At 44.7% G+C, this 118,066-nt stretch overlaps 1 protein-coding gene across 3 annotated transcripts; it reads right to left on the bottom strand.

Annotated features, from left to right (window-relative positions):
• Nucleotides 1-17,721: 17,721 nt before the first annotated feature.
• LOC141052032 (cytochrome P450 2C18-like) lies at nucleotides 17,722-112,981 on the bottom strand. 3 transcript variants are annotated; one of them, XM_073549209.1, is made up of 10 exons: nucleotides 112,863-112,981; nucleotides 96,693-96,896; nucleotides 94,572-94,734; nucleotides 94,257-94,406; nucleotides 90,109-90,269; nucleotides 86,445-86,621; nucleotides 84,766-84,907; nucleotides 21,508-21,695; nucleotides 19,177-19,318; nucleotides 17,722-18,149 (listed from the first exon to the last, which is right to left on the bottom strand). In XM_073549209.1, the coding sequence occupies exons 2-10, from the start codon at nucleotides 96,873-96,875 to the stop codon at nucleotides 17,968-17,970; spliced, it is 1,488 nt and encodes a 495-aa protein (XP_073405310.1). In that variant the 5' UTR covers nucleotides 96,876-96,896; nucleotides 112,863-112,981; the 3' UTR covers nucleotides 17,722-17,967. The 3 variants fall into 3 exon arrangements, with proteins under 3 accessions (XP_073405310.1, XP_073405311.1, XP_073405312.1); XM_073549210.1 differs by having other exon boundaries at nucleotides 112,857-112,967; XM_073549211.1 differs by lacking the exon at nucleotides 17,722-18,149 and adding an exon at nucleotides 18,230-18,528.
• Between the last annotated feature and the right edge of the window lie 5,085 nt (nucleotides 112,982-118,066).

Below are 118,066 nucleotides of genomic sequence, written 5' to 3'. Positions count from 1 at the left end.
CAGAGACTCGGCAGTAGGTTATACTGTCAACTAGGGAAGTCATATTGAAGCGGGTGGCTATCCTGGGTGATATGCACCTACACTATGCATGAAACAGATGATCCGGTAAGGAATAAGGAAGCCGCTCGACATCTGGAGAATGCAAGGAAAGCTCAAAGTCAGCTGGGGTTTGTGGAAGACATCGTTCAAGTGCCCAGAAGTCTGGTGAGGAAAGTCATTGTGAGACTTGGACAAGTGATGCAAGAAATTGTGAATAAGTCCAGTGTGGCAAGCGTGAGGATCCCGGCTGGCACCGAAGCTCAGGCAGCTGGTAAAGATGGGATGGTTCCATTCTTCATTGTCGAATCAATGGAGAGCCTTAAAAATATTCAAATACTCCTTGAATATCGGCTGGCATATCTACGATAGGTAGAGCAACTGAGTCAGGACAGACTGCAGATTAAGGTACAGCTACAGGAAATGGAAAGAAGTAGTGACTCCTCGGTTGACTCAGGGCTGAGTAGCATAGGCAGGAGGCCCTGTAGTAGATGTAGTGACAAAGGGTCAGACTCAGACCAGTCAGTGCTCCCAACTGTTATCTATTGACTATGCATGTTCAGGCCCTGTATGCTAACATTCCCTATGATTTAGATCTTGAGGCGGTAGCTCATTTTTTGTTGAAGAATGACCAATTACCCCCCTCACAAACTGACTTTCTCAAAAAGCAATAATATTTGTCCTCAGTAACAATGTGTTCTCTTTCGAGGGGGCTTTCTACCACCAGGTGAGGGGCTGTGTGATGGGGACGAGATTCGCCCCCACTTACGCTAATCTGTACATGGGGGCATTTGAGTCAGTCCTCATCGCACAGTCCCCTCTTGTAGCTGGCAAGATATCCCTTTACCGCCACTTTATTGATGATCTTTTTATTATTTGGACTGGTTCCGAGTCAGAGGCCCTAGATTTTGTCCAATCTCTAAACAATAATTCTTGGGGTTTGAAATTCACAGCCAATATTTCTAATACAACAATTTAATTCTTAGATCTAATGATTCAAGTTGATTCATTTGGCTGTTTTTCAATCTCCACTCATTTTAAAAGGGTTGATGTAAATAGTTACCTCTGTTTCAGTAGCGGCCATCTCCCCAATTGGATTTCAAATATCCCCTACGGACAGTACTGGAGGATTAGGAAGAACTGCACAAAAGACAGTGATTTTCTTAGAGAAGCCGTTACCCTGAAAAATCGTTTGAACAGCAAAGGGTATCCTAAGGAATTAGTCTCTGATGCCTTTATAAAAGCAAGAGCTCTTACACAAAAGGACTGCATCGAGCAAATTAAAAATAGGAAGAGCAGGCCTGATGACTCCCCTGATTTCACTAAATTGAGTTTTAACTCCACTTTTAATCAATCGCATGGTGTTGTGCGTAACCTTTTGAAAAAATATTGGTTTACTTCAAGAGCATATCCAGTTTTATCAATGCACATTCCCATGCAACCAAGAACAATTTTTAGTAAAAATCACACTCTTTGCAATCTTATTTCCCCCAGCAACACAACCCTTAGACTCTCAATCTCTTCTCATTCCCGGACACTCCTTAATCCGGGCTGTTTTTCATGTAAAACAGCAAAATGTTTATGTTGCGTGTCAATCAGCAATGGAACAAAAAATTTTCAGTCACACACCACGAGTTCTAGTTTTTCTATCAATTGCCATGTGAACTGTTAGTCCTGTTATGTTATTTATTTGATCGAATGCGGCTGCGGGCTACAATACGTTGGGCATACAATACAGACTATGCATGTGAGGATAAACAAACACTACCAGAACATCTGCAATGGATATCTAATGTATAGTCTGTCAAAACATTTTCTTGTAGCACACAATATAGACCCAAATTCTCTAAAACTCACTATCATTGATCAGATTCCAGCAGAGACCCCTGACCACTGTGCAGCTTTAATAAGAAGAGAGAGTTACTGGATTTTTAAACTTGGCACTTTAGCACCAGAGGGGTGAAATCTTATTATTGAAAAAGGCATTTAACTATATTCCTTTTAGTATATTTTAATATTTTAAGCAGTTCTTGTACACCTTGTCTTATATATATCCCCTTATTTTATATTAATAGCTCATTTTATTGTTGTATTTGTGTTTAATATCATGTCATTTTAAGTGTTTTCTTTCCTCTTTTACCCTAATTGTGCTTTCAATCCAACTAATCAAGTGTTCATAATAATTGCACCTTATTTGTTATTGGCCGTTGTCCCTTTATATACTCCCTTTCCCCCACTTACTGTATATGCCACCTGATGAAGACGGAGGTAATGCGTCAAAACGCGTAGTGGAATCTAATAAAAGAAGAAAGATTTTTTGTGCTCCCCTGTGACTGGGTTTTCCTGCATTCCATGTTCTCATCCTCCTTTGAGGCACTCGGCAGGAGCAGCATCGGTACTAATCTAACCAGCCCCCCGGGACCTGCCAGCCTGACGCTCCATTAATCTTTCTCATTCAGACTTCTCTACAGTCAGTAGGCTCGACTGTAAGGTAGTCTCGCGGCTGCACAAACCAGTGGAGGCAATCAGGAAAGAAGAGGATGGTCTGGAAAAAGGGGCGACTCTGCCAGAGGAACTGACGGAGTCAGATGATACATTGCTCCAAAAAGGTTCAGTGACAGGGTCCGGTTTTGACAGATGGGTACTATCAAAGGCGACCGAGAGGGGTCTCTCATTGGGTTATGGAAGGTGCCAAGTCCCATGGCTTTAGGCAGATGGGGGCTGTCCACATACCCCACATGTGGGTGTGGTTACAGCTACATGATGGAAGCTGTTGTTTGTCACATAATCTGTGAGCAAAGAGGGAGAAGTCTTCCATTGTGTGTGACTCCAGACCGAGCCTGAGTGCTGGACATTACCCAAGCCTGTATGCCCACAGGCTGAGGGAGCAGAATCTTGCCAGGACTTGAGTGAGGTTGCGGTCATGTGACTGTCACATTGGGTGTTGGAAGCCAGGCCATTTGAGTTAGCAGTGGCTAGTGTCTTGGGAGAGTTGGAATTCCCACATAGCTCTCGGAGGAGCTAGAGGACTGTGCTATGGACACAGATGCTTTGCTCTGAAGGCTGTTTATCTTCTTGTTGGTGCTTCAGGGTTTATGAAGCAATAAACCCATATGGACTTTGAAAGGAATGTGCCTCCTGTCTTCCTCCTGTCGCACCTGAGTGAGTACAACCCTTATATATATTGTATATATACATTACCGGTCAAAAGTTTGGGGTCACCCAGGCAATTTTGTGTTTTCCATGAAAACTCATAGTTTTATTAATCAAATGAGTTGCCAAAATCTAGTCCAGACATTGACAAGGTTCAAAAACAAGATTTTTATTTGAAATAATAATTTTCTCCTTCAAACTTTGCTTATGTCAAAGAATGTTCCCTTTGCAGCAATTACAACATTGCCGAACTTTGGCATTCTAGCAGTTAATTTGCTGAGGTAATCTACAGAAATTTCACCCCATGCTTCCAGAAGCCCTTCTCACAAGTTGGTTTGGCTTGATGGGCACTTTTTGCGTACTGTACAGTCAAGCTGCTCCCACAACAGCTCAATGGGGTTGAGATCTGGTGACTGCGCTGGCCACTCCATTACAGATAGAATACCAGCTTTCTGCTTCTTCCCTAAATAGTTCTTGCAGAATTTGGAGGTGTGCTTTGGGTCATTGTCCTGTTGTAGGACGAAATTGGCTCCAATTAAGCGCTGTCCACAGGGTATGGCATGGCTTTGCAAAATGGAGTGATAGCCTTCCGTATTCAAAATCCCTTTTACCTTTTTAAAATCTCCCACTTTACCAGCACCAAAGCAACGCCAGACCATCACATTACCTACACCATGCTTGACGTATGGCGTCAGGCACTCTTCCAGCAACTTTTCAGTTGTTCTGTTCCTCAAATATGTTCTTCTGTGTGATCCAAACACCTCAAACTTGGATTCATCTGTCCATAACACTTTTTACTAATCTTCCTCTGTCTAATGTCTGTGTTCTTTTGCCCATATTAAACTTTTCCTTTTATTAGCCAGTCTCAGATATGACTTTTTTATTGCCACTCTGCCCAGAAGGCCAGCAACCTGGAGTCGCCTCTTCACTGTAGACGTTGACACTGGCATTTTGCGTTTACTATTTAATGAAGCTGCCAGTTGAGGACCTGTGAGACGTCAATTTCTCAAACTACAGACTCTAATGTACTTGTCTTGTTGCTCAGTTGTGCAGCGGGGCCTCCACTTCTATTTCTACTCTGGTTAGAGCCTGTTGTGCTCTCCTCTGGAGGGAGTAGTACTCACCGCTGTAGGAAATCTTCAGTATCTTGGCAACTTCTCACATGGAATAGCCTTCATTTCTAAGAACAAGAATAGACTGTCGAGTTTCACATGAAAGTTCTTATTTTCTGCCCATTTTGAGAGTTTAATGTAACCAACAAATGTAATACTCCAGATTCTCATCTAGCTCAAAGGAAGGTCAGGTTTATAGCTTCTCTAATCAGCAAAACTGCTTTCAGCTCTGCTAACATACTTGCACAAGGGTTTTCAAGGGTATTCTAACCATCCATTAGCCTTCTTACACAGTTAGCAAACCCAAAGTACCATAAGAACACTGGAGTGATGGTTGTTTGAAATGGGCCTCTATACACCTATGAAGATATTGCATTACAAACCAGATGTTTGCAGCTAGAACAGTCATTTACCACATTAACAATGTATAGAGTGTATTTCTGAATCATTTAGTGTTAGCTTCATTGTAAAAAATGTGCTTTTCTTTAAAAAATAAGGAGCTTTCTGCCAACAGCAATCATTTACAGGTAACATTTGGCTTCATGGTGCAAGAATACCACATCTGTTACATTTTATATACTTAGTCCAGAAAGATGGGCAGTGTTTTTAAAAAGTGTACAAAATGATACAAAGTGGGAACAGACAGTACAACATATACTATAACATTAAATAAAAAGGAATAACAAAAGAAAACTACTAAACCTGATGTAACGGTAATGGTTCCGAGCTTAGTGGAGGGAGGCGCTACAATTGAATAATGAACAGAACCTACAGCAAGCTCTACCTTCCAAGAACTGACAAATGACCCAAACCTAAATACTGCTTTTCATTACATCCACATACCTCCCATAGATGAGCACATGTGATGTCTGATTGTGATATGTGCTCGGCTCTTCAGAATATTATTGTATCCCCAACTTACAGGATGTCTTTGCCTCTGGAGCTACCAGGTGGTAGATATTGCCGCCATATTTGTTATTATGATTTTACTTTTATATAGAGATCAAACATGACCTCAGAATCATCATTTATTGGACTGTTATTAAGGTGGTGGAGTTCTCATGGCCTTATAGTGATGTGAGTGAATGTGATCTGTTTATCCCTTTGCTACAAAGCTGAAACTATATCTCCCATAATTATTGGATCGATGTAAACCCCAATATTCATATCTGACCACTTGCACTGGTAGGGCAGTGAGAGATCGTTAGACCTAGGGAAGCTTATGCATCTCTGTAAATGAATCAAAATTCCTTGATAAGGGGGTCACTTTACCTCTGTCAAATCGTAGAACAGAGGTAGTCGATGTTGTAAGGAAGATAAAACTGACACAGGGTGGCGGATTAGATCCAATAGCAAAAATCGCAGTAGGGGAAAAACACAGAGCAAAGACGGAGGGCCTGCAGGTGAAGCTGTCAGAATGGACCGCTGCCACTTGGCAACGAGAGGATAAAATTGACAAACTGACAAGGGAAATGTGCACATGGAAAGAGTACGACGAGGTCTGTCAACAGCTGGCGAACAAAAGGTTGAAGGTATCGAGCATGGAAGCTGCCAACTCCACACAGTTGGATCAGGTGCATCACCTGGAGTCCGAGGTCTCAGCAGTCAAGGAGAGAAGGAAGCGCAGGAGCGAAAGCTGCTTCATACCATCTGCTCCACTGAGGAGAAGCTGCGCTCTGCTCGGCAGAAGGTCATAGAACACGTATCCCAGCTGGAAATAACCTGCTGCAGCAAAGGACAGGAGCTCCAGGACCTCGTCAAAGAGTTTGTTCGTGAGAAGGAAAAAGTGGCAGATTTGCAGGACGAACTAAGGCTGAAGAAGTCATGGCATTGGAGTCTAAAATAAATTCAGTATGGAAGGTGAGGACACAAACTGAACAAGCTCTTCAGGAACTATCTGCGGACTTGAAGTAGAAGAACACATGTATCAAAGAGGCCCGTGAGAGGTGTCAGCAGGAGCTTCTACGGAGAGACGATGAGTGTCGCTGCCTGGCAGGGGAGCGAGAAGAAGTTCTCCAAGTGCTCAAAATCAAGCAGGAGGCCAAGCAGGAGGCTAAGGCCCAGCTCCAGAAATACGTGGATGGACGAGAAAATGAGCTCTCTGCTATACAGAAGGAACTGTCGCGTTCTCCCGATCTGATCGCAATGGAGAGTGAGCTGGAGAGGCTGACTAAAGAAGTGGCCTCTAGGGAGGAAGATATCCAGGAGGGGAAGAGCCACGCAGACGACCTCACAAGAGAAGTCGACATCTTGAAAAACCGTTCTGACTCTCAGGACGAGAAGATCAAACACTTTGTCTAAGAAGGTGAGACTTCGCTATTCCAGTGCGTAGTAGAAGTACCCGAGGACGTGTGAGAAGCGTGTGCCAGTGAGGCCGTGCATGAGGCATTTAGAAAGGCGGTGGAGGTATGTAGTGTGAAATGGGCACCAGAGACTCGGCAGTAGGTTATACTGTCAACTAGGGAAGTCATATTGAAGCGGGTGGCTATCCTGGGTGACATGCACCTACACTATGCATGAAACAGATGATCCGGTAAGGAATAAGGAAGCCGCTCGACATCTGGAGAATGCAAGGAAAGCTCAAAGTCAGCTGGGGTTTGTGGAAGACATCGTTCAAGTGCCCAGAAGTCTGGTGAGGAAAGTCATTGTGAGACTTGGACAAGTGATGCAAGAAATTGTGAATAAGTCCAGTGTGGCAAGCGTGAGGATCCCGGCTGGCACCGAAGCTCAGGCAGCTGGTAAAGATGGGATGGTTCCATTCTTCATTGTCGAATCAATGGAGAGCCTTAAAAATATTCAAATACTCCTTGAATATCGGCTGGCATACCTACGATAGGTAGAGCAACTGAGTCAGGACAGACTGCAGATTAAGGTACAGCTACAGGAAATGGAAAGAAGTAGTGACTCCTCGGTTGACTCAGGGCTGAGTAGCATAGGCAGGAGGCCCTGTAGTAGATGTAGTGACAAAGGGTCAGACTCAGACCAGTCAGTGCTCCCAACTGTTATCTATTGACTATGGATGTTCAGGCCCTGTATGCTAACATTCCCTACGATTTAGATCTTGAGGCGGTAGCTCATTTTTTGTTGAAGAATGACCAATTACCCCCCTCACAAACTGACTTTCTCAAAAAGCAATAATATTTGTCCTCAGTAACAATGTGTTCTCTTTCGAGGGGGCTTTCTACCACCAGGTGAGGGGCTGTGTGATGGGGACGAGATTCGCCCCCACTTACGCTAATCTGTACATGGGGGCATTTGAGTCAGTCCTCATCGCACAGTCCCCTCTTGCAGCTGGCAAGATATCCCTTTACCGCCACTTTATTGATGATCTTTTTATTATTTGGACTGGTTCCGAGTCAGAGGCCCTAGATTTTGTCCAATTTCTTAACAATAATTCTTGGGGTTTGAGATTCTCAGCCAATATTTCTAATACAACAATTCAATTCTTAGATCTAATGATTCAAGTTGATTCATTTGGCTGTTTTTCAACCTCCACTCATTTTAAAAGGGTTGATGTAAATAGTTACCTCTGTTTCAGTAGCGGCCATCTCCCCAATTGGATTTCAAATATACCCTATGGACAGTACTGGAGGATAAGGAAGAACTGCACAAAAGACAGAGATTTTCTTAGAGAAGCCGTTACCCTGAAAAATCGTTTTAAGAACAAAGGGTATCCTAAGGAATTAGTCTCTGATGCCATTATAAAAGCAGGAGCTCTTACACAAAAGGACTGCATTGAGCGAATTAAAAATAGGAAGAGCAGGCCTGATGACTCCCCTGATTTCACTAAATTGCGTTTTAACTCCACTTTTAATCAATCGCATGGTGTTGTACGTAACCTTTTGAAAAAATATTGGTTTATTTTAAGAGCATATCCATTTTTATCAATGCACATTCCCATGCAACCAAGAACTATTTTTAGTAAAAATCGCACTCTTTGCAATCTTATTTCCCCCAGCAACACAACCCTTAGACCCTCAATCTCTTCTCATTCCCGGACACTCCTTAATCCGGGCTGTTTTTCATGTAAAACAGCAAAATGTTTATGTTGGATGTCAATCAGCAATGGAACAAAAAATTTTCAGTCACACACCACGAGTTCTAGTTTTTCTCTCAATTGCCGTGTGAACTGTTAGTCATGTTATGTTATATATTTGATTGAATGCGGCTACAATTTAGATAAGCCCATTGTAAATGGACAGTTATATACTGCGGCCAGTGCTTAAACTGTGGCCCAAATAGTGATGCATGTAAATAAACTATACGCTGTACTTACATCTATTATGTAATAGAGGATTCCTCAGGCCTCCTGTCCATTTACAATGGGCTTATCTAAATTGTATTATCCAGTTTGTATAGCTTATTTGCCGGAACTGGAAGATTGTATGATACTTTATTGTCAGTGTAGTGATTAGTTCCATTTGCACAAAGCACTCCTTGCACTTTAAACGTGGCCTGATTATGTAATGAGCTTATTCATAAAGTTGAAAATTTGCATTACATATGTTAATATTGAAATACTTCAAGATGCTTGTATGCTGATAGTATATGGTTTCAGCTATTTTACATTATCTGTACTGTCTATTTTTGGATTAACCCCTTGTTAGCCTGCATAGTGGGAAACTCTGTTTATTATATATATTTTTAATATATTTCAATAAAATTGTTTATATATTTTTTCCTAAATACTCGTTTTTTCTGCTATAAGTAGCTAGAAAGAATTGTGTACTATAGCATGGTCTCCTAGAATCCCTGCCTTATATCCAGTCAGCAATTCCAGTCACCCAGTCATCATCATCCTGCACAGGTGCTTGGTAATCAGCATCACTACCTTCCTTCACCAGACCTCAATGGTGAAGGGGAAAATGAACTCATAACAATAGACCCAAATTCTCTAAAACTCGCTATCATTGATCAGATTCCAGCAGAGACCTCTGACCACTGTGCAGCTTTAACCCCTTCTCTACCAAGGGTGGTTTGCACGTTAACTCCCTGGCCAATTTTTACAATTCTGACCACTGTCCCTTTATGAGGTAATAACTCTGAAATGCTTCCATGGATCCCGGTGATTCTGACATTGTTTTCTCGTGACATATTGTACTTCATGTTAGTGGTAAATTTTCATTCAAATAACTTGCGTTTATTTGTGAAAAAAATGGAAATTTGGTGAAAATTTTTATGCCCTTAAATCACAGAGATACGGCACAAAAAAAACTTGATAAGTAACATTTCCCACATGTTTACTTTACATCAGCACAATTTTGGAGCCAAAATTTTTTCTTGTTAGGAAGTTATAAGGGTTAAAAATTGACCAGTGATTTCTCATTTTTGCAACACCATTTTATTTTTACGGACCACATCACATTTGAAGCCACTTTGCGGGGTCTATATGATAGAAAATACCCAAAAGTGACACCATTCTAAAAACTGCACCCCTTAAGGTGCTCAAAACCACATACAAGAAGTTTATTAACCTTTTAGGTGCATCACAGGAATTTTTTGAATATTTTAAAAAAAAATTAACATTTAACTTTTTTCACAAAAGAAATACTTCAGGTTCAATTTTTTTTATTTTACCAAGGGTAACAGGAGAAATTGGACTGCAAAAGTTATTGCGCAATTTGTCTTGAGTACGCTGATACCTGATATGTGGGGGGAATCACTGTTTCGGTGCATGGCCGAGCTCAGAAGGGAAGGAGCGCAGTTTGACTTTTTCAATGCAAAAGTGGCTGGAATTCAGATCGGACGCCATGTCGCGTTTGGAGAGCCCCTGATGTGCCTAAACAGTGGAAACCCCCCCACAAGTGACCCCATTTTGGAAACTAGACCCCCCAAGGAACTTATCTAGATATGTGGTGAGAACTTTGAACCCACAAGGGCTTCACAGAAGTTTATAACGTACAGCGGTACAATTAAAAAATCATATTTTTTCCACAAAAATTATCTTTTCACCCCCAATTTTCATTTTACCAAGGGTAACAGAACCCTAAAAGTTATTGTGCAATTTGTCCTGAGTACGCTGATACCCCACATATGGGGGTAAACCACTATTTGGGCGCATGGCAGAGCTCGGAAGGGAAGCAGCGCCATTTGACGCTTTTGGCTGGAATTGAGATCGGACACCATGTCGCGTTTGGAAAGCCCCTGATGTACCAAAACAGTGGAAACCCCCCACAAATGACACCATTTTGGAAACTACACCCCCCAAGGAACTTATCTAGATGTGTGGTGAGAACTTTGAACCCCCCAGTGCTTCACAGAAGTTTATAATGCCTGGGCGTGAAAATAAAAAAATCATATTTTTTCCACAAACATGATCTTTTAGTCACCAATTTTTTTATTTTCCCAATGGTACCAGGAGAAATTGGACCCCAAAAGTTGTTGTCCAATTTGTCCTGAGTACGCTGACACCCCATATGTGGGAGAAAACTACTGTATGGGCACATGTCGGGGCTCGGAAGGGAAATAGTGACATTTTGGAATGCAGACTTTGATGGAATGGTCTGCGGGTGTCATGTTGCTTTTGGAGAGCCCCTGATGTACCTAAATAGTGGAAACTCCCCACAAGTGACCCCATTTTGGAAACTAGACCCCCTAAGGAACTTATCTAGGTGTGTGCTGAGCACTTTGAACCCCCAAGGGCTTCACAGAAGTTTATAATGCCCGGGCATGAAAATAATATAATTGTATTTTTTCCACAAACATGATCAATTAGTCCCCAATTTTTTTATTTTCCCAAGGGTACCAGGAGAAATTGGACCCCAAATTTGTTGTCCAATTTGTCCTGAGTACGCTGATACCCCATATGTGGGAGAAAACTACTGTATGGGCACACGTTGGGGTTCGGAAGGGAAGTAGTGATGTCTTGGAATGCAGACTTTCATGGAATGGTCTGCGGGTGTCATGTTGCTTTTGGAGCCCCTGATGTACCTAAGCAGTGGAAACCCCCCACAAGTGACCCCATTTTGGAAACTAGATCCCCTAAGGAACTTATTTAGATGTGTGGTGAGCACTTTGAACCCCCAAGGGCTTCACAGAAGTTTATAATGCCCGAGCATGAAAATAAAAAAATCATATTTTTTCCACAAACATGATCAATTAGTCCCCAATTTTTTTATTTTCCCAAGGGTACCAGGAGAAATTGGATCCCAAAAGTTGTTGTCCAATTTGTCCTGAGTACGCTGATACCCCATATGTGGGAGAAAACTACTGTATGGGCACATGTCGGGGCTCGGAAGGGAAGTAGTGACGTTTTGGAATGCAGACTTTGATGGAATGGTCTGCGGGTGTCATGTGCGTTTGGAGAGCCCCTGATGTACCTAAACTATTGAAACTCCCCACAAGTGACCCCATTTTGGAAACTAGACCCCCCATGGAACTTATCTAGATGTGTGGTGAGCACTTTGAACCCCCCAAGTGCTTCACAGAAGTTTATAACGCCCGGGCGTGAAAATAAAAAAATCATTTTTTTCCACAAAAATGATATTTTGCCCCCAATTTTTTTTTCTAAGGGTAACAGGAGAAATTGAACCCCAAAAGTTGCTTTGCAATTTGTCCTGAGTAGGCTGATACCCCATATGTGGGGGTAAAACACTGTTTGGGTGCATGGCAGAGTTTGGAAGGAGCACCATTTGACTTTTTCAACGTAGAATTGGCCGGAATTGAGATCAGAAGCCATGTTGCATTTGGAGAGCACCTGATGTGCCCAAACAGTGGAAACCCCTAAATCTAACACCAACCCTAACCCCAACACACCCCTAACCCTAATCCTAGCCCTAATCCTAGCCCTAACCCTAGCCCTAGCCCTAGCCCTAGCCCTAACCCTAACCCTAACCCTAGCCCTAACCCTAATGGGAAAATGAAAATAAATACATTTTCTTTTAATTTTATTATTTTTCCCTAACTATGGGGGTGATAATTGGGGGGTTGATTTACTATTTACGGCGGTTTTTATGTTTGGCAGCTGTCACATGCTAAAAGACACTTTTTATTGTAAAAATAGTTTTTGCATTACCACATATTGAGAGCTATAATTTTTCAATATTTTGACCCACCGAGTCATGTGAGGTCTTATTTTTTGCAGGACGAGTTGACGTTTTTATTTATACAATTTTCGGGCACGTGACATTTTTTGATCGCTTTTTATTTTGTTTTTTTGGGACGCAGAATTTACAAAAACCAGCGTTTCATGAATTTCTTTTGGGTGGTGCGTTTACGCCGTTCCGGGTGCAGTAAAATTTATAAGACGGTTATATTCTTCGGGTCAGTACGGTTACAGCAATACCTCATTTAGGTCTTTTTTTATGTTTTGGCGCTTTTATGCAATGAAAACAATTTTATATAAAAAATAATTATTTTTGCATCACTTTATTCTGTGAGCTATAACTTTTTTCTTTTTCGCTGATGATGCTGAGTGGCGGCTTGTTTTTTGCGGGACAAGATGACGTTTTCACTGGTACCATGGATATTTATATGTGTCTTTTTGATCGCGCGTTATTGCACTTTTTGTTCGGCGTATGATAATAAATCATTATTTTTTGCTTAGTTTTTTATTTTTATTTTTTAAGGGGTTCACTTAAGGGGTTAACTATTGGGACAGTTTTATAGGGCGGGTCGTTTCAGACGCGGCGATACCAAATATGTGTACTTTTATTGTTTTTTTTTTTTTCCAAAAAATGAATTTATTGGGGAATATTTTTTTTTTTTATTTATTTAGCGATTTTTTAAAAATTATTTTTACACTTTTTTTTTTTTACTTTATTACAATGTCCCAGGGGGGACATAACTGTCCTGTGACAGATCGCTGATCTGTCACATCACAGACGACTGATTTGTCACATCACAGATCACTGTGACAGATCAGCGATCTGTCACAGGCAGTGCAGAAGGTTTCCTCATGCCTGCGCTTTGCAGGCACTGAGGAAGCCAGCTTCCTGCAGGCCCCCGGAGGTCCCCGCCCCCATATTGGATCCGGGGACCTGCAGGAAAGGAGCCCCCCGCAGCAGCGCTGCACATTGCGCTTCCGTGGGGGGCTCAGGGAAGCACAGATTGAGCCCCCTCCCTGCCGATGCTTCCCTTTAACTCCTGGTACACCGCGATCGTGTTTGATCGCGGTGTGCAAGGGGTTAACGTGTCGGGGTCAGCTGTGATAATCAGCTGACACCCGGCCGCGATCAGCGGCGCTCACCACGTGGGAGCCGCTGATCGCTGTGACGTAATATTCTGTCCATGGTAATTAGGTCCAGGGTCACATGGACGGAATATTACGTCCATTGTAGGTAAGGGGTTAATAAGAAGAGAGAGTTACTGGATTTTTAAAATTGGAACTTTAGCACCAGAGGGGTTAAATCTTATTATTGGAAAAGGCATTTAACTATATTCCTTTTAGTATATTTTAATTTTTTAAGCAGTTCTTGCACACCTTATCTTATATATATCCCCTTACTTTATATTAACAGCTCATTTTATTGTTGTATTTGTGTTTTATATCATGTCATTTTAAGTGTTTTCTTTCCTCTTTTACCCTAATTGTGCTTTCAATCCAACTCATCAAGTGTTCCTAATAATTGCACCTTATTTGCTATTGGCTGTTGTCCGTTTATATACTCCCTTTCCCCCACTTACTGTATATGCCACCTGATGAAGACGGAGGTTATGCGTCGAAACGCGTAGTGGAATCTAATAAAAGAAGAAAGATTTTTTGTGCTCCCCTGTGACTGGGTTTTCCTGCATTCCATGTTCTCATCCTCCTTTGAGGCACTCGGCAGGAGCAGCATCGGAACTAATCTAACCAGCACCCCGGGACCTGCCAGCCTGATGCTCCATTAATCTTTCTCATTCAGACTTCTCCACAGTCAGTAGGCTCGACTGTAAGGGACTCTCACAGCTGCACAAACCAGTGGAGGCAATCAGGGAAGAGGATGGTCTGGAAAAAGGGGCGACTCTGCCAGAGGAACTGACGGAGTCAGATGATACATTGCTCCAAAAAGTTTCAGTGACATGGCCTGGTTTTGACAGATGGGTACTATCAAAGGCGACCGAGAGGGGTCTCTCGTTGGGTAATGGAAGGTGCCAAGTCCAATGGCTTTAGGCAGAGGGGGGCTGCCCACATACCCCATATGTGGGTGTGGTTACAGCTACATGATGGAAGCTGTTTTTTTTCACATGGTCTGTGAGCAAAGAGGGAGAAGTCTTCCTTTGTGTGTGACTCCAGACTGAGCCTGAGTGCTGGACATTACCCAAGCCTGTATGCCCACAGGCTGAGGGAGCAGAATCCTGCTAGGACTTGAGTGAGGTTGCGGTCATGTGACCGTCACATTGGGTGCTGCCCAGGCCATGTGAGTTAGCAGTGGCTAGTGTCTTGGGAGAGTTGGAATTCCCACATAGCTCTGGGAGGAGCTAGAGGACTGTTTACCTTCTTATTGGTGCTTCAGGGTTTATGAAGCAATAAACCCATATGGACTTTGAAAGGAATGTGCCTGCTGTCTTCCTCCTGTCGCACCTGAGTGAGTACATCCCTTATATATTGTATATGTACACTACCGGTCAAAAGTTTGGGGTCACCCAGGCAATTTTGTGTCTTCCATGAAAACTCATACTTTTATTGATCAAATGAGTTGCCAAAATCTAGTCCAGACATTGACAAGGTTCAAAAATAAGATTTTTATTTGAAAATAAAAATTCTCCTTCAAACTTTGCTTATGTCAAAGAATGCTCCCTTTGCAGTAATTACAACATTGCCAACCTTTGGCATTCTAGCAATTTGCTGAGGTAATCTACAGAAATTTCACCCCATGCTTCCAGAAGCCCTTCTCACAAGTTGATTTGGCTTGATGGGCACTTTTTGCATACCATACAGTCAAGCTGTTCCCACAACAGCTCAATGCGGTTGAGATCTGGTGACTGCGCTGGCCACTCCATTACAGATAGAATACCAGCTTCCTGCTTCTTCTCTAAATAGTTCTTGCATATTTGGAGGTGTGCTTTGGGTCATTGTCCTGTTGTAGGATGAAATTGGCTCCAAATAAGCGCTGTCCACAGGGTATAGCATGGATTTGCCAAATGGAGTGATTGCCTTCCGTATTCAAAATCCCTTTTACCTTGTACAAATCTCCCACTTTACCAGCACCAAAGCAACCCCAGACCATCATATTACCTACACCATCCTTGACAGATGGCGCCAGGCACTCTTCCAGCACCTTTTCTGTTGTTCTGTGCCTCAAACACCTCAAACTTGGATTCGTCTGTCCATAACACTTTTTACTAATCTTCCTCTGTCTAATGTCTGTGTTCTTTTGCCCATATTAAACTTTTCCTTTTATTAACCAGTCTCAGATATGGCTTTTTCTTTGCCACTCAGCCCTGAAGGCCAGCAACCTGGAGTCGCCTCTTCACTGTAGATGTTGACACTGGCATTTTGCGTGTACTATTTAATGAAGCTGCCAGTTTAGGACCTGTGAGACGTCAATTTCTCACACTACAGGCTCTAATGTACTTGTCTTGTTGCTCAGTTGTGCTGCGGGGCCTTCCACTTCTCTTTCTACTCTGGTTAGAGCCTGTTTGTGCTCTCCTCTGGAGGGAGTAGTACTCATTGCTAGGTCGAATTTCACATGAAAGTTCTTATTTTCTGCTCATTTTGAGAGTTTAATGGAACCAACAAATGTAATGCTCCAGATTCTCATCTAGCTCAAAGGAAGGTCAGGTTTATAGCTTCTCTAATCAGCAAAACTGCTTTCAGCTCTGCTAACATACTTGCACAAGGGTTTTCAAGGGTATTCTAACCATCCATTAACCTTCTTACACAGTTAACAAACACAAAGTACCATAAGAACACTGAAGTGATGGTTGTTGGAAATGGGTCTCTATACACCTATGAAGATATGGCATTACAAACCAGACATTTGCAGCTAGAACAGTCATTTACCACATTAACAATGTATAGAGTGTATTTCTGAATCATTTAATGTTAGCTTCATTGTAAAAAACTGTGCTTTTCTTTAAAAAATAAGGAGCTTTCTGCCAACAGCAATCATTTACAGGTAACATTTGGCTTCATGGTGCAAGAATTCCACATGTATTACATTTTATATACTTAATCCAGAAAGATGGGCAGTGTTTTTAAAAAGTGTACAAAATGATACAAAGTGGGAACAGACAACATATGCTACAACATTAAATAAAAAGGAATAACAAAAGAAAACTACTAAACCTGATGTAGCGGTAATGGTCCCGAGCTTAGTGGAGGGAGGCGCTACAATTGAAAAACGAACAGAACCTACAGCAAGCTCTACCTTCCAAGAACTGACAAATGACCCAAACCTAAATACTGCTTATCATTACGTCCACATACCTCCGATAAATGAGCACATGTGAAGTCTGATTGTGGGATGTGCTCGGCTCTTCAGAATATTATTGTATCCCCAACTTACAGGATGTCTTTGCCTCTGGAGCTACCAGGTAGTAGATATTACCATCATATTTGTTATTATGATTTTAACTTTATATAGACATCAAACATGACCTCAGTATCATCATTTATTGGACTGTTATTAAGATGGTGGAGTTCTCATGGCCTTATAGTGATGTGAGTGAATGAGTGAATGTGATCTGTTCATCCCTTTGCTACAAAGCTGAAACTATATCTCCCATAATTATTGGATCGATGTAAACCCCAATATTCATATCTGACCACTTGCACTGGTATGGCTGTGAGAGATCGTTAGACCTAGGAAAGCTTATGCATCTGTGTAAAAGAATCACAATTCTGGTATCTGACTCCCAGAGTAAACCTTCCTATTCTAATTACCTGGTCTCTGCAGGGGCCGCTGCCTCAACTGAGGTTGGAGTGTCAGCTCTCCTCCAGTAATAATTAGTTTTCTCTATTGCACATATGTTCAATGTGAGAGACACATGTTCCCTCCTTGGATATGTCTTATGGATTTGAATTTTCCTCTATGATATCATGTTGAAATCTGAATTTTTTTATTTATTTATTGCTCTCACTTTCTCCAGGCCAAAAAGGCTTATAATGGGGGGATTCAAAGATATCTTGAAAACCGAGGTGCAAGAGGGTCCTTAACCATTCTCCACTGGACCATGTAAAGCTTGACATAGAGAATTCATAAAGCTACTATGTTGCAGACTTTTTACTCTCTCCCATCAACGTATGGGAAATCTTCCCTAATTTCTAGGCCTTATGTCAAATTGATGGTCATTCATTGGGTAGACCACAATGAGCACATTAGTTGCACAGAAGCAGTTAGAAAGTGAGGTTTGATTTATATCCCATACAAGACCTGATCATTTCAGTCGGATAATTCCAGCTTATTATGCTTCGCATTGTTATCCTTCTTAATTCCCTGTAGAGTGCGACCAGGATAATGACTACCTGATGCCACCAAAACATTTTTCCTCATACCAATTAAGTAATTAACCAGTTTATTTATGAGCCATCATTTCACAACAGATAAATTGCTATTAGTTTGACAATTCATATACATTGAACAGGTTGTTGCGGGTTTGTGCAGTAGTGCTTGCCAAGATTCCCGAATCCTTGAGCCTCAGTGGGCCCAATGGTTCAGTCTGCCCCATATAAGTAAAACATAGTTGGAACTGAAAATTGTCAGGATCATTAATTTTACTCAGGAATGTTGAATCCTCCATTGGGTCAGCGAGGAACCAACTGCATATTATATGGGCGATGGATCATACCATTGGTATTAGGCAAAGGGGAGAGGTCAATAAAAGAAGGGTCTTCATCAGATTTCAAATTGAAATTCTGCAATATGAAGGTAAGGAAAATAAAGATCTCCATCTTTGCCATTCCTTCTCCAAGGCAGATTCTCTTCCCTGTAGAGAAAAGAAAAAAATAAATGGATTAAAGATTTTGGTTATTTTTATATCATTCTATTTCACAAGGTAAAGATGCTGCATCAAGAGCATGAAAACGTTGAATTTTTTGCATGACTTCACACTAAAGGTTAGACCTGTAGGCGTGAAGACTTTTGGTCTTAACACTAGACTTAACAGACCAGGATGTTCCAAAATCGAGTCAGCACTTTACATTCTCAGTATCTAGCATGAGGATTTACAGATACCATTGTCCTGATGAGAATTTTACTCAACTGCTCAAAATAATGTAATACCCATAATCTGTCATTTGAAACGTCTCTTTCAGTACAGCAATCTTCACCCCCAGACCTTTCAATTGTTCCCAACTTCTCAGTACCTGTTGAAAACAATAGGGTACCGGGTGCACAACAATGTATTATTAAATGTAAGTCAGGGTGCTACAAAGTGCGTGGAAGAGAGGACATGACAAGAAACAAGAAAGGCTAATGCATATAGGCAGTGCACATCTTCTTTTTTAGATTGCGCACCTTATTTTGGAGGGATTGTGAATAAAAAAAATTCTTTTTACATCTATCAAGTTTGTCCTATTTATAGTTCATGCATCTTGGTCCTCTATACGTAGCAGAACCTTTTTCAGTACAAGAAAACAATTTCCCCATATCTGGTATAGGTGGACATCTATTATGCTATTATGCTTTGATCCTTATATGGGACTCTGTTTTATATTAGTCCTATATTGACAAGAACTAATGGGGATGCCCATTTTTGTCTTGGTTTTTGTCCAGTCCCACTGATTAGTTGGACAATATCAGGCATCACATTTCTCATATGCAGACACATATACCTATGGTTATTTGTTTATATTGTTATCTGTCTACATTGAATGTTGATGCTTGACATACTGTGTATTTACTGGGCACTTTTTTGGGAGGATTTCCTTCCTGCAGATGGGAGTGTTATAATGATGTTATTAATATGGTTTTAATTATGCGTGTGCTTTTTGCTACAATCAACTTCTCAGTACCTGTTGAAAATGGTATGAAGGCGTCAATCTTCTTTAAACCTCCAGTTTCATCCAAAAAGCGATTAGGATCAAATTTCTCTGGGTTTTTAAAGTATTTGGGATCCGTCAGCACTGAGGTCAAGAGAGGAAACACGGTGGTATTCTTCAAGAAGATGTCAGGGAAATGAAGAAAGATGGAACCATGTTATATTTACTATACTCATCCATCATAAAGTACGGTTATAGTAAAATGTCCATGTGCATGTGATAGCTTAGTGCAAACTTCTATGGTTAGCTATCTATAGGGCCATATTTTACTCATGTGGCATGGTCTAACAGTACACATATTCTCCTCCTCCAATCTTCATAGGTATTTTCCACAAGAGAAAAACACCAATAAGTGCTAAAAAAAAACACTTTGCTTGAGCCCATACAGTTTCTATGCACATGACTCTGTCCTTTGCATGAAATCATATACCGTATTTTTCGCTTTATAAGACGCATCTAATTATAAGATGCAACCCCAAATTTGGTGAAGAAAAAGAGAATTTTTTTTAATGTTAAATGGAGGTGTGTCTTATAATGCCAGTGTCCGTCTTTCAAATCATATATGTCCCTCATCCTGTTATCTATATAACCCCCATCCTGGCACATTGCCCCATGGTGCTGGCACATAGCCCCCCAGTCACTATTTGCCCCCTTGCTTGCACTCACATGGCCCCCTCTCTCTATATGCCCCCTGCTGGCACGCACATGGCCCGCCTCTATATGCCTCCTTGCTGGTATGCACATGGCCCTCCGTCCCTATATTCCCCCCTGCTGGCACACATTGTCCCCCATCCCTATATTCCCCCCTGCTGGCACAAATGGCCCCACAGTCCAAATATTCCCCCTGCTGTCACACATGGCCCCCGTCCCTATATTCCCCCCTGCTGGTACACATTGTCCTCCCATGTCCCTATATTCCCCCCTGCTGGCACACATTGTCCCCCCATCCCTATATTCCCCCCAGCTGGCACACATGGCCCCCATCCCTATATTGCCCCCTGCTGTCACACATGGCACACGTCCCTATATTCCCCCCTGCTGGCATACATGGCCCCAATCCCTATATTTCCCCCCTGCTGGCAAACACATGATAAAATAACAGTTAACTCACCTTCCGATCATGGCTCCTGCTCTTAGCTCCCCCGTAGCTCTTCCTGTGTCTGTGCTGACATCCTCCTCCTGCGAGAGCGCGGCAGCAGCTGCTCATTCAGGCACTTCGTTGTAGCTACAGAACCTTCTGTCACGTGACCAATAGGACCTGCGGTCACATGACTTGCAGTACATTCTGGGAGTCATGTGACCGCAGGTCCTATTGGTCACATCATGGAAGGTCCTGAAGCTACGATGAACTGCCTGAATGAGTAGCTCCTGCCGCGTGCCCTCGCAGGAGGAAGATGTCAGCACAGACACAGGAAGAGCCAAGGGGGGAGCTGGGAGTAGGATCCATCATCGGAAGGTGAATATAGTGACGGGGCCGGGGGGGAGAGTGCAGGCACATGTAATATGCACCGCTCCCCTGTCTACCAACTTGGCTCTGCTTCAGCACTGAGGTGATGGACAGCGGGTGCAGTGAATATTACATGAGCCTAATGAGCGGGAGCACATGACCACCAGCTGTCTCTGCAGCCTGCAGCAAGCCACCCCAGCCCCTGACACCATGACAGAGCGCGCACCCCCCACTTTCCCCCAAAATTTGGGGGAACAAAAGTACGTCTTATAATCTGAAAAATACAGTAGTTATCACAATTAAAAAAAAATTTTAATTAGACTTATGGAAGAAATACTTGAACAGAATACATCCTCCCTCCCTGCATCCCTAAAAATAGAAAAGCCTGAAAAACTCTGCCCCAAATATAGGTTTTTATAACCTGGAAACTACGATACATACTATCTCACTAAAGCCCCCTATACATATTAGACCAATGCTGGCTGAACATTCTGATATCCACGGGTTCAACTGATGGCCGTGAGAGATGTCGATCGCACATGTGTGATTTTGGAGTCCCTGATATAAGCCTCCAACCAACGTATCAATCACAGCTTTCACATAGAGAACATAGGAGCGCTCGACTGAGTGAGCACTATTGTGCATAGGAGTACTGGCTGAGATGGCAGCTGGCCAATCAATCTGTTAAGGCATCTTTTGTCCAGCAATCATCATTTGTACGGCCTGTATAAAAGTGGCCATATTAGATAACTGCTGTACAAACTCTTGGCTGGATTGACAATATGCCTTGTTTTTCCAATAACTGAGATGGAACCCAGGGGCTCCTGCACGCTATTAAATTAATATTTTTTTCCAACCTTGGGTATCGTGTATCCTCTAAAGATGATGGTTTCAGCAGTTGCATGTGGAGCACCCAAAGGCAAGATGTCTCCACATCTCTGTATTTCATAAATAACAGCATCTGTATAAGGCATTTTACTGCGGTCCTCCACAGATGGACAGCGGTTCTGGCCAACAACGAGGTCAATTTCTTTTTGAAGTTTAGCTAATGAGAATAATGTTTTTTGTCAATATATGTCTTAAATCATAATGGTCAAACTAAGAATACAATCAAAATATTGAACTTCCCATGATAGAGTTTGACTAAGACTCTGGTAAAAATTAAGAGACCACATTCAAATGTTCAGTTTGTCTGAATTTTCTCTTTATAGGTATATTTTTGAGTAAAATGTTAATTGTTCTGTTAGTCTATAAACTTCTGATAACATGTCTCTGAATTTCCAAGCAATAAATTTTGATTTTTTCTTTTTGGAAAAAAATGCTCAAAATTAAAAAAAACACCCAGTGCTTTCAGACCTCAAATAAAAATAATGAAAAGAAAACAAGTTCATAATCATTTAGAAACAACAATACTAATGTTTTTATTCAGGAAGAGTTCTGAAATCAATATTTTGTGGAAGAACCATGATTTTTAATCACTGCTTTCATGCATCTTGACATGCTTTCCACCAGTCTTTCACACTGTTTCTGGCTCAAAAATTTAAGCAGTTCTTTGTTTGATGGCTTGTGACTATCCATTATCCTGTTGATTACATTCCAGAGGTTTTCAATGGAGTTCGGATCTGGAGAATGGGCTACCCAGGACAGAGATTTGATGTGATGGTCTCTTAATTTTTTTCCAGAGCTGTATAGTATTAAGGGATATTCCCATCTCAGTAACTGATGGCATATTGCTAAGATATACAGTTGTGCTCAAAAGTTTACATACCCAGGCAGAATTTTTGCTTTCTTGGCCTTTTTTCAGAGAATATGAATGATAACACCAAAACTTTTACTCCACTCATGGTTTGTGGTTGGGTGAAGCCATTTTTGTCAAACTACTGTGTTTTCTCTTTTTAAAACATAATGACAACCCAAAACATCCAAAATGACCCAGATCAAAAGTTTACATACCCCATTTCGTAATACTGTGTATTGCCCCCTCTAACATCAATGACACCTTGACGTCTTTTGTGGCAGCTGTGGATGAGGTTCTTTATTTTCTCAGATGGTAAAGCTGCCCTCTCTTCTTTGCAAAAAACCTCTTGGGCTGTCTAGCATGAACTGCGCACTTGAGATCTCCCCAGAGAGGCTCAATGATACTAAGGTCAGGAGACTGAGATGGACACTCCAGAACCTACCCTTTGCTCTGGTGTAGCCAATAACAGTTCAACTTGGCCTTGTGTTTTTGATCGTTGTCATGTTGGCACATTGGAACGTCAAAGTACGTCCCATGTGCAGCTTCCGTGCTGATGATTGCAAATGTGCCTCTGGTATTTGCTGATAATGTGCTGCATTCATCTTTCCTTCAACTTTTACCAAGTTTCCTGTGCCTTTGTAACTCACACATCTCCAAAACATCAGCGATTCACCTCCATGATTTACAGTAGGAATGGTATTCCTTTCATCATAGGCCTTGTTAACCTCTCTCCAAATGTAACGTATATGGTTGTGGCCAAAAAGTTCAATTTTGGTGTCACCACTCCAAATTACCTTGTTCCAGAAGTTTTGAGGCTTGTCTCTGTGCTGTTTTGCATATTGTAGGTGAGATACTTTGTGGCATTTGTGTAGTAATGGCTTTCTTCTGGCGAATCAACCATGCAGCCCATTTTTCTTCAAGTGCCTCCTTATTGTGCATCTTGAAACAGCCACACCGTTACATTTCAGAGAGTCCAGTATTTCAGCTGTTGTTATTTGTGGGTTTTTCTTTGCGTCCCGTCCAATTTTTCTGCCAGTTGTGGACAGAATTTTTGTTGGTTGTTGGAGCTTGAACGCTGGAGAGACAAGAGGCAGGGATCCTGAGCTCCCAGACTGAGACCACAAAAGAGGCTTTACAATTATTACAGCTTCTGCTCTTGAAACATCCCTGAAATTGGAACTGTTCCCGGACCCCCTGAGACCATTTAGATCCTGATCCCTCCATCTAATTCAGGTGAAAAAGGGGTCCTTTCTTTGGGAAACCACAGGCGAGAAAACACTGGAATGGCGGAGGGATACAAAGGACCATAGTCAGTGCCCCTGAAAAGAAGATCTACAGCCTCTGCAAGGACTATCTGTAGAGAGAACTGCCCGGACCAGCTCCCTCCTGCTGATGGACCCATTCCTGCCCCCAGAGCGAGGCACACCCGGGCCCAGGCGATTCCCACTGGCGGAGACCTAGTCTGTGAGTGTTGTATACCGCCGCAGCATGTAAAAATAGTCCCGGCAGATCTAGAGTCAGCGCGGTGCCACAGGACAGAAGCAGGCACGTGGTACCGCTGACCCGACACCGCTCTCCCTGGAGATGTGGAGGGGTGAGTGGCCTTGGGGACACAACGCCGTGGTGCTACAGCGGACGCTACACTAACAGCTGTCACCGGGACATTCTACCCCGTGGAGGGAAGCAGACCCGGAGGTAGGGGCACTCAGGCACCTCCGTTATATATAGAAAACCAAAAGCAAAACACAAAACAAATATCCTGGAATAAAAAAGTAAAAAAAATATATTGCAAAAATTGCATGAAGGTAGTAATAATAGTAATAATAAGGGTATTTAGTTAACATAATTTTGATCAAAATAATGTAGAAGCCATCCCGCCACGTCACGGCAACCCTTGTGGGACAGTCCTAACTCTTGTATTTAAAACCTTTCCACTTGTCAAGTGACGTAAATGTGAACAAGGACAGAGGGACTGAACCACCAGTAATAGTATAGGCCAGACAGGATGGATTTTCCAACTCAGAAACAGGGCGGTCACACCCTTATATGCACAGAATGCACAATGAAACAAATGAGAAACTGGGTCTGAGCAGAAAAAGTAAATTAATGTGCATGCAAAATGTAATTGCATATGAACACATGACCTTTACACAGAGAAAACCAAAAGCAAAACACAAAACAAATATCCTGGAATAAAAAAGTAAAAAAAATATATTGCAAAAATTGCATGAAGGTAGTAATAATAGTAATAATAAGGGTATTTAGTTAACATAATTTTGATCAAAATAATGTAGAAGCCATCCCGCCACGTCACGGCAACCCTTGTGGGACAGTCCTAACTCTTGTATTTAAAACCTTTCCACTTGTCAAGTGACGTAAATGTGAACAAGGACAGAGGGACTGAACCACCAGTAATAGTATAGGCCAGACAGGATGGATTTTCCAACTCAGAAACAGGGCGGTCACACCCTTATATGCACAGAATGCACAATGAAACAAATGAGAAACTGGGTCTGAGCAGAAAAAGTAAATTAATGTGCATGCAAAATGTAATTGCATATGAACACATGACCTTTACACAGAGAAAACCAAAAGCAAAACACAAAACAAATATCCTGGAATAAAAAAGTAAAAAAAATATATTGCAAAAATTGCATGAAGGTAGTAATAATAGTAATAATAAGGGTATTTAGTTAACATAATTTTGATCAAAATAATGTAGAAGCCATCCCGCCACGTCACGGCAACCCTTGTGGGACAGTCCTAACTCTTGTATTTAAAACCTTTCCACTTGTCAAGTGACGTAAATGTGAACAAGGACAGAGGGACTGAACCACCAGTAATAGTATAGGCCAGACAGGATGGATTTTCCAACTCAGAAACAGGGCGGTCACACCCTTATATGCACAGAATGCACAATGAAACAAATGAGAAACTGGGTCTGAGCAGAAAAAGTAAATTAATGTGCATGCAAAATGTAATTGCATATGAACACATGACCTTTACACAGAGAAAACCAAAAGCAAAACACAAAACAAATATCCTGGAATAAAAAAGTAAAAAAAATATATTGCAAAAATTGCATGAAGGTAGTAATAATAGTAATAATAAGGGTATTTAGTTAACATAATTTTGATCAAAATAATGTAGAAGCCATCCCGCCACGTCACGGCAACCCTTGTGGGACAGTCCTAACTCTTGTATTTAAAACCTTTCCACTTGTCAAGTGACGTAAATGTGAACAAGGACAGAGGGACTGAACCACCAGTAATAGTATAGGCCAGACAGGATGGATTTTCCAACTCAGAAACAGGGCGGTCACACCCTTATATGCACAGAATGCACAATGAAACAAATGAGAAACTGGGTCTGAGCAGAAAAAGTAAATTAATGTGCATGCAAAATGTAATTGCATATGAACACATGACCTTTACACAGAGAAAACCAAAAGCAAAACACAAAACAAATATCCTGGAATAAAAAAGTAAAAAAAATATATTGCAAAAATTGCATGAAGGTAGTAATAATAGTAATAATAAGGGTATTTAGTTAACATAATTTTGATCAAAATAATGTAGAAGCCATCCCGCCACGTCACGGCAACCCTTGTGGGACAGTCCTAACTCTTGTATTTAAAACCTTTCCACTTGTCAAGTGACGTAAATGTGAACAAGGACAGAGGGACTGAACCACCAGTAATAGTATAGGCCAGACAGGATGGATTTTCCAACTCAGAAACAGGGCGGTCACACCCTTATATGCACAGAATGCACAATGAAACAAATGAGAAACTGGGTCTGAGCAGAAAAAGTAAATTAATGTGCATGCAAAATGTAATTGCATATGAACACATGACCTTTACACAGAGAAAACCAAAAGCAAAACACAAAACAAATATCCTGGAATAAAAAAGTAAAAAAAATATATTGCAAAAATTGCATGAAGGTAGTAATAATAGTAATAATAAGGGTATTTAGTTAACATAATTTTGATCAAAATAATGTAGAAGCCATCCCGCCACGTCACGGCAACCCTTGTGGGACAGTCCTAACTCTTGTATTTAAAACCTTTCCACTTGTCAAGTGACGTAAATGTGAACAAGGACAGAGGGACTGAACCACCAGTAATAGTATAGGCCAGACAGGATGGATTTTCCAACTCAGAAACAGGGCGGTCACACCCTTATATGCACAGAATGCACAATGAAACAAATGAGAAACTGGGTCTGAGCAGAAAAAGTAAATTAATGTGCATGCAAAATGTAATTGCATATGAACACATGACCTTTACACAGAGAAAACCAAAAGCAAAACACAAAACAAATATCCTGGAATAAAAAAGTAAAAAAAATATATTGCAAAAATTGCATGAAGGTAGTAATAATAGTAATAATAAGGGTATTTAGTTAACATAATTTTGATCAAAATAATGTAGAAGCCATCCCGCCACGTCACGGCAACCCTTGTGGGACAGTCCTAACTCTTGTATTTAAAACCTTTCCACTTGTCAAGTGACGTAAATGTGAACAAGGACAGAGGGACTGAACCACCAGTAATAGTATAGGCCAGACAGGATGGATTTTCCAACTCAGAAACAGGGCGGTCACACCCTTATATGCACAGAATGCACAATGAAACAAATGAGAAACTGGGTCTGAGCAGAAAAAGTAAATTAATGTGCATGCAAAATGTAATTGCATATGAACACATGACCTTTACACAGAGAAAACCAAAAGCAAAACACAAAACAAATATCCTGGAATAAAAAAGTAAAAAAAAAAATATATTGCAAAAATTGCATGAAGGTAGTAATAATAGTAATAATAAGGGTATTTAGTTAACATAATTTTGATCAAAATAATGTAGAAGCCATCCCGCCACGTCACGGCAACCCTTGTGGGACAGTCCTAACTCTTGTATTTAAAACCTTTCCACTTGTCAAGTGACGTAAATGTGAACAAGGACAGAGGGACTGAACCACCAGTAATAGTATAGGCCAGACAGGATGGATTTTCCAACTCAGAAACAGGGCGGTCACACCCTTATATGCACAGAATGCACAATGAAACAAATGAGAAACTGGGTCTGAGCAGAAAAAGTAAATTAATGTGCATGCAAAATGTAATTGCATATGAACACATGACCTTTACACAGAGAAAACCAAAAGCAAAACACAAAACAAATATCCTGGAATAAAAAAGTAAAAAAAAATATATTGCAAAAATTGCATGAAGGTAGTAATAATAGTAATAATAAGGGTATTTAGTTAACATAATTTTGATCAAAATAATGTAGAAGCCATCCCGCCACGTCACGGCAACCCTTGTGGGACAGTCCTAACTCTTGTATTTAAAACCTTTCCACTTGTCAAGTGACGTAAATGTGAACAAGGACAGAGGGACTGAACCACCAGTAATAGTATAGGCCAGACAGGATGGATTTTCCAACTCAGAAACAGGGCGGTCACACCCTTATATGCACAGAATGCACAATGAAACAAATGAGAAACTGGGTCTGAGCAGAAAAAGTAAATTAATGTGCATGCAAAATGTAATTGCATATGAACACATGACCTTTACACAGAGAAAACCAAAAGCAAAACACAAAACAAATATCCTGGAATAAAAAAGTAAAAAAAATATATTGCAAAAATTGCATGAAGGTAGTAATAATAGTAATAATAAGGGTATTTAGTTAACATAATTTTGATCAAAATAATGTAGAAGCCATCCCGCCACGTCACGGCAACCCTTGTGGGACAGTCCTAACTCTTGTATTTAAAACCTTTCCACTTGTCAAGTGACGTAAATGTGAACAAGGACAGAGGGACTGAACCACCAGTAATAGTATAGGCCAGACAGGATGGATTTTCCAACTCAGAAACAGGGCGGTCACACCCTTATATGCACAGAATGCACAATGAAACAAATGAGAAACTGGGTCTGAGCAGAAAAAGTAAATTAATGTGCATGCAAAATGTAATTGCATATGAACACATGACCTTTACACAGAGAAAACCAAAAGCAAAACACAAAACAAATATCCTGGAATAAAAAAGTAAAAAAAATATATTGCAAAAATTGCATGAAGGTAGTAATAATAGTAATAATAAGGGTATTTAGTTAACATAATTTTGATCAAAATAATGTAGAAGCCATCCCGCCACGTCACGGCAACCCTTGTGGGACAGTCCTAACTCTTGTATTTAAAACCTTTCCACTTGTCAAGTGACGTAAATGTGAACAAGGACAGAGGGACTGAACCACCAGTAATAGTATAGGCCAGACAGGATGGATTTTCCAACTCAGAAACAGGGCGGTCACACCCTTATATGCACAGAATGCACAATGAAACAAATGAGAAACTGGGTCTGAGCAGAAAAAGTAAATTAATGTGCATGCAAAATGTAATTGCATATGAACACATGACCTTTACACAGAGAAAACCAAAAGCAAAACACAAAACAAATATCCTGGAATAAAAAAGTAAAAAAAATATATTGCAAAAATTGCATGAAGGTAGTAATAATAGTAATAATAAGGGTATTTAGTTAACATAATTTTGATCAAAATAATGTAGAAGCCATCCCGCCACGTCACGGCAACCCTTGTGGGACAGTCCTAACTCTTGTATTTAAAACCTTTCCACTTGTCAAGTGACGTAAATGTGAACAAGGACAGAGGGACTGAACCACCAGTAATAGTATAGGCCAGACAGGATGGATTTTCCAACTCAGAAACAGGGCGGTCACACCCTTATATGCACAGAATGCACAATGAAACAAATGAGAAACTGGGTCTGAGCAGAAAAAGTAAATTAATGTGCATGCAAAATGTAATTGCATATGAACACATGACCTTTACACAGAGAAAACCAAAAGCAAAACACAAAACAAATATCCTGGAATAAAAAAGTAAAAAAAATATATTGCAAAAATTGCATGAAGGTAGTAATAATAGTAATAATAAGGGTATTTAGTTAACATAATTTTGATCAAAATAATGTAGAAGCCATCCCGCCACGTCACGGCAACCCTTGTGGGACCCAGTTTCTCATTTGTTTCATTGTGCATTCTGTGCATATAAGGGTGTGACCGCCCTGTTTCTGAGTTGGAAAATCCATCCTGTCTGGCCTATACTATTACTGGTGGTTCAGTCCCTCTGTCCTTGTTCACATTTACGTCACTTGACAAGTGGAAAGGTTTTAAATACAAGAGTTAGGACTGTCCCACAAGGGTTGCCGTGACGTGGCGGGATGGCTTCTACATTATTTTGATCAAAATTATGTTAACTAAATACCCTTATTATTACTATTATTACTACCTTCATGCAATTTTTGCAATATATTTTTTTTACTTTTTTATTCCAGGATATTTGTTTTGTGTTTTGCTTTTGGTTTTCTCTGTGTAAAGGTCATGTGTTCATATGCAATTACATTTTGCATGCACATTAATTTACTTTTTCTGCTCAGACCCAGTTTCTCATTTGTTTCATTGTGCATTCTGTGCATATAAGGGTGTGACCGCCCTGTTTCTGAGTTGGAAAATCCATCCTGTCTGGCCTATACTATTACTGGTGGTTCAGTCCCTCTGTCCTTGTTCACATTTACGTCACTTGACAAGTGGAAAGGTTTTAAATACAAGAGTTAGGACTGTCCCACAAGGGTTGCCGTGACGTGGCGGGATGGCTTCTACATTATTTTGATCAAAATTATGTTAACTAAATACCCTTATTATTACTATTATTACTACCTTCATGCAATTTTTGCAATATATTTTTTTTACTTTTTTATTCCAGGATATTTGTTTTGTGTTTTGCTTTTGGTTTTCTCTGTGTAAAGGTCATGTGTTCATATGCAATTACATTTTGCATGCACATTAATTTACTTTTTCTGCTCAGACCCAGTTTCTCACCTCCGTTATATATCTTGTTGCTGCGCTCTCACCCGGAGGCACCATACTAGAAGGGACGGAATTTACCTGGGCTCAGAGAAACTGGAGGGGCTCCGATATCGATTAATAGAAGCGGTGGGGATTAAGTGCCTAACCTACTGGGGAGCATAGGGGTGTCTCAATCAACCCCTCTTACGGATATTGATCCTTTTTTTTTTCCTCCCCTTCCCCCCCCCCCTATTTTTACATTAACTTTCACCAACCCCAGGAACATTGTGCATATTGTTATGAGTTTCTAACAGGTTCTTGAATTCATAACTGTAAATTTGAGAAAGCAATATATAAACCTTGACTGACATCTAGTGTCAAACACCAGGATTGCAACTTCCCTGCTGTTCAACTTTTTTAGCCTAAGAAAATATGGTATTCTAACTAAATATTCTGCTGGCTGTGGGAATTCTAACTTCATATTTGCTCTACCCTTGCCTCATAGATAATTGCAAACATGAGGAAATCGAGTGTAAAAACACAAAAAAGCATATCCAAAACGGCAAAGGTCATCACGCAAGCAGATCTAGATAACTTCCTTAAAAAACAAACTGCTCAACCAGACCCACTTAAATCCCCCAAGTTTCAAGATATGGCTCTAATGAAGGATTCGGATTCTGAGCTAGAAAGTGACTCTGACATAGGAGGAACAACGAAAGACGCTTTAGTCACCCGATCGTTTATTAAACGTATATTATCCAAGGCTCTTGAACTGATAGGAAAGGAACTCACAGATATAAAACAAGACTTAAATCTCCAAGGTCACAGACTTCAGACACTTAAAAATTCACAAAATATTGTGACACAACGATCCAACGCTGTGCTAGACTGCCTGAATGCACATGAAAACCAATTACATATGGTCCATACAGCATTGGAAGATGATGAAAACCGAGAACGTCGCAATAATGTAAGAATCAAGGTTCCAACTGAAAAAGTAGCATTCGAGGCGCTAAGTAAAACAGCGCAAGAGATTTTCAAAAGCCTGCTCTCTGAATCAGACCCGCAAGAAATTGAAGAGTCCACAGGGCCCTCCACCCCAAACCACCCCAGGGGGAGCAGCCACGAGACGTGATCTGTTGTTTTCTCGATTACCGAGTTAGCCTACTTTCACACATCAGGTTTTCGGCGTCAGGCGCGATCCGGCGTCGTGCCGGAATGCCGGATCCGGCAAATGTTTTGTAAAACCTGATGTGCCGGATCCGGTTTTCTGCCGGATCCGTCTTGTTCTTGACAGACAAAACCGGATCCGTCTCATCCGGTTCATCCGTTATTCTATCCGTTTTTTCGACGGATTACGCCGGATCCGGTTTTTAAAATTGACCCTTGTGGCCCCTCAAGGCAGAGTACACTGGCAGGATGACAGAGTGTGAAAGATTTGTGCCCTAACCAAACTTGTGTACCTTCTGGACCAACAGTATATACCTTTGCCAACCAAAGTTGGCTATCTTGTCATGGTCTACTATTTTTAGCTTTAGGCCACAGGTGTGTACCTGGTTGGGTTTTATGCAAAGTATTTCACCTTTTAACAAAAGTTGTGTACATTGTTAGGAAATCACCAACAATAAACACAACTTTTTAGGTGAAATACTTTGCTTCAAACACAACCAGGAACACAACTGTGGCAAAAAGCTAAAATTTACCCACAGTTATACCTGGTTTTGAATACCTTTTTACCTTTGAAATACCCTGTATTTAACCTTTTTTTTAAACATAGTTCGCCGCAGAAAGAAAAGACAGACAACCATTGTGAAACGATAATTTAACTTTTATTTAAAATTTTTTTTTTTTGTAAAATGTTTTTAAAGTGCAAAAAACTTTTTTAATAAAGGTTTTAAACCCAATGGGCATTTTTATTAAAAAACACACATTACAAATCTGTGTATTGTGGGGTGGAAATACTGCTGGAGGGGCTGCGGGACACTTCGACACTGGGTGTGTGGAGAGAGGACTGGGATCGTGGTGGGGAAGGAACAGTTAGAGGTGAAGGTGTGGAAAAAGCTACAGAATGGGTGGACATGTGGGAAGCAGAAGAGGTGGTGGGTGGTGGAGTGGAGGGTTGGGCAGGGACTGTAGGAGCAGATGATGTTGATGGAAAGTTGTATGGGGAAGGAGTTTGGTACGGGGAAGGAGTTTGGTACGGGGAAGGAGTTTGGTACGGGGCAGGTTGCTGGAAGTGGGGAGATGACTGGTACTGGGGAGGTTGCTGGTACTGGGGAGGTTGCTGGTACTGGGCAGGTTGCTGGTATGTAGTAGGAGGGGGTGGATGAAAAGTGGCTGGAGGGGGTGCAGATGTAATAGGAGGGGGAGGATGGAAAGTGGCTGGAGGGGGTGCAGGTGGAGGAACTACAGTGGTGGGAGGTGGAGGTTGGGAGGTAACCTGCTGTAGAGCACCATAGCACGAATGCATTACATGCATCTGCTGGGCAGGAGAGAGCGTTTCCATGCGCTCCACAACAGACCTGAAAAAGGTGTGGTTTGGCGAAGATCTTGCTTCTGAATGCATGGTTTGCAGAAGTGTCTTCACCTCCAGAATGCTGGAGTTGATCTGCTGAAAGCCTGCGGAGATTTGCTCTGACAAGACTTTGAGACAGTTCTGGAAAGATGCATTCAGATGCAATAACTCTTGCGCATAACTCTTTTCCTGACCCCTCTGCCGCTGCCGCCCAGTACCCGCAGGTGTACTAGAGGCGGCAGGGGCAGAAGGGTGGGGTAAAGGGAAAGCGATCTCCTCACCAGCAGCTTCATGTAATGTAGGCGGCCACGATGCTCCTGTGCTGGTGGATGGGACAGATGGGTCGAATGTGTGGGAAGGCAGGGAAGGTGCAGATGTACCGGGGCGGTCGAAGTGTCCCTCGGTGCCGGTCTCCTCAGGGATCGCCTCAGAAGGGTCCAATCGTGCAGGCTCCCGAGTGCTGCTCACCGTGCTGTGGAATAAAGAGAAAAAAAAACAATTAAAATACTGACATGGTATGGCCCTGGCTGAAAAAAAAAAGTTACATCTTTTTCACATGTGGTGTGTAATATTTACCTTCTGGTGAGCATTGTTTCCCGGAGGAACGACAGGGCTTGTGCGTACTTGTACTTGCTCCTGCGTCCTCCAGATCCACTCGGGGCCCGCATCTCTTTATTGAACTCCTTCTTGAAACGATCCCTCACAGACCGCCACCGATTCACAATTCTGTTCCCTGAAACGAGAAAGGAGTGGTTAGTATACAACATCAGTGTTTCACAAACTCCAGTCCTCATGGTCCCCAGGGGTCATGTTTTCAGGATTTCAATAGTAAATAGAAATCCTGAACACATGATCCGTGGGGACCACGAGGACTGGAGTTCGGGAAACACTGGTTTACATCAAGCAACCGTTACTGTATATACTTACGCTCTTTAATCTGGTCCCGAGCTTCGAGGTCCTCCCAGTGGCCCACAAGGAGAGAACAGATTTCCTCCCAGAGTCGTCGGGTAATGATCAGGTCAGCGTGGCGGCGGTCAGCCATATTCCAGAGCGGCTCCCTTTCTCTGACGAGATCGATGAGGCGGTCCACATCAATCCCTCCATCCTCACCGTCAGAGTCGGGAGCACGCTGTGAAGGCTGTTAAAGAAAAAGACAAAAATAACATAATTAGCCTCCACAAAAGAAATGAAATAAAAAGTGCCAAAAAACAAAGCAAAAATATTTATACTTACACGCTGGTGACCGCCGCGTTGCTGTCGCCGACGACCCTGGGAGGCACTGCGAGGACCTCTTGGCCGAGCACCAGTTTGGGAAGACTAGAGAAGAAAACAAAAAATGTTATGAGTTTGGATGTAGGCATTTGTTTGCTGTGTGTGGTCTGCAGAACATTGTTTTCTATGTGTTGTGTGTAGTGTGATGTTGTGTTTCTGCGTTTGATGCAAAAAACTTACGAATTGTGAGCCCACTCCAAGCGTCTGTCCACCCCTTCCTTCTTCTTCTGGGAGCTCCTCTTCATCTTGTGATTCCTGTTTTGAAATAAAAGGCAATGAATAGACATATATTACAGAGATGATGGATTTTGGAAATAAAAACTTACCGTCAAACGCTGACGATGCGAGGGAGGGCTCCCAGAAGAAGATGTGCTGTCCTGTTGATGGCCAGACTCCATGGCTGTGGGTATTGCTGCTGCCAGTGATGCCATTTCTGCTGCTGCTGCTGCTGCTGCTGCATCTCTTTGGCGGCTGTTGAATAAAGAGAAACAAAGGGCCAATGAATATCTTGATATTCCATGGCCCTAGTTTGGAGGAATGGGGGATTTGATAATTACCGTCTCTCATCTGCTTCTGGACTCCCCTCCCGTTCAGCATGCTGCTCCATTTGGGGTGTTGCTGATGGTGCTGCTGCTGCATCTCTTTGGCGGCTGTTGAATAAAGAGAAACAAAGGGCCAATGAATATCTTGATATTCCATGGCCCTAGTTTGGAGGAATGGGGGATTTGATAATTACCGTCTCTCATCTGCTTCTGGACTCCCCTCCCGTTCAGCATGCTGCTCCATTTGGGGTGTTGCTGATGGTGCTGCTGCTGCAGATGTCTGCTGCCTTCTCCTGCGCCTGGTTGCTGTCTTGGGTGGCATGTTGGGTGTGGCTGAGGGTCCCATTGTCTTGCTTTTATATATCTCCTGTGGGCAGAGCTACTGAGCATGCTCAGACCAAAAAAAACGGATCCGGCCACCGGATCCGGCTTTCGCCGGATCCGGCGCATTGCGGCGCTCATAGGCTTTCATTGTGTGAAAAAGCCGGACGCGCCGGATCCGGCGTGTCCGGCTTTTTCGCCGGAGACAAAAAACGTTACAGTAGACGTTTTTTCCAGATGCCGGATCGCGACACATTGCGACACATTGCCGGATCCGGCGATAACCGGATGAAACGCATGGCCATCCGGCGCGATCCGGCGCAAATGCAAGTCAATGGGGGGGAAACCGGATCCGGCATTGCATTTCGCCGGATCCGGTTTCTGTCAAAAGCGCCGGATCGCGCCTGACGGCGAAAACCTGATGTGTGAAAGAGGCCTTAAAGACCTAATCCTCCGCAGAGCACGAGAAGCACAGGAGATTCCATATGACAGCTCACAAATTAAACTTTTCCAGGATCTATCTGCTACTAAACTCAGAAAACTAAGAATTTTGAAACCATTTACTGAAGCCGTATTGAAAAAAGGCCTCTGCTTCAGATGGCTTTTCCCCTTTGGCATACATATTGCAACTGGAGATAAATCTATACAGGCTAGAACCTCATTGGACATGACGTTGGTAGTGTCAAATTGCTACCTGAGGGGGAAACGAGCATCACATCATCCCCTAGCCTCCCCCCGCGTCACCTCCATTACCTACACCAAAACACGGAGACTCGGGATTTCTTTTTGAATGTTATGGCCACAGCAGCCTTTATTTAAACACCAAACAACAAACAGTGAATCATAAATCACATATACAATAACATGAACACTGAGAAGGAGTCCTTGAAGCCCCAAGAGCTTGGTGAATAAGCCCAAAATGCTGGGGACAAAACCCATCATGATTGCTCCCAGCCATTACCCCACTGGCTCGGGAGCACCAACACCAATATATATTGTCCACTAAGCTACTTGGGGATCCGCCACTTCGGTTGGCAACTCCCCCTCCACCTTTCACCAGATCACCCCCAACATACCTTTTAACGAAGTAGACCCTAGACACTGAGTCTCCAAAACCCAATTTCCACCCACTTCAAGGACTCCCCCCTCTCAAAACCGCCACAACGAGGGCCCTTGAACACCTCAACGGCCCGAGACCCCCCCAAACACGCCATGCTATGACCCGCTCAATACCTTCCTGGAGACCGGGAGCCCAAATATCGGAACCAACCGAATTCAGATGAACCCCATTGGCCAGCCAAAAATCACCCTCGCCCTTTTCCAAATCAAAGTGTCGCACAGCCACTCCCCCATTCCTGATAACAAAAGAAGACACAGCCCTGTTCACTTTTATCCTGGCCTTGTTGACCTTTGTGAGAGACCTCATGGAACGCCATCACCTCCGAGGGACGATGTCGGACCAAACGATAGTGACCCCTCGGTATAGCAACCACAGGTGCAGACAATCCTGCTTGATGTCCCTTATCAATTCCCGGAAAGGACGAACCGCCAAGTCGTTACCCCCGACATGTAACACCAGGATGTCCGGAGCGCGGTCCAACCGAACGCACTCGAGTATTTCCTGCAAGACCCGTCTCCACTCCATCCCCCTAAAACCATACCAATGCAACAAGGTCGTGTTCCTGGAAAAAACGAGCTATCTGCCTTCGTTCCGGACATCGGCCCGCAATGCTCCCCAGTAAACGAAGGAATGACCAAAAATCCACACCAGCAACGGCTCGACACCTGAAATAAAAAAGGCAATGCCAACATCAAAACCAACCTCAATTAAACGTGAATGCAACCCTCTGCCTCACCAATCACCACCCACCGACCTGACATAAGTTCGGTAGCGATTAGACGCCCAACCGCCAATGCGCTGTATCGAAGCCAGATCCAAAACCCGAACTACTGCTTCCGATGCCGCCCCTATCCTGAATGAATGAGAAGTGAAACGGGATTCATCCAAACCCAACAATTAGATGGACCTCTTAAAAACAGCGCCAAATTGGTATCTGGACAAACTAGAGCCATCAACGTGACACAAAAGGGAACCGCGCAAACTAGGACTAAGTTCCCAAAAACCCCGCAAACACTGAACGGGACACATCAAAGACCCCGGTACACTACCTAACACCACTTGGTGGCCTTTCCCTGCCTGATCCGTCTTAGACCGTCGCAGCCAAAACTCAATGCCCCGCGCAGTAACCACAACGTCCCTGGCCAATATACCCCCAGCTGACTCTTTGTTCCCCGACACTAGCTCCCCTACCCTCAATGTGCCAAAAAATGCCAATGAAAAGGCTAGGCGAAAAAACAGAACCTCATAGCGTGAAGAACACACCGACTCCAAAATGCCTCCCAGGCATTCGAGTACATTAAAAGATATCGGACACCTCAACTCACCCCCGATTTTTAAACGGCGAAACCCTTTTGCCGCCTGTTTCACCAAAAATGTCTTTGTCCAATCGCGGCAACCGCGCAAACAAAAACCAAAAGACATCCCTGCCAAAATACGCATGGCTTTTGCATCAGACCAACCCTTAGAGGCCCCGCGCCCTAACGAAGACCACAAAATTCCCTCCTGATCCAGCCCGGGCCCGACTGCCGCACCGGCCGCAAGATGCTCCTCCCACTTGCCTCATAAAGCCCGGAATGCCTCCCAAGTTTTTGGAGCTAAAGACGACTCAATCAGCGACTCCGCTCCCCGTAAGCCACTTTCCACAGCTCCTCCAGACAAGCTAAACCCATGATCTCTGCCTCTGGCACCAAAGAGCGGAACCGATCCCACTGTGAACGAGAAAGAGAGTCAGCGATATCGTTCTTAACACCTGGAACATGTGTCGCGGTCACGTGTGCATTCAGGTCCAAACATAGTTAAACCAACTGTTGCAACACCCGAATGACAGGGGGAGATGATGCAGTAAGGCCATTGATCGCACACACCACGCCCATGTTATCGCAATTAAAACTCACCCACCGATCCCGAAACTCCCGTCCCCACAAATGTACGGCTATGAGAATCAGAAAGATCTCCAACAAAGTGATGTTGTGTACCAAGCCGTCCGTAATCCACTCATCGGGCCACCGGGACGCGCACCACTGCCCCCAAAGTAGGCCCCACATCCGACACCGCCAGCTGCGTCCGTGAACAACTCCAATGCGTCGCTGCTAGAGTTGAGCGATACCGTCCGATACTTCAAAGTATCGGATCGGAATGGATCGGCCGATCTTAAAAAAAAGTATCGGTATCGCAGATTCCGATACCGGAAGTCCCATTCAAGTCTATGGGACTTCCGGTATCGGAATAAGAAAAACCCTGTTTTTGCCTTGTACAGCCTCTCTGGGGTCTGTACGGGCCTTTCGGGGGGCTGTGCCGGCCTGCCAGGGGGTCTGTGCAGGCTCCGGTGGTCTGTGCCGGCCTGCTGGGGGGCTGTGCCGGCCTGCCGGGGGGGCTGTGCAGGCTCCGGGGGGGCTGTGCCGGCCTGCCGGGGGGCTGTGCCGGCCTGCCGGTGGTCTGTGCAGGCTCCGGTGGGCTGTGCCGGCCTGCCGGGGGGCTGTGCCGGCCTGCCGGTGGTCTGTGCAGGCTCCGGTGGGCTGTGCTGGCCTGCCGGGGGGCTGTGCCGGCCTGCCGGGGGGCTGTGCCGGCCTGCCGGGGGGCTGTGCAGGCTTCGGGGGTCTGTGCAGGCATCGTCCGATGGGACTACAAGTCCCATTGGGCGATGCCTGCTACCATGACAGTGATTGACACATTAGCCAATGATGGGACAGTAGTAGTCCCATCATCCGGCTAATGTGTTGAATGTAAAAAAAAAAAAAAAAAAAAAAAAAAATTACATGCTACATACATGCTACATTCATACTACATACTACATACATGCTACATTCATACTACATATATACTACATGCAACATACATACTACATATATACTACATGCATGCAACATGCATACTACATATATACTACATGCAACATACATACTACATATATACTACATGCATGCAACATGCATACTACATATATACTACATGCTACATACATACTACATATATGCTACATATATACTACATGCATGCTACATACATACTGCATGCTACATACATACTATATGCTACATACATACTACATATATGCTACATACATACTACCTATATACTACATGCATGCTACATACATACTGCATGCTACATACATACTACATGCTACATACATACCACATATATACTACATACATACTACATGCATGCTACATGCTACATACATACCACATACATACTACATACATACTACATGCATGCTACATACATACTACATGCTACATACATACTACATATATACTACATACATACTACATGCTACATACATACTACATATATACTACATACATACTACATACATACTACATACATACTACATGCATGCTACATACATACTACATGCTACATACATACTACATATATACTACATGCTACATACATACTACATATATACTACATGCATGCTACATACATACTACATACATACTACATGCATGCTACATACATACTACATGCTACATACATACCACATACATACTACATACATACTACATGCATGCTACATGCTACATACATACCACATACATACTACATACATACTACATACATACTACATGCATGCTACATACATACTACATATATACTACATGCTACATACATACTACATATATACTACATGCTACATACATACTACATATATACTACATGCATGCTACATACATACTACATACATACTACATGCATGCTACATACATACTACATGCTACATACATACCACATACATACTACATATATACTACATGCATGCTACATACATACTGCATGCTACATGCATGCTACATACATACTACATACATACTACATGCTACATACATGCCACATATATACTACATACATACTACATACAATACATTCATACAATACATACATAGACATACAGTACATATAACATAGAGTAACATACTTACCAATACTTGTCACATTGTTCCCCGAAGCCATTGTCTTTTACGGAATAAATATTAACATAACAAACCACAAAAATACTCAGCCACGATCCGAAGCAGTCCACGAGTGTGTCCCACGACGATCTTGGGTAGAGAACTGCAGCATCAGCTGATGCTGCCGTTCTCTACGGGCTGCAGGAATCCAATGACGGAAGGTAGGTATCCTTCCGCACTGTATTCCTCCGCCACTTAAAAAAAAAAAAGTCCCTAGTCTCACTTTATGCCATTGCTGCGTGGGAAATTCCCACACAGCAATGGCATAAAGTGAAACTAGGGACTTTTTTTTTTTTTAAGTGGCGGAGGAATACAGTGCGGAAGGATACCTACCTTCCGTCATTGGATTCCTGCAGCCCGTAGAGAACGGCAGCATCAGCTGATGCTGCAGTTCTCTACCCAAGATCGTCGTGGGACACACTCGTGGACTGCTTCGGATCGTGGGTGAGTATTTTTGTGGTTTGTTATGTTAATATTTATTCCGTAAAAGACAATGGCTTCGGGGAACAATGTGACAAGTATTGGTAAGTATGTTACTCTATGTTATATGTACTGTATGTCTATGTATGTATTGTATGAATGTATTGTATGTAGTATGTATGTAGTATATATGTGGTATGTATGTAGCATGTAGTATGTATGTAGTATGTATGTAGCATGCATGTAGCATGCAGTATGTATGTAGCATGCATGTAGTATATATGTAGTATGTATGTAGCATGTAGCATGTAGTATGTATGTAGTATGTATGTGGTATGTATGTAGCATGTAGTATGTATGTAGCATGCATGTAGTATATATGTGTTATGTATGTAGCATGCATGTAGTATGTATGTAGTATGTATGTAGCATGCATGTAGTATGTATGTAGTATATATGTGGTATGTATGTAGTATGTATGTAGCATGCAGTATGTATGTAGCATGCATGTAGTATATATGTAGTATGTATGTAGCATGTAGTATGTAGCATGCATGTAGTATATATGTAGTATGTATGTAGCATGCATGTAGTATGTATGTAGTATGTATGTGGTATGTATGTATGTAGTATGTATGTAGCATGCATGTAGTATATACTGTATGTGTTATTTATGTAGCATGCATGTAGTATGTATGTAGTATGTATGTAGCATGTAGTATGTATGTAGCATGCATGTAGTATATATGTAGTATGTATGTAGCATGTAGTATGTATGTAGCATGCATGTAGTATGTATGTAGTATTTTTTTTTTTTTTTTTTTAAACATTTAACACATTAGCCGGATGATGGGACTACTACTGTCCCATCATTGGCTAATGTGTCAATCACTGTCATGGTAGCAGGCATTGCCAGATGGGACTTATAGTCCCATCGGACGATGCTTGCACAGACCCCCGGACATCAGCACAGCCCCCCGGCAGGCCGGCACATCCCCCCGGCAGGCCGGTACAGACCCCCACAGGGTGCACAGACCACCGGCAGGCCGGCACAGCCCCCCGGCAGGCCGGTACAGACCCTGGGCAGTCCACACAGCCCCCCGGCAGGCCGGCACAGCCCCCCGGCAGGCCGGTACAGACCCCGGGCAGTCCACACAGCCCCCCGGCAGGCCGGCAGAGATCCCCGGAAGGCCCGAAATGACGGCGCATCATGATGCGCACACACCGCGCATCATGATGACGTCAGGCTGTCAATCAACTTTGAACTTCCGATTCCGATGCCGACTTCCGATATTGAAAAAATATCGGAAGTCGGTATCGGAATTCCGATACAGCAAGTATCGGCCGATACCCGATACTTGCGGTATCGGAATGCTCAACACTAGTCGCTGCTGACCACCTCTTCCATCACGAACGAACGGCCAATGTACCTTTCCAGGAAAGACTCCCAAATCACCAAATCATCCCTGAGTTCCGCCGACAATCTGATGAAATGATACGGGGCTCGAATACCCGCAGTTGCACTTGCCAGATGACGTGAAAAAACTCGCCCCATCGGCATGACTCGACATGCAAAATTGAGCTTCCCCAACAAATACTGGAGATCACGCAGTGACAACTTTTTTACCCGACGCGCTCGGACCACCTCCGCCCGCAAATCAGCCAACTTATCCTCAGGCAGCCGGAACTCCCAACTCACCGTGTCAATGACAATTCCCAAAAAATGCAAGCACATACTGGGGCCTTCCGTTTTCCCAGGCGCGAGTGGAACTCCAAAACACTCCGCCACCCACTCAATGGCCTGTAACAATCTATCACAATGCGAAGAATCCGCCGGGCCCACACACAAAAAGTCATCCAAGTAATGAATGACCGAATCGAAACCGGAAACATCACGCACGACCCACTACAAAAAGGAACTGAAGGCTTCAAAATACGCACAGGACAGCGAACATCCCATAGGTAGACACCTGTCCACAAAAATCATGCCTTCCCAATAGCAACCCAGCAACTTCATGCTTTCCTGGTGGACCGGCAGCAAACGAAATGCAAATTCCACGTCCGTTTTAGCCATGAGGGCACCCCAACCACATTTCCGCACCCACCGTGCTGCTTCGTCAAAGGAGGAGTAAACCACCGAACAGATCTCTGGATCAATACCGTCGTTAACAGACCCCCCGCGTGGGTATGACAGATGTTGAATCAGCCGAAACTTACTCGGCTCTTTCTTTGGAAGAAACCACCAAATCTGAAAACGGGGGAGAAACAAAGGGGCCAGCCATACGGCCCAATGAAACCTCCTTTCCCAGTTTTTCTGAGACCACCGAGCCATGTAACAGGGCTGAGCGCAGATTTTTTAAAACCCGCGGAATTGCAAAAGGAGGGTGAGGGATAACAAAACCGTCTTTAAAAACCGCGTACCGCAACGCCGCCTTCTCCCAGTCCCCATATCTATTTAGATAAGGGACCATCCTCTCCAGCTTCACTCGAGTCTCCCCCTTGGGAATTACTACCGCCGGTTCAGGGCTTACCTTTCTTGAAACACTTTGCGGCTCCATGTAAAGCGCTATTGCGGTTGGAGCAAAGATGTTTGAATTTGCAGTTCGCCCCGAACTTACACTGGCTGTCGTTGAACTGCCAGCACACCCCCAACTTATGACTAGTGTTGAGCGATACCACCCGATACTGAAAAATATCGTATCGGAATGGATCAGCCGATTTAAAAAAAGTATCGGGTATCGTCGATTCCGATCCCGGAAGTCCCATTCAAGTCAATGGAACAGAAATATCGGAAATAAAAAAAAAACCCTTTCTTTCCCTGTTGGTTAATTCTACATGGAGAAAAACAACTAATAATAATGTAGAATGTATTGTGGGAGGTGTAGGAGACATTAAAGCCATAGAGGTTTAGCCCAATCAAATGGAATCGCAGTATTTTTTTGTTTTTAAAGACGTTCGTAGTTACAAAGATATTGACTATGTTAAAGTCTTTAATTTTTTGTCAGATATGTATGTTTCACTACTTCCATGCTCTTCACCTTCTTTTTTACTTCTCCCACACTTTCTCCTTCATCATCTTCAGCAGCAGCAGTATCTTCTTCTTCTTCTCCTTCTTTTATTCTTTTTTTATTCTTCTTCTTTTATTCTTCTTTTATTCTTCTTTTATTCTTCTTTTTATTCTACTTCTTCATCTTCTTCCTATTCATCTTCATCATATTCTTATTTGTGTCAGGCATTCCTGTAGTTGTTATCTATAAAAGTTTGAAGATTACACCTTCCGTTCAGCCTGTCACAAAAGATTTACAACAGGATTTGTCCGCGTTCAGTTTGGGTGGCAGCAGCAGGCCTTTTCCAGGGGCACCACGAGGAGGAACGGACTCACCCCCATACACTGCTTAGTCTTCTTCTGCTTATAAATTAGATAATATCATTTGCTCTGATTTTTAGTCTTATGCTTCATGTTCTTCTGCTTTTGGTTTTTATGCTTCTTGGTCTTCTGTCTCTTGTTGTTCTGCATCTTGGTGGTTGTCTTCCTGTTCTTTGTCCTCTTGGTCATCTTCTTCAGGGTCATCTTTTAGGTATTCTTCTGTGTGGTCTTCAGGGTCGTCGTCTTCAGGGTCATTGTCAGGGAGATCCAGAGAGAGAATCAAAAACCATTTCCACAAGCTTGAACTTGGAAAAGTAGCAGAAGGTACAAGAAGGCTGAGGAACTGCCGAGAACCAGCTGACAGTACTGGAACCCGGAGGGGAAGCAGAATGAACAGGAGCCAATGGCACAACCGTGGACCAGCTGACGTTGCTGGAACACGGTTACTAAGCAGGAGGTACCTGTGCTCCAAAGCACTACCAAGGACCAGCAGACGTTGCTGGAACTCGGATACCAAGAAGGAGGCACCTAGGCCAAAGGCACTGCCGAGAACCAGCTGACGGTGCTGGAACCCGTATGGGTAGCAGAAGCTGCAAGAGCAAATGACACTAGCGAGGACCAGCTGACGGTGCTGGAACCCGGTGGGGCAGCAGAAGGAACAAGAGCCAATGGGAGAACCGTGGACCAGCTGACGGTGCTGTAACACGGTTTCTAAGCAGGAGGTACCTGTGCTACAAAGCACTACCAAGGACCAGCAGACGTTGCTGGAACTCGGATACCAAGAAGGAGGTACCTAGGCCAAAGGCTCTGCTGAGAACCAGCTGACGGTGCTGGAACCCGGATGGGAAGCAGAAGGTACCCAGGAAAAAAACAAAGTTGCAAGGCCGTGAGCCGGCTGCAGTTACCGAAACCCACAGTCCTACAGTGGGTGCTTGTTGCTTGTCCTATTGGCACAACGCAACCAGCCTTTATTACCAGAACCCGCAGCCCACATAGGAAGCACCGAAACTGCAGGCACCATAGACTCGGCTAACCCGACCGCAACACGACAGGACAACGTATCGGTGGCAAAGTGACGTTGACACTACCCGGAAACAGCAGGCATGCTGGAACCAAGCTGGGCAGGAGGGAGTGCCCGTGCCAAAGACACTTCCGAGAACCAGCTGACGGTGCTGGAACCCAGATGGGTAGCATTAGCTACAAGAGTAAATGGAACTACCGAGAACCAGCTGACGGTGCTGGAACCCGGAGGGGCAGCAGAAGGAACAACAGCCAATGGCACAACCGTGGACCAGCTGACGGTGCTGGAACACGGTTACTAAGCAGGAGGTACCTGTGCTCCAAAGCACTACCAAGGACCAGCAGACGTTGCTGGAACTCGGATACCGAGAAGGAGGCACCTAGGCCAAAGGCTCTGCCAAGAGCAAGCTGATGATGCTGGAACCCGGATGGGTAGCAGAAGGTACCCTTGAAAAACAAAGTTGCAAGGCCGCGAGCCGGCCGCAGTTACCGAAACCCACAGTCCTACAGGGAGTGCTTGTCCTTTTGGCACTATGGAACCAGCCTTTGTTACCAGAACCCTCAGCCCACATAGGAAGCACTGAAACTGCAGGCACCATAGACTCGGCTAACCCGACCGCAACACGACAGGACAACGTATCAGTGGCAAAGTGACGTCGACACTACCCAGAAACAGCAGGCGTGCTGTAACCAGGTTGGGTAGGAGGGAGTACCCTGCCAAAGACACTGCTGAGAACCAGCTGACGGTGCTGGAACCCGGAGGGGCAGCAAAAGGAACAAAAGCCAATGGCACAACCGTGGACCAGCTGACGTTGCTGGAACACGATTACTAAGCAGGAGGTACCTGTGCTCCAAAGCACTACCAAGGACCAGCAGACGTTGCTGGAACTCGGATACCAAGAAGGAGGCACCTAGGCCAAAGGCACTGCCGAGAACCAGCTGACGGTGCTGGAACCCGTATGGGTAGCAGAAGCTGCAAGAGCAAATGACACTATCGAGGACCAGCTGATGGTGCTGGAACCCGGTGGTGCAGCAGAAGGAACAGGAGCCAATGGGAGAACCGTGGACCGGCTGACGGTGCTGTAACACGGTTTCTAAGCAGGAGGTACCTGTGCTACAAAGCACTACCAAGAACCAGCAGACGTTGCTGGAACTCGGATACCAAGAAGGAGGCACCTAGGCCAAAGGCTCTGCCGAGAACCAGCTGACGGTGCTGGAACCCGGATGGGTAGCAGAAGGTACCCAGGAAAAAACAAAGTTGCAAGGCCGTGAGCCGGCCGCAGTTACCAAAACCCATAGTCCAACAGGGGGTGCTTGTTGCTTGTCCTATTGGCACAACGTAACCAGCCTTTATTACCAGAACCCGCAGCCCACATAGGAAGCACCGAAACTGCAGGCACCATAGACTCGGCTAACCCGACCGCAACACGACAGGACAATGTATTGGTGGCAAAGTGACGTTGACACTACCCGGAAACAGCAGGCATGCTGGAACGAGGCTGGGCAGGAGAGAGTACCCGTGCCAAAGACACTGCCGAGAACCAGCTGACGGTGCTGGAACCCGGAGGGGCAGCAAAAGGAACAAGAGCCAATGGCACAACCGTGGACCAGCTGACGGTGCTGGAACACTGTTTCTAAGCAGGAGGTACCTGTGCTAAAAAGCACTACCAAGGACCAGCAGACATTGCTGGAACTCGGATACCATGAAGGAGGCACCTAGGCCAAAGGCTCTGCCGAGAACCAGCTGACGGTGCTGGAACCCGGATGGATAGCAGAAGGTACCCTTGAAAAACAAAGTTGCAAGGCCGCGAGCCGGCTGCAGTTACCGAAACCCACAGTCCTACAAGGAGTGCTTGTCCTATTGGCACTATGGAACCAGCCTTTGTTACCAGAACCCTCAGCCCACATAGGAAGCACTGAAACTGCAGGCACCATAGACTCGGCTAACCCGACCGCAACACGACAGGACAACGTATCAGTGGCAAAGTGACGTCGACACTACCCGGAAACAGCAGGCGTGCTGTAACCAGGCTGGGCAGGAGGGAGTACCCGTGCCAAAGACACTGCCGAGAACCAGCTGACGGTGCTGGAACCCGGAGGGGCAGCAAAAGGAACAAGAGCCAATGGCACAACCGTGGACCAGCTGACGGTGCTGGAACACGGTTTCTAAGCAGGAGGTACCTGTGCTAAAAAGCACTACCAAGAACCAGCAGACGTTGCTAGAACTCGGATACCATGAAGGAGGCACCTAGGCCAAAGGCTCTGCCGAGAAACAGCTGATGTTGCTGGAACCCGGCTGGGCAGGAGGGAGTACCCGTGGCAAACACACTTTTGAGCAGCAACATGCGATGTTGAAGCCCAGGGGTCAATCAGGCAGCAGGCTGAGGCCAACTTGGAGCGAGTTTTATATTGGTTGTAAACAACTACTGATTGTAACCGTGATCCACTTTGGCCTCTGGCTCTACTGTCTCTAGTATTTCCCCTGGCCTCCAACCACGGCAGTTGCTGCTCTGCAGAGTTGTCTGCACAATCCACACTTGTTCCTGAGTTACTGGGGCTCAGTCACGTCAGTTGATCCCCTGATGTGTGTCCGGCAAGGTGTCCTGCTCTGTCCACATTCCCACAACTATTAATGGGAATGGGGACAGAGCAGAAGACATTGCCGGACACACCACAGGGGATCAACTGACGTGACTGAGCCCCAGTAACACAGGAACAAGTGTGGATTGTGCAGACGGCACATCAGAGCAGCGACTGGCGGGGTTGGAGGTCAGGGGAAATACTAGAGACAGTACAACCAGAGGCCTAAGTGGACCACGGTTAAAAGTCAGTAGTAGTGTGATGTTGGAGGCAGCAGGAGACTTTGCCATCCGCACAGTAGGGGAACAGCTGGCGTTACTGAACCCCACAGACACAGGAGCGAGTGTTTCTATCTGTGCGGACGGCACTTCCAAGCTACAACTGGCTGTGTTGAAGCCCAGGATCAATGCTCCAAGCAGGCTGAGGCATACTTGGAGCAAGTGGTAAATAACATGTAGTGTGTTGTAGGAGGCAGCAGGAGACTTTGCCATCCGCACAGCAGGGGAACAGCTGGCTTACTGAACCCCACAGACACAGGAGCGAGTGTTTCTATCTGTGCGGACGGCACTTCCGAGCTACAACTGGCTGTGTGAAGCCCAGGATCAATGCTCTGAGCAGGCTGAGGCCTACTTGGAGCAAGTTTTAAATAACATGTAGTGTGATGTTGGAGGCAGCAGGAGACTTTGCCATCCGCACAGCAGGGGAACAGCTGGCGTTACTGAACCCCACAGACACAGGAGCGAGTGTTTCTATCTGTGCGGACGGCACTTCCGAGCTACAACTGGCTGTGTGAAGCCCAGGATCAATGCTCTGAGCAGGCTGAGGCCTACTTGGAGCAAGTTTTAAATAACATGTAGTGTGATGTTGGAGGCAGCAGGAGACTTTGCCATCCGCACAGCAGGGGAACAGCTGGCGTTACTGAACCCCACAGACACAGGATCTAGTGTGTTTCTCTGTTAAGACGGCACTTCTGAACACCAACTGGCATTGTGGGAGCCCAGGATGAGGCATGGAGTTGGCTGAGGCCAACTTGCAGCACGTTTTATAGAGGTTGTAGACTACTACTGATTGTAACCGTGCTCCACTTAGGCATCTGGCTCCACTGTCTCTAGTATTTCCCCTGGCCTCCAACCCCACCAGTGACAGCTCTGAAGTGGCGTCAGCACAATCCACACTTGTTCCTGTGTTACTTGGCCTCAGTCCCGTCAGTTGATCCCCCGATGTGTGTCCGGCAAGGTCTCCTGCTCTGTCCTCATTCACACTACTAGTAATAGGAATGTGGACAGAGCAGGAGACCTTTACAGACACACATCAGGGGATCAACTGACGTGACTGAGGCCAAGTAACACAGGAACAAGTGTGGATTGTGCTGATGCCACTTCAGAGCTGTCACTGGCGGGGTTGGAGGCCAGGGTAAATACTAGAGACAGTGGAGCCAGAGGCCTAAGTGGAGCAGGGTTAAAAATCAGTTGTAGTTTGAATGTGGATGGAGCAGCAGACTTTGCCGTCCACACAGCAGGGGAGCAGCTGGCATTACTGAACCCCACTAACACAGGAGCGAGTGTTTTTATCTGTGCGGACGGCACTTCCAGGCTACAACAGGCTGTGTTGTAGCCCAGGATCAATGCTCCAAGCAGGCTGAGGCTTACTTGGAGCGAGGAGAAAAAGCGTTGTAGTGTAAGTTTGGAGGCAGCTGGAGATTTTGCCGTCCACACAGCAGGGGAACAGCTGGCGTTACTGAACACCACTAACACACGAGCGAGTGTTTATATCTGTGCGGACGGCACTTCCAGGCTACAACTGGCTGTGTTGTAGCCCAGGATGAAGCATGCAGCAGGTGGAGGACAACTTGTAGCTGGTTTTATAGAGGTTGTAGACTACTACTGATTGTCACCGTGCTCCACTATAGCCTCCGGCTCCACTGTCTCTAGTATTTCCCCTAGCCAACAACCCCGCCAGTTACAGCTGTGAAGTGGCATCTGCACAATCCACACTTGTTCCTGTGTAACTGTGGCTCAGTCCCATCTGTTGATCCCCTGATGTGTGTCTGGCAAGCTCTCCTGCTTAGTCCTCATTCACACTACTAGTAATGTGAATGTGGACAGAGCAGGAGACCTTGCCGGACACACATCAGGGGATCAACTGACGGGAATGAGCCACAGTAACTCAGGAACAAGTGTGGATTGTGCAGACGCCACTTCACAGCTGTAACTGGCGTGGTTGTTGGCCAGGGGAAATACTAGAGACAGTGGAGCCAGAGGCCTAAGTTGACCAAAGTTACAAATCTGTAGTAATTTGCATGTGGATGGAGCAGGAGACATTGCTGTCTACACAGGAGGGGAACAGCTGGCATTACTGAACCCCACTGACACAGGAGCTAGTGTGTTTTTCTCTGTGAATACGGCACTTCTGAACACCAACTGGCGTTGTTGGAGCCCAGGATGAGGCATGGAGCAGGCTGAGGCCTGATGGTGTTGGCATGTGGAGGCAGCAGGAGACTTTGCCGTCTACACAGCAGGGGAACAGCTGGCATTACTGAACCCCACTGACACAGGAGCTAGAGTGTTTTTCTCTGAGGAGACGGCACTTCTGAACACCAACTGGCATTGTTGGAACCCAGGATGAGGCATGGAGCAGGCTGAGGCCTGATGGTGTTGGCATGTGGAGGCAGCAGGAGACTTTGCCGTCTACACAGCAGGGGAACAGCTGGCATTACTGAACCCCACTGACACAGGAGCTAGTGTGTTTTTCTCTGTGAAGACGGCACTTCGGAACACCAACTGGCGTTGTTGGAGCCCAGGATGAGGAATGGAGCAGGCTGAGGCCTGATGGTGTTGGCATGTGGAGGCAGCAGGAGACTTTGCCGTCTACACAGCAGGGGAACAGCTGGCATTACTGAACCCCACTAACACAGTAGCTAGTGTGTGTTTCTCTGCGAACACGGCACTTCTGAACACCAACTGACGTTGTTGGAGCCCAGGATGAGGCATGGAGCTGGCTGAGGCCAACTTGCAGCATGTTTATTAGAGGTAGTAGACTACAACTGATTGTAACCGTGCTCCACTATGGCCTCCGGGTCCACTGTCTCTAGTATTTCCCCTGGCCTCCAACCCCGCCAGTGACAGCTCTGAAGTGGCATCAGCACAATCCATACTTGTTCCTGTGTTACTTGGGCTCAGTCCCGTCAGTTCATCCTCTGAGGTGTGTCCGGCAAGGTCTCCTGCTCTGTCCTCATTCACACTACTAGTAATGGGAATGTGGACAGAGCAGGAGACCTTGCCGGACACACATCAGGGGATCAACTGACGTGACTGAGGCCAAGTAACACTGGAACAAGTGTGGATTATGCAGACGCCACTTAAGAGCTGTCACTGGCGGGGTTGGAGGCCAGGGGAAATACTAGAGACAGTGGAGCCAGAGGCCTAAGTGGAGCAGGGTTAAAAATCAGTAGAAGTTTGAATGTGGATGGAGCAGGAGATTTTGCCGTCCACACAGGAGGGGAGCAGCTGGCGTTACTGAACCCCACTAACACAGGAGCTAGTGTTTTTCTCTGTGCAGACGACACATCTGAGCGACAACTGGCTGTGTTGAAGCCCAGGGATTATAGTTCAGGTGGTAGAAACATGAACACAACAGGAGACCCGGATACAGTTGCCAACCAATTATTTAGTCGGGAAGAGGACTGGCAAATTCTGGGGAGATCCATGCCTTGTTCATTTTCAGAAAAGTAAGCCGGTCGGCGTTATCGGAAGAAAGTCGCGTGCGACGGTCTGTTAGTACACCACCTGCGGCACTAAAGACGCGTTCCGATAATACACTGGCAGCAGGGCAAGCCAGCACCTCCAATGCATACTGGCTAAGCTCTGGCCATGTATCCAGCTTAGAGACCCAAAACTTGAAGGGGGAAGAGCCATCTGGGAGTACACTGAGAGGGCAAGACATGTAGTCTGTCACCATCTGACGGAAACGTTGCCTCCTGCTGACTGGAGCCGTCAGTGATGGTGTAGACAATTGTGGCGGACACACAAAACTTTGCCACATTTGGGCCATAGTGGTCTTGCCTTGTGCTGAGGCACTGCCTCTGCTCCCTCTTTGTGCCAAGTTTCCTCCACTGGGTCGACGCACAGAGGTGCTTTGCAAAGCACTAGCACCACTGCTGTCGGGTGGAATGGAAAACATGATGGACTGCACCAGTGTGTCTTGGTACTCCCGCAGTTTACGCTCCCGGTTCAACATTGGTATGAGGGTTTGCAAGTTGTCCCGGTAGCGAGGATCTAGGAGGGTGTACACCCAATAATCAGCCATGTAGAGAATGTGGGTGATGCGGCGGTCGTTTCTCAGGCACTGCAGCATGAAGTCAACCAAGTGCTGCAGACTCCCAACTGCCAAAGAACCGCTGTCCCCTGCTTGAGGCGTGATCGCTGCCTACTCTGCATCACCCCACCCTCGCTGTACATACTGACTACAGATTTGTGTACCTCCCTCCTGTGGAGAGATGTCTTCATGCTCCATCGACTCCTCCTCATCCTCCTCACAAAGTGTCCCCTGCCTAGGCCTTTGTGAGGAAGCACGTAGCGCAGACTGTCCAGAAGCAGATGGCATTTGGGACTCCTCATCCCCCACCTCTTCCAAAACCTCATCCCTTAGTGCTTGCAGTGTTTTTTGAAGCATGCAGATGAGGGGGACAGTCATGCTGACTAGTGCATCATCTGCACTCGCCATCCGCGTGGAATCATCGAAGGCACGCAAAACAAAGCAGATGTCCTTCATAGAGGCCCACTCAGTGGTGCTGAAGTGTGACCGGCGCACATTGCAACTTGTTTGCGCCTGATGCAGCTGGAACTCCATGACTGCTGCCTGCTCCTCACACAACCGCTCCAACATATGTAACGTTGAATTCCACCTGGTGGGTAGGTCACATATGATGCGATGTTCCGGAAGGCGTAATCGGCGCTGCAGAGCAGCAAGGCGCGATCTTGCCGTGCTGGAACGCCGCAAGTGAGCGCACTCTATGCGGACCTTGTGCAGCAGTACATCAAGATCCATATAGTCCCTCAGAAAGCTCTGCACGACCAAGTTGAGCACATGTGCCAGACATGGGATGTGAGTGAGGTTGCCAAGGCCAAGAGCTGTCACCAGATTTTGGCAATTGTCACACACTACCAAGCCCGGCTGGAGATTCGCTGGCAGAAACCACACGTCGCTCTCCTGCTTGATGGCATTCCAGAGCTCCTGCGCCGTGTGGCTTCGATTCCCCAATGAAATTAATTTCAGTACTGCCTGTTGACGTTTGGCCACGGCTGTGCTCATATCGGTCGTAACAGGCTCCTGCTGCACTGTTTCAGAGGAACTGGAGTAGGAGGAGGAGTCAATGTGTACAGACTGGATTCCTGCAATCCGTGGAGTTGGCAGAACACGTAGAGCACCACTCTCCAGATCTGTACCCGGATCCACAACATTGACCCAATGGGCAGTGAGGGAAAGATATCGTCCCTGTCCATGGTTACTGGTCCACGCATCGGTGGTCAGGTGGACCTTGCTACTGACGGCGTTTAGTAGCGCATGTTTTATGTTTGCCTCCACATGTTTCTGCAGGGCAGGGACGGCTCGCCTGCTGAAATAAAAGCGGCTGGGCACAGTGTAATGTGGGACTGCCAATGCCATGAAGTCCCAGAAGGTGTCAGTCTCCACCAGCCTGAATGACAGCAATTCAAGAGCCAGTAGTTTGGCAATGCCAGCATTCAGAGCCTGTGCTCGGATGGATGGTTTGCCGAGTATGGCTGCCTTTTCTCCCATGCCTGTGCTACCGATGGCTGCCGAGTGACCTGGAAGTGTGAGGATGACTTGGAACGTGGTGCTGTGGGTGGAATGTCACAGGGTCTCCAGACAACAGTGCCAGAGGTTCTTCCTTGGCGATCCTGTGAGGAAGCTGAACCAGCTGTGTGTGAGCTGGAGGAAGAGGCCCCAACACGAGCTGAAGAGGTGGTAGGTGGTGCTGTACGTTGGCCTACGTCTTCAGTGTGTCTGTGTAACTCCAGCTCGTGCTTGGTCCGCACATGTTTCCACATATTAGTGGTATTGAGGTTGCTGACATTTTTCCCTCTTTTGACTGTCTGATGACACAGCTTGCATTTGACAAAGCAAATGTCATCTGCAACTGTGTCAAAAAAGGACCACGCACTGCAAGTCTTGGGAGCGCCCTTTTTTCCTTTTGAAAGTGGAATGCTCCTAACGGGTGCTGAAGTAGAGGCTACAGGCAACCAAGTCTGCCCCCTCCCTCTCCCTCCGGTTTTGGCCATTCGGGGAATCTCTTCCTCAGAGCTGCTCCCACCACCTTCCTGTTCCTCACGCCATGATTGGTCAAGGACCTCATCATCTACACTCCCCTCTTCAAACACCTGCTTCTCCTGGGTTGTCTCGCCAGCACCGTACGCAACAGAAAGTGGTAACTGAGTCTCGTCATCATCTGATGCGTACTGAGGTGTGCTGACCATAGGCACTGGCCCACCCGCCTCTTCAGATTCAGAGGTACAAAGAAGTTGCGCATCACTGCATACTCCCTCTTCTTCACATTCTGGAATGCTGCTTGGCTGGCCCCCTCTTTCCAAACCAACAGATTCCGAGAACAGAAGTAGAGACTGTGATGGCTCCTGTCCAGGGCTCTCTGACTTCCTGGGCACTTTGGCAGGTGGTGAAGAGACAGATGGTTGCTCTTCAGTTCTCTGGTCCTGAGAGGATGTGGAAGTAATTGAAGTCGATGCGTTAGCTGCCATCCATCCGACAACGGCTTCAATTTGATCCTCCCGCAGCAGTGGGGTACGGTGAGGTCCTACAAATCTGCGCATAAAGGACTGTTGCCTGCTAAAACTGGGGGATGCTGACTCACTGGTGCCAACAGCAGGCACAGAATCCCCACGTCCTCTCCCTGCAGAATCCCCACATCCTCTCCCTGCAGAATCCCCACGTCCTCTCCCTGCTGAAACTCCACGCCCACGGCCACGTGCCTTACTCCCTGCCTTCTTCATCTTGCTAGACTGAGAAAGATAGGCAGAAAAGTACAAAGGGTGGCCTTAGTGTGCTTATTCCTGAACAGCTGGTTACAGGTATAAGAAACACTAATTTTATGAAGTGTGTGTGTCGACTACACTTTAATGGGAGCTAATGTGGCCTACACAACTTTCAAATGTAGTGTTTGGTGAACTTTGTTGTTTCTTTGGGGGGAAAAAAACTAAAAGGATGTGACCAAAGATTTGAAAGTCAGAGTATCACCAACTTTCTGGTGCTATTACAATGCAGGCAGGTAACCTACAATGCAAAAGATGAGGCTCCAAAAAAATTAGGTAATACTAATCTGGCTGCAGCTGAAGGGCACAAGCCAGAAAAAAGGCTCCTCTACCTACTCCTATATAGTGTTTGCAACCAACCAATGTAGATGGATATGGATGGATGCACACTAATAGGAGAAGAAAAAATGAACTGCAATTAAAGAAATATATGTGTGAGGCAGTGACACATGCTGAGCAGCCTACAACCAGACGTAGCTGCAGGACACACTACTCAGCGTGAGCTGCACTCACACTCAGTCAGAGACCTCTCAGACAGCCGTGAACAGTGCAGCTGAGTGGGCACTAGCACTGACAGGCTGCAGAAAGGCTCCGCTGTGTACTCCTAGAGTGTTTGCAACCACCGTATATGGATACGGATGGATGCACACTAATAGGAGAAAAAATGAGCTGCAATAAAAGAAAAATGTGTGAGGCAGTGACACGCTGAGCGTACTACAACCAGACGTAGCTGCAGGACACACTACTCAGCGTGAGCTGCACTCACACACAGTCAGAGACCTCTCAGACAGCCGTGAACAGTGCAGCTAAGTGGGCACTAGCACTGAAAGGCTGCAGAAAGGCTCCGCTGTCTACTACTAGTGTTTGCAACCAACGTATATGGATACGGATGGAAGCACATTAGATAGAATTTTTTAAAAATAAGCAGCTCAAAAAGAAAAATATGTATAAGGCAGCAGTGAGGCACGCTGGGCGGCCTACAACCAGACGTGGCTGCAGGAACCACTCCACAGCGTGAGCTGCACTCACACAGTCCTTGCAGACAGCTGTGAACACTGCTGCTAGGGAAAAGCAAGCTACAGTGGTGGTTTATGTAGCCTGGGTAAAGCACAATATTGTTTTGAGAATCGCTATTTCTAACTGTCCCTCACAGTCTTCAACAGCAGCCTGTCCCTAACTGAATTCACAGCAGAGTGACCAGAAATGGCGGCGGCAGTGGCTTTTATAGTGCATCATGACATCATTTCAGCAGCCAATCACAGCCATGCCAATAGTTAACATGCCTACATGCCTTACAGGATGTGCCCACACTTCTGAGGAATCCCATTGGCTGAATCAAAGCGAGCGGGCTGATAGCATTATGGGAACTTCCGATCCCGGTATCCGATATGAAAAAAGTATCGGAAGTCAGTATCGGAATTCCGATACAGCTAATATCGGCCGATACCCGATACTTGCGGTATCGGAAAGCTCAACACTACTTACGAATCCCCGTTTGACCTTGCCTGCCTCCTCCTGAGGCACCGGAACTGCTGCTACTCTGGCGGGTACTCCCAGCCCCCCCTGTGAAAGGAGCTCCCAAACTTTTTTTGAGCTATGACCCGCATCCACAACCCAATGTCTTTCTGGTCCCAACGGATAGCCGGATGGACAGCCTTCCTCTGCCAGAATTGCTTGTCGTAACGCAACCAATCCTGCCCCCCGTAAACCCTATAGGCATCCCCGATGGTGTCAAAGTAACAAAATAACGCCGAGCAATTATCGGGGGACTTTTTCCCAGTGACGCTTGCCAAGATAGCGAACGCCTGTTGCCAATTAACAAACGTCTGAGGGATCAGACGCCACCTGCGCTTTTCTTCATCCTCCCTTTTGCTGTCATCCTTCTTACCCTTATCCAAATTAAATTTCTCTAATGGTAACAAGGAAAATATTTCCACGTACTCGTCCTTTCAAATGCGCTCCTTTACTTCCTTGTTTAAATGAGCCCCCAACTGGCCTTCAAAACAAACGTACACCTCCCCATGCTCTCTGTCGTCCAAATGCACACGACATTCTTTTTCCGTCTCAGTCTGCACAGATACCGCCTCGCTTGCGCGTCCGGCCAGATCCGACCCGCTCTGTCCCGCAGGACTCCCAGCTTGTACCCCAACCCAAGCTGCTATCGGTGAAGGCGCAACGAGACTCCGCTCCAGATGTGACACCAAATTACGCATGTCCGCAAGCACATCGCTAACACCGCCAACTGCGGCTACGCCACCGAACCCCAACCCCCCACCTAACCCAGATGATGTCTCAACGGAATGACAAACAGGGGACACAGAGCCATACTCACCAGGCTGCGAGGGGGCAGTGTGCCCTCCAGCCGGAAAACCAGGATCCGCGGATGTAACTTCGCCAACTTGCTGTCGACCTCTGGGACTCCCCGCGGGAGGAGCCAGATGGGGGTGACTGGACCCCCCGGGGGACCCCGATGGCGGGACCCCGTTTACGGATGCTGGCCGGGACACCATGCGTCGAGTTCCTGCTGCTACGCCTGGATCCAGCAGGGAAGCATGTATGGCCCCCCGCTGCGCCTCCAGGCCTCCCGAAAAGAGCCCATCGCCTCCGTCCATGGGCATCACTGATGCCGGCCCTGCAGGGTAGCAGGCCGCGACCCTGCTGCTGAAGCATCCTCCTTCTCCTGAAGCGGCCACTGAAGCGGACCGCAGATGCAAGGCCCCCTCGCCGCGGCCCTCCGCCACACCCGGTGTCCCCCTCCTGTCAGGCTGCAGGCCGATGGTCCCCCGACGATCGCCCCCTGCTTGAGGGGGAGGCAGGCCGCGCAGCATGGAGGCTACCGCCACGGCCCCCCGCTGTTCCTGGTGCCTGCCGCCGCCCGGCGCATGACAGAACCGCCCCCCGCCTGGATGCAGGCTGCGGCCTAGTCACCGCCGTGGGCCCTCGCCTGGCCTGCAGATTCCTCCCAGGCCGGGTAGCGGTGGTGGGAGCAGAACGCAGCGCCCGGCCTGGAGGGGCAGGGGCTCCTGCGGTGCCATGAGGCCCTGGGAGCTGAATCGGGTGAGAGCCACTCGGGAAGCCTCACCCGTCTGTAGCGCCGCTCCCTCACCACTCCTGCAGCTGACTCCCCGGAGGTCCCTGGCATGATCCCCGCCACCTGTGATGCCAGCCAGCCTGGGAGCTGCGACCGCGCCGCCGTCCGCAGCTGCTCCAGAAGCCGCGCCACCTCGGCCAAGGTAAGTGCCTGTCTCTGTGGTGACTTCTTCTTTCTGGGGACCCGGATCCAAAGAGGAGGGAGACACCCCTGCCCCTCCACTGTATACTCCCCCAGCTCCCCTCCTCCCGGGTACTCCCCCTTTGTGCCTGACCACCCCCCATCATGCTGGCCTCTGCCTATGCTTCCTTTGGGAGGGTGGGGGGGCTCAGCTCCGGCCATTTTTTCAGATCGGCGTGTGAGGCATTGGAGATCACCTTGGAAGCCTACCCGGATCTGTAGTCTTTCCATTAAGCATCCCTGTTGCGCCCTCTTCCTAACATACTGGCATGGCAGGTGGCTCTGACCCCGAAGTCACAAAGACAGAAGAGGAAGCTGGCGAAAACACCACCACCTAAAGACTTTTAGGACGTCTCCTGAAACTTAAATTACTGTCATGTGTACCAGTTAACTACCTGTTCAATCCTAATTAAGGATATGAAAATTTAGTCAATGATAGTTCACCTGGGAGCTGTGTTTACCTATCTATAGGTGGACACACCTACCCCACCCAATTGATAACTTCATAAGAGGCCTTCAATTAATGATGCTCCCTAGCCCAAGTCGGGCAATGCCTTGAAATGGAGCAATATTTATTTAGTTTGCTATAATACTTTTGAATTCCCTTAAGCTGGCACAATACAATGCCATGCTCATTGTTAGTTACTGTTTACCATTCAATTTGAAGATGGTATTTTTCTATCATCGTATGTTGATATTATTAATGTTCTTTTCTATTCTTTTTCATCACTATCTTCTATCGCTCTTCTTTTACTTCTCCCCCCACCCTCCCCACCTGACCCATCACCTTATTCCTATAGGCACGTGGACTAGATGAAAATGCGAGAAACAGGATCGCTACATCATGCAGAACCATAGCAGACCCTAATAAGGTGCACACGTTTGTCTTGTTTAACGCACATGGACTGAATTCTCCAAACATGAGACGCCATACATTACAGTTGTTTAAAAAACAACAAGCAGATGTTCACCTCATCCAGGAAACACATTTCAAACCTGATAAGTTACCTTATTTTGAGCTCTCGGTCTATGATAAGTGGTATCATGCAACAACTACGCAATCGGGTTCGAGAGGTGTATCAGTGGCAGTGGCGAGCGGAGTGTCCTTCCAGTTAAGGGAATCATTGACTGATCCACAGGGCCGATATATCTTGAACAAGGGTCTGCTAGACAGTGCCCTGGTTACACTATGCAGCTTATATGCCCCAAATAAAAAGTTATTAAAGTGGATAATTTCCACCCTGAGGCAAATTGACAACTTCAGGGAGGGTGTGCTGGTAATGGAAGGGGATCTTAACGTGGCATTAGAACCTTTGATGGACACTACTAAGCAAAAAAGCACGATCCTACCAAAGGATTTATGTAGGATAAAATCACAATTGGGATCCCTAAAATTAATAGACTCATGGAGATATCTAAACCAGACAGATCGGGACTACACCTTTTATTCCCACCCCCACAAATCTTACCATCGCTTAGATTATATCTTCGTCCCCAGTAAAATGCTTCCACATACGAGACAAGCAAAAATAATCTCAAATGTATACTCTGACCACTCAGCAGTATTGTTAAAACTCGTGCTTGCCAAATCTTATCCCCGCTGCAGAATATGGCTATTCAATGAATCTGTATTGGGAAGCAGTGAGGTACGGGCGCGCATGAGCAGAATGCTCACCCAATACTTTGAACAAAATGACCTGCAGGAAACTTCTCCGCAGTTTCTATGGGAAGCACATAAGTCAGTAGCTAGAGGGGAAATTATATCTATCACCTCCTTCCTTAACAAACTTAGGCAAAAAGAAATTCATGACTTATATGACAGCATAACACAGCTTGAGCTTCAACATAAACACAAAACTGAACAACAAACTTGGGGCACACTACAAAAAAAGAAAACAACTTAAAGATATACTCAACTCAAGGTCTGCTAAACTCTATACATAGTGGAAGCATAAAATGTACGTGCATGGAGACAAAGTCTCCAAACTACTATTGTCCCTATTGAGGAAGAGACAAGCTCGCACATTCATTAACTCAATTAAAAATGAGCAAGGTGAAAGCTCACAAAATCCGGACCACATGGAATTAGCATTCCTTGACTATTATAAACAATTATACAATTTACTCCCGGAAGAAACTGCTGAGTCTATTTGTAAAAGACAATTAGATGTAAAATCCTTCTTAAATAAATTAGATCTACCAGTCCTATCGGACTCACAAAAACAGCAGCTCACCAAGACCTTCTCACTGGGAGAATTACAGTCTGCCCTGTCGAAGTGAAAGCACCCAGCCCTAACAGGCTCTCAGCGGTAATGTCAGGAACACCGCACTGCACTTGCTCACTGTCCTTTGTGCTCAAAGATACCTGCGGAGCGGGGTCTCAGTGGTGACGAAGCATGCTCCAAGCTCACAGGACCTGAAGCATGTGACTGCTGGGGGGCGTGGCCTCAGCTCCACAGAGCCAGGAGCTGCAGGGAAACTCCTAGAAAGGTAACTACAGTGCATTGTTACCAAGGGGCATAGACAGAGACAGAAACCAGATCAAGCCGGGTCAAAGTACGAGATAGCAATACAGTACCAAAGGGTTAGACAGAATGGATAGTCAGGACGTAGCAATAGATCAGAAAACCAGAAAGGGCAATAGACGGTACAATAGGGACAAACTGTAACGGAGTAACGATAGCCAAGCCAGGAGGTCAGAACCAGAAAAGACAATAGTACCAAAACGAGAGCCGGAGTACAGAGTGAGGGAACAGACCGGATCATACACGGGAAGCAAACAAGCAACCCAGAATACACGCACACCAGGGGTCAGACACACCAGAGCAACTGTATAGCTGACAGAGAACCCTGGTAAAGAGTGAGTATAAATACCCCTCCCAGATCCAGAAAGAGGCCACGAACACTTAACCCTGTGAGTGCAGGGCAAGAACCCTGTTCAAACCATGACAGTACCCCCCTCTTAACGGGGGGCCACTGGACCCCCAGGTTTGTCTGGGTATCTGGCGTGGAAAGCCTGCACCAGATGATCGGCATGCACCGAACTGGCGGGAACCCATGACCGATCCTCCAGAGAGTACCCCTTCCAGTGTATCAGATACTGGAGTCTCTGGCGCACCCACCGGGAGTCGACAATGTGCCCTACCTCATACTCCAGCTGCCCCTCTACCAGCATTGGCAGAGCATTTGATGATGGATCCTCTCTCACCGTCCCCACAGGTTTTAACACGGACCTGTGGAAGACATCAGAAATTTTAAAGGAGGTGGGCAGCTGCAGTCGGTAGGCTACTGGGTTAATAACCTCCACAACTTTGTATGGGCCAATAAACTTGGGGCCCAGCTTTATAGATGGTATCTTAATCTTGATATTGTGGGTGGACAGCCACACCTTCTCCCCTACTGCAAATGCTGGACCTGACCCCCTCCTCCTGTCAGCAAACCGCTTATAGTTTTCCTGGGCCTTGGAAATATTCCACTGAACCTCCCTCCAAAGAATTCTAAGACGTTGTGTCGCACTCTCAGCTCCAGGACAACCTAAATCCATGCGGGAAAACTCTCCAAAATGTGGGTTAAACCCATAGTTGATCTGAAAGGGAGACTTCCCAGTAGATTGACTCACACGACCGTTGAATGCAAACTCTGCCATGAGCAATACCTCACACCAGTCCTCCTGCCTGGAAGAGGCCAAGCATCTCAGAATCTGCTCCAACGATTGGTTCGTGCACTCCGTCTGTCCATTAGACTCTGGGTGGTAGGCAGAGGAGAAGGACAACGAAATCCCCAGCTTTTTGCAAAAAGCCCTCCAGAACCTGGCTACAAACTGTACCCCTCTGTCTGAAACCACATTCATAGGCACTCCATGCAACCGAATTATATGCTGCATAAATAAGCGGGCCAGGGTTTCAGCAGATGGTAACGCGGGGAGAGGTACAAAGTGGGCTTGTTTTGAAAACCTATCCACCACCACCACCCATATCACCAAGTTGCCCCTGGAAGGAGGAAGGTTTGTGATAAAATCCATGGACAAATGTGTCCATGGTCTATCCGGAATTGGCAAAGGCACCAACTCCCCGGCCGGCCGGACCTGAGAACTTTTAGAACGAGCGCACACCCCACATGCAGTCACAAACTTTTTAATATCTGTTAACATAGAGGGCCACCAGAAACCCCTCGCAATTGCCCCCCCAGGTAGCTGCAATCCCAGGATAGGATGAGCACTCAACATAGAATCGTGAAATTCCTGCATGAGTCCGAGACGGAAACTTTCCGGTACAAACAATTTACCCGGGGGTTTACCACCCGGAGCCCGAGCCTGGGCCTCCAAAATCTCTCTTTGTAACTCAGATGAGATTTTGGCCACCACTACTCCAGGCTGAAGAATGGAGGAGGGAGGTTTTGGGTGGGACACCAAATCAAAGCTTCAGGATAAGGCATCAGCCTTGTTGTTTTTAGATCCCGGGCGGAATGTGATGGTAAACTGAAATCGATAAAAGGTCTTGATGGGTCGGGTTGTACCAATACAGGGGCTGCAGAAAAGCACTTTTTTAATGTCATGAAAGAATTTTTTGCAGCTACAGACCAATTTTTTACATCAGCTCCCTTGAGAGTGAGGTCCGTTAGAGGCTTTACCACCTGCGAGAAGCCCTTAATAAATTTCCTATAAAAGTTAGCAAAGCCTAAAAATCGCTGCAACCCTTTCAAGTCATGAGGCTGCACCCAATCTGTAACAGCCTGGACCTTCTTAGGATCAATGCGGAACCCCTCCCCTGACACAATCAACCCCAGAAAGGATGCTTCTTGCATGAAAAATGAGCATTTTTCCAAGTTGGCATACAAATGATTCTCCCTCAGTCTCAGGAGAACCATCCGCAAATGGTGCAAGTGAGATTGACTGTCCACCGAGCACACCAGAATGTCATCCAAATAGATGACCACAAAACGACCAATTAAATCAGAGAAAATTACATTAATAAAATTCTGAAAAACAGCAGGAGCGTTGGTGAGACCAAAGGGCATAACCAAGTTTTCGAACAGCCCTTCGGTCGTCAGGAATGCCGTTTTCCATTCGTCCCCTTCCCGGACTCTTATAAGGTTGTATGTAGTGTTGAGCTTTCCGATACCGCAAGTATCGGGTATCGGCCGATATTTACCGTATCGGAATTCCGATACCGAGTACCGATACTTTTTTTGTATCGGATACCGGAATCGGAAGTCCAAAATGCAATGAGCCACTTTTGTGGCTCTGATTGGCTGCCGAAATGACGTCATCATGATGCGCTGTCTGTGCGCATCATGATGCGCCGTCAGTTCGGGCCTTCGGGGGGGCTGTGCCGACTGTCCAGGGGTCTGTGCCGGCCTGCCGGTGGTCTGTGCAGGCTCCGGGGGGCTGTGCCGGCCTGCCGGGGGGCTGTGCTGGCCTGCCGCTGGTCTGTGCAGGCTCCGGGGGTCTGTGCCGGCCTGCCGGGGGGGCTGTGCCGGCCTGCCTGTGGTCTGTGCAGGCTCCGGGGGTCTGTGCCGGCCTGCCGGGGGGCTGTGCCGGCCTGCCGGTGGTCTGTGCAGGCTCCGGGGGTCTGTGCCGGCCTGCCGGGGGGGCTGTGCCGGCCTGCCGGTGGTCTGTGCAGGCTCCGGGGGGCTGTGCCGGCCTGCCGGGGGGCTGTGCCGGCCTGCCGGGGGGCTGTGCAGGCTCCGGTGGTCTGTGCCGGCCTGCCGGGGGGCTGTGCCAGCCTGCCGGTGGTCTGTGCAGGCTCCGGGGGTCTGTGCCGGCCTGCCGGTGGTCTGTGCAGGCTCCGGGGGTCTATGCAGGCATCGTCCGATGGGACTACAAGTCCCATCGGGCGATGCCTGCTACCATGACAGTGATTGACACATTAGCCAATGATGGGACAGTAGTAGTCCCATCATCCGGCTAATGTGTTGAATGTAAAAAAAAAAAAAAAATTACATGCTACATACATGCTACATACATGCTACATACATACAACATGCATACTACATATATACTACATGTAACATACATACTACATGCAACATGCATACTACATACATGCTACATACTACATGCATGCTACATACATGCTACATACTACATACATGCTACATACATACTACATACATAATACATATATACTACATGCATGCAACATACATACAACATATATACTACATGCATGCAACATGCATACTACATATATACTATATATACTACATGTAACATACATACTACATATATATTACATGCTACATACATGCTACATACTACATACATGCTACATACATAATACATATATACTACATGCATGCAACATACATACAACATATATACTACATTCATGCAACATGCATACTACATATATACTATATATACTACATGTAACATACATACTACATATATACTACATGCTACATACATGCTACATACATACTACATACATACAACATGCATACTACTATTTACTACATGTAACATACATACTACATGCAACATGCATACTACATACATGCTACATACTACATGCATGCTACATACATGCTACATACTACATACATGCTACATACATACTACATACATAATACATATATACTACATGCATGCAACATACATACAACATATATACTACATGCATGCAACATGCATACTACATATATACTATATATATACTACATGTAACATACATACTACATATATACTACATGCTACATACATGCAACATACATACTACATACATGCTACATACATAATACATATATACTACATGCATGCAACATACATACAACATATATACTACATTCATGCAACATGCATACTACATATATACTATATATACTACATGTAACATACATACTACATATATACTACATGCTACATACATGCTACATACATACTACATACATGCTACATACATAAAACATATATACTACCTGCATGCAACATGCATACTACATATATACTATATATACTACATGTAACACACATACTACATATATACTACATGCTACATACATACTACATGCTACATACATGCAACATACATACTACATACATGCTACATACATACACACTACATGCTACATACATGCAACATACATACTACATTCATGCTACATACTACATACATGCTACATACATACTACATATATACCACATGCATGCAACATGCATACTACATATATACTGCATATACTGTATACTACATGCATGCAACATACATATATACTACATACAATACATACATATAGACATACAGTACATATAACATAGAGTACATACTCACCGTCACTTGTCACTTTGATCCCCGAAGCCATTGTCCCCTTGAGGAATAAATATCAAAATAAAAAAACACCAATATACTTACCCCGATCCGCAGAAGTCCACGAGGGTCCCACGTCCATCTTGCGTGGAGAACAGCAGCATCAGCTGATGCTACCGTTCTCTACCAGCTCCAGGAATACAATGACGGAAGGTAGGTATCCTTCCGCACTGTATTCCTCCACCACTGTAAAAAAAAGTCCCTAGTCTCACTTTATGCCATTGCTGCGTGGGAATTTCCCACGCAGCAATGGCATAAAGTGAGACTAGGGACTTTTTTTTTTTTAAAGTGGTGGAGGAACACAGTGCGGAAGGATACCTACCTTCCGTCATTGTATTCCTGGAGCAGGTAGAGAATGGTAGCATCAGCTGATGCTGCTGTTCTCCACGCAAGATGGACGTGGGACCCTCGTGGACTTCTGCAGATTGGGGTAAGTAAAGTATATTGGTGTTTTTTTATTTTGATATTTATTCCTCAGGCGACAATGGCTTCGGGGATCAAAGTGACAAGTGACGGTGAGTATGTACTCTATGTTATATGTACTGTATGTCTATATGTATGTATTGTATGTAGAATATATGTATCTTGCATGCATGTAGTATATATGCAGTATATATGTAGTATGCATGTTGCATGCATGTGGCATATATGTAGTATGTATGTAGCATGTATGTAGTATGTAGCATGTATGTAGTATGTATGTTGCATGTATGTAGCATGTAGTGTGTATGTATGTAGCATGTATGTAGTATGTATGTTGCATGTATGTAGCATGTAGTATATATGTAGTATGTATGTTACATGTAGTATATATAGTATATATGTAGTATGCATGTTGCATGCATGTAGTATATATGTTGTATGTATGTTGCATGCATGTAGTATATATGTATTATGTATGTAGCATGTATGTAGTATGTATGTTGCATGTATGTAGCATGTAGTATATATGTAGTATGTATGTTACATGTAGTATATATAGTATATATGTAGTATGCATGTTGCATGCATGTAGTATATATGTTGTATGCATGTTGCATGCATGTAGTATATATGTATTATGTATGTAGTATGTATGTAGCATGTATGTAGTATGTAGCATGTATGTAGCATGTAGTATATATGTAGTATGTATGTTACATGTAGTATATATAGTATATATGTAGTATGCATGTTGCATGCATGTAGTATATATGTTGTATGTATGTTGCATGCATGTAGTATATATGTATTATGTATGTAGTATGTATGTAGTATGTAGCATGTATGTAGCATGCATGTAATATGTAGCATGTATGTAGTATGCATGTTGCATGTAGTATATATGTAGTATGTATGTTACATGTAGTATATATGTAGTATGCATGTTGTATGTATGTAGCATGTAGTATATATGTAGTATGCATGTTGTATGTATGTAGCATGTAAATTTTTTTTTTTTTTTTTTTTACATTCAACACATTAGCCGGATGATGGGACTACTACTGTCCCATCATTGGCTAATGTGTCAATCACTGTCATAGTAGCAGGCATCGCCCGATGGGACTTGTAGTCCCATCGGACGATGCCTGCACAGACCCCCGGAGCCTGCACAGCCCCCCGGCAGGCCGGCACAGACCACCGGAGCCTGCACAGCTCCCCGGCAGTCCGGCACAGCTCCCCGGCAGGCCGGCACAGACCCCCGGAGCCTGCACAGACCACCGGCAGGCCGGCACAGCTCCCCGGCAGGCCGGCACAGACCCCCGGAGCCTGCACAGACCACCGGCAGGCCGGCACAGCTCCCCGGCAGGCCGGCACAGACCTCCGGAGCCTGCACAGACCACCGGCAGGCCGGCACAGCTTCCCGGCAGGCCGGCACAGACCCCCGGAGCCTGCACAGACCACCGGCAGGCCGGCACAGCCCCCCGGCAGGCCGGCACAGACCACCGGAGCCTGCACAGACCCCCCGGCAGGCCGGCACAGCCCCCCAAAAGGCCCGTACAGACCCCAGAGAGGCTGTACAAGGCAAAAATAGGGTTTTTCTTATTCCGATACCGGAAGTCCCATAGACTTGAATGGGACTTCCGGTATCGGAATCGGCGATACCCGATATTTTTTTTAGATCGGCCGATACCATCCGATCCGATACTTTTAAGTATCGGACGGTATCGCTCAACACTAGTTGTATGCCCCACGTAAATCCAGTTGAGAGAACCACTTGGCCCCGGTGAGTTGGTTACCTAAATCAGGAATTAGGGGGGGAGGGTATGAATTTTTCACAGTAATTTTGTTTAATTCCTGAAAGTTGAGGCACGGCCGCAAACCACCATCTTTTTTCTTAACAAAAAGAAGCCCGCCGCCACAGCAGAAACAGAAGGCCTAATATGCCCTTTGCGGAGACTCTGGGTAATGTACTCCTTCATGGCTAGACGTTCAGGCCCGGAAAAATCCGGAATACCTTCCAGATCGACAGACGACACTGACACAGATTTTACTGGGGTGACAAGAATTGTCAAGTTGCAACATAGACCGTTAGCCATACAACCCCACTGAATGATCTCCCCCCGTGACCCAGTCAATAGTAGGATTGTGACATTGAAGCCAAGGCATACCCAGTACCAGTCCAGGCGGCAGATTATTTAGAACAAAACACCTTAGTTTTTCCACGTGAGTGGAACCCACTTTCAGCGAAAAGGTATCAGTCATGAAACAAATTCCCTCCTGGGTGATAGGAGAAGAATCAATTGCCACAATTTTAACAGGATCTTTTAACCTGACTGTCCCTATCTTATGAGAAGTGACAACTTTGGCATCGATCAGATTAATAGAAGAACCACAGTCAACAAAGGCGGTAGTCACAACCAGACCGCCTGTAAGTTCTAGTTCCACCGGAAGCAGAATTTTAGTAAGTGAGGAAAAGGGTACCTGGGAGTCTGGGCAGCCTCCTCGATTGTTACCCAGACTCAGTCATTTTCCTGATGGCTTCACTGAAGAAGGGCAGGAAGGACAGTTCCTTCTCCAATGTCCAGCGGATCCACAGTAAAAGCACAATTGGTTGTTTATACGGCGTCTCCTCTCTTTTTCCTCCAATGACGTGGCACCAACCTCCATGGGCTCAGAACTAGATGCAGAGTCTCTCAGACTGGAGAATAAAGGGGTCTCCTGCAGCATGACCCCTCTTGCCCGCAGCCTACAGTCCATGCAGACAGCCAGGATCATAGCGTCCTCCAAAGAATCCGGTGGAGGATGAAGGGCTAGGGCATCTTTCAAATGTTCGGACAGGCCTCTACAGAACAAACCCGGTGGGCAGCATTATCCCAGGAGACCTCCGCTGCCCAGCGTCTGAACTCAGAGTAGAACCATTCAGCAGAGTGCCTCCCCTGTGTCACACTCATCATAGAATCATAGAATCGTAGAGTTGGAAGGGACCTCCTGGGCCATCTGGTCCAACATATCCTCTGCCAGACGCACTCTATCAGGCTCATCATAAATGTGCCCCAGAGCCTCAAAGAACAAATTCACAGGCATACGTTCAGAAGCAGAGAAAGCCCATGCCTGTGGAGCCCCCCGAAGTAGGGAAATGACGACCCACACCCTCTGGAACTCATCCCCAGAGGAGTGGGGCCTCAGAGAATAAAAAAGCTTGCATCCTTCTCTGAACGACCTGAACTCCCTTTTATCCCCTGAGAAAAGGTCTGGCAATTTGACCGGAGATTCGGGGGATGCCAATGACACATCTCTATCCCCAGCACTAGGAGCCCCTGCAGCGACAGCCCCCTGCACAGTATCCACCAACTGTTGCTGGGTATGGGCCATTGTGCGCTGTTCCACATTAAGTTTGTGGAACATTTGGGTCAGGTGCTTGACCTGATCAGCCAAAGCTTGTATGGGATCCATGAGGATAACACACTTTTTTTTTTCTCTTCAGAGGAAAAAAAACTGAAATGGTCAGCTATAATGTCAGGAACACCGCACTGGACTAGCTCACTGAGCCAGTGCGTGTGTCCTGAGTACAAAGACTGTGCACAAAGATACCTGCGGAGCGGGGTCTCAGTGGTGACGATGCATGCTCCAAGCTCACAGGACCTGAAGCATGTGACTGCTGGGGGGCATGGCCTCAGCTCCACAGAGCCAGGAGCTGCAGGGAAACTCCTAGAAAGGTAACTACAGTGCATTGTTACCAAGGGGCATAGACAGAGACAGAAACCAGATCAAGCCGGGTCAAAGCACGAGATAGCAATACAGTACCAAAGGGATAGACAGAATGGATAGTCAGGACGTAGCGATAGATCAGAAAACCAGAAAGGGCAATAGACGGTACAATAGGGACAAACTGTAACGGAGTAACGATAGCCAAGCCAGGAGGTCAGAACCAGAAAAGACAATAGTACCAAAATGAGAGACGGAGTACAGAGTGAGGGAATGGACCGGATCATACATGGGACGCAAACAAGCAACGCAGAATACACGCACACCAGGGGTCAGACACACCAGAACAACAGTATAGCTGACAGAGAACCCTGGTAAAGAGTGAGAATAAATACCCCTCCCAGATCCAGAAAGAGGCCACGAACACTTAACCCTGTGAGTGCAGGGCAAGAACCCTGTTCAAACCATGACAGTACCCCCCTCTTAACGGGGGGCCACTGGACCCCAAGGCTTGTCTGGGTATCTGGCGTGGAAAGCCTGCACCAGACGATCGGCATGCACCGAACTGGCCGGAACCCATGACCAATCCTCCAGAGAGTACCCCTTCCAGTGTATCAGATACTGGAGTCTCCGGCGCACCCACCGGGAGTCGACAATGTTCCCTACTTCATACTCCAGCTGCCCCTCTACCATAACTGGCGGAGCATTTGATGAGGGATCCTCTCTCACCGTCCCCACAGGTTTTAACAGGGACCTGTAGAAGACATCAGAAATTTTAAAGGAGGTGGGCAGCTGCAGCCAAGAACACTTAACCCTGTGAGTGCAGGGCAAGAACCCTGTTCAAACCATGACAGGTATACTGCAAATCATTCTCCTCATTCCTGCTGCCACACTTATTGAATGTCTGCAATACAGTGTTGAAGGGTCATCCTCTACCACGTCAAATGCTAGAGGCCAGAATATCTTTGATACACAAGGTGGGGAAAGACCCGGAGTTGTGCAGCAGCTATAGGCCGATATCCCTGCTTAATGTAGACTTAAAACTCCTAGCCGGTCTGATGGCAAGAAGATTGGCCAAACTCCTACCAAGTCTGATTTCTTTAAATCAAACTGAGCTTGTCGGGGGAAGAGAGGGGAATGATAATGTTCATAAGGTGCTTCATCTCCTCCAGTATGTGACTCGCCCCCAGAGGCCGTGGGGTACTTGGTGTCGGGCCCGTTGATGTCAATGGGAGATGTCACAGAGGCAGTGACCCAGCCCGTGGCCTCAGGCAGTCAATGTAAAAGGGGTAGAGTGATGGGGATAAAGTTTTTGAGATGATTCATGATGCCACCTGTGGTTTCGGGTCAGCTTGGCCAGTGCTGCAGGGCTGCTTCTCTGGGACAGATGGTGTGGTGCAGCAATGATGTTGAAGCTCCCCACAGGTGGAGCTATAGTCCCAGGGCAGTAGTAGTAGGTGTTGAGGGAAAGGGTGCAGTGTTAGGCACAGGGATGTAGCAGTGCTGAGTGGGTTGGCGCAGGAAGAATGCAATGAGACAGCTGAGTTCAGTTCCAGTTCTTTTACTCACGTTCCTGGCACAGACAGGTGCCTGCTTCAATGCCGCGGTCTCCAGACAAGAGGCTCAGCCAACTCCAAGGCAGATGGAATTAACCTTTCCAGCACTCCCTTTCGTGTGCCTGTTCTGAACGTCTCCTTTCTAGCGCTATTCTGAGGTACTTGCAGTACTGAGTTACACTGAAGTTCCTCCAGCTTGTTGTTACGCAAACTCCACTCGCATGACAAGTGACTGTACCCTGCTTCGGGGACTCTATTCGTCATGTCCCGGCTCACACTTAGGTTGCCACCGTGTCTTCGAGTCTTTTGGAGGAATAGAGTGGTCACAACTCCTATTCCTCCGGTTTCTGCTGCAGGAACATTAGTTTTACAAACAGCCTCGGATACCGGACTCCGGCCATGTGCCTCAAACTTGAGGAAGGGCTCTGGTCTGACCCTAGTCCTTAGTTCTCTTCTCCTTACGTTCCGCACTAATCTCTCTTCCTTATGAACAACTGAACTCCTTCTTTCTCCTCTCTCTGCTTCTCTTTCTTGCCTTTCTGAATCTCCTTCTCAATCTGATCTTACTTCCTGTCAGCTTTCTCCTCTTAGTGTCTCTAAGCTTCACCCACCAGTCAGCACACTTCATGAACCAGAGCAACTGCCATAAAGGGTGCTCTGCTGTTCTAAGGTGTCTGTGCTGGATGTGAGTGTTGGAGGCTGGTCAGGTGTTCCATCTTACCTGGGAAGTGGGATACTACACTGTTATGATTGGGTCACCGAGGAGGAAAGCAAGACCAAGCTAAGCCGCAGAAAACCAGAGAGGTTGGTAACTAAGCAGATTGCAGACCCCTGATCCTATCCACACAACTAGCAGTAGCTGTGGAGTGTACCTACGATGATTCAAGACGCCTCGACACAGCCGGAGAACTAAATAAGCCTAAAGCAAGAAAGAGGAAATCTAAACTGCCCCAGAGCAGACCCCAAAGGAATAGATAGCCCCCAAACATATATTGTCAGTGTGACAAGATGAAAACACAAACGCAGGTAGGAAAATAGGCTGAGCAAATGATGGGGCCCAAACTAACTAGACAGGGCAGGAAAGGAAAGACACTGTCTGCAATCATGCAAAAAAAACATGCAAAAAATGCCCAACATGTCTGATAGAAAAAATACTGAAGTCACTAGACTTCGCCCACTATATCAGCACTCTGGTATATTCTGAAAGCAGAACAAAGAGAGGCCAATCTAATAAGGGACATAAACAAACTGGCATAAACAGAAACATAAGGATAGAAATTCAGCACAGCCTCAGCCGGGGCTGGCTGACCACACAAAACTGAAATAAACAAAACCAAATCTAATGTGAACAATAGCAAAAGAACACTTAGCTTGAGCATGCAGGGACTGAGCTGGAAACTGAGACCTCAGGAGGCAGGAAAAAATCACCAGCAGGGATAGAGGGAGTCGGCTGTCTTAAATCCAGTCAGAAACTCCCAATGTCCAATCGTCCTCCTCATTATCAGGTGGCAGGCCTCTGTTAATTAGATCAGCTCCATTACCTCCTGTTAGCACCAGAGGGAGCCCGGAAAGAGAACTCGCGACCCCTCTGTCAATATAACCATCTCCACTCACTTCACCAGTAACCAGAGGTAGGCCAGAAAGTGAATTCACAACACTACACCTCAGGAGGAGGTGCATTACCTCTGTGGCGACTGAACCCTCAGGGGCGCCACATATGCAAAACACCGCAAACTACCATTGGTACTTCTTGGAACGGATGCAGAGAAGGCCTTTGACAGGGTAGACTGGGTTTATCTGAGAGAGGTTCTGGCCAGATTTGAAATCCCCAGCGCATTCGTAGCAGCTATAATGGCAATGTATAACAACCCTGCAGCACAAATTAGAGTCAATGATTTTATGACCGACACATTTATCATTCAAATCAGAACAAGGCAGGGCTGCCCCATGTCTCCCCTGCCAGGTTGGGGCCGGCGCCACCTTTCGCACCAGGTCCCGCTGCAGCTCCCAGGGTCCTCCCTCTAATCCCCCATATGCAGCTCTCCAGTTCAGCTCACCCTACCAGACACTCTGGGTAGGACAAGAAAGTACTCATCCTCTCATCCGCGTACACTGTGTTTGAACGCCTACATTGCCAAACTAATTTCATTAGAGATGATGCCCTACTGTTTGGTTGAAAGTGAAGCTTTCCACGAGCTCATGGCCTACGCTGTCCCACTCTATGACCTACCCAGTCGGCACTTCTTTTCTCGAAAAGCCATCCCTGCCCTACACCGGCATGTGAAAGACCGCATTGTCCATGCCGAAAACAGTCAGAGAGTGTAAAGGTGCACCTCACAACAGATGCATGGACCAGTAGGCATGACCAGGGCCGTTACGTGTGCATCACTGCGCACTGTGTTAATGTGGTGTATGCAGGCTCCATAGGGGACAGCGGTGGTGGAACAGTGCTGCCTAGCCCATGGTATAGGAAACAGTTGGCTGTAGGCTTTCGACCCTCCTCCTCCATCAGCGAAAACTCGTCAACATAGTGCATTCGCATGAGCAGTCCATCCGCAGCTGGCAGTGTTGCACGCGAGGTGTCCCACTATCGAACAGCTAGTGGTAAGCATCAGCAGGCTGTGTTAAAGATGATGTCTTTGGGCGACAACAGACACACCGCGGAGGTACTGGCCGACTACTTGCAGCGACAAGCTGAGTCATGGCTGGGCAGTCTACATCTTGAGACAGGCAAGGTAGTCTGTGATAACGGCCATAATTTTGTGGCAGCCATAGCCAGTGCAAAACTCATACACAAACCTTGCCTGGCTCACACTTTGAACCTGGTAGTGTAGTGCTTCCTTAATAATTATCCAGAGTTAACATCCCTGCTACATAAGGTGCGAAGACTGTGCTCGCACATTCTTCGCTCAAACGTCCACTCCACTCGTATGCAGAAGCTGCAGCGATTGCTCTACCTCCCCAAGCACCGCCTAATCATAGACGTTGCAACAAGGTGGAACTCCTCCCTGCACATAGTTTAGAGGCTCTGCGAACAGAGGCAGGCTGTATTGCATTTGTGGGAGGATACACGTTCAGGCAGTTTGAGGGAAGACATGGAATTGTCTGGTGTACAGTGGTCAAAGCTGAATGACCTCTGTAAAGTCCTTCAGTGTATTGAGGAATGCACACGGCTGGTAAGCGCAGACGACGCCATAATAAGCATGAGCATCCGACTTATGCGTCTGCTCATGCAAAGTTTGACGCACATTAAGGATTAGGAGTGTGCAGCACAGGAGGAGGAGGAGGGAAGCCTTGATGACAGTCAGCCATTGTCTGGTCAGGGAACTGCCCTGGATGAGGTGGAGGAAGACGAGGAGGAGGAGGATGAGGCGGATGATTATTTTGGGCAGGAGGATGCTTCTCAGGGGGCAAGAGAAAATGTTGGTGTTCCAAGGTCAGGTACAGTGTTTGTGCGTGACTGTAGGGATGTGGATTTGCCAGAAAGTGCTCCTCCACCCAGCAGTGGCAGTGCATCATTGACACCTGGAACATTGGCCCGCATGTGTGATTATGCCTCGCGGATCCTAAAAAGGGACCCCCCCGCATTGCCAAAATGATGAGGGAAGACAACTACTGGCTGGCCAGCATCCTCGATCCACGCTACAATGGCAAATTACATAACATCATGCCACAGGAGAACTTAGAGATAATATTGGCTAACAAACAAGCAACTCTGGTAAACCATTTGTTTGAGGCTTTCCCAGCACACAGCAGCGGTGCTGGTTTTCCCACGCGCCATAGTTGGCACAATAGAAGAGGTATTCGTGGTGCACACAGCCGAAGTGGCGTTGGAGACAGGGGTTTAATGACCATGTTGTGGAATGATTTCTCAAGTACAGCTCACTCGACTGCTAATACCGCATCGATTAAAAGTGACTGGAGACAGCAGTTGTCAACTATGGTTACAAACTACTTCTCCTCCCATATCAGTGTTCTCACAGGTCATTCCCCTTTGACTACTGGGCCTCTAAACTGGACACCTGGCCTGAATTGGCACAATATGCCTTACAGGAGCTCACTTGCCCTGCTGCTAGTGTGTTATCTGAAAGAGTCCTCAGTGCTGCTGGATCAATCCTGACAGAAAAAAAGACCCGTCAGTCGACCAAAAATGTTGAAGATCTAACCTTCATTAAAATGAACCATGCATGGGTTTCAAAGGATTTTATCTCACCTTCCCCTGATGACACATAGGTTGCCAGAAAACTGCCTCGCTTTTGTCCTCCTCTTCCTCGGACTTGCCCAATTCCGTCCTTTGCAGCAGCTGAATATCCAGCCAACACATCAAGATATGCCATTTTTTAAACCTCCCTAACTGGGCTGCCCACCCCCCCCAAGGACTGGGGTCAACATCTGGCGCACCAGGGCAAGTGCCGTTGCTCTGAACAGGTGGATGGGCCCACTGATGGCCGACGGCACTGGCACAGGGCCCCTCATAGTACAATACAGTGTCTCTGATGGTGGGGGGGCCCACTCACGGTCAGGCACACCAGCGTACTATGAGGGGCACTGTGCCAGTACCCTTGACCACGAGTGTCCCCCCGCTTTGTCATAGCCACAGCACTTGCAAGTTGTAATACTTACCTCTCCCTGCTCCACTGCTGTGTAGTCTGGGCAGTTAAATCCTTCACAGGAACTGCCACTAGAAATTAGGTGTATTGATCGATGATGGTTAAGATGTAGCTATGGCCTGTCCTGCTGGCCTCTACCTTCAGATGATCAATGGCTACCATTTGTAATGGACATCAACTTACAAGCGGATGCAGTGGTGCTTTATGATCAACTTTCACAGTTGTGATAGTCACATACATGTGACATTCCTCCCACCATTTTTCAATGTCTCCTCTCATGCCAATCCAATAGAATCGCCTACAGCCTGTGGCTTCTGTCTTTTGCACTCTAAAATGACCAGACACATCATGATAGGCGGTGAGAACCATGTCTTCATCTCTCCCTGTGATCAAAATTTGATGGAGACAAGTAACGGTGATGTGATCCACGCTACTGCGATAAAGCAAACCTTTCTTCACAAAGAACCGTTTTCTCTGTCTCCACAGACACAGTAACTGAGGGTCTGCTTCGCCTCTGCAACATCTACTGGGAGGTTTTCCCGTGATGAGTAATTCCCAAATTTCTGCTAACACTCGACTTTCCATCTGTACTTGTATCCATGTAGTTTCCAGTAGCGGAGAGTCTGGACTGGCTTACTGAGATTGAAATATATACAAAGATTTAAAGGTACCACAACACTGTATACTGTTGTATGCTACGACTACCTTTCCCTTTTTCTACTTTTTAAATTCTGGTGTAATCCATAATGAGCCTGTGAACGTCTGTCTGTTACTTTGGCAATATATTTGGAGCTTTAAGATTACCCTAACACTGTATACAGCTGTACGCTTGTGTTACATTACCCATTTACGGCTTTGCATATTCTTGTATAATCCATACTGGGCCTGAGAGCGTTTGTGTCTGCCTCCTGAAATGTATACGGAGATCCAAAATGTTTACACTATACTATATATACCTTGTATCTGGTGATACTGTATCCTTTTTCAACTTTTTATTTTATTGGGTAATCCATACTGAACCTGTGAGCGTCTGTGTATGACTCATGAAATATATACGGAGATTTACTGTTATCCCTAGACTGTATAGAGCTGTACGCTTCTGATACAGTACCTTATATCTGCTGGCATTTTGGGTCCATTTTCCAAAACATGAGGAAGTGTTGTGGAAGAGGATGCGGACATGGGTGTGGGGGGCCACCTGGTACTGATGGTGGTGGTGGTGCATATGCTGGTAGTACCAAAAACACAATAGCAGCTAAGGCAGGAGGTGTTGAGTCTGCGTCATGGTGTAGCTCTGGAAGGCCTGTAAGGCTCCGCTTTCTGTGAGTAGGTACACTGCTTTTAAAGCTGGAGCATCAGGAACTGTTTTTAGCTTACATTGCTGAAACAGCCTCCAGCTCTATTGCCTCCTCTTCAGAAGTTCAAAAAATGCAAGCACTGAGTCGTAAGTGCAGGCTTCTGGTCAGGAGCAACCCCTTTCCTTGTGTCCTTCACCCACACCAAAAGTGAAGGATGCGGCAGCTTGCACTTCAGATTACTCCATGGAGATCTTTTCACATACCATGCCTGGGTTAATTAAAAATGGGGCCCATCATATGCTGGAGCATTCCAAATGGGGGACATTAGACACTGGAGCAGCATTTACGGGGACCAGTATACACTGGAGCATCATCCATCAGGCCCATCATATACTGGAGCATTCCAGATTGGGGACATCAGACACTGGAGCAGCATTTATTGGGCCCATTATACACTGGAGCATTAGATATGGGGCCCATTATATATGGAGCATTATTAGGGCCCATCATACACTGCAGCATCATCCATGAGGCCCATCATATACTGGAGCATTCCAGTTTGGGGACATCAGACACTGGAGCAGCATTTACGGGGCCCATCATACACTGGAGCATCATCCATGAGGCCCATCATATACTGGAGCATTATAAATGGGGCAGATCAGACACTGGAGCAGCCTCTATGGGACACATTATACACTGGAGCATTAGAAATGAGGCCCATTATATATGGAGCATTATTTGGGCCCATGACACACTGGAGTATCGTCCATAGGGACCATCATATACTGTAGCATTATGAGGAGCTCATCATATACTGTATGGAACATTATATGTGACCAATTATTCTGTATGGAGAAATATATGGGACTCCTTATTCTGTATGGCGCACAATGTGGTGGCCATAATACTGTATGGAGTAATATACTGTCCTGTTTTTGAGCTATTTTACAATTTAAAATAGATCAGTCATGTCATGTAAGCAGTGAAGTATTTGTCATTGTACTATAACTATATTTCTGTGCCGTATCGGAGCATCATGAGTTGTGGTATGTGTTAGGCCTCTTTCACACATCAGGTTTTCGCCGTCAGGCGCGTTCCGGCGCTTTTGACAAAAACCGGATCCGGCGAAATGCAATGCCGGATCCGGTTTCCCCCCCATTGACTTGCATTTGCGCCGGATCGCGCCGGATGGCCATGCGTTTCATCCGGTTTTCGCCGGATCGGGCAATGTGTCGCGATCCGGCGTCTGGAAAAAACGGCTACTGTAACGTTTTTTGTCTCCGGCGAAAAAGCCGGACACGCCAGATCCGGCGCGTCCGGCTTTTTCACACAATGAAAGCCTATGAGCGCCGCAATGCACCTGATCCGGCGAAAGCCGGATCCGGTGGCCGGATCCGTTTTTTTTGGTCTGAGTATGCTCAGTAGCTCTGCCCACAAGACATATATAAAAGCAAGACAGTGGGACCCACAGCCACACCCAACATGCCACCCAAGAAAGCAACCAAGCGCAGGAGAAGGCAGGAGACCACTGCAGCACCATCAGCACCACCACCACCCCAAATGGAGCAGCAAATGGAACATGCTGAGGAGGGGAGGCCAGCAGCAGATGAGAGACGGTAATTATCAAATCCCCCATTCCTCCAAACTAGGGCTATTGAATATCAAGATATTCATTGGCCCTTTGTTTCTCTTTATTCAACAGCCGCCCAATAGATGCAGCAGCAGCAGCAGCAATGGCAGCAGCTGGAACACCACCCACAGGCATGGAGTGTGGCCACCAGGAAGACAGCACATCATCTTCTGGGAGCCCTCCCTCGCATCGTCAGCGTTTGACGGTAAGTTTTTATTTCCAAAATCCATCATCTCTGTAAATATATGTCTATTCATTGCCTTTTATTTCAAAACAGGATTCACAAGATGAAGAGGAGCTCCCAGAAGAAGAAGGAAGGGGTGGACAGACACTTGGAGTGGGCTCACAATTGGTAAGTTTTTTGCATCAAACGCAGAAACACAACATCACACTACACACAACACATAGAAAACAATGTTCTGCAGACCACACACAGCAAACAAATGCCTACATCCAAAGACATAACATTTTTTGTTTTCTTCTCTAGTCTTCCCAATCTGGTGCTCGGCCAAGAGGTCCTCGCAGTGCCTCCCAGGGTCGTCGGCGACAGCAACGCGGCGGTCACCAGCGTGTAAGTATAAATATTTTTGCTTTGTTTTTTTGCACTTTTTATTTCATTTCTTTTGTGGAGGCTAATTATGTTATTTTTGTCTTTTTCTTTAACAGCCTTCACAGCGTGCTCCCGACTCTGACGGTGAGGATGGAGGACTCGATGTGGACCACCTCATCGATCTCGTCAGAGAAAGGGAGCCGCTCTGGAATATGGCTGACCGCCGCCATGCTGACCTTATCGTTACCCGACGACTCTGGGAGGAAATCTGTTCGCTCCTTGTGAGCCGCTGGGAGGACCTCGATGCTCGGGCCCAGATTAAAGAGCGTAAGTATATACAGTACCGGTTGCTTGATGTAAACCAGTGTTTCCCGAACTCCAGTCCTCGTGGTCCCCACGGATCATGTGTTCAGGATTTCTATTTACTATGGAAATCCTGAAAACATGACCCCTGGGGACCATGAGGACTGGAGTTTGGGAAACACTGATGTTGTATACTAACCACTCCTTTCTCGTTTCAGGGAACAGAATTGTGAATCGGTGGCGGTCTGTGAGGGATCGTTTCAAGAAGGAGTTCAATAAAGAGATGTGGGCCCCGAGTGGATCTGGAGGACGCAGGAGCAAGTACAAGTACGCACAAGCCCTGTCGTTCCTTCGGGAAACAATGGTCACTAGAAGGTAAATATTACACACCACATGTGAAAAAAAATGTTAGATGTAACTTTTTTTTTTCAGCCAGGGCCATACCATGTCAGTATTTTAATTGTTTTTTTTTCTCTTTATTCCACAGCACGGTGAGCAGCACTCGGGAGCCTGCACGATTGGACCCTTCTGAGGCGATCCCTGAGGAGACCGGCACCGAGGGACACTTCGACCGCCCCGGTACACCTGCACCTTCCCAGCCTTCCCACACATTCGACCCATCTGTCCCATCCACCAGCACAGGAGCATCGTGGCCGCCTACATTACATGAAGCTGCTGGTGAGGAGATCGCTTTCCCTTTACCCCACCCTTCTGCCCCTGCCACCTCTAGTACACCTGCGGGTACTGGGCGGCAGCGGCAGAGGGGTCAGGAAAAGAGTTATGTGCCAGAGTTCTTGCATCTGAATGCATCTTTCCAGAACTGTCTAAAAGTCTTGTCAGAGCAAATCTCCGCAGGCTTTCAGCAGATCAACTCCAGCATTCTGGAGGTGAAGACACTTCTGCAAACCAAGCATTCAGAAGCAAGATCTTCGCCAAACCACACCTTTTTCAGGTCTGTTGTGGAGCGCATGGCAACACTATCTCCTACCCAGCAGATGCATGTAATGCATTCGTGCCACGGTGCTCTACAGCAGGTTACCTCCCAACCTCCACCTCCCACCACTGTAGTTCCTCCACCTGCACCCCCTCCAGCCACTTTCCATCCTCCCCCTCCTACATCTGCACCCCCTCCAGCCACTTTCCATCCTCCCCCTCCTATTACATCTGCACCCCCTCCAGCCACTTTCCATCCTCCCCCTCCTATTACATACCAGCAACCTCACCAGTACCAGCAACCTCCCCAGTACCAGACATCTCCCCACTTCCAGCAACCTGCCCCATACCAAACTCCTTCCCCGTACCAAACTCCTTCCCCGTACCAAACTCCTTCCCCATACAACTTTCCATCAACATCATCTGCTCCTACAGTCCCTGCCCAACCCTCCACTCCACCGCCCACCACCTCTTCTGCCTCCCACATGTCCACCCATTCTGTAGCTTTTTCCACACCATCACCTCTAACTGTTCCTTCCCCACCACGATCCCAGTCCTCTCTCCACACTCCCATTGTCGAAGTGTCCCGCAGCCCCTCCAGCAGTATTTCCACCCCACACTACACCGAGTTATAATGTTTTTTTTGTAATAAAAATGCCCATTTGGTTGGTTTCAAGCCTTTATTAAAAAAGTTTTTTTAACTTTAAAAACAGTTTACACAAAAAAAAATATTTTAAATAAAAGTTAAATTATTGTTTACACTGGTTGTCTGTCATTTCTTTCTGCGGCGAAATATGTTTAAAAAAAAGGTTAAATACAGGGTATTTAAAAGGTAAAAAGGTATTCAAAACCAGGTATATAACTGTGGGTAAATTTTAGCTTTTTGCCACAGTTGTGTTCCTGGTTGTGTTAGAAGCAAAGTATTTCACCTGAAAAGTTGTGTTTATTGTTGGTGATTTCCTAACAATGTACACAACTTTTGTTAAAAGGTGAAATACTTTGCATAAAACACAACCAGGTACACACCTGTGGCCTAAAGCTAAAAATAGAGACCATGACAAGATAGCCAACTTTGGTTGGCAAAGGTATATACTGTTGGTACAGAAGGTACACAAGTTTGGTTAAGGGCACAAGGGTTTTCCAGTAGCCAACCCCGTTCGGAAGGCCACAAGGGTCAATTTTAAAAACCGGATCCGGCGTAATCCGTCGAAAAACGGATAGAAAAATGGATGAACCGGATGAGACGGATCCGGTTTTGTCTGTCAAGAAAAAGACGGATCCGGCAGAAAACCAGATCCGGCACATCAGGTTTTACAAAACATTTGCCGGATCCGGCATTCCGGCACGACGCCGGATCGTGCCTGATGCCGAAAACCTGATGTGTGAAAGTAGCCTTAAAGGGACGCACTGACACTCTTTGGCCCTGGGCACAAGAAAACCTGGAGCCAGCCCAACCCCCCCCACAACTTTAGCCAAAGAACCCCCAGTTTTCAATGTGTAACTATTATTATGAAGTAAATTAAGGTTGACAAGCTTCAGTAATAAGAATTTATGTTTTTGGCATTGAAATGGGCACTGTAGGTGTGTTTACTGTCCTCCACTCACTGCCGACTCTGCTTCCCCATTGACTTGCATTCGGTTTCGTGTTTCAGTCGGCCTCCGACTTTTCGCTATAGTCGGCCAATTTCGTTCGACCCGACTTTTGCGAAAGTCGGATTTCATGAAAGCCAACTCGACCCTAAAAAAGGCAAAGTCGCTCATCTCTAATTACATACTTAGGAGTAAAACTGGTAAGAACGAATGGGGATCTCTTTCAATTAAATATCCCCCCTCTGATTTCTTCAGTAGAAGCCTCCATGAAGACATGGAAGGACTCGTATATCTCGTGGATGGGGAGGAAAAATTTATTGAAGAGGCTAATCCTGCCCAAGTTTACCTATATATATCCCTAAATTCTATCTTGCCAAAATCAACATGTTATTCCGTAACTACATACAGTATGGAACAAAAAGAAACCCCGTCTAGTTTACAGAACTTTAACTCTACCTAAGTCTAAGGGAGGAATGGGTGCCTCAGATAAATTGGGGTACTATCATGCGCCAATGTTATCCAGAGTTGTTGACCTACTGAGAAACTCTCACGATAAACAGTGGGTCGAGGTAGAGGAGGCTCTTTCCCCTTATCCTCTAAGATCTAATTTTTTAACATGCTCACACAAGAAATTAAGCACGCCACACTACAACATACATACTAAAGCCATCCTGAAAATATTGCTGGAGGTGGTGGAAGCTCTTGCCCCCTGTCTCCCTTACTCAAGCTTGCAGATGTGATACCACATTCATTCCACTCTCAGGGCAATGATACTGGGGAATCTAGATACCTGGCTTATGTACCTGTTGATCAGCTTTTGACGTATAGGACACCCCCCTCGTTACAGGACCTGCAGGAGATATCAGGCCTCTCGAATCTGTCTTTTATTCAATACGGTTCTATCAGAGACTCATTGGGACATTATCTTCGCTCGTCAGACTTTTCACGTCCCCTGACTACATTTGAAGCACTATATGCAACTACCCTTAAACCCAAGAAAATAATGTCAACTATATACCAAATCCTGAATTATTTAAATTGTTGTTTCAAGAGAGCTTTTATAACACATTTGGAGAAAGATTTGGGCTACAAGTTTACTCCAACCCAGAACTCCCACATTAACAAATACTCACATGGCCCAACCCAGTGTGTCAGGGCGCAGGAGAATTCCTTCAAATTATAACCAGATGGTACATTACACCAAAGCACAGCAGTCATTGGCGGACTGGTGCCTCGACTAAGTGTTGGAGGTGTGGGATTGCTGAAAGCTCATACCTTTACATGTGGTGGTCCTGTCTGCAATTTTTACACACTATGGAAAATTTTATAAAGTGTAGTAAACAAAAATCTTAAATTGACACCCGAAATAGTATTCTTAAACTTCCCGATATGGCATAGACATAAACGCGTCTCAGTATTAGTGCACCACATGCTGACAGCAGTGAAATTACTAATTTCGACTCATTGGAAAACAACGAATATCCCCTCCACCTCCTAAATATTTGAAAAAGTTGATATGTTATACCATGTAGCTAAACTTGTGGCTCTAGTAAACTGCTCCCAATCAACATTTGAAGAAATTTGGCATCCATGGATCCGTTTTAGATCTACCTACACATTCCAACAAGACTAATGTAGCAATTCTAAACTAATAGAGAACCTATGCATTTCATGTCCAACTCCTCCCCTCCTTCTTCTTCTTCTCCCCTTCCTCATTACCCGTTTTCTCCACTTGATTCCCACCTTGCCTTCTCTCTTCTTATAATTTATGTTTCTTTTGTACCAGGAACCTTAATACAGTTTATAAAAGGATGTTGGTTAAATGTAGCAACCTTATGGCTATACTTCTCTATGGTACTGTTATTTGATGAATCTCGAGATTAAGGTACTGCTTTAATTGTCACTAATCATCCCTCAGTGTAATATGTATATATCCAAAGCTAATTATCTACCACCTGTTAAATGATGATTGTACTTTTGATGTGGATTTATGCTACAACCTACTTGTTTACATGCTTTGTTTTTGTCTATATTTTCAATTAAAAAAACCATTGAAAAGAGCAGAAAAAGAAAATAATTTTTGTTGGTTTACCTGACTATGGATTTGTTTTTACAGACCACCTGATTTTCCATTTGTTAATCACAGTTTGAACGCTGCTGACTAGGGTTATCAATTCCTTGGATATCTTTTTGTATCCCTTTCCTGGTTTATTCAGTTCAACTACCTTTTCCCATAGATCCATTGACAATTCTTTTGCTTTCCCCATGACTCACAATCCAGAAATGTCAGTGGCTGGATGACAGATGCAAGAGTCTGTCTGGATCCCAGAAACTCAGCTTTTATGCACACAAACTCATTACAAGCAAACAGGTCACAGGTGAGGATGATACCTTTAGTAGCCATTCAAACCAATTTGTGTCAACTTCTGTGCATATTATCAGGCCAAAATCACCAGGGTATGTGAACTTTTGATCAGGATCATTTGGATATTTTGGGTTGTCATTATGATTTAAAAAGAGAAAATACAGTAATTTGACAATAAATGGCTTCACCCAACCACTAACCATGAGTGGAGATAAAGTTTTGGTATTATCATTCATATTCTCTGAAAAAGTCCAAGAAAGCAAAAATTCTGCCGGGTTATGTAAACTTTTGAACACAACTTTAGACTAGCGTCACATGGTCGTAGAATTTCTCATCAGAATCAGGCCAATTTTGCAAATCACATTCTGATCAAACTCTAATCAGAGTTTGATCAGATTGACAGCACAGTATGATCCTATTCTCTCAGATGAAGAGAAGATGGAGAAAAAAAAATGTATCCATCTTCTCCATTCTGTCAGCCAGTGGGAATCAGACTCCACTAAGATGTAATCTGAGTGCAGTATGATGTTTTCCAGACATGCATTGACTTGCATGGCTGACTGCGATCCAAATATTGGAACAAACTCAAGCATGCTGGGACTGGTTCAGAAAAAAATTATCTCCATAGAACAAGATTGGTCTGAGTGCGATCTGATTTTTGTCAGATTGTACTCGGACCAAAACTATGGCCATGTGCAAGAGCCCTAACATTCACTAATGATTGTTGAAATCTGACCTCTGAGACCTGTGCCCAAGTTATGTCAATGGCAATACATACCTAAAACTTCTGGATATTTGAGTATAATCCTCAGACCGATCCTTAAAGTCGTGCTTGTTGTTTCCGTTCCAGCAAAAAAGAGGTTCATCACAGTAGCAAATAAGTTTTCGAGGTTGAACTCTGTGTTAGGGCTTTCCTTGTCCTGAAAACGTACATGAGATTACATTGCATTTTATTTTTTCGGGGTTTTTTTTCAATCATTTACTCGAATTAATGTGGACATGTAGCAAATGTTGGCAGTGTTGGGCCAGATGTACTTGGGCCCAATGAAGAAAATGATTCTAAGGATTTCTGCATGTGGCAATCTTTTGTAATGATCATTTGTGAGGATTCACATGAACTAAATTGTAAATTGTTTAAAGTTGTGAATATTTAAACATTTGACATGAATTCAATTCGCCATTGTAGGAGAGAGAGCCCCTGCTGTGTAACCGATCCGGAACCGAGGGGGCTGTCACTATGGTTCCCAGGAGATCTGTTTCCAGGGGAAGGAATCCCTGCGTACCTGCGAGTCCCACACAATCTCTAGTAATGGCACACAATAAAATTTGTTCATGTTAATGAACAAGGAACAGATGGCATTAAGGGGAATTTTTCTCCTTTTTGAGCTTCTAGAGTTTATAAATATGGGCACGCAGGTTGTATGCAGCTGAAATTAGTCATACCTTTATGCCTCCTGGATGATGGCTTGTTCAGTAAAATCAACTTTTATAGCTTTGATCTTCCAGACTATGAGACGTATGCTGCCCGGCAGAAAAGACAGCCCATGGTCTTCATAAGATAAGACTGCCTCCGATCTTCATTATACTTCATATTTCTCCTCTCCTCTTCAGTTTCCTGTTGACATCAAGTATGCGGCTGGAAATCCCACACCTGGGCATTCTGCCTGCCATCTCTCCTCTGCACTGTTCTGGACTGTGGAGAATTCACCTTTACTGTTCGCCAGAGATCACTGGGACTGGAAATTACAGTGACTCTTAAGAGCCAGCACATATCAAAATTGAAGACAGTTCCCACAGAAGGGTGGAACAGTGCGGAGGAGAGGCAGCAGGCAGAATGTGCAGGCGCGGGATTTATGTTTCGTGCACCTGACGTCAAAGGACACTGAAGAGAAGGGGAGGAGAAATCTTATCTTTCAGGCAGCATACACCCCATAGCCTGGAAGATAAAAGCTACAAAAGATGATTTTTACTGAACAGGGCATCATCCAGGAGGCGTACAGTTATGACTAATGTCAGCTGTAAGACACCTATACTAGAATTCTATATAAATGCCAGGAAGCATATGACTATAAGTGACACCTAAGGAGAGGCTTCATAGTCAGGCAGAGGAAAGGGTAAAAAATTAACTTGTACATGTCCAGTCTGTTCCACCTTTTCTTTAACTCATCTGTGTCTTCTCATTCCTTTTATATTCTTACTGCCTTCATGGCTTGTTTTTATATCTTATCTCAATAAAGTTTGTTTTTTTATCCTTCACTCTGCCTCCTTATGAAGCCTTTCCTTAGGTGTCACTTAATGTCAGCTGAATAACAGGAAAGACAGATGTGTTTCTTTTTTTTAATTAAAGCAGCCGTATAGCTTTAAAGGAAAAAAAAATCACTTTTTAGCCAAAGGAAATGATGATGACAACACCATTAAATATGAATATTTTGACCACACAATATCCATCTTACTTGCCTCTTCCATCTTTATAAGAAAACAGTCTATGAAATCCCGGGGGCAGTTCAGGTCCAGGGTCTCTTTATGTTCTTTCACTTTATCCATCACAAACATTTTTATGGTAAAAATATTGTTAAAAGCTTTTTGGTGTGGTCCCGGAACACGCAGGAAAATTTGTGGGAAAGAGTTGAGTAGCTAAAATGGATAAAAAATATATATTTTAAAAAACAATTTTTACAAATTTCACAAAAGGATTGATCATATGAACAAATAAATTATTTTTGCCGTATAAAAAAATCATTAAAATAATTGATGCAATAATTTAAAACATTACACAGATTTTACTTGGTTCAATTTCTACCTATCCCACCATCACGTTTGCCCTTCTGCTTCCATTTTTCATGGAAGAGAGGTCCTCACTCAATATCTCAAATAATTGGACTCCACCATTATTAATTCAGCCCTGGTGAAGTGAGGGCTTACATAAGTTTCCATCTGTATTGTGACGTGTCTCCCAATCAGCCTTGCTGCATTTGGTTGAATCTGAGCAGAAAGTATCGCCCTGCAACACTACTGAATTCATCCGGCTTCTGTCTTTAGTCACATCATCAATAAGCACAAGTAACTCACTGCCATTGGAAGCTGTGCATACGCATGCCTTCAGATCCTCTTTTCCTCTTCACCACATGAAATGGACACCAGTCGGAATGTTTGGTATGGCCACTTTTCCAATGTCTAAACCTTGATGAAGGATTTTTCTTCTCTCTTCCTCCTATTTTAGGCTCATCATTTTGCCGCTCTACTTGTAAGCCCCATGCATCTCTCTTTGAAATAAAACAATTCCTAGAAATATGGCCTGGTTTACCATAAATGTAATATATCTTCACATTGTGACTCACAGTTCCACATCAGAAAAAGGGCAGCAGTGATCATCCGCCCAGGTCTCAAAACAAATGGACTCTCAGGATGCAGCAAACCCATGTAGTAAAGATGGCTGGTGCACAATACTGATAAGACAACCACTCACAACCTACCAGTTCATGGAGGGGGTGATTGCCCAGTATATGATTGCACAAAAGAGGCTTGTATAGGGTGCCGTTCACATGCAGGTAATGCACAGTGTCTGGTTTACAGCCTATTAGTCACACCCATACTATATGATCAAGCGGGCTGCCCAGCACTAAATGCATCCCACGTAAACAGATACCCCAGTTTATAAGACCAAAAGTTCTGGGCTTGGCTGCACCCTGAAAAATAAAGTGCAAAAATACATATAAATATGTGAAGTATTGGTCGATATTTTGGCCAAAATAAGCAAGCTCGCAAGGGTCCTCATACTTGCGAGTCCAAACACTTAACTTAATAGCAAAGCCACAAAAAAGAGAACTAAAAATGCTCCAAAAATGTCATTTTTAGAGGATTTTTAGTCTTCTTTTTGTTGCTTCACATTTCCACATGCAAAACACTTCATTGTCCCTTTTTTGTGTGTCTCACTACCAGAAAATTGACAAATTTTGCAACATGACCCAAAAGTCCAGAATAAAAGCACTGCTCTGCTCTTTATAAAAGGTGTTGTAGACTTTTATCTACAGGTACAACTTTAATAGAGAATTCTTGGGCCTCATTATTACATTTCTTTGTATCACTTTAAGCACTTTTTTTCTTCTCTTTGGTGATTTAGAATGATCAGTCTGATTAGCGATAGCCCACCTTTATAGCTTTCATTCTTCCTTTTAAATAGTTTATTCTCTGCCACAATTAGCTGGCTACTAACAAATAATGCAGCAGCATTTTTATCAGATGCCTTTAATGTTTGAATTTCCTTATTGAAAACATTTATCCGACATTCCAGTATTCTTTTCATTCCTCATATCTGCATGTAATGCATCTAAACATTCAACTTTGTTCTGTGAAATGTCATTCTGCACCTTTAGCTTTGAGTACTGCTCTGCTATCCAACAAGCAGGAAACCCTAAAGCACATTTATTTAAATAGTGCTGTTAATTCTATGGGAAATTACAGACATTATCATCACTGTCCCCAATGGGACTCACAATATAGATTCCCTATCAGTATGTCTTTGGCGTGTGGCAGGAAATTGGAGAACTCGGAGGAAACGCACACAAACACGGGGATAATATAGAAACTCCTTGCAAATGTGTGTCTTTGGTGGGATTTGAACCCAGGACCCCAGTGCGGCAAGGCTGCAGTGCAAGGGCATCACAGTGGCTCAGTGGATAGCACTGCAGCCTTGCAGTGCTGGAGTCCTGGGTTCGAATTCCACCAAAAACAATATCTGCAAGGAGCTTGTATGTTCTCCCCATGTTTGCATGGGTTTCCTGTGGGTACTACGATTTACTCCCACATGCCAAAGACATACTGATAGGGAATTCAGATTGTGAGCCCCATCGGGGACAGTGAAGATAATGTGTGTGAAGTGCTGTGGAATATGTTAGCACTATATAAAAATAAAGATTATTATTAGTGCTAACCACTGACTGCCCGCATTTCAACATTTTCTTCACTGATCTTATTTCCCCCACTGTATGAAGCCTTCTCTTTATGGTAACTTAAATAATTAAATATTGAAAAACCTACGCACTAGAGGGGGTACTTCACTTAGATGGTTGTTGTGAAGGGGATTTTCTTCATCATGAAAAGCCCATATTGATTATATAACTGTATCTTGAATATGCTTTGGTAAACAGCCAAAATGCCAAAACTGGTGTCACTGTCCAAATATTTCTGGACCTAACTGTAGAGTTAAATAGCTTGAAAATAATGAATTTGAGTTAAGAATAGTGGGAGAGAGAGAAAGAAAGCGAGAGTGAGAGAGAGAGAGAGAACGAGAGAGAATTTTCCAGCTCAAAAGTCCGGGTCCCCATTTGTTTTCAATGGGGTTCGGGTTCTAGTTCAAGTTTGAGTATGTTTCTGTTGCTCGAACCAAACTTTGAAATAAAGTTTGGGTTGGGTACAAGAACTCGAACTTCCATGGGTCTACTCATCCTTAGTAAAGAACAAAGATCTTCATTTTATTCATCTGATCTCAATTACATACCCTTGCTTCAAATTTTGTCAGTAGATAGGACAACACTAATCTGATCTCAATTACATACCCTTGCTTCAAATTTTGTCAGTAGATAGGACAACATTAAATTGCCTACAGCTGTGTTCCCCAACTTGCTGATTCACCACTTGGGGGTTTACATCTAAAGTTAAGGGGGTTTTACACATAGCGATATCGCTAACAATATCGCTAAAGCATCACCGATTTGGTGACGCAGCAGCGATATTGCTAGCGATATCGCTATGTGTGATACTTACCTCCGACCGGCACCCCAGCTGTCCATCGCTGATCGCGCGAGATCGCGCAGCTCCATTTCTCGTCGGGCGCTTCCTGCTGGGCTTCCTGCTGGCGCCGACGAGCGACGCGTGGACGCGGACGGAGGACGTCAGGATCGCCGCGTCTGAAAGGTAAGTAATCACCGCTAGATCGCTGCTGCATCACTGTGAGATCTTCCTGTGTGGAAGCTCACTAGCAATCATTTAGTGATGCTCCAGTGATCCTGACCGGGTCATATCGCTGGTTGGGATCACTGGTGCATCGCTAAATGTAAAGGGGCTTTTACTCTCATCCCTCAGCATCTGAAAACTCCAAATCTCAGACAACCATTGTTATTACCTGCCCAGTTGATGAGTTTATTATCTTGAAGGATTCTTTCAACATGGCCAATAGGCTAAGGAACTTTTCATCTTTATATTCAAAGCGCTCACCAAAGACAATGGAACAAATCACATTGGAAACCGCCAAAGTCAACAGATAAGTGGGGTCAAAAGAAGAACCTTGAAAAGAAAAAGTTAGTGACAAATTTAATGAATTTACCTCAAGCTTAGAAAAGTTGTCACTTACCATTTCAGTAAGTATATTTGCGCATAGATTGAAGCTTCAGAGACGGAGTTCTGTGGAAACTGTTTGGGTAAGAATACAAGGAGAGAACAATGGAAAGGACACCATTGTAGGCGTTTACTACAGGACATCTGTGCAACCTCAAGATATACTGTAGATGAACTCTTTATACATCAAATGACCATGTTCTCTAAAAATATGACATAGTGGACATGGGAGATTTCAACTATCCAGAAATTTGTTGGGAATCTCTCTCAGGCAAAACCAGCAGGTCATGAAAATTCTTATATTCGCTTGCTGACAACTTTATCTTCCAAAAGGTAGGGGAGAAAACAAAGGGATCTGCTACCTTGGATCTAGTCCTTATAAACAGGGAGGAAATGGTTGAGGAGGCAAGAGTGGTTGGGACGCTAGGCGGTAGCGACCATGCTATTTTAGAATTTTGGATAACAAGAAGAGGAAGACCTGTGAAGACTCAGAATTCAAGGTTAGATTTCAGAAAGGCAGATTTTAAGGGACTCAGAAAGAGAATCGGAGGGATCCGACGACTTGATATCCTTAAGGACAAAGATGTCCAGGAAGGATGGGAAATTTGAAAAATTAGATTCTCAAAGCACAATCGTTCACCATTCCAAAAAGAGGGAATAATAGGAAACAGTTAAGGAAATCAGGATGGATGAACATAGAGCTTAAACACAAGATAAAAAGGAAGAAATAAATGTTTATCAAATGTGAAGGGGAGGCATACAGTATCTAGAGAAGATTATAATGCAGTCTGCAGAACCTGCAGGGCACAAATCAGATTATCTAAACCTGGCAATGAATTAAGGCTTGCAAGAGACATCAAAAGCAATAAAAAAGTGGTGCCCAAAACTGGACACAATATTCTAGATGAGGTCTGACCAAAGAGGAATAGAGGGCAATAATAACTTCACGTGATCTAGACTGTATGCTTCTGTTAATACATCCCAGAATTGTATTTGCCTTTTTTGCTGCTGCATCACACTGTTGACTCATGTGCAGTCTGTAATCTATTAGTATACACTAGTCTTTTTCACTTGTGCTGTTGCTTAGCCCTATTCCTCCCATTCTGTATAAGCTTTTTTCATTTTTATTGCCCAGATGAAGTGCTTTGCATTTTTAGTTGCATTTTTCTAGTTGAGTCCAGACAACAAGTGTTAATTCATGATCTTTTGATTCATGTTCTGTCAAGGTAAAAGGATAGTTGATCATATGGCGAGATCTGCAGCTCCTCACGTCCAGTCTACTGCTGAGGTAAAAAGAAGAGTAGTGGGCAGTAAGTGCATGAATGTATCACACTTGTCGGTTATTGTAGTGAGAGGTCCTAGGTTGGAGTTGGGTTGAGTCTGACTGTAATCTGAGCACCGGAGCTCTACCACGGTGGCTCAGTGGATAGCACTGCAGCGCTGGAGGCTGGAATTCCACCAAGGACAACATCTGGAAGGAGTTTGCATGTTCTCACCGTGTTTGCGTGGATTTCCTCCAGGTACTCCGGTTTCCTCCCACATTCCAAAGGCATACTGATAGGGAATTTAGATTGTGATCCCTATCAGGGATAGTGATGATAATATGTGCAAACTGTAACTGTTTGGGTTCTGTGGGCAGTGCTTAGGTAATTTTTATGTGATACAGCAATTGCCTTCCCTCATCTATGGACTTGCATGGTAATCATTTGGATTGTTTACATACCTACAAGTGACTATTAGACTGATCAGACTTTACTGCTGCAAATTGTCCATTTTATGCATATTATATGGTGATAGAGGGCATTGTTGTGAATGCATATTTTGAAACACTTATTTATATAAACATTTCTTCTTTTGTATACTGCATGTGTTCTCCACCTGCCCACTTTTGCTCCATTTGTGGTTTTTAATTGTTTTTATTGTACACTTGAATCTCTCTAGCTGTTGTATGTCAATAAAAGCCTTTTTTCACATGAACATTCTGCTGTTGTGTGCATGTTTTCCTGTGTCTCTTTTCTCCCTTTTTTTCATTTAATCTACTTGGCACAGTGTTGCACCCAGTTATCATATTCATGTCATATTTTCCATGGTGCCCACCTATATACATATATATAATATGTGCAAACTGTGAAGCGCTGCGGAATATGTTAGCAAAATATAAAAATAAAGATTATTATTTATTACTAAGCTAGTTACTAGTGATGAGCGAGTATACTCGTTACTCGGCTTTTCCTGAGCATGCTCGGGTGATCTCCGAGTATTTGGATGTGCTCGGGGATTTAGTCTGTGTCGACGTAGCTACATGATTTGCGACTGCTAGACAGCCTGAATACATGTGTGGCATTCCTAACAAACAGGCAATCCCCACATGTATTCAGACTGTCCAGCAGCCACAAATCATGCAACTGAGTCAACAAATACTAAATCTTTGAGCACATCAAAATACTCGGAGATCACCTGAGCATCCTCGGGAAAAACCAAGCAACGAGTATACTCGCTCATCACTAGTAGTAGATCAAAGTATACAGCTTTTGAGTCCTGACTCATGCTGACAATGTAACAGATAAATTACACATGGGATCCATCAAGCTGTGTAGGGATGTGAGGAGTCCATCAAACTGTGTGTGGGGGATGCCGGGGCCATCATACCATATGGAAGGCTGTTGGATGTTTCATACAATTTGTGGGGCTGTGATTTTCATCATACAGTGTGGGGGCTGTGGGCTCCATCATACAGTTGATGGGCTGTGGGGTCCATCATGTAGTGTGGGGGGCTGTGAGTTCCTGAGCTCCATCATACTTTGTGTGAGGGACTGTGAAATCTATCATACTATTTGGGAGAATTTGGGGTCCATTATACTAAGTGTGGAAGCTGTGGGAGTATCATTCTGTGGCGGGTGACTGGGGGCATCATAATGTTGATCAAGGTACAAGGGTTAAATTAAAGGAAAAGTATAATTTATAAACTGTATAAAAAGCAGTAAATTGTATGGTTTTGATTGACGACTACAGGTAAGAATACATGTTACAATATGCCCTATCATAACAATTATTAGCAGTAGCAGTGTGTAAACAGAATTAATTCTGCTCAATAAGTATAATATTAATATAAAATAATAATATGTTAATATTATTGAGCAGAATTACTTTTAGCCAATTGGTTCAGCCCTCCACAAAAGTCCCTCTGGAAAATTAATTGTCCACCCCTGCAATAGTGTAACTGCCAAGACTACAGACTGTTGTAGTTATTGTGTAACTTCCATGCGCAGGGCCTGAATTTAGTATCACCACTTGGATTAAAGACTGTTCCAGTCATCAGGCAGCTGCCAAGCTCAGTTTCTTAATTTTGGCATGTAACCAACTCGCCCTGTGCCTATACAATGCTTTGTCATTTATATGTTTGTGCTTTCAATAAAGATAACCTTTCATCAAATTTTTCATGTTGAACTGGTCACATGATGTAATAGTGTCTTCAGAGCAGAATAAAACATTTTTTTGTTTTACCTCCACAGTAGTGTGGACTTATTAGCTACAATAAATAGCTCCACAGGTTTGTGATATGTACTTGATCTTCAGTGCTCATTTAGGCTGCACAGTCAGGCTGGCAGGACTTGAGGACTCTGGCCAAGTGACCCAGATGACATCATCACAGTTCCTTCTGTACTTCTATTTTGCAGCCTGCTTGTGATTGGTCAGTGTCATACAGGAGGCAGAACTACACACTACCAGTGAGAACTATGAAATCATGCCAACTTGGACTTAACTAAAATTAACTTAATAGGTAGCAAATATTTGATTGTCAATATCTCTGCAACGAGAAACGAAATACAAAAAATGAAAATCATCCCACTTTGCAGCCACTATTACATAGTGTGTCTAGTTGAACACAAAAAATTGGTGAAAGGTCCCTAGTATTGTCCCAAAGTAAAAATATACCTTTAAGTTTCTTAAGCTCATCTCCAAAACAACGTGACTCCTCTTGGATCCGCTCTTCCACACTCCTCTTACCCATGCCAAAATTTCTCATTGTGGTGAGGGAAAATCTTCGGAGTTGCTTCCAGCGCTCACCATTACTGAGAATAACTCCTAAAAACCAAAATTATGCATCATGTTACAATACATTTGATCAGTCTTGTGCATAATGATGTCCACCAATGGATGAACGGAACATGAAGCCAACTACTTTTTATTTTCCAGTCCAGAGATTTATACGCCACTAACTGAGTGCAGCTAAGGATGATTGGTACTTACCATAGCCCTTAAAGAGAAAGTCTGCTGATGGAGTTTTTGCCCTGTTGCTGAAGACATCGGCTCTGTCCACAAGAGCTTCCTTCACTGCATCATATCCATGCAGCACAACAACTGTTTTTGACCCAAGATGGACAGTGAAAATATCTCCATAAACTTTTCCAAGCTATGGGAGTATTAACACACAAAGATGTAGTTAGAGAAATTAAGGCCATATTAAAATGGTTGGCCAAGATTAATAAAGCATGGCTGTTTTTTATTGACACATTGCCATGCCTGTCCTTGTGTTGTGACTGGTATTGCAGCTCAGCTCTTTTTAGCTGCAGCACCACATGACTTGTGGACAGGCGTGACACTAGTTTTGGAATAAGAATCCATGCTTTCCTAATACAGTTCAGGTTTTTAAGAAAAATAAAGAGATAAAAAAGGCTTTAAATGAGTTTTCTCATCTCAGTATATGATGACATATGGTTGCGTTGTCATCAATTAAAGGTGCTGTCCGTGAGTTTTAGATTGATGGTCTTAGGATAGATCAGATCAGTTGAGATGTGCCACTCAACACACTCCCGGCTGTGAGTGTGCAGTCCCCTATTGAGTATTGAGCAAATGTGCAACATTTGGCAGTGGCCACTTTACGGAGCTGTGCTGCATCGCAGCAGAGTACTTCTGGCCTCCACCATCACAGGGAACAGCTGATCAGTGGGAGTCTGTTGAGTGGCACATTCCACTAATCAGATACTGGTGACCTATCCTAAGGAAAGACCATCAATATAAAAGTCTTTGACAACCCCTGTACTGATCACTTGAGTTCTAAACCATAGAACACTGTCTGATCCTGTGGGAAAAAAGGGTCTTAGTGCTGCATCAACTTCATAACTATGCATTCTGCAGTTTTTCCTCTGCACAGCGGGTTTTAGGCCAACTAAGGCAGAGTGGCATTATTCAAGTAAATGGTGGCAATGTTTGTTTCCAGGTGATTAGGGGTGCTGTTGTGATAGCTAAAATAAAAAAAGTGTAATTTGGGCTGACCATCTATAGAAAGAGAATCCATGGTCTAAGGAGTTAGAATGCACTGGGCATTTATGATTAAGAACCTACGGACTAAGGTTTAAACCGTGTTACAGTCTATATACGTGTATTTTTTTCTATAATTTTTTATAGTTAAATTTTTAAAAATACCGTATCTAATAAATGGCAATTTTTTTTTACTGAACCTTGGGATGGGTGCTGGATACATCTTTTCTACTTTCTCTAGGAGTGCTATTGTGTAAGGAAAAAATGTAAAGGGACAATCACTAAAGGGTTAATGCCAACATTGAAGTTCCCAACTATACGAAGGCTGGGACTCCTGGGACCCCCAACATTCCTGAGATCAAGGCTCTAAAATAACCAGCACATTTCAGAACTAGATCCGATCGTAACCAATATAGGTCTGACTTTATAACACAGCTGGGACCCACTGTGTATAGAGCAGGCTCAGCTGCTGAGCGCGCTTATTAAAAATCTTTGCACATCTGCTGTACATGTACAATGACTGTCACTAAGGTGTCCAGCAAATGATACATTATTTTATCTAGTCCAGGATCCGATGGAGTGGTGCATGACAGATCCATTTGTTTTTTGCAATTCTTCAATCATATTACACTCTATCCGATTCTGCAAGAGGCATAACACAATGTTTTATTTTTGCCTTGAGTGCTCCTTTAATTAGTCATCAGAACTGATATAAAAGTTTCACCTTATCCTGTTCCAGTGGCCACGTTGGTTGTCTGCGGCTGTTGTACTGCAAACCTCCTACTTGTTGAATACCTGGCACCTCTACTTATTAGTAGGGCCCAGGTTACACATGCAATGCACAGCATCGTAAAGACGTCACATGGCATGCTAGTCAGAGGAGTCATTGAAGATGTTGTAGGTAGTAGAAGGTTTGCAGTGCTCTGTGACTATGCTCTAACCACTTGGCAGCTGGATCAGCTCACTGTGAATATTTTTGTCTGGCTTTGTAAACCACAGTTTAGGTGTTTCTTAAGCAATAGGGCATTATTAAACAACTGCTATAACAATATTAAGGTACTGTTTGCATATGCTAAGAAATGAGTTAGAATTGGTTCTTGTTGGTCTCACCTTCTTGAATGACATGTGCAGCTCTTTCATGTTTAGCTGTAGAATGTTTCCTAGAAGAGGGAGAGGAGTTGGTCCAGGAGGCATCTTTTTCCGCTTACCATTCTCTGCCCACATAAGAAAAATGAGGCACGTGACACAGAAAACCAAGATTAGGGTCCCGGCACCTGCAAAGTCCATGGTCATGGATAGGTTTCACCAGTGCAACTGCAATTTTGAAAGAATGCAATCAGTCATAGCTCACATTCCAATTAATTTATATATATATATATATATATATATATATATATATACTAGCTGAAGAGCCTGGCATTGCCCGGGCATAGTAACTAACTGTGGTTAGTTATAACAAATTATGATTATATTGTACATAAAAACATTTCACATCATATATTCAACACTACAGATTTGCAACACAAATTAACTAAACAATTGCCTAAGTATTGATAGTATTTTATATTCAGCTCATTCAATAGCATAGTGACAAACAACATTTTTGGTTTTTCCTTTCAGTGCAAAGATGAACAGATTTTTGGCAGTTCCAACTCTTTAACAGGCTACGTAAAATTGACCATAAGAAAAGCATGGAGATTGCAAATCGATCCCTACTGCTTTCAAGGACTGTCCCTGAGCCTTGTTAATGGACATTGCAAATGCCAGTCGAAGTGGAAACTGGAGGTTTTCAAAGTCAAAAGGCAAATCAGATGAAATGAGTGGAATTCTTGGAGTGAAAATGTCCTCTCCTTTGGCACATCCTGTTGCTGAGCTATGCATATAATCCTATCATGTGTGGTACTGTCTGCTGAGCTGTGTATCTAATCCTATCCTCTGTGATACCATCTGCTTAGCTGTGTATCTAATTCTGTCCTGTGTGGTACTGTCTGCTGACCTGTGTATCTAACCCTATCCTGTGGGATACTGTCTCTTGAGCTCTGTACCTAATCCTATCCTGTGTGATACTGTCTCCTGAGCCATGTATCTAATCCTATCATGTGTGATACAGTCTGCTGAGCTGTGTATTTAATCCTATCCTGTGTGTCACTGTCTGCTGAGCTGTGTATCTAATCCTATCCTGTGTGATACAGTCTGCTGAGCTGTGTATCTAATCCTTTCTTGTGTGATGCTGTCTGTTGAGCCGTGTATCTAATCCTATCCTGTGTGTTGCTGTCTGCTGAGCCATGTATCTAATCCTATCCTGTGTGATACAGTCTGCTGAGCAATGAATCTAATCCTATCCTGTGTGATACAGTCTTCTGAGCCGTGTATCTAATCCAATCCTGTGTGATACTAGGCTCCCCCTGCAGTCTGTGTCAGAGGGTGGTCTGTGTTGGCACGGTAATAAATTGTGCTATTTCCAGCTTTACAGAAGGATGATAACACCATAGAAATTATAAGAATAGCAGGCCTCAGTTACCACAACTGTCTACAAGGAAAACTCTTGCTCATAGCAACCAATCACAGCTCAGTTTCTTTTAAACAGCAGCTCTGGTGAAATGAAAGATGCTTAGTGATTGGTTGCTATGTGGAGTAGGTGTGGCCGATACACACACACATAAACTCTTTTATATATATATATATATATATATACACTATATATTTATATGTATATATATATATATATATATATATATATATATATATATACTTACCTTGCAATGTTTACACATCCTATTCCGTCCAGATGTGTCCGGATCCCAGCAGAGGAAGTTCACCGACCACCATATTGGGACACCCAAGAGCTGGTGGTACCAGCCTCTTGCGTCGTACCACCAGCGAAACACCGTCACACCACACACACACACTGTATATGCCGTATGCACCACACACACACTGTATACGTTGTATGCACCACACACACTCACACACTATATACGCCGTACACACCACACACACAGACACACACTCTATACGCCATACGCAGGCTCTTGCACGGTTCCACCAGTGGAAAACTGTTGCGAAAACGCTGCCGCCAGAATCAGCCAAATGATTCATTGACTGCCGCCATCTTTGTACAGGAGGAGCGCATGCGCAGTTTTAATGTGACTGTTGCTGTCTGTCGGCACAAAGAAGGCGGCGTTCTGATTTACTATGCCTGCGTGAATTCCGCGCAGGTGCAGAGAATCATTCGGCTGATCCTGGTGGCAGATGTGTGACGTGCCTACAGGCAGAGGAAGGCGGTCACATTAAAGGGGTTTTCCCTCCACTTTAAAAATTGTCTGTGTCTGACCATTTACAGAGCATACCACATCTCCTGGGCAGGGGAGGAAGCAAAAGATAATACTGACATTACAGCAGGGGATCACAGAGGATTCATTTTGTGAGGTAAAATATTTCACTGACTGTTTTTAAACAATATTTTACCTCACAAAATGCATCCTCTGCGATCTCCTGCTGTAATTACAGTATTGTCTTTTGCTTCCTCCCCTGCCCAGGAGCTGTGGTGTGTTCTGTACATGGTCAGACACAGGAGAACACAGAACAGGATGTGGATAGCACGTGGAGTAGACAGGAGAGAGAGAGTGGATAGGTGGGTGAGCATATGGAGGGGAGAGATTCTCAACACTACAAAGCCTGTCCCCATCATGACATTACCGTCTTTCCAATGCGATAGCATCAAGCCTCCATCTAGTATATACACTCACTGGCCACTTTATTAGGTACACCTGTCCAACTGTGTGTTAAGACTTAATTTCTAATCAGCCAATCACATGGCGGCAACTCAGTGCATTTAGGCATGTAGACATGGTCAAGACAATCTCCTGCAGTTCAAACCGAGCATCAGTATGGGGAAGAAAGGTGATTTGAGTGCCTTTGAACGTGGCATGATTGTTGGTGCCAGAAGGGCTGGTCTGAGAATTTCAGAAACTGCTGATCTACTGGGATTTTCATGCACAACCATCTCTAGGGTTTACAGAGAATGGTCCGAAAAAGAAAAAAAATCCAGTGAGCGGCAGTTCTGTGGCCGGAAATGCCATGTTGATGCCAGAGGTCAGAGGAGAATGGGCAGACTGGTTCGAGCTGATAGAAAGGCAACAGTGACTCAAATTGCCACCCGTTACAACCAAGGTAGGCAGAAGAGCATCTCTGAACGCACAGTGCGTCGAACTTTGAGGCAGATGGGCTACAGCAGCAGAAGACCACACTGGGTACCACTCCTCTCAGCTAAGAACAGGAAACTGAGGCTAAAATTTGCACAAGCTCATCGAAATTGGACAGTAGAAGATTGGAAAAACGTTGCCTGGTCTGATGAGTCTCGATTTCTGCTGCGACATTCGGATGGTAGGGTCAGAATTTGGCGTAAACAACATGAAAGCATGGATCCATCCTGCCTTGTATCAACGGTTCAGGCTGGTGGTGGTGGTGTCATGGTGTGGGGAATTTTTTCTGGGCACTCTTTGGGCCCCTTGGTACCAATTGAGCATCGTTGCAACGCCACAGCCTACCTGAGTATTGTTGCTGACCATGTCCATCCCTTTATGACCACAATGTACCCAACATCTGATGGCTACTTTCAGCAGGATAATGCGCCATGTCATAAAGCTCGAATCATCTCAGATTGGTTTCTTGAACATGACAATGAGTTTACTGTACTCAAATGGCCTCCTCAGTCACCAGATCTCAATCCAATAGAGCATCTTTGGGATGTGGTGGAACGGGAGATTCGCATCAGGGATGTGCAGCCGACAAATCTGCGCCAACTGTGTGATGCCATCATGTCAATATGGTCCAAAATCTCTGAGGAATGCTTCCAGCACCTTGTTGAATCTCTGCCACGAAGAATTGAGGCAGTTCTGAAGGCAAAAGGGGGTCCAACCCCTTACTAGCATGGTGTACCTAATAAAGTGGCCAGTGAGTGTATATATATATATATATATATATATATATATATCCAACAATGTAGACCAGCTCACTCCTGTGAACCACCTGGAACCTCAGCTGACCTGGTTAACTCCGTTGTGCCTGGATCTGGATGTAGGAGTCCATCCATACAAATGTGAACAACGACAAAGCAAAGTCCAGCAATAACGTGAGCAATCCAGGATGCTGTTAAAAAAATTTTTCTTTTTATTCATAAATCCATTAAAATGCAATGGTCCAAGCAGTTCAAAACAGCAATAACGCAGGAAAGTCGTGCAGATAGGACTACGCGTTTCAGCAGTAGAACCCGCCTTCTTCACGGTCCAGAATCGCGTAGTCCTATCTGCACGACTTTCCTGCGTTATTGCTGTTTTGAACTGCTTGGACCATTGCATTTTAATGGATTTATGAATAAAAAGAAAAAAATTTTAACAGCATCCTGGATTGCTCACGTTATTGCTGGACTTTACTTTGTCGTTGTTCATATATATATATATATATATATATATATATATATATATATGAAACAAAGAGAAGCGGACGGCACCGCTGTTACCGTGCTGGGATCAGTAGTTTGCAGCCGGCGGTACGCTCACATCCAGGACCCCGGGTGCTTGACCTCGTAGCAAACCAATCGGACAATCCAAGAGAAAAGGGTCGCACTCAACGGGATAAGTGTGAATGTTTAATGACACAAGATTACATGTCACGTCGGGGATGTGATAACATGAGTGTCAAGGGCTGACAACGGCCGTTTCGCGCTACTCGAGCGCTTCCACGGGTCAAAGTGCAGGGGGAAATGACGGATTCTTATGCAAACCATGTCATCCAGTCACACCTCCTGCACCTGCCGCTGTTAAACAACAATGAAATGAACATAACAGTGGTCAGTGCAAACATATAAAATAGACATACGAATCACCGCTACAGCGGGACAAAGTTAGGACATAGAATGATAAACATCACAAAGACTGCTTACTCATATAAATCGTACACAAATATCTCTATTTTTAAATTAACCTTTACGGATAATTTAAATCTAAAAAATCTACTACTGAAATGTAGATCTAAAGACTACCCCGCACTGGATATTAAACAATATATTTGTGGAGACATATATTTGTTTAATATCCAGTGCGGGGTAGTCTTTAGATCTACATTTCAGTAGTAGATTTTTTAGATTTAAATTATCCGTAAGGGTTAATTTAACAAGCCCTTGACACTCATGTTATCACATCCCCGACGTGACATGTAATCTTGTGTCATTAAACATTCACACATATCCCGTTGAGTGCGACCCTTTTCTCTTGGATTGTCCGATATATATATATATATACTCTAGAGCAGGGATCCCTCGTCGCTGTCTGCCAGCTTAGTGCATTAGTACCAGGTTTACCAAACAGCTGTAATGATTAGGTTTCCAGATGGTGACTTTTGTGAGTTGCTTCACACAGAAGAGCAGATCTGACCTTGAAGTTCAGTGATTAAAAAAGTAAGAAGTAAACTGGACACGGGATGAGATTTTGCATGGTACCCCAGATCGATGTCGATTGACAATCATTTTGGATCAAATACTTATTTACCCCACTGTAATAAAATGCATTTTTTGTCTTAAAGTGGTTATTCAGGCTTAAGGTTAAAGTCAGGCTTTTGAATCCTCACAGCGCTTGCACTGTGCGCTGTAAGGATTCTCTGGTGCCGGAGCCGGCGGTCATGTGCTGACTAGATGGACAGGATCTCACTCAGTGCAAGTGTATTGAGTGATACAGGCTGGAAGTAAGCAAATCAAAAGTGTAATAATGCATGATCAAAAAGACGGATATAAATAAACATGATAAGGCTGAAAACATCACCCTGTCCAACAGAAATTGAGCCACCATACAGCTCCATCAGCAGAAAAATAAAAAAGTTATAGCTCTCAGAATAAAGTGATGCAAAAATAATTATTTTTTCTATAAAATATTTTTAATTGTATAAAAATGTCAAAACATATAAAAAATTTAAATGAGGTATAGCTGCAATCATACTGACCCGAAGAATAAAACTGCCTTACCAATTTTAACACACACGAAGCGGTATAAAACCCCCCCAAAAAAAATAAATTCATGAATTGCTGGGTATTCTCATTCTATCTCCCAAAAATCGGAATAGAAAGTGATCAAAAAATGTCATGTGCCTGAAAATTGTACCAATAAAAACGTCAACTCATCCCGCAAAAAACAAGACCTCACATGGATCTGTGGGCCAAAATATGGAAAAATTATGGCTCTCAATAAATAGTGGTGCAAAAGTTTTTTTTTTGCAATAAAAAGTGTCTTTTAGTGTGACAGCTACCAAAAATGGAAACCCGCTATAAAGCCTCTTTCACACGTCCTGATATTTCCAGTACCAGAGATGTCAGTGTCTGAGTGTGTATTACGTGTGGCACACGTGTGACATGCGTGTGCCGCATCAATAACACACAGATGGGCACCAGGGAAAAAGCATTGCAGTAAGTTCTGTTCCCCGGCGCTGGGTGCTGAACAATCATTCTCCCCTGCTCTGCTGGTGATCGGCGCAAGCAAGGGCGAATAATTAGACTTATATTTAAGTAATAAAAGAATACAGCAGGCGGCGGCTGATGGGACTATTACTCTCATCAGCCTACCCCTGCTGCTGCTAATAACATTGACAGCAGGAGCGACTGATGGGGATATTCATCAGCCGGAACCTGAGCTATAAATAGGTAAATAAACGGAAAAAATGGTGTGGGTTCCCATGTACATTTGTGGCCAAAAGTATTGACACCCCTGCAATTCTGTCAGCTAATACTCAGTTTCTTCCTGAAAATGATTGCAAACACAAATTCTTTGGTATTATTATCTTCATTTAATTTGTCTTAAATGAAAAAACACAAAAAGAATTGTCCTAAAGCCAAATTGGATGTAATTCCACACCAAACATAAAAAAGAGGGTGGGCAAAAGTATTGGCACTGTTCGAAAAATCATGTGATGCTTCTCTAATTTGTGCAATTAACACCACCTGTAACTTACCTGTGGCACCTAACAGGTGTTGGCAATAACTAAATCACACTTGCAGCCAGTTGACATGGATTAAAGTTGACTCAACCTCTGTCCTGTGTCCTTGTGTGTACCACATTGAGCATGGAGAAAAGAAAGAAGACCAAAGAACTGTCTGAGGACTTGAGAAACCAAATTGTGAGGAAGCATGAGCAATCTCAAGGCTACAAGTCCATCTCCAAAGACCTGAATGTTCCTGTGTCTACCGTGCGCAGTGTCATCAAGAAGTTTAAAGCCCATGGCACTGTGACTAACCTCCCTAGATGTGGACGGAAAAGAAAAATTGACAAGAGATTTCAATGCAATTTTGTGCGGATGTTGGATAAAGAACCTCGACTAACATCCAAACAAGTTCAAGCTGCCCTGCAGTCCGAGGGTACAACAGTGTCAACCCTTACTATCCGTCGGCATCTGAATGAAAAGGGACTGTATGGTAGGAGACCGAGGAAGACCCCACTTCTTACCCTGAGACATAAAAAAGCCAGGCTAGAATTTGCCAAAACTTACCTGAAAAAGCCTAAAACATTTTGGAAGAATGTTCTCTGGTCAGATGGGACAGAAGTAGAGCTTTTTGGGCAAAGGCAACAACAAAGAACACGGTCCCTACAGTCAAACATGGCAGAGGTTCCCTGATGTTTTGGGGTTGCTTTTCTGCCTCTGGCACTGGACTGCTTGACCGTGTGCATGGCATTACGAAGTCTGAAGACTACCAGCAAATTTTGCAGCATAATGTAGGGCCCAGTGTGAGAAAGCTGGGTCTCCCTCAGAGGTTAGGGGTCTTCCAGCAGGATAATGACCCAAAACACATTTCAAAAAGCACTAGAAAATGGTTTGAGAGAAAGCACTGGAGACTTCTAAGGTGGACAGCAATGAGTCTAGACCTGAATCCCATAGAACACCTGTGGAGAGATCTAAAAATGGCAGTTTGGAGAAGGCACCCTTCAAATATCAGGGACCTGGAGCAATTTGCCAAAGAAGAATGGTCTAAAATTCCAGCAGAGCATTGTAAGAAACTCATTGATGGTTACCGGAAGCGGTTGGTCGCAGTTATTTTGGCTAAAGGTTGTGCAACCAAGTATTAGGCTGAGGGTGCCAATACTTTTGTCTGGTCCATTTTTGGAGTTTTGCGTGAAATGATCAATGTTTTGCTTTTTGCTTCATTCTCTTTCATGTTTTTTCATTTAAGACAAATTAAATGAAGATAATAATACCAAAGAATTTGTGTTTGCAATCATTTTCAGGAAGTAACTGAGTATTATCTGATAGAATTGCAGGGCTGTCAATACTTTTGGCCACAACTGTATTTTCTATAAAAAAGCAAGGCAAAACTCACAGCTGGGGGCTACAATCCTCAGCTGTCAGCTTCAGTAAGGCTGGTCATCAAGAATAGAGGGGTCCCCATGCTGTTTTTTTTAAATTATTTAAATAAATAATTTTAAAAAATGGCATGGGGTCCCCCTATTTTTGACATCCAGCCTTGCTAAAGCTTATAGCTGGGGGCTGGTATTCTCAGGTTGGTAAGGGGTCATGGCTATTGACCTCCCTATCCTAAAAATAGCAGCCCACAGCTGCCCAGAAAAGGCACATCTATTAGATGCGTTAATTCTAGCGCATTGCCTTGCTCTTCTCACTTGCCCTGTAGTGGTGGCAAGTGGGATTCATATTTGTGGGACTGATGTCACCTTTGTATTGTCAGGTGACAACAAGCCCACGGCTTAGCAATGGAGAAGCGTCTATGAGACACCTATGCATTACTAATCCTATAGGTGTGTTGTAAATAAACACACAGCCAGAATAAAGTCCTTTAATTGAAAAAATGACAGAGACTCCTTTAATAATCTTAATTTAACCATACTTACAACCTCGCCTAATTCCACCGAAACCCTCCTTCTCCTGTAATCAAAGTAAAATTCTCAGGATCCTGTCAGCGCCGGCTGACTGCCGTGGCTGAGCAAGGAAACTCACTCAGACTATGGGAGAGCCCGGGGTCCGCTACTGCAGGGAAAGTTCTGAGAACAGGACCTGCGACACTAAAGGTAGAAAAGAGTACAAGGACCTACGATCATGTGACCACAGGGGGCGTGGCTTAGCATACTGCTGCAGGAGATAACTGTAGGATTCTATTACAGGATTCCTGGAGAAAAGACTAGGGAAACTCAGGTCAAACGGGGGGTCATACACAGAGAGGGCGACGTGGTACCAGAGGGGCAAGCAGAGAATAGTCAGAACGTAAACAATGAATCATACACAGAGATAGAAACGCAGTACAAGGGAGGCAGTTAGAGAGTAGTCAGGTCCAAGGCAATGAGTCATACACAGAGATAGCAATGCAGTACAAAAGGAACAGGCAGAACTCGTAACTGGGGCAGATCCGGATCAAAACCAAACAAGCATAAAGTATCACAGTCACAAAGCACACCAGGGTCACAAACACTCGGCCAAGGATCTGAGTATAAGCGACGAGGAATGAGCCCACAATGAGGCTATAAAAAGCCTCCCAGAATCTCAGAGTGAGGCCATCCAGATTAACCTCTGAACTACCTAATCCCATGAACTAAGCAGATCATGATAAAAATAAAAAACAACAATATACCGTACCTGTCCGTCGTTCTGTCCCACACTATAATCAATGTTTGGGAGATAATTAGTTTTCAACCTCGATGGTGCCAAGATGCGACCATTCAGGCTGAGAACCACTGGTGAATGAGCTGCTGGGAGCGCAGCATCAGTAACCGGGGGTGACATCATAGAGGTTACATCTGGTCACTGAGGCTCCGTTCCAAGCCGGGCTGAACTGCGGTGACTTTGGTGAGATCCCCGCTAGCACCGTGAGCGCTCACGGTGCTAGCTGTGATCTTAAGGATCTCACTGCAGCTCAGCCTGGCTGCGAATGCAGCCCAGTGACTGGAGAAAACCCCTATAATGTCGCCCCTGGTTACTGATTCTGCATTCCCAGCAGCTCATAGCTCATTCACCAGTGGTGTTCAGCACCCTGTGCTGGGGAACAGCGCTTACTGTAACGATTCTTTCCATACATGTCACATGGATGACATCCAAGTGTGTGGGACATTTTGTGGCCCGTGCTGACATTAAAAAATTAACATGTTAACGGGTTTTGTCCAAGGACACACGGTTCGCAGACCCATTCACTTGAATAGGCAAATTGCGCTCCGTTCCTCCTGAGTCTCTCCGTACGGCTAAGTAGTACTGCACAGCCACATATTGGGTATTATCACATTCACTAGAAATTGTGGTACAAATTTTAGTGCCATTTTTACCTACTTCTTGTGTGAAAAATGTAAAATCTTTGGCTAAAACAAACTTTTGGTGGTAAAAATGTAGTTATTTTGTCTTCACTACCCAATGGTATAAAATTCTGTGACACCCCCATGGTGTAAATATGATTACTGCACCCCTAGATGAATTCAATGAGAGGTGTAGTTCGTAAAATGGGGTCACCTATGGGGGTTCTGCTGTTCTGGCACCTCATGAATAGGGTTGAGCGATACCATCCGATATTCAAAAGTATCGGATCAGAATGGATCGGCCCGATACACAAAAAAGTATCCGGTATCGCCGATTCCAATTCCGAAACCGGAAGTCCCATTAAAGTCAATGGGACAGAAATATCGGAATTAAAAAAACCCTTTTGGGAGGGGGGAAGAGTGTGGGCGGTGCATGGGCGGACACTGTGCGTGTCTGTGTGTGCGGGCGGGGTCTGTGCAGGCTGTTGGTGGTCTGTACGGGCCTGTTTGGGACCTGTGCCGGCAGACGGTGGTCTGTACGGGCCTGCCGGGGGCCTGTGCCGGCTGTCGGTGGTCTGTACGGGCCTCTCGGGGGCCTATGCCGGCTGTCGGTGGTCTATGCCGGCTGCCGGTGGTCTGTAACAGCCTCTGGGGGGCCTGTGCCGGCTGTCTGTGGGCCGTGCCGGCTGCCGGGGGCCTGTGCCGGCTGCCGGTGGTCTGTGCGGGCCTGCTGGGGGTCTTGTATGTGTGCAGGCATCGTCTGATGAGACTAAAAGTCCCATCAGGTGATGCCTGCTACACTGACAGTGATTGACACATTTGCCAATGATGGGACAGTAGTAGTCCCATCATCCGGCTGATGTGTTGAATGTAAAAAAATATACACTCACTGGCCACTTTATTAGGTACACCTGTCCAACTGTGTGTTAAGACTTAATTTCTAATCAGCCAATCACATGGCGGCAACTCAGTGCATTTAGGCATGTAGACATGGTAAAGACAATCTCCTGCAGTTCAAACCGAGCATCAGTATGGGGAAGAAAGGTGATTTGAGTGCCTTTGAACGTGGCATGATTGTTGGTGCCAGAAGGGCTGGTCTGAGTATTTCAGAGACTGCTGATCTACTGGGATTTTCACGCACAACCATCTCTAGGGTTTACAGAGAATGGTCCGAAAAAGAAAAAAAATCCAGTGAGCGGCAGTTCTGTGGCCGGAAATGCCATGTTGATGCCAGAGGTCAGAGGAGAATGGGCAGACTGGTTCGAGCTGATAGAAAGGCAACAGTGACTCAAATTGCCACCCGTTACAACCAAGGTAGGCAGAAGAGCATCTCTGAACGCACAGTGCGTCGAACTTTGAGGCAGATGGGCTACAGCAGCAGAAGACCACACCGGGTACCACTCCTCTCAGCTAAGAACAGGAAACTGAGGCTACAATTTGCACAAGCTCATCGAAATTGGACAGTAGAAGATTGGAAAAACGTTGCCTGGTCTGATGAGTCTCGATTTCTGCTGCGACATTCGGATGGTAGGGTCAGAATTTGGCGTAAACAACATGAAAGCATGGATCCATCCTGCCTTGTATCAACGGTTCAGGCTGGTGGTGGTGGTGTCATGGTGTGGGGAATTTTTTCTTGGCACTCTTTGGGCCCCTTGGTACCAATTGAGCATCGTTGCAACGCCACAGCCTACCTGAGTATTGTTGCTGACCATGTCCATCCCTTTATGACCACAATGTACCCAACATCTGATGGCTACTTTCAGCAGGATAATGCGCCATGTCATAAAGCTCGAATCATCTCAGATTGGTTTCTTGAACATGACAATGAGTTTACTGTACTCAAATGGCCTCCTCAGTCACCAGATCTCAATCCAATAGAGCATCTTTGGGATGTGGTGGAACGGGAGATTCGCATCAGGGATGTGCAGCCGACAAATCTGCGCCAACTGTGTGATGCCATCATGTCAATATGGTCCAAAATCTCTGAGGAATGCTTCCAGCACCTTGTTGAATCTCTGCCACGAAGAATTGAGGCAGTTCTGAAGGCAAAAGGGGGTCCAACCCGTTACTAGCATGGTGTACCTAATAAAGTGGCCAGTGAGTGTATATATACATACTACATACATACTACATATATACTACATACATACTACATATATACAACATTCATACAACATACATACATACTACATATATAGTACATTCATACATACATACTGCATACTACATATATACTACATTCATACAACATACATATATACTTCATACATGCTACATATATACTACATTCATACAACATACATATATACTTCATACATGCTACATATATACTACATTCATACAACATACATATATACTACATACATGCTACATATATACTACATTCACACAACATACATATATACTACATACTACATACATGCTACATATATACTACATTCATACAACATACATATATACTACATACATGCTACATATATACTACATTCTTACAACATACATATATACTACATACTACATACATGCTACATATATACTACATTCATACAACATACATACATACTACATACATGCTACATATATACTACATTCCTACAACATACATATATACTACATACATGCTACATATATACTACATTCCTACAACATACATATATTCTACATACTACATACATGCTACATATATACTACATTCATACAACATAAATATATGCTACATACATGCTACATATATACTACATTCATACAACATAGATATATAAAACATACATGCTACATATATACTACATTCATACAACATACATATATACTACATACATGCTACATATATACTACATTCATACAACATAGATATATAAAACATACATGCTACATATATACTACATTCATACAACATACATATATACTACATACATGCTACATATATACTACATTCATACAACAAGCAATATACCCCCTGATTCGCAGAAATCCACGAGTGTCCCACGCCGATTTCCTGTGTAGAACAGCAGCATCAGCTGATGCGACCGCTCTCTAGGGGCTTCAATAATCCAATGACTGAAGGTAGGCATCCTTCCGCACTGTATTCCTCCGCCACTGTAAAAAAATAGTCCCTAGTCTCACTTTATGGCAAAAGCTGTGTGAGAAAGTTCCCACGCAGCTTTTGCCATAAAGTGAGACTAGGGACTATTTTTTTACAGTGGCGGAGGAATACAGTGCGGAAGGATACCTACCTTCCGTCATTGGATTCCTGGAGTCTCCTAGAGAGGGGTCGCATCAGCTAATGCTGCTGTTCTCCACGGGAAAACGGCGTGGGACACTCGTGGATTTCTGCTGATCAGGGAGTATATTGCTTGTTTGTTATTTTCTAATTTCTTTCATAGATGACACTGGCTTCGGGGATCAAAGTGACAAGTAATGGTGAGTATGTACTCTATGTTATATGGACTGTATGTCTATATGTATGTATTGTATGAATGTATGAATGTATTGTATGCAGTATGTATGTAGTATGTATGTATGTAGTATATATCTAGCATGTATGTAGTATATATGTATTTTGTATGAATGTAGTGTATATGTAGCATGTATGTAGTATGAATGTAGTATATATGTAGCATGTATGTAGTATGTAGAATATATGTATGTTGTATGAATGTAGTATATATGTAGCATGTATGTAGTATATATGTATGTTGTATTAATGTAGTATATATGTAGCATGTATGTAGTATGTATGTATGTTGTATTAATGTAGTATATATGTAGCATGTATGTAGTATATATGCATGTTGTATGAATGTAGTATATATGTAGCATGTATGTAGTATGTATGTATGTTGTTTGAATGTAGTATGTATGTAGTATGTTTTTTTTTTTTCATTCAACACATTAGCTGGATGATGGGACTACTACTGTCATTGGCTAATGTGTCAATCACTGTCATTGTAGCAGGCATCACCCGATGGGACTTGTAGTCCCATTGGACGATGCCTGCACACACACAAGAACCCCGGCAGGCCCGCACAGACCACCGTCAGCCGGCACAGGCCCCTTGCAGCCGGCACAGACCACCGACAGCCGGCACAGGCCCCCGAGAGGCCCATACAGACCACCGGCAGCCGGCACAGGCCCCCGGCAGCCGGCACAGACCACCGACAGCCGGCACAGGTCCCCGAGAGGCCCGTACAGACCCCCCACAGTCGGCACAGACCGCGCATTATGATGCGCACAGACCGCGCATCATGATGACATCATTTCAGCAGCCAATCACAGCCACAACAGCAGCTCATTGCATTATGGGGACTTCCGATACCGGTATCCGATATTGAAAAAATATCGGTACTTGGTATCGGAATTCCGTTACAGTGAATATCGGCCGATACCCGATATTTGCAGTATCGGAATGCTCAACACTACTCATGAGCTCTCCCAGTGGGTCATGGCACCTGCAAACCTGGTGCTCCTTGCCTTCTAAGCTTTGCACTGTCCCTGAAAACTATTTCCCTGTTATATGTAGGGTATTGGCACACTCAGGAAAAATGGAACTCAGTTTGTTGCAAAAAAAAAATTTCCTATTAGCCCTTAGAAAAATTAAAAACTTGGGGCTAAAACAACATTTTAGTGGTAAAAATGTAATTTATTCTTTCTTCACCGCTCAGTGGTATAACATTCTGTGTGGCATATGTGGTGTTAATATGATCACTGCACCCCTATATGAATTTATTGGGGAGTGCAGTTTGTAAAATTCATCCATATATAGGGGGTTTCTGTTCTTCTGTCACCTCAGGGGCTCTGCCAATGTGACATGGCACCCTCAAACCATTCCTGCAAAATCTGAACTTAAATTTTGCACCTTTTCCCTTCTGAGCTTTGCACTGTGCCTCAAAAGTAGTATTACCCTACATATCATACTCAAAAGAAATTGCACAGCAACTTTTGGGGTCCAATTTCTCCTGTTATCTCCTGATTAAACAAAAAGTAGGGGGCAAAAACTTCATTCTTATGGAAAAAATTTGATTTTTTTTAATTTTACGGCTTTACGTTATAAACTTTTTGTGAAGCCCTTGGGGGTTCAAAGTGCTCACCACACATCTAGATAAGTTCTTTGGGGGCTATAGTTTTCAAAATGGTGTCACTTGTGAGGGGTTTCCACTGTATAGGCACATCAGGGGCTCTCCAAATGCGACATTCCAGCCAATTTTGCGTTGAAAAAGTCAAACGGCGCTCCTTTCCTTCTGAGCTCTGCCATGCACCCAAACAATGGTTTACCCCCACATATGGGGTATCAGCGTCCTCAGGACAAATTGCACAACAATGTTTGTGGTCCAATTTCTCCTGTGCCCTTGGGAAAATAAAAAAAAATTGGATCTTAAGTAAATTTTTTGTACAAAAAAGTTAAATCTTCATTTTTTTAAAAACATTCCAAAAATTCCTGTGAGGCACCTGAAGGGTTAATAAACTTCTTGAATGTGGTTTTGAGCACCTTGAGGGGTGCAGTTTTTAGAATGGTGTCACTTTTGGGTATTTTCTATCATATAGACCCCGCAAAGTGACTTCAAATGTGATATGTTCCCTAAAAAAAGTGGTGTTGTAAAAATGAGAAATCGCTGGTCAACTTTTAACCCTTATAACTTCCTAACAAAAAAATTTTGGTTCTAAAATTGTGCTGATGTAAAGTAGTCATGTGGGAAATGTTACTTCTTAAATATATTGTTTGACATACCTCTGTAATTTAAGGGCATGAAAATAAGTTGGAAAATTGTGAAATTTTCTAAATTTTTTCTAAATTTCCTTTTTTTCACAAATAATCGCTATTCATATCAAAGAAATTTTACCACTATCATGAAATACAATATGTCTTGAGAAAAAAAAGTCAGAATCACCGGGATCCATCTAAGCGTTCCAGAGTTATTACCTCATAAAAGGACAGTGGTTAGAATTGTAAAACTTGGCCTGGTCATTAACATGCAAACCACCCTCGGGGTAAAAGGGTTAATCTTACCTGTACCTTTTAGAAAACCTACTGTATGTTGCCTCGCCGTGTCCTTAAATTTGTCCGTGGGCTTGTGCACTGCAACTTGTATATCAGCACTGTCGGAATTACGAAATACGATACAAAGCACGTTTGCACCTCCCCCATTGTGCAAAGTTCTTTAGTCTAATAAGCAGCAGGACCTCTCCACCCTCTCATTTACTGAGTCATGTAAGTCAGTTTTCAATACAGCAGTTAACTCCTTGTCAGACAGTCGTCTGTCGGGAGGTTCTTTAATCGACTTTCTTACAAATTGTTATTAATGGTATAACTTTCATTAGTAGTCAGTAACAGTCACACAATCTAACTTTTCCAGGTGGCAGCAAGCAGGTCCTCCAGTCTTTACTTCATACTGCATTATCATACTGTGGTGAAGAACTATGGATGGGATTCAGGTGTTCAAGTCAAAACCTAGCCCAATGGGAGCAGAACTGGGCAAACTTAAAGCGGCCCGAAAAGTGGCCCCCAAAAGCATTTATACTTAAATAATAACAAGCAGAGCAGATATTCACCCTCGATGAGTCCAGTGCCTGTTCTACATGGCTGTTCTTGTCTCTGTGGTTTGGCGTCAACAATAACATCATTAGTTGCAGCGGTGATGTGGGCTGTAGTTGTAACGTCACTGCTGACACAAGAACACATAAATGAAAGCAATGGCGAAAAGCCAAGGCTGGACACATAGAAAAGTGAGTACAGCACCTGTTCTGTTTGCTATTTTACATGTATAAATATATTTGCAGGCCCATTAAAGCCACCAGACCCCTAATGCAAGAAATTAAGAAAAAGTATAGTCATTTCAGAAGTGTTGACACTATTGAAATTGTTCCAGAAAATTAAGTATTTCTCCCAGAAAATTATTGCAATTACACATGTTTTGTTTACTTTCTTTGTATGAATTGGAACAACACAAAAAATAGAAGGTGGCAAACTGGACATAATGTCACACAAAACCCCAAAAGTGGGGCAGATAAAATTGTTGGCACCTTTCCAAAATTGTGGATAAACAATTTTGTTTCAGGAATGTGATGCTCAGTCAATATCACGTGTGTAAAATAACAATTGTGGGAAAAAAGAAAATCACACCTGAAACTAGATAAAAAGGGGATAAATTGACTAAGTCATTTGATTGTGTTGTAACAACGTGTCTGTGGTGGTAGTCCTGACCGAGCTCACCCGCAATGACACAGTTTGCAGACACCCAGGCTCCTTGCACACAGAACACAGAACAAACTCAGCTCTTTCCCACTGGTTACCTTCTTTTCCTGTTTTCACAGCAGTCGGGGCAATTAAAGGTCCAGAAATGCAGCTGTTCTCCAACAGGGAATATAGACAAGAGTACTCGGGCATGCGCAGTGTGCGCTGCCCGAGAGCCAACATCAGGCTATTGCGTATGCGTGTTGTGGAGGTCCCAGATCCCGCCCCGCAGTGTGTTATGATGTATTCACACTGCCGGGCTGGGGCCTCCGCAACACGAAGGCTCAATAGCCTGATGTGGGTTCTCGGGCAGCACGCACCACGCATGCCCGATAACTCTTGTCACAGCGCAGGCGCCTGCATTCAAAACAGAAGGAGGCAGCGACGCACAGGGGCATCATGATGGACAGATGGTGGGCGGCGCCGAGACACCGGACAGGCATGATGGATGGATGGTAGGTGGCTGATACAGGGGTACACATCATACCTATGGGACAGATTACAGGTTTGAGGAGCTATTTATAAAAGTCGATATTTCAGCGTTATTAGGGGTCAGAAAAAGAAGAGCCACCTTCACAGAATGCAGCCTTAGTGCTGCTGAAGGTGGCTCTTTAACTGAAAAATGCCCGGGGGGTGACAGATTCCCTTTAACCACTTCAGGTCTTCCAACATGAAGCGGCTAAAAGAAGAGACTGGTCCATTTAAAAAAATAAAATAAAACAAAAATTGATGGCTAGAAGATGTCAGAAAGGGCGACCAAAAAGAAGCAAAGAAAAGTTACTTTGGGACAAAATGATGATTATGCGACCTGAAGTGTCTTCAGTCTGAAAAACTTCTTGGATTCACAGACGTTTTAAAGAAGTCATGTTCACATACCCCGACAGTGCACATATCCTTCAGATAGTAGTTAAACCCCTCATACTGTACATATTAGACTAAATTTGGCCAAACCCGCTGATACCAACACGTTCCGCTGACAGTCCAGTGTGTATAAGGGCCTGTGACTGATGATTGTCAGGGGAGAAAAGAATCCAAGAGTCCAATTTTGGACTGTAGATCCTGTTATTTTCTAGTTGATAAGCTTTCTACTAGTGGTGAGTCAGCATACTCGGCACTACTCGGTGCTCTCCCAAGCATCTCACTGCTCTAGATGCTCAGTGTCATGATCCAGGATGGGAGTTCGCTTTGACCCCTCCTGGTTAGACTATGGGTTAATTGTGCTGCCTCTCTCTGGCAGAAGGAGGCTATTTAGTGCTCACTGGACCTGGTTCCGGTGTCAGTTATGCTCCTGCCCTCGGCTGAAATAAGTGACCTCTTGTATACGTGTGCCTTGTGCCTGATAACTTGTTGCCTGCTTGGTTGTGATCTGGTTCTGTCCCTGTTACGAGTTCTGCCTGACACTCTTGTACTGCGCTACCTCTCGTGTATGACTCTCTGCTTGTGACCCAACTTCTCTCTGCTTGTCCCCTTGGTATCACGTCGCCCTCTTGTGTATGACCTTTGGCTTTGTCTGACTACCCGTCTGTTTGTCCCTCCTGTACCTCATTTGCCCGTACTGTTGTGACCTCCGTTTTACCTGACTCTGAGTTGCTGTATGGTATCCTGTCATATCTGAAAGCAGGACACTAAGCTCCTCCCCCTTGCAGTCACATGACCATAGGTCCTGTGCCAGCTTGCTCCTTTTCAGTGTCCGCAGGTCCTATGCCTCTTTACTTTCTGGTGCTGACTGGACCCTGACACTATTAGCTTGAAGCACGCCTGGTCACCTCTACTGCCCTGCTTCCCAGGTAACTTTTAGCACTGTTTCTGTACTCACGACATGCGCACAGCTTTATGAGCAAGTGTAGTGCGGTGTCTTTGACACTCAGAGCTCGCTGAGTATTTCCGGGGTTGCTTGGCAGGAGCTCAGGTCCTCGCCCTGCATGTTTGGTGCTCTTTAGAGAGTCAATGAACATGCAGGGATTGTCTGACACACACTGCGATGCTACAGCCATGTTGGTTGTGGAATTACAGTGATTGGCTGGCCGCACAGCATAATCAGGTCTATATCAGACCTGGCGCTGCCATGCTTGTCACAGTCTGCTCCTGAATCTGGCAGTGTAGGGAGGGTTGCTGCTGAGTTAGGGAGAGATTTGTTTGCTTCATACTAAGAGCAGAGACAGACTGCCGTATTTCTTGTGCGAGAATCGCATTGTAAACCTCGTACTGGCTGTTAGCTATCCTGACCAGAGCTTGACAGCTGCATAGTAATCCGTCATGCTGTTTTGCTCAGGTCAGGAGAGGTGACGGGTGAGTCAATGCAGTGTGATGCGATTCTCGCAGGAGTTATACGGCTGTCTGACTCAGCCCTAAGTGTGGGTATACCAAAGATAATGCACATATCCATCTCAGCAAACAGTCCTTCTGAGAACTAATAAAGCTGCATAGAGATCAGTGCTAGGCAGGCAGTGTATGTGGCAGACTGCAGTGCATATAGCAAGAGGGTCCATTGCAGTTCTGTCTGCTGCTGTTATTACAGATATTTGAAGACATAGATCCAGGTATCAGTGGCCAGGAATAATTTTTTGGGATCTTAATCCTGATTATTTGCTGAAAAAGCAATGGAGAGAACACTGTTTTTCTGCTCCATTTGCTTGTTGGCACTGCAGAATACAGACAGATCCTTTTCATATTACAGCATACAAATCAAGCTATTTTAAAGAGGGGTTTGTCCATCACACAGATCACATCTCAGTGCGCTCAAAATTCTCCCATTTCTTGGCTACTGTTAAATTTTGTTGCGGTGTCTTAGTGAAGTTATTGACACCAGTTGGCTGAAAAAAAAAATAGTTACCTACAGGCCAGCTATTTGAAACGGTTTTCTCCGTCACACGGATTACATATAAGTTCGCTCCAAATTCAGCCATTTGTGAACGTAGAGAATATTATCCTCCATTTAAAATGGGCAAGGTGCATGGCAAAGGACGGGGAACTAGAAGTATTGGTGCATGCAGAAGCCTTGGCCGTGGGCAAGCTGAAATTGTGCCACAAGCACATACATCTTCTCGCACGACCTTCCTGTCACAATTACTAGGGGACCGCAGCAGCACACCACTATAGAACCCAGAGCAGTGTCAAAAGGTTGTTGGCTGGATAGCGGATAATGATTCCACTTACTTTGCTGCCACCACCACCCTATCTTCCACATGATCAAATATGAGTAGCTGTGAGTCTGGATCGCATATTTCTCACCCTGATCCTACTTCCTCCCACCATGCTGAGTGCCCGGAGACAACTGATCCCACATTTGGACACTACAAAGAACTATTTATTTTTCCATTTATAGATTCAGGCCTCTCACCCAGTCCACTTGAAGTGGAGCAAGAGGAGATCACATGTATCGATGCCCAAATATTTGAGAAGCCACGGTCACATGAAGGCGACGGAGTAAAAGTGTCAGAAGAGGTGGACGATGATGAGACACCTTTGCCAGAGAGTCAGGAGGAGGACCAGGGTGTGGAAGTGGAAGACGAGGTGGGGGATGATATAGTAACTGGCAGGAGGGCATGCAGAGCGAGGACAGCAGCACATACTGTAGGCTGAGTGAGGCATAGCTTCCTAACAGGCAGGAAGAATAGTGTGGTGGCCACAAACAGGAGGGCAACCGTTCCCCATAACGACAACACAACGGAAGTTGCCAGTCTAACTGTCAGGTCTTCCAGAGTCTGGTTATTTTTTAAAGACTCTGCCGATAAACCCAAAATGGCCACTTGCACAAACTGCCAGGCCTGCATCAGCGGGGGTAGCAAAACTACCAGCCTGACCACCACCAGCATGATCAGGCACATGGCAGCAAAGCACCCAACATTGTGGGTCCAGGAACAGTGTCTGCAGGTGACACCACTGCTTCTTCCGCTGTTGTACATGCCAATCCCCTGTCCATGGTGCATGAGAAGATGCCTCCTGCCCTGCACTTGTTGTTGCACACACTCAACTACCACCATCAT

This window comes from Dendrobates tinctorius, unplaced genomic scaffold (genome assembly GCF_039654945.1).
Source record: "Dendrobates tinctorius isolate UK_male_01 unplaced genomic scaffold, ASM3965494v1 ptg000158l, whole genome shotgun sequence".
Classification (NCBI taxonomy): domain Eukaryota; kingdom Metazoa; phylum Chordata; class Amphibia; order Anura; family Dendrobatidae; genus Dendrobates; species Dendrobates tinctorius.
This window is presented reverse-complemented; position numbering and strand designations above follow the sequence as displayed.

Excerpts from the sequence above, each read along its gene's own strand:
- LOC141052032 (XM_073549209.1), bottom strand. The coding sequence starts at position 96,875 with ATGACCATGGACTTTGCAGGTGCCGGGACCCTAATCTTGGTTTTCTGT. Across the intron at positions 94,735-96,692 it reads TGCACATGTCATTCAAGAAG|CTTGGAAAAGTTTATGGAGA; the intron begins GTGAGACCAACA and ends ATACTCCCATAG. Across the intron at positions 84,908-86,444 it reads TTCTTATAAAGATGGAAGAG|GACAAGGAAAGCCCTAACAC; the intron begins GCAAGTAAGATG and ends GTACGTTTTCAG.